The 144,179-nt window shown below is 41.0% G+C and overlaps 10 protein-coding genes, 1 long non-coding RNA gene and 2 pseudogenes across 13 annotated transcripts; all 13 read right to left on the bottom strand.

The window, feature by feature from the left end:
- Positions 1 to 10,003: 10,003 nt before the first annotated feature.
- or6at1 (odorant receptor, family 6, subfamily AT, member 1) lies at positions 10,004 to 25,553 on the bottom strand. The gene is made up of 4 exons (XM_040038990.1): positions 25,529 to 25,553; positions 15,053 to 15,237; positions 14,292 to 14,981; positions 10,004 to 10,254 (listed from the first exon to the last, which is right to left on the bottom strand). Exons 1-4 carry the CDS (start codon positions 25,551 to 25,553, stop codon positions 10,090 to 10,092), a joined length of 1,065 nt encoding a protein of 354 aa, XP_039894924.1. The 3' UTR covers positions 10,004 to 10,089.
- Positions 25,554 to 28,801: 3,248 nt separating this feature from the next.
- On the bottom strand, positions 28,802 to 31,122 carry LOC120737795 (olfactory receptor 146-like). Its single transcript, XM_040038650.1, has 2 exons — positions 30,390 to 31,122; positions 28,802 to 29,281 (listed from the first exon to the last, which is right to left on the bottom strand). Exons 1-2 carry the CDS (start codon positions 30,966 to 30,968, stop codon positions 28,913 to 28,915), a joined length of 948 nt encoding a protein of 315 aa, XP_039894584.1. The 5' UTR covers positions 30,969 to 31,122; the 3' UTR covers positions 28,802 to 28,912.
- Positions 31,123 to 39,459: 8,337 nt separating this feature from the next.
- LOC120737990 (putative olfactory receptor 52L2) lies at positions 39,460 to 40,565 on the bottom strand. Its single transcript, XM_040038976.1, has 3 exons — positions 40,498 to 40,565; positions 40,005 to 40,357; positions 39,460 to 39,887 (listed from the first exon to the last, which is right to left on the bottom strand). Exons 1-3 carry the CDS (start codon positions 40,563 to 40,565, stop codon positions 39,460 to 39,462), a joined length of 849 nt encoding a protein of 282 aa, XP_039894910.1.
- Positions 40,566 to 48,269: 7,704 nt separating this feature from the next.
- On the bottom strand, positions 48,270 to 49,366 carry LOC120737758 (olfactory receptor 146-like). The gene has a single exon (XM_040038622.1). It carries the CDS (start codon positions 49,212 to 49,214, stop codon positions 48,270 to 48,272), a length of 945 nt encoding a protein of 314 aa, XP_039894556.1. The 5' UTR covers positions 49,215 to 49,366.
- Positions 49,367 to 50,248: 882 nt separating this feature from the next.
- Positions 50,249 to 54,253, bottom strand: LOC120737981 (annotated as a pseudogene).
- A 2,908-nt stretch (positions 54,254 to 57,161) lies between these two features.
- Positions 57,162 to 58,240, bottom strand: LOC120737280 (olfactory receptor 146-like). Its single transcript, XM_040037899.1, has one exon. The coding sequence runs from the start codon at positions 58,104 to 58,106 to the stop codon at positions 57,162 to 57,164; it is 945 nt and encodes a 314-aa protein (XP_039893833.1). The 5' UTR covers positions 58,107 to 58,240.
- Positions 58,241 to 59,140: 900 nt separating this feature from the next.
- Positions 59,141 to 63,285, bottom strand: LOC120737975 (putative olfactory receptor 13C6). Its single transcript, XM_040038951.1, is given in 3 exon segments — positions 59,141 to 59,388; positions 62,681 to 63,128; positions 63,131 to 63,285. Coding segments are annotated over 3 exon segments (816 nt in total). The 5' UTR covers positions 63,251 to 63,285.
- Positions 63,286 to 65,473: 2,188 nt separating this feature from the next.
- Positions 65,474 to 66,848, bottom strand: LOC120737273 (olfactory receptor 146-like). The gene has a single exon (XM_040037886.1). The coding sequence runs from the start codon at positions 66,416 to 66,418 to the stop codon at positions 65,474 to 65,476; it is 945 nt and encodes a 314-aa protein (XP_039893820.1). The 5' UTR covers positions 66,419 to 66,848.
- Positions 66,849 to 71,090: 4,242 nt separating this feature from the next.
- LOC120737267 lies at positions 71,091 to 72,011 on the bottom strand (annotated as a pseudogene).
- Positions 72,012 to 74,266: 2,255 nt separating this feature from the next.
- LOC120737258 (olfactory receptor 146-like) lies at positions 74,267 to 75,828 on the bottom strand. Its single transcript, XM_040037864.1, has one exon. It carries the CDS (start codon positions 75,209 to 75,211, stop codon positions 74,267 to 74,269), a length of 945 nt encoding a protein of 314 aa, XP_039893798.1. The 5' UTR covers positions 75,212 to 75,828.
- A 9,668-nt stretch (positions 75,829 to 85,496) lies between these two features.
- On the bottom strand, positions 85,497 to 109,313 carry LOC120737576. Its single transcript, XR_005696768.1, has 4 exons — positions 109,011 to 109,313; positions 98,822 to 98,827; positions 94,276 to 94,286; positions 85,497 to 85,508 (listed from the first exon to the last, which is right to left on the bottom strand). It is a non-coding gene; the product is annotated as an uncharacterized LOC120737576 (long non-coding RNA).
- On the bottom strand, positions 94,205 to 104,613 carry LOC120737481 (olfactory receptor 52E4-like). 3 transcript variants are annotated; one of them, XM_040038229.1, is made up of 7 exons: positions 104,006 to 104,613; positions 97,207 to 97,387; positions 96,984 to 97,108; positions 96,316 to 96,872; positions 96,016 to 96,154; positions 95,446 to 95,672; positions 94,205 to 95,055 (listed from the first exon to the last, which is right to left on the bottom strand). In XM_040038229.1, the coding sequence occupies exons 5-7, from the start codon at positions 96,135 to 96,137 to the stop codon at positions 94,718 to 94,720; spliced, it is 687 nt and encodes a 228-aa protein (XP_039894163.1). In that variant the 5' UTR covers positions 96,138 to 96,154; positions 96,316 to 96,872; positions 96,984 to 97,108; positions 97,207 to 97,387; positions 104,006 to 104,613; the 3' UTR covers positions 94,205 to 94,717. The 3 variants fall into 3 exon arrangements, with proteins under 3 accessions (XP_039894163.1, XP_039894148.1, XP_039894155.1); XM_040038214.1 differs by having other exon boundaries at positions 96,016 to 96,872; XM_040038221.1 differs by having other exon boundaries at positions 96,016 to 97,108.
- Positions 109,314 to 122,513: 13,200 nt separating the features above from the next.
- LOC120737365 (neuronal acetylcholine receptor subunit alpha-10-like) lies at positions 122,514 to 141,314 on the bottom strand. The gene is made up of 6 exons (XM_040038012.1): positions 141,078 to 141,314; positions 126,855 to 127,000; positions 126,606 to 126,760; positions 126,282 to 126,528; positions 125,923 to 126,208; positions 122,514 to 124,409 (listed from the first exon to the last, which is right to left on the bottom strand). Exons 1-6 carry the CDS (start codon positions 141,133 to 141,135, stop codon positions 123,709 to 123,711), a joined length of 1,593 nt encoding a protein of 530 aa, XP_039893946.1. The 5' UTR covers positions 141,136 to 141,314; the 3' UTR covers positions 122,514 to 123,708.
- Between the last annotated feature and the right edge of the window lie 2,865 nt (positions 141,315 to 144,179).

Genomic DNA, 144,179 nt, shown 5'->3' with positions numbered 1-144,179 from the left:
TTGGGGCTGTCGCCGAGCAACACGGACTTTCAACTCCCGCCACAGATTTTCTATGGGGTTGAGGTCTGGAGACTGGCTAGGCCACTCCAGGACTTTCAAATGCTTCTTACGGAGCCACTCCTTTGTTGCCCGGGCGGTGTGTTTTGGATCATTGTCATGTTGGAAGACCCAGCCTCCTTTCAAGTTCTCACTGATGGAAGGAGGTTTTGGCTCAAAATCTCACGATACATGGCCCCATTCATTCTGTCCTTAACACGGATCAGTCGTCCTGTCCCCTTGGCAGAAAAATAGCCCCATAGCATGATGTTTCCACCCCCATGCTTCACAGTAGGTATGGTGTTCTTGGGATGCAACTCGGTATTCTTCTTCCTCCAAACACGACGAGTTGAGTTTATACCAAAAAGTCCTACTTTGGTTTCATCTGACCACATGACATTCTCCCAATCCTCTGCTGTATCATCCATGTGCTCTCTGGCAAACTTCAGACGGGCCTGGACATGCACTGGCTTCAGCAGCGGAACACGTCTGGCACTGCAGGATTTGATTCCCTGCCGTTGTAGTGTGTTACTGATGGTGACCTTTGTTACTTTGGTCCCAGCTCTCTGCAGGTCATTCACCAGGTCCCCCCGTGTGGTTCTGGGATCTTTGCTCACCGTTCTCATGATCATTTTGACCCCACGGGATGAGATCTTGCGTGGAGCCCCAGATCGAGGGAGATTATCAGTGGTCTTGTATGTCTTCCATTTTCTGATGATTGCTCCCACAGTTGATTTTTTCACACCAAGCTGCTTGCCTATTGTAGATTCACTCTTCCCAGTCTGGTGCAGGTCTACAATACTTTTCCTGGTGTCCTTCGAAAGCTCTTTGGTCTTGGCCATGGTGGAGTTTGGAGTCTGACTGTTTGAGGCTGTGGACAGGTGTCTTTTATACAGATGATGAGTTCAAACAGGTGCCATTCATACAGGTAACGAGTGGGGGACAGAAAAGCTTCTTACAGAAGACGTTACAGGTCTGTGAGAGCCAGAGATTTTCCTTGTTTGAGGTGACCAAATACTTATTTTCCACCCTGATTTACGAATAAATTCTTTACAAATCCTACCATGTGGATTCATGGATTTTTTTTTTCACATTCTGTCTCTCACAGTTGAAGTGTACCTCTGGTGCAAATTACTGACCTCTGTCATCATTTTAAGTGGGGGAACTTGCACAATCGGTGGCTGACTAAATACTTTTTTGCCCCACTGTATGTTTGGGCAGTCAATATGGTTTGTTAAGTTTGCAGTCTTTGCCTGAGTTCAGTTTTGTTTCTTTGACCTCTTTTATGAGCTCAACATTTATTACTTTTGTAAATATAATTTTTTGGGGTTAAATAAATGAAAACTATATTTTTCTAATAATTCCTGGGGCGACTCCTGTTTTTCAACTCGGTCCATCACACACCGTGAGGTGACTATTATTGCGATTTGGAGTTATGTAATCAAAGTTTAAATAAACTGGATTATATTTCGTTTCCAGCATAACTTTTCTGTTGGATTGGCATCCAGACTGTGTTCTGGCATTGCTTTTGAACTGACACGCCTGTCCTGTATCATTCTGTAGGGTATTTATCTTACAATACTAAACTATCTTTTGGTGACTGTTGTTTTCATTATATAAACAATAATGAAATAATAATTAATATAAAGTATAAAGTTCAAATGAGTTTCATGAAGTAAAACTTTAATAATCTTTACTCTGCAGCAAGATGCCTTATAAACCTTAAAAATGACCAAATCATCACCAAGCCTGCTTTCAATCAATTAAATGAGAACATTGTACAAAATTTGAGTATTAACCTTTGCAATTACTGTTGAGTTGATGATGCTGTCTCCTCTTGCCAGGTATGTAACCCTATATCACAAATGTGAAGGGAAATTTGCATATTTTCTTCGAGTGGTCATCTTTACTACATTTTGTTTGTACTTGCTCCAAATTTAATACGAAGCTGACCATGAACAAGCAAAATATTTTTGCCACACTGCATTGGATTTCTTTTTTGAAGGAGTTCTATAATGTTTTTCCACTGTTTTAGATATAACTGTGCTGTTGGGCCCATGCTTCCTTTCTATCTGCTATGTGGAAAAGATTGGTAGGGTCTGCAGACATTGTTTTAACTGCAAACTGCACTGCATATTTAATATTCCATAGTATTCCCATATTGATCTGGAAGAAATGGAAAATATGTCATGTGTCACAAAGGTGGCAATAAACTTGATTGAATTCCGTCCTGCATTCTGGTGTCCTCACTGTGTGTGGTTCAAACCTGCTTTGGTGACAGAAGAACGCGGCCAGTCATCGATCCAGCAGACTCTGATTCTGTTTAACAGCAGTAATGACTTAGAAACTAGATCCTTCACCATGTCTCTAAAACCTCAGACATTAAAACTAAGTCAGTCACACTTAACGTCATAGACACACCTGCTTTTGTGAGACAAAGATGGACACAAAATTCTCAAACGGCAGAAATATAATCTGTTAAGACAATATTATCTATGTTATCTATAGTAAGCTATTTAAAGCTCATTTAAGGACCTTTAAAACTGTGTAACTGTAAAACTGTAATGCCAAAATATGAGACTTTATCTGATACATAATGTCAAGTTAAACCGAGTTGGAGGTGGAGAGCCCTGAGGCAAAAAAGTGACAGACTGGAGGACGGAACTGATCTTGTGTCTCGGTTTCTGTCGGGGAGGAAAAAGAAGGTGAACTGGGGAACAACAGGAAGTTGCCACTTACGGGAAAGTTAACCCAGCATAATTGTTTCAATCCAATTGTTCAGTGATGACGCGACGAATCCTACTTCCGGGCCTAAAGTAGTCTGCGTTTAATATGGCTTTTGTGTTGTTAACATGTTTAATGTTTTGTATTTTCTTCTATTTAATCTCAAAAAGCTCCTAAAACAGTCAGTGATCACTGTTGACCTCCCTCGGCTTTTATTACCGCTAATCATTTATTTAAGCTCAGTTTTAAAAACCTTAGGATGTAACTACAGCCCAGCCCATGCAGCAGTATATGAATGACTAACCTCGTATTATGGATGGATTATCTCAGTTGTTCTCCTGGCTGAAGTTTGGTCCTTTTACAGCATCCTGCCATGCGATTACATTTGTTCCTGACCACCGAGAACACTCACGTTAACTTTTATCGAGTGGGAAAAAAGTTAGCTTGTTTATATTATGCTAACATAGCTGTGTCGCTAGCGGTCACGTAGCACATCATTATATACCAGGTAGCCCAACTTCAGTAACCCTACAAACGTCACTGCTGTTTAGTTTTCTGTCTTCATTTATGTTGGAAGTGATAGCAGAGCTGTACGTTTTAATTTGTTTCCAAAACCCCGCAGTCAGGACATGCTATATTGTATTTAGATAGAAGCCAGCGAGCTAACTCCCTGCTAACTTCTAACTCCGTTAAATGTCATAAATTCCGTTTTCATGGATGCCTGGATGTTAAACTCAACTGTTACACCTGGTAGAGCAGAACACTGATCATTTTATTAAAGATGAAAGACTTTAGACAGTTTTTCAACTCTCAGTAATGCCATAGTGATCGTTTGATATATGGACCTGCAGCGAAGTTTAGGTCCAGACACGGCTAGTGACGTCAGACTGAACAACCGGATAAGTTGTCACCAACATGGATATTGTGTGGAACTGATGTATCTACAAAGCCAGGGAGGCAGCCGGTAAGGAAATGGTTGCTGACGATGTTAAAAGACTCGTTGAAGCGGGTTGCTAAAGAATCGCGGCTGCCGCTAGCTTACGTAGCATTAGCATTGTGCCATGAGTTGGTCGCCTGTTTACGAGTGGCACCATTGTTTATTGTTGGTCTGCATATGGAAGACTGTTAATGCTTGCATATGGTTAAGAGAAGCTGGTTATAAATACTATTGTTACTGCTTAAGCTCAAATGCAGATTAATCATTTAATTATTATAATTATTATAAATAATTATAATTATCATTTAATACTCAAGTACAAATTGTGCTACGAAGCTTATGCACTGCATTGATGTGGTAAAAAAAATGTTTGGGATTGTTCACAATATTCTCAGATGTGTGATAGCAAACATAATTTGTATTTTGGTTTTTTGGTTTGTATTTAAATGGTTTTCACCTATAGCTGACTATGGCCGAAAAGAAGATTAAAGAAAAAAGGAAAACAAAAGATCTGCCTGATCATTGTATAAAATCCAGTTGTGGTAGATGCATCAATCCCTTTCAAGCGGGGAAGCTGCATAAACTTAAAGAGCTTCACACATAATAAAACAAACCACAACCACAACCTAGATGGTGCATCAGGTGATGATTAGGTAACAGCTCACGCTTACTCTTTTCCATTTCTTATGTCGTATTTCACTGAATTCAGTTAGTTGTAATATGCAACTTCACTGCTAAATCCCACACTGCTCCTTTGACCTATGCATGTGGAACAAAAGTTTTTGTTTTTAAAAATCCCAAAAGGTTGAACAGGTTGAATCTGTTCATCTGGTTTTTCTGTTTCTGCCATGAAGTTTAAATTTATTTTTGTAGTAAGTGCAGTTCCCTTCAATTTCTATTATTTTCTGAACTGGTGAACTGTCTATGTAAATTTAACTCAGTGGCGGAACTGAACTTTATTCATATATTATTTTTATCTTGCTTGTACTACAACAAATGAGGACATTAATTATACAATATTTGTAACATGTATTGACTTACACAAAAAAATCTGTTTACTTGTTACAGGCAATACGTGTGCAGATGTTGATTACTGCTCTTCTTCCACCTGTAGAAACTGTCATACAGCCGCTTCAACAAATGGCTTTGTCTGAGAGGTGCTGGCATCTCAGCTGGCACTCTGCGGGTTCCTAGTTGGTTTCTCTAACTTATTCTGTCCACATTGTTCACACTAGCATAGCAGGTTAGAAGCAGTCCGTGCATCAGTGCTGCTAAAAAGTTGACCCAGTTTCATCTTTCATCTGTTCAAAGAATCTTTTAAGACGTGTGCAGACTCATTCAGATGTTGTCTGGCCTTCCTCTTCTTTAGTGTAAAAATTGGTTTGCAGCTTGTTGTAAACTCCCTTTATTTCCATTTATGACGGCACATCTTGATTGTAGCTTTGATTGTAGCAACCTCGTCAAAAGTGTTTTTGATTTGGTTAAATGTTATGTCATATTTTCCCCTTAACCATGGAAATAATTCTGCTACTCTGCATTTCATTTGTCTTCTGCGATCTTTCAGGTCATTTGGTGCTGTTGATTCAACCAGTACATTAATTATTTCTAACATTGTACCCATTTGTTGATTTGGGCAGTCATGACTTTTTTGCTTTCTCTCTGATTTATTTTGCTATTTGGCCTCAGCATTCGCTTGTCTCGCTGTAGACGCACCATCAGCAACCCGTTCTGCGACAACGCCTCCCTGTTCAAGCTCTCATGTGAAAATGTTCTATGGCCTCGGCTCCGCCATGGCCAAAATGGCCTGCTCACTGTGCAGTGTGACGATCACCTACCTGAGGATCTCCATGGTGTGTTTGAGTAGGAAAAACCAGGCTCTGAACAGTAAAGCCCTGCACACCTGGCTGTGTACATCATTCTGCTTCTGTCAGGAAACATCATCATCATTCTGCATCGGTTTGAGAACCTTTCAGACCATAGGAAGCTGGCATCCATCTTGTTCCACGTGGTACCACCTTCTTTAAACGCCATTATTTACGGACGTCAGATCAAAGCTGTTAGAGAAAAAAATCACTGTCTATACTATTTTTACAAGGAAAAAATGACTTCCTTCTCCTGCAGGGCAATTTCATTTTTAGCTATAAGAAACTGATCTTTTAACTGTGTTTAACAGGCTTTGAGTTATAATTTAATATAGGAAACTGACTGTTATTTTTACACATCTCAAGCTACTCATTCAGTTGAACTTTGTTGAAATTTGTGATCTTATTATGCATCGGCAATATTGTATGCGTTTAATTGCATGTTGTTACTTTGACACTTGTATTCTTAAGAATTTTAGCTTTAATTTTTTTCAATATGTACATTTTTCCTAACACCTTTTTAAACTACCATGTTGAAATCTCATGTGCTCCTTAGAAACATGTTTTAACCTCTGTCAGGTTTCTGATGTCGGGTGAAAATAATCTGATAATCATAAACTTTCCAGCAATCCATTATTTCTTTAACTTTTGACTTTCACAGCACCACACATCCATTTCTCATCCATTCAGAATGGATGAATGGAAGTTCTCTCTTTCCTTATAAGAGAAATGTAAAAACGTTTGGTTTCTTGAAAGCACCCTCAAATCACCAGTGAAACCTTTTCAAATTAATTTACCCAAAAACATATTATCACTTAATGTCAGGTTAACTACTGCTACTTTTGGTAAACAAGGCAAAACACAATACATCATCTGTTTTCTGTATGGTAAAGTTTACTTTAGAAATCATTATTAATCATAGATTAAATATATTACTAAGCAAACAAGAGTCTTGTAAAGAAACAATTCTTGTGTCATCTGTAACAGAGTTACTGGTGAACTAAGCTTCTTTTTTGTCTTTGTTTATGCTAACATGTCCAAATACTTTGGAAACTGATCAGACATTTTCCTTATCAGAGGTACTTTATGGGACAAATTGTGGATTAGTTGTGATAAAATTGCAGAGTGTGGTAACACCTCTTAATAGCAAATGAATATCCTACAGTGGGTCAAGTAGGTGTATATCAGGTGTCGGCAACCCTGGGAATGGAGCTTGCATTTTCACCTGCTGGACATCACTACCTGACAAGTTAAACTGTCTTCAGAACATTGCAGAGGCCTTATTGACAGTATTTGGCTCTACATATCTGTGTGAGCAGATTTTCTCTCACATGAAGAGTGTCCTCAGGTAGCCTCTGAATGCTGGACACTCGGAGACCAGAGATCATATTAACATGTGTGTCTCTGTATTAACAAACCTGCCATATTGGCCCAGTTTATTTCTCTTATCATTGTTGTGAGGAGACCATAAATAACATTTGCATTTTCTCTTGAACAGTTCATTTGCTGTTATGGATAAAAAGTCTTTTTTTTTGTTTCAAAATAGCTGATAACTATTCGCTGATAGCTGCCAACATCTGAACAAATATAATTCTGTAAAGTTGATCTATATAGTGTGTAACTGTTACTATAGAGCGTCATTAAATTTATTGCTAATGTAATCATATGGCACATTGACTTCTGAGGAAATTTTAGATGGCACTCATCATCAGAAAGGTTGCTGACCCCTGGTGTATATCGATAAAGTGAGCATCACTTCAGCTTGTTTGTCATTATTCATTATTGTGTTATCTGGCCACTATTTGAGTGCATGATCTTTAAAAGTCTTCATTTTTGTATTGTTCAATGAGGCCATAATAGTGCTTTAAAGTGTAGGGAAGATATTAAATTCAGTTCTTTGTATTCTTTTAACGGCAAAGAAAGACTAGGCTCAAAGTGGTCAAAGCTCAAAAAATGATCTTTATTTTACATTGCCGGGAACGGAGACTGAGCACAGAGTCATCAGCTCAAGTCTGAAGCAGCAGCAGGCAGTCTGGTTATTTATATACTTCCTCTAGACTTCACGAACACTTTAAGTTTAGATCAAACACTCTACTTAGTTTCACTTTCTGTCTGCCACGCTTCCTGTTCTCTGCACAAAGCGTGCAGTCTTCTGTCAGTACTCTGTGACTTTTGGCACACATTCTAACTCACAGGGGCGTTTTCCTACTCTGGCCTCTATAAACCAATATAAACAGAAAATAAGCACTAACAATATATATTTATTTCATAACAAAGATAAGAGGGAAAAAATGAAACATTTATAAGGGTCTAAAAAAATCCCCAGCTCCAAAAGTATCAAATTTACTGTGGTTTATGTTTTTCAATTTTTTTTTTCCAGTGCCAGTGAGACACTTTTGATGAAAGCCTAAAGGTGACATTTCAGCAGCATATTTTCATATTTAGGTTCTTAGAAATTTCTAGAGCATTCAATTCAATTTTATTTATATAGCGCCAAATCACAACAACAGTCGCCTCAAGGCGCTTTATATTGTACAGTGGATAGATATAATATAATAGATACAGAGAAAAACCCAACAATCATATGACCCCTTATGAGCAAACACTTTGGTGACAGTGGGAAGGAAAAACTCCCTTTTAACAGGAAGAAACCTCCAGCAGAACCAGGCTCAGGGAGGGGCGGGGCCATCTGCTGTGACTGGTTGAGGAGAGAGAAGGAAGACAGGATGAAAGACATGCTGTGGAAGAGAGACAGAGATTAATAACACTTACGATTCAATGCAGAGAGGTCTGTTAACACATAGTGAGTGAGAAAGGTGACCAAAGAAGAAATACTCAGTGCATCATGGGAATCCCCCAGCAGTCTACACCTATTGCAGCATAACTAAGGGAGGATTCAGGGTCACCTGGTCCAGCCCTAACTATTTGATTAAGTAAAAAGGAAAGTTTGAAGCCTAATCTTAAAAGTAGTCTCCCGAATTCTGGAAGCTGGTTCCACAGAAGAGGGGCCTGAAAACTGAAGGCTCTGCCTCCCATTCTACATTTAAATACTCTTTACAACAAGTTGGCCTGCAGTGTGAGAGTGAAGTGCTGATCGCAGTGAACTAAATTGTGTTTTCTTAGTGCTGTCAATTTAAGTGCATAATCCTATGGAAACCATGAATGAGCACGTTTATGCACATTTTGGTGTGTTAGAGCCCTGCACGGCTTCAATTCAGGAGACTGGCTTCTATGTATTTTTAATAAATTAATTCTAAGTTTATGAAATTGCATCAGTTTTTTGTAAAAAAAAAAAAAAAAAAGAAAAAGAAAAAACAAACAGCCAACTGTAACTTTAACTGACGTTAGTGTCACACTAGTTCCCTCAACAAAGGCCACCGAGCTTTATCTACCAGATTTTAAGATTCTTGCAAAAAGAAGTTCTGTGCGAAATTAATGTTAATGATACTTGGGCATTTTGTCAATCACAAATTTCTTAATAATCCATCCATCCATCTTCTTCTGCTTCTCCAGGACCGGGTCACGGGGGCAGCAGCCCAAGCAGAGAAGCCCAGACCTCCCTCTCCCCAGCCACCTCCTCCAGCTTGTCCGGGGGAACACCAAGGCATTCCCAGGCCAGCTGAGAGATATAATCTCTCCAGCGTGTCCTGGGTCTGCCCCGGGGCCTCCTCCCAGTGGGACATGCCTGGAAAACCTCACCCAGAAGGCATCCTTGTCAGATGCCTGAACCTCCTCAACTGGCTCCTTTCGATGTGGTGGAGCAGTGGCTCTACTCTGAGCCTCTCCTGAATGGCCAAACTTCTCAACCTATCTCAAAGGGTGAGGCCAGCCACCCTTTGGAGGAAACCCATTTCCGCCACTTGTATTTGCGATCTCATTCTTTCGGTCACTACCCAGAGCTCGTGGACCATAGGTGAGGGTAGGGACGTAGATCGACCGGTAAATTGAGAGCTTCGCTTTTACACTCAGCTCTCTCTTCACCACAACAGACCGGTACGTCTGTCAATCTCCAGCTCCCTTCTCCCGTCACTCGTGAACAAGACCCCGAGATACTTAAACTCCTCCACTTGGGTCAGGAACTGCTTAACAAATTATCTGTAATAATTATAATAATTATATATGAATTATTATTTAACTGTAAAATAGTCATAAGAACACTTGGGTGTAAGCCAATCACTTCATGAATGACCCAGATAACTCATGTAGTCTCTGTTAACCACTATTTAACAATATAACAGCTTCAAGATTCACAGCTTACTGCTGTACTGTCTGGTGAAGCTGAAGAGAAATGTAAAAACCTCTAAAGGTTGTGTTAACATTGACTTTATTTCAAACATTAAAAGAAAGTGACAGAGACAAGGGAACCAAAATGACAAAATGTTAACTAATTAATGCAGTACTTTATCAGTAGATTTTATATATGAGCTCATCAGTACATAAACAATTGGACATCTATTATTAATATTGGCACAATCAACCATGTAATTAAAAGATCACCATTTCTAAAAATGATTTGTGTCAGACACTTGTTCAGGACAAAGTGCTGATTTTCTTGGTGGGTAACACAGCAGCAGGTCTGAACCTGCTCAAAGTTCTTCTGATAGACTCTCGCAGCTCTTTGTTCCTCAGACTGTAGATCATCGGGTTCAGGAAGGGAGTCAGAGCAGAGTACAGCACAGACACAATGATCCGCACCTGAAACAGAGTCAGATTCATCTGTTTATATACTCGAGGATAACATTGCTGGTCCATCTGGTCCTTTAGCATGAATGGTTTTTTACCCAGGAGTCATGCTGCATGGCCCTTGGTAAAAACTTGCATGACTTTTTTTTCCCTGGGATTTAAACCAGAAACATTATGAAAGTATCCAGCTCTGTGGTGGAAGTCATATCAACATGTTATCACAGTAATGATGCAAGTACTTTTTGGTTTGTCGTGGTTTATTGTATCCACAAGGTGATTTAACATATCACCTGGTTGTCAAGAGTGTTGGGGAGTAACAGAATACATGTACCGGCGTTATGTATTTAAAATACAAAATATGAGTAACTGTATTCTGTTACAGTTACCATTTAAATAGGTGGTAATCAGAATACAGTTACTTTGCTGAAATAAATAGAATACACAGCAATCGTTTCTGGCTTCATATATTAGGCTATTCCCTCTCTATGCCTTCTCCAATTTTGGTGATTAAACGCACTTGGCGCAGGTGCATGTAGTCATATATCGCATGGCTATGAGCAGCCGGCCTGAGTTCGAGTACAATTCGCAGCAGGCCCTTTTTTCTTCTTCTTTTTAACAATTTCCATCTGGTATTAATAAAGTTTACCTGATTCTGATTGCTGGAAACCCAAACAAAACACATAATAAGAGGCTGTAATGTAAGTGTCCTGTTAATGTTGGTGGCATCAGCTTTTGGGCTGACCCAGAGCCAGCCCAACAGCCAGCAGTGCACGGGCAGGAATGCATGTCTTGGAAATTCCGACACCACCTCATAAGAAGAATGGGATGGGCGAAACTTCAGTATCTTTGATGTACTATTGCTGTGTGATTTTTATTACTTTTAATGAAGGATACTCCATACCGAGCTAACATTGTTAGCTGGCGTTAGCTGAGGGTAGTTTGCAGATTGTTAGGCCTTTTCTAAATCCTCATGTACAGTGGCTTGCTAAAGTATTCGGCCCCCTTGAACTTTCCCACATTTGGTCACATTACAGCCACAAACATGAATCAGTTTTATTGGAATTCCACGTGAAAGACCAACACAAAGTGGTGCACACGTGAGAAGTGGAACGAAAATCATACATGACTCCAAACATTTTTTACAAATAAATAACTGAAAACTGGGGTGTGCGTAATTATTCAGCCCCCTGAGTCAATACTTTGTAGAACCACCTTTTGCTGCAATTCCAGCTGCCAGTCTTTTAGGGTCTGTCTCTACCAGCTTTGCACATCTAAAGACTGAAATCCTTGCCAATTCTTCTTTGCACAACAGCTCCAGCTTAGTCAGATTAGATGGACAGCGTTAGTGAACAGCAGTTTTCAGCTCTTGCCACAGATTCTCGATTGGATTTAGATCTGGACTTTGACTGGGCCATTCTAACACATGGATATGTTTTGTTTTAAACCATCCCATTGTTGCCCTGGCTTTATGTTTAGGGTCGTTGATGCTGGAAGGTGAAGCTCCGCCCCAGTCTCAAGTCTTTTGCAGACTCCAAGAGGTTTTCTTCCAAGATTGCCCTGTATTTGGCTCCATCCATCTTCCCATCAACTCTGACCAGCTTCCCTGTCCCTGCTGAAGAGAAGCCCCCCCAGAGCATGATGCTGCCACCACCATATCTGACAGTGGGGATGGTGTGTTCAGAGTGATGTGCAGTGTTAGTTTTCTGCCACACATAGCGTTTTGCATTTTGGTCTCATCTGACCAGAGCAGCTTCTTCCACAGGTTTGCTGTGTCCCCCACATGGCTTGTGGCAAACTGCAAACGGGACTTCTTATGGTTTTCTGTTAACAATGGCTTTCTTCTTGCCACTCTTCCATAAAGGCCAACTTTGTGCAGTGCACGACTAATAGTCGTCCTATGGACAGATTCCCCCACCTGAGCTGTAGATCTCTGCAGCTCGTCCAGAGTCACCATGGGCCTCTTGGCTGCATTTCTGATCAGCGCTCTCCTTGTTCGGCCTGTGAGTTTAGGTGGACGGCCTTGTCTTGGTAGGTTTACAGTTGTGCCATACTCCTTCCATTTCTGAATGATGGCTTGAACACTGCTCCGTGGGATGTTCAAGGCTTGGGAAATCTTTGTGTAGCCTAAGCCTGCTTTAAATTTCTCAATAACTTTATCCCTGACCTGTCTGCTGTGTTCTTTGGACTTCATGGTGTTGTTGTTCCCAATATTCTCCTAGACAACCTCTGAGGCCGTCGCAGAGCAGCTGTATTTGTACTGACATTAGATTACACACAGGTGCACTCTGTTTAGTCATTAGCACTCATCAGGCAACGTCTATGTGCAACTGACTGCACTCAGGCCAAAGGGGCTGAATAATTACGCACACCCCACTTTGCAGTTATTTATTTGTAAAAAATGTTTGGAGTCATGTATGATTTTCGTTCCGCTTCTCACGTGTGCACCACTTTGTGTTGGTCTTTCATCTGGAAGTCCAATAAAATTGATTCATGTTTGTGGCTGTAATGTGACCAAATGTGGGAAAGTTCAAGGGGGCTGAATACTTTTGCAAGCCACTGTACACGAGTCCGTACTCGCATTTTCGCGTGTCCGGACTTCGTAAGTTCACACAGGAGTCCAGACTTCCTGAGAACGCAGTGCGATCGTTCCACAATTGGAACGGCACTGTACTTGATGACATCACAGCTCTGGGGTTTTTACTGCCATCCCCTCTTAATTTAGCTGTGATTGATATTTGCAATGGAAATTACACATGACATAAATTATACATGATGTAGTAGATTTCTTTAAGAAAAAAAATAATAATTTGAACTAATTTGAATTGAACAAATATTTAAAATATTATCTTTTTTGAGCAGCCTTCAGGATCTCCACATATTAACATGGTGGTTTTAGACTGATGGATAGCATTAACAACTTGCTAGCTGCAAATAATCATGTGCAGTTCACATGATTATTAACAGATAAAAAGAAAACATATTACTGATCCAGAAATATGTCTGTGAAGGTTCTCAGTCATCCAGGTCATCATAGTCAGAACTCAAGAAGCTTCTCAGATGAGAAGCTTTCCAAGCTTCTTAGACTGATACAGAAACAGTCTCCTATACACGATCACTGCAAAAAGTGCAGCCTTACCTAATGTCCATTTTATATTAAGATTATATTAAGATTTAATGATCTAGTTGGCATTGTAATGGCGAGTAGCCTTCAGTAATAGTAATAAATCTGTAATATATCTGTAGCGGAATACATTTTAAAAGTAACTTTCCCAACACTGGCTGTTAACTCTCTGGGCTTAGTCCTAAATGAAAACACAAGTGGAACAAATGTACCTTATTTTGAGGCAATATGTCTGTGTAGGTTCTCAGTCATCCAGGTCGTGGTAGGATGACCTAGATGACTTCAAGCTTCTCAACTGAAGAAGCTTCTCAAATGAAAGGGGAATTGCCTTCAAGAAAGTTAAAGAAGTCCAGCTTTCTTTCCAAGCTCTTTAGACTTACTTTGAGCAATGTCACCAAACTCTTAATGTTACTGTTAATGTTGTTTCTTCTGACACTTTAAAACCGTTTGACGTATAGTAATGTGCATAAGTGTTAAACCACATTTCTTTATGTTTTCCTTTAAAGTAGTCTTAACCAATAGTTCTCCAGGATTTCTGAAGGTCTTTCAAATTTCTTCTTTAGCCACTGGCTTCTTTTTTGCTCATCTCACGCTCTCATTCACACCTAGGCCAATTTAGAAACAACAAGTACCCTAACCCACTCAGGGGAGTTTACATGAAATCTTGTCCATGAGAGTCCTGGTTCTGCTGAAGAAGAAAAGGTGGAGAATAAATGTGGTTATACCAAATATCGACAGCTCATTAGAAATGTCCAAATGCTGTTTTTGTCATTGATACTGTATTTCTATTTTGGGCTGTTTGTTTCAGTAAATCTCTGCACGTATTTCTTGTTTTCCTACCAAAAATAGAAATAAATGAGGGGTGGCTCAAGACCTTTACAGAGTACTGCACTGAGACATTACAGAGAAAGCAAAGCAAAGTTTTTACCTCTGATGAAAAGTTTCCCACTCGGTAGGAAATGTATACAAATGAGGCTGCTGCATAAGAGATGGACACCACAGTCAGGTGGGCAGAACATGTTCTGAACGCCTTCAGCCTCTGAGCAACAACCATCCTGGATATGGAAAAACCAATCAAGATGTAGGAGGAGAGTATGAAGACACCTGTGGTCACCAGCGCCACCATTGCAAATAAGAGAGACACAATGTTATCCAAAGAGGTGTCACCGCACACAAGCCGCCTTACAGAAGATAGGTCGCACCAGGCATGTTTCACCACATTTGGGCCACAGTAAGGCCTCTTAAAGGCAATCACAGTAGCAGGAAGAGTGCAAATTGCACCGAATCCCCAGGCTCCTGCAACAAGTAGCAGTCGGACAGGCCTGGTCATGATGCTGTTGTATTGCAGAGGGTTGCAGATCGCCACGTAGCGATCGTATGCCATGACTGTGAGAATGGCACGGCCTGTAACAGATAACTGAATGAAGAAGTACATCTGGAAGAAGCAGCCCAGGACAGAGATGGTTAAGATATCTGTCAGTAAGCCAGATAGCATGTTGGGGATGGTGGTTGTGGTGTAGATCATGTCCACAAAGGAGAGGTTGCAGAGGAAGAAGTACAGTGGAGAGTTGAGCTTTGGATCCGTCAGTGCCTGCAGCAGGAAAGACATAGATGGTAATCGTCACATCCTCACCTCAACCTCAACTCTTTATTAGACTAAGACAATATTGATTAAACTGTTCTCTGTACCACATAGATGATGATGCTGTTTCCTCCCAGGACCATGATGTAAATCAGCAACAGGATGGAAAAAAGTATTATCTTTTTCTCATCGAGGTTTGTGAGGCCCTGGATGATAAAGAACGTGACACCACCGAGTCCCAAGGTCTCGTTAACAGAACTAGATCTGTGATTGGTTGACAAAGTTGGGAAATCTGAAGGAAAAAAAGAGCTCATCAGTGTTCATCAGAGGGGTCCAAGTCCAAAAAGGTGCATTGTTTGTGCTGCTGATATGATGTCTGTGAAGGTTCTCAGTCATCCAGGTCATCGTAGTCAAAGGAGCTTGTAAAGAAAAGCGTCTGGACTTCTTTAAGTTACTTGAAGACGTTTCACCTCTCATCCGAGAAGCTTCTTCAGTTCTAAGGTCAAATGGTGGAGAGTCCCAGATATAAACCTAGTGGGAGTATCCCCCCACAGAGGGACAAAAGGACCCCCTGATGATCCTCTAATCACCTGAGCCAAGGTGTGAAACTGGGTGTGGGTCCCAATCAGCCAGAGTTTCGGGTGAGCTCATTGTGAAACCTGGCCCCACCTTATCATGCGAATTCCTGAGGTCAGATGGCCCAGGATGTGAGTGGGCGTTAAGGCGTCTGGGAAGGGATCTCAAAACTGGATTATAGATGGCAGAGAGTTGGTGTCGTAAACCACCGCCTCTGTTCAAAGATGGTCGCTCACAGTGGACATAGATGCTTCTTTCACTCCTCTTTCAAACCATCTGTCCTCTCTGTCCAAAATGTGAACATTGGCATCCTCGAAAGAGTGTCCTTTATCCTTTAGATGCAGATGGACTGCTGAGTCTTGTCCTGTGGAGGTGGCTCTTCTGTGTTGTGCCATGCGCTTGGTCCTAATTACTCCAACTTGGAGTAATTAGGACCCTACACCACCGGGCAGAACATGTTCCCTCTAAGCCTGAAGGAAAAAAGAAGGAACACACACATGTAAAGGAAGCACTCAAAACGTGCGGCTATCCTAAATGGGTGTTCTTAAAGTCAGCAAAGAGGCACAGAAAAGAAGATCAGACACCAGCGAGGGAGGATAAGAAGGACAGACGCAACAACATTGTCATCCCCTATGTAGCCGGTGTATCAGAAAAACTCAGGAGAGTTTTCTCCAAGCACGACATCCCGGTGCATTTCAGACCCAGCAACACGCTCAGACAAAAACTGGTTCACCCGAAAGACAAAACACCAAAACACAGACTTAACAATGTGGTGTATGCTGTACAGTGCAGCGAGGAATGCCCAGACCTCTACATTGGAGAGACCAAACAGCCACTTCACAAGCGCATGGCACAACACAGAAGAGCCACCTCCACAGGACAAGCCTCAGCAGTCCATCTGCATCTAAAGGATAAAGGACACTCTTTCGAGGATGCCAATGTTCACATTTTGGACAGAGAGGACAGATGGTTTGAAAGAGGAGTGAAAGAAGCATCTATGTCCACTGTGAGCGACCATCTTTGAACAGAGGCGGGGGTTTACGACACCAACTCTCTACCATCTATAATCCAGTTTTGAGTTCCCTTCCCAGACGCCTTAATGCCCACTCACATCCTGGGCCATCTGATCTCAGGAATTCGCATGATAAGGTGGGGCCAGGTTTCACAATGAGCTCACCCGAAACTCTGGCTGATTGGGACCCACACCCAGTTTCACACCTTGGCTCAGGTGATTAGAGGATCATCAGGGGGTCCTTTTGTCCCTCTGTGGGGGGTTACTCCCACTAGGTTTATATCTGGGACTCTCCACCATTTGACCTTAGAACTGAAGAAGCTTCTCGGATGAGAGGTGAAACGTCTTCAAGCAACTTAAAGAAGTCCAGACGCTTTTCTTTACAAGCTCCTTTGACTGCTGATGTGATGTATATATGATGCCAGCTGTGATGCACCCACTGGCCAGTAAAGTTCCACTAAGCATTTTTTCTATTGTCCTCAAGTTTTTTGAAACACGTGCCATGCTTATATGATAGCAACATGCCAATTATAAAGTAACAATGCCCCAAATCACACTGTGTTTTATTCTGTTTTTCTGTGGGACCATTAATAGGGTGATCATCATGTTGAATTTATAAGACTTAAAACTATGGTGTAAGACCAAAACTCATCAAGTATGTATAAAGCTCATAAAATAACTTAATGTTAAGGTTGTTTCCTACAGACTTCAAAACTAGATTTTTCATCCAGAGGAGCGGTCTTCTGCTGACATGTGGTAAAAAAAAAATGAAAGTGTCAGGCACTTCTGCATTGGCTTTCCTTTTCAGAATCAGAAACTATGACCATCATTTACACGGATATTTATATATTAAATTTATATTTAGGCAGACAATATGTTAAAAAGCCACTTTTTTTCTCTTGGCATAACATTAAATCTAGAGGATGGACCCACCACAGTATAGTTTGTATTACTAGTATGTCTGTGACAGACATGAGAGATTGCCATTCCCACATTACATAAATTTTTAGTCCCACTAACCTCTGGCAGGAAGCTGCAGTCCATCAGTACCATTTTTTTCCCCCATGCAGCTGGACTATTTCACAAACTTAATAAAGCATAAAAGCCCCGAACCTCAAAATCTCTCTTTTTCTTAGTGGAGAGAGTGATATGTTATGTGTGATATTGGTATAAATATTAGGTTTTTCATAGCTAAATATTCACATTTTTTTTTTATTTTTAAGCAACTGTTTGTAACATGATAGCAAGACAAATTCCTTTTTTATGCAAAAAGAAACAATAATTGTAATTCTGATTCTGTTTACTGCTGAGATGCTTTAAAATCATTCACAGTGAAGTTTTTCAGACTGGCCAAAATATTCAAAATTCATCTACTCATATATAAACATGTTTCCAAAAATAAAGAAACAAGGTTCAAGCCATTTTCAGCGATGATCCCAATACTTGCCCAAGGAATTTGTCCTTGCCTTCTTCAGAGGCAAACAAAAAGTACATTTTAGTCCTTCGATCTGGATTACCAAGATTTCTTATCTTATGAATACAGCTATGGTTAGATGATGACTTAAACCTAGGAGAGTTTGAGCCATGTTTAGCAAAAGCATTATCATTGTGGTTGTAATTACATTTTACACAGTACTTCAAAATCAGTATACTCACAGACATTATATTATTCAGTACACAACTGCACCAGGACATTAGGCGAAGGGGCCCTCTGCGTTTCTTGGTGTTTCTCTGTGTCATCCCTGCCTCTCATGCCATGTGTTCCCGTGCCTTTTGTCTCCTCGTGGTTTCAGGTATCACAGTGTTTAGCGTTTTGTTTTTCAGTTTGAGTTTGCATGACGTTGGTTTTCCCATTCTAGGTTTTGGTAGCTCCCCGATCATTATTTCCTGTTTTTGTCACTGTGCAGACAAATAAAACGCTCACTCGAATCACAGCCTTCGCCTGCATTTAGGTCCTTCCTTCACAAACACCACACGACTGTTGTAGCAGCCGTGACGAGTAGGAAATAGTCAAAATGAATTATCATAAATTTGTAAGTAATGCATTTTGGCAGGGAATGCATTTTGTGTCAAAAGCACATATTTTTGCAGAAAAAGCAGGGAGGTTTTACCACCAGCTGTGACAAGGTTTATAATTTTACTGAGATCACTTTTTCAAAACCTAACCAAGAGGTTTCAAATGACGAACCTTAATCAAATGACATACATGCAATTTAATGGATAAAAAAATCATACAAGTGATTTGTGAAAAACTGACATGTAACTCAAAGTTCAACATCTGCCATGAAAACGAATACACTCTTTGTTAATTGTTAATCTAGAATTTATCTAACTTTTTAAATAAACAAATAGAGTGGACTGAAGAAAAATTGTGCTCAAGGACACAACATACTGTTGTGAAATGTGGGCCAGCAACGGGAATCAGTAGATTAGTAGTCATGAGTATATCATGAACTGCTATGAGATCAGGCTGGGTTTTTTGTGAGAACGTCAAGATTTGTGGTATTTTGAGCTGTATTAAAATGATTCCTGTAAAAATAAGTTACTTGTGATCACACTGACAAGCATACCTAAACAATCACTTAACCTCCTCGAAAGTAACCACCATTTCTATTGTAAAAATCTAATTTAATCTAAAATCTAATGGTATCAGAATTATTAAATAACTTAAGCTAACAACTTACTCAAAATTGAGTCACATGAACTCCTTATAGCAAAGTAAATGAGTACCACCTATTTTAAAGTTAAATTTACTTTAAGAACCCTAAATTTTAAAATAAATGAACCCAAATAAACATCAGTGTGACTGGACTAAAACTTCAGTATGACTGTACCAAAAACCAAATTGTACTTTTGCTGTATTACTGTACCCCATAAGCAGGTACTATAACTTCAAATAATACTGTAGGTTTGGTTAAAACAATAGATTTAATCAAATAATGACATTAGTTAAAAGAAACACCACAAACACTAATAATGCAGTTGTTATATATATTTTTGAGTTGTCTGTTATTTGATCTCTTGGATTCCAACTATGGTTGTTATTTAAAGAAAAAGAAAATGTGTTATTAACATTGTGGTTAGGGTCCAGAACTGTAAAAGCACCAACAGCAATAACAGAATCAGTTTTAAATAATTTTTACCAAAAAAACCCAAAAACACTTCATCACCTTTAACAAGTGTTTCTGTTTTATATAAATGGCAGATTATAAAGTTTTGACTGGACATCAGTAATTAGTTGGTGGAAAAGTAAAGACAGTAAAGTAAAGGTACAGACCTCTGGGACTTTGGAGTGGAATATCGAATGTCCACAGCTCCATCTCTTCTCACCAGACAGACAGATGAACTTCCCAACAGGTGACCAGGTAAGAAAAAATTAGCTCGATAAACGACAATGACAAGTGAAGAAAAATTTGATGTGTGCATGAAAACATTAAAAGGCTGCAGAACACAAATGAAACTCCTCCAGATTTAAAGGTTGCTGTACAAAATATGTGAGAAGGTATCACTGGCTTGTCTAAGCAGGACTGAAGTCCTCTGCTCCACATTCTGCCTTTTCTAGAAAAAACAATTATCTAATGAGTGACCAGAAAACTTTAATTAGGCCGAGTTACATCAGAGCATCAGAATTAAAAATGTAACACACAAGAACACAAAGAATACCAAAGGGACTTGTTTTAGGTACCTTTGTGGGTTTAAATGCAAAAAGCACAGAAACATAATTATCCCTGTAGCCATGGTAACAAAAACCTGCTTCAAAACACTTGCTTAACCTTCTCATTATACAAACTGTTGCTTTAAGTGTGTGTGTGTGTTTATTCTCAATTTGTAGGGCAATGACTTTTTAAATTTTTTCTTCACCTCAGCTCAAGGCTGAAATGGCCACCTGCACTAGATTGCCAGAGCAATCAAAGCTGACCAAAAGTCTAATTCCATGGGTTCAACGACCTCCAGAGCTGCGCTCTAGTTGGCCTGCCAGTGTCTGTCAGCTGCCTCAGCAGTCCCACAGGCTAAACAAGGCTGTTAAGACTCCCCACCTGAGATTACCAACATGACAGGCATTAACAACCTTACAGCCACAACTCTGTCCACACTAACACCCCCCCCCAAAAAAAAAACAAAACAAAAAACAAAACAAACAAAACAAACAAAAAAACAAATATTTAAATGAACAATAAAAGGGAACAACTCCCTTTTAACATGAAGAAACCTCTGGCAGAACCAGGCTCAGGGACGGAACCCATCCGTCCATTCTTCTCTGCTTATCCGGGAGGCTAGAGGGGCTCGAGCCTTTCCCAGCTGTCATAGGGTGAGAGGACTATGGCAGAGGTGGGATAGACAGCTATATGCACTAACATTCAGAGTTCATACATATGGGCAATTTAGAATCATCAAGTAACCTCACATGTCTTTGGACTGTGGGAGGAAGTTAGAGAACCCACGCAAACACAATTATGCTAACACCACACAGAAAGGCCCTGGCCAGTTGGTGGATCTTAGGACTTAGGACATTCTTGCTGCGAGGAAACAGTGCTTGCCACCGAGCTGTTGTTCTATACTTAAAAACAAAAAAGTAGGAAAGCTATGGTTACAAGGTTTGATTTAAAAATTTTCTTTACATTTTTGTTAACAACAACAATGTTGATATTTGTAAATTAAAACATTTACATTTATTTATTTATTTGAGTCCAAGCAACTAACCATTTTTGCTGGATTATGTCACATCATTTTAACAGGAATTAATTTAGCAACTGTTAAGTTGTTGAATTTCATACAAATCGTAAATGATTTGATTACATATACCATAGAAACATCAAATTATTTTGTTCAAATTATAAGTAAGACTCATGTAAATGCAATAACCAGCCAATTTCACTTTTTTGAGTGCAGTAGCTTCAAAAAGTTACAAATGCCACCTCTGCCAAATGCTTTCAGTCACCCTGACGATACGTTATGCTAGACCTGTAAATCTAGGCTATGCTAGGCCTGCATCTTATCTTAATGACCTTGTAGTACCATATCACTTCACTCTCACACTGCAGGCCAACTTGTTGTAAAGAGTATTTAAAAGTAGAATGGGAGGCACAGCCTTCAGTTTTCAGGCCCCTCTTCTGTGGAACCAGCTTCCAGTTTGGATTCGGGAGACAGACACTATCTCTACTTTTAAGATTAGGCTTAGAGGTTTGGGGTCTTCACAAACCCCTGTTCTCTGCTGGCCATCGGGGCGGGGGGGCTGGGAGGAGGTGTTGGCCGTCCGATTGGGATCTGGGATGCGGGGCCTCCCTGCTGCTGCGGAGCCTGGGGCGGTCCGCTTGCCTCCACCCCGGGGGAAAGGGTAACATCTCCTCGGCCTAGGTGCCGCTTCCCCCTCCAGGGGTGAGAGTACCTGGACCTGGGGTATAGAGTTTGTTTGGGGAGTGTGATTGTGTGTACAGTGTCCATGTATGTCTATCCCTACGTTGGGTGAGTGCTGAGTATTTGTATATGTGTGCATGAGGGTGGGAATGCATGTTTGTGTCTGTGTGTGCCTGTTTGTCTGTGTCTATATGTCAGGTCGGGTCTTAGACTCCACCTCTCTGGGAACTCCCAGGCCCTCCAAGGCCTATCTCCCCTCACCACACTCCCTGCCGGTGACTGATGCCCTCAGGGCTCGGTGCATTGGTGGTTCTTGGTGTCCGGGGCTGGGCGCTCAGGTATGTACCGGCTGGTGTACTCCTGGTGGCTACTTGGCGGGGCCTGGCGCCTGTTGCTCGGTCAGGCCTCCTCCGGGGTGCGGGGGGCCCTCGGGCCTCCGGCCTCTGGGCCTGCGGCTCGGTTCACTCTGGCACAGCTGGCTGCCGGCAGAGCCGGCGGGCACACCGGTGCAGCCCCCTCTAGCTTCTGCTCGGTGGCTACTGGGTGACCCCTCGTCTGGGGATCCTCAGCCCTTCCCATGAGGGTGGCACGGATGCCCCTCCGGTGGTCCTCCTTGGGCTCTCGCACTCTGGGGCCTCTGGATGTCTGGGGCCTGGATCTCCTCCATGCCTGCTTCATGCCCTGGGGGACGGGGCTATGGCTCGTTACATCCTCTTGCAGACCATTACATGTGGAAACCATTTGAATACAAGCGCGCTGATCCACACAGGTGTGCACACGCGTGTTCACTGCTCGTAGACTTAAATTACACCTTTCTTGGCTGCTACTTCAAAGCACATTGTGCGCTGTCTGTCCTGCGTGCTGCACAACAACATTGAATATTTAGTATTTACTGCTGTTTACACTTAGCTAGATTAATGCGATGGTGTTGTGTTTAGTATGTTGCTTTGGTTTTTTTTGTGCTTGTTTTCTATTCTTCTTCTCTCAACAGGTGATCCAGGAGATTTTTTTCCCTTTCTCACTGTCCCTCTCCCGTTCTGTTTTTCTTTTCCTTCCTCTTTCTCTCTCCCTTTCCTATCCCTCACTCATGTCTGTCCCATCTGTAACAACTGAAAATAAAATAAAATAAATAATAAAAACAAAGGTCGATCAAATGGACCAATACGGCAATGCCACGATGATCCATTTGGCAAAATAAATCCATTGGGTCTCCTTGTTGGTCTTCAGACAACAATTCTGACGGCTAAAGAACCAAATGTATGGAAGCCCGTTTCCGCCACTAAATAAAAACAAAACAGCTAGTATCCATAACTCGAAATTTCGAGTTATTTTCTCGAAATTTCGACGTAATAACTCAAAATTTCAAGTTACTTTTCTCAGTTAGCTCTGCCAATCAAAAATATACGTGAATGAGGTCGCTTTCTTGTTACCCGGAAGCATATGGTGCAGAGGAACGCGCACTCAAAAACGGATCCCAACAAATTGGCGCTTTCGCGAGTACGTTTGCTGATAGTAACACCATGTGATTCAGCTAATAACACGGGGATTTCATCATTTGTGAAGCCAGGCTGAAAACACTCAGCAATCTGTGCATTCACGACTGGATGTAATACCGGTAGCTTAGCTTTAGCATTTGTAGCTGAGGCTTCAGCTTCCGGGTAACGAGGAAATGACGTCATTCACGTAGATTACTGATTGGCAGCGCTAACTCGAAATTTTGAGTTACTTTTCTCAAAATTTTGAGTTAATAAATCGAAATTTTGAGAAAGTAACTCGAAATTTCGAGAAAATAACTCGAGATTTTGAGTTATGGATCCTTTTTTTTTTTTTTAGTGGCGGAACCGGGCTTCCATACAATTGGGACAGGCAAAAAAAAGAAAAAGAAAAAAAAGACTGAACCCTTTGGCTACTAAATTTGGGTTATTGATGTCTGGATTAAGAAAACTGGGTTAACTGGTTGTAAGTGGGTCATTGTTGGGAAATGCTAAATGTTAAAGTGGGAAAAGCAAAATGAAAATAAAAAGAAAACGGGGTTTCAAATGGGAAGTTCATATTAATTAAAAGTTTTTGTCTGGGTGATGTGGAAGAAAGCTCGAGGAGTTGAAGAGATTTAACATGATAACTAAAATTATTTCATTTCTTAACACAGGTTTGCAAGCCCAGAGCAAGTTTACTCGAGAGGAGAATTGCTGAGGTTTTCTGAGAAATAATATGACTAACCTTTTTCTTTTAATTTCCTAGATGTGGTGAAGCAATTTCATTCTGTTTGACACATAAAATGTGTCAAAGGGGGAATTTTAGGTTTAATTTGAAAGAATGGATTGCATGATCAGGGTATGACTTTTTAGTGTGCTTGATAACTTAGCTACGGTAAAACTTACGCATAAATCATTGTTTTCATGTTTAAGCTTAAATGATTAAAAATAAAATGAATCCCGTTTAGAAGATAAAATGCATGTGTTCATGAGAAGCTGAGTACCACGCTGAAGGGGAAACTGTGGGACAGCAAGCTGAATGAAACATGCTTTTGTGAAAGAAGGGAAGATGCTTAAGATTGAAAATGTTTGATTTCTTTTTGATTTCTTCTACTAAAATAAGCGGTTATAATTATTTTCATACACACATGACAATAATGAAGGACTTAGAGTGCAGAGCGGTAAATGCAAACACGCTTACACACATTTATAATAATTAGACTAATCCTGTAGACCAGAGAGTCCCAAACATGATATTCTGAGCCAACTTTGAATAGCTAAAAGAACAAGGAATGAATAAATTAGCTTATTGAGCCTTCGCAGAGAGGTGTTTGCCTTTTCTGTCCTTTACAGAAGGAGCAGATTCTAGAACCACAGCAAAAGCACGAAGGGGTTGGCGAGAATCCAGGAAGCATCAGACCGAACGGATCTGGCTAACAAAGGGGGACACAGTGAGCTAAAAGAAGCATAGATCCCAGAGAATCGCCCGTCCCAGAAGATTAGTTGTTTAAATTGTAAAGAAGGTCGAAAGCTCGTTAGACAGAGGTTCTAGTGTGAGCACAAAGTAATGAAAAGTTATGGGAGGATTAGCTTTAGTAATAGTTTGCATGATTTTTATGTTATGTCAATTGCCCAAACACAATGCTCATGCCTGATATAGTCTAGCCGTTAAAGGGGGAGTTAAGAGAACTGAAAGTTGTGTGCTGAGAAACTAGGAGTGCTTTGTAAAGAGGAAACGGGTTAACTCTATAGAGACTGTTCCCATAGATTTACAAAAGTAATCTAGGACCTTTTACTAGGAAAAAGCTAATTATGTCTGTTTGGATTTTACAGTGAGCAGTGAGGGAAGTCAGAAGCGGGTTTAAACTATGATGCGGGGTGAAAATGGGGACAGCTCACAGCCAGGCGTAGACACGAGGTGCTGTCTTAGTGCTTGACTTATTTGTTTGATTTTTTGTTGTGGATAGAAGTAATTATGCCACAATATTACATGAACATTGAAGAACACAATTGGAAGAATGCATGACATTTATGTTGGGGTAATGGAAAGGGTTTATTTTGTCTATTATGGTTTCTCTCGCTACATTTTAGCAATTATTGTAAGTTGTTGCTGTGTGCCGTGTATTAGCGTGTTGGCAGTGCGTCTCATCAACAAGGCAGCGGACCCAGGGTCAGAAGGCCAGGGGCCATGATCCCGCTGAGGCAAAATGAGGAGGAAGATACCCTGGACAGGTTAATGAGGGAGTCAGTTAATTAGGTTAACTCATAAACTTATATGAGTTAAGTCTCTCTCTGTACTCAAAGACCAGTTTATACCATCAAAAATCTGTTTTCTGTATTATTTGCTTGCTTATTATGCACCAGTCTACCGGTGTATAAAAATGACCTCCGACAAGAAAGCCTAATTTCCGCTGTTCAATACTGAAGAAATTTCAGCTTTTACAAATTCTGCCAAAATGCAAAATGCTTATCTCTGTCTCTAAAAATAAGTTTGTAACTCTGCTTTACTTTAGCAGCATCAGGTAATGTTTATCTGTTGATTCATGGTTTTCTTCTGTTTTTGTTCTACTGCAGAATATTTTTAAGTTGGTTATCTGCTATAAAAGAACAGGCCAGGAAAATCTTCATGTTTTATCCTCAGTTAATTTGACACAAAGGCATCTGCTGTTATGCTTTTACCTCTGATGAAGTCTCACAAGTGTCAGCTTTGTTTTCATAGATAGATATAAAAATATGGATTTGTACTGATAAATGAAGAGAATTATAATATTTCTGACTGTCTGAGTCAAAACTGGATCAAATCGAATCAAATCACCAGGTTGGGGCCTTGATAACCCTCTTGTCATGTTTACGCTGTGTGGCATAAAAACACAGTAGTCCAAATCCAAGCAGTTCAGGGGACTGACCTGGAGGTCAGCAGCACTGGCGTTCAACACACAGTTCAGGAGGCAAACCAAGGAGCCAACGGCTGTGACGGAGATGGAGCAGTTCTGGGGACTGACCTCATGAAAAGCGGCAGCGGCAACACAATTCAGGAGGCCGCTCATGGAAGCGAAGATCCTTGGTCAACAGATCTAGAGCGCAATGGTGGTGATGAAGGCTTTGGAACCAGAAGAGGGAGATGAAGGAATCAAAGGGCTTTGGTAGGCTTGGATGGTAACTGTCGTCGGTGTGGCTTGGTGGATGGATGTAGACGTGCAGGTTGCGCTGGAAGTGGATGTGACTGAACGCTCTTGGGTGGCTTGGCAGATGGCCGGTGTGCAGTACCAGACAAGGCAGGACAAGATGAGGCAGGCCAGATGCCGTGTAGCAGTTGCAGGTGGTTGAGCAGGTAGTTGCGGGATGGACTCTCCAGAGCGTCTGACGGGAACAGGTGGCTGAGCCTCCAGCAGGAACAGACGGTTGTGTGGGAGCTCTCCCGAGTCTCCAGCAGAGACAGACAGCCTGGAGTGACCCTGACCTCAGTTCTGACAACATCCAAAATGGAATTATCATCTTCCACAATGCAGGGAGACTTACATCTTTATATCTTTATTCTTTTTCTGGCAGTCTGTTGCAGATTTTCTGCGGTGCTTGGGATCACTACTGTGTTTGGGACCCAGTTTGATCCAAGCTTGAGCTGTGGTAAAGATCGCCTCTCATTTGACTCTAGAAATGTTTGGTATACAGAAAAGTTCATGATGAACTCGCCGATCACAAGGTGCCCAGGTCCTGTTGTTAGGAGGTGGTGGGTAGGTGTATTGTTGTTTTTGGGTTTTGTTTCCCTTTTTGGCATAGGTAGGCGAGGCGGGGCTTGATGGCATTCCGGCACACCTGCGGCGCATCGGACGTCATCAGTGAGCGCTTTTATGGAGCTGAGTCACGGACGTCTGGTGTCGGAGTATTGTCGCTGTCACAAGTGGTAATGTGTTGGTGCAAGCTGAATCTGTTGATCCCACGCTATTGAGCTGCATGTTTTTTAGGATCCATCTCCTGCCTGCTTCTCCTTTGTTCTAGCCTGTCCCGCTGCCTGCTCGCCTGCCTAGTTTTCTTTGTGTTGGCTTCTTTGGATCCGTGACGGAGAGTTACTTCATACCAGTCTGTGACCACCGCTACAGCTGTAGTTCTGTGTTTCAAGTAAGCTCTCCAACTCTCCCCGTCCACTTTAGTTTAACTCTCGGCTATCGACGTTACTCCGTAAACTTTGTTTGTCCCTCGTTTTCAGGTAGCTCCGGTGCGTCATCTGCCCACCCGCATACCTCGGCTCCGTCTCATCTCTTCAGCTCTGCTCTCCTTGCACATTTTTACCTGTCACTGTATATAGCCCCTTCCCTTGTAAATATTTCCCCATCATTGTATATAAATCTGCATCACTACTATCTTGTGCCCGTATGTGTTTCTGCCACTAAATCCATCCGTGTAAGTTCTAACACCTGTGGCTGCAAAGCAAGTGCAAACAATTGATCATCCCTCCACTACCATGCTGACAGTTGGTGTGAGGCATTTGTGCTGATATGTAGAATTTGGTTTTACTTAAACAAGGCAAATAAATCCAATTCGCTATGTGTACTAAATACAAAAAATATTTATACTATGTGAAAAAGTATTCACAGTGAATTGTAAAGAAACGACTTTCCCCCCCAGATAATTTTATACACTTACACTGTATTCCCAGTAAAAATATATGTGAAATACAAGGAAGGAAAAAAGCTGCAACTGCAGGATGGGCCATTTATATGGATACACCGTAATAACATGGGAATGGTTGGTGATATTAGTTACGTTGAAACCAAGCACACCATTGTTTTTCTTGTGACATTACCAATAAGTTTGATGTGTCACATGGCCCTCTTCCTATTGAAAAAACAAAAGTTGTATCCAAGATGGCCGACTTCTAAATGACCACCATGGTCACCACCCATCTGGAGGAGTTTGCCCCCTCACATATACTAATGTGCCACAAACAGGACTTTAATATCACCAACCATTCCCATTTTATTACGGTGTATCCATATAAAAGGCCCACCCTTTACTGTTGTGTTTGGTAAGAAAACATACTATCACCAGGCTCAAAACTCTATTATAAATTGCATTGAAAATGTGGACTGTCATGGCTTTAATTGGAGAAGCAGATTTTTGTATGTCAGCCACTCATATAACAGTAGCCTTCATTATTAACAAACAGTGTTAAAAGGCTATCATTGAAAATGATAAAGACAACAGGAAACATGTAAAAGCAGGTGGAGGCTGTAGCTTAGGTCAAATTTTTACAAGTCATCTTATTCTCATCTGTACTTTTAATATCAGTAATGTATTGTAATAACACCATGTCAGTGACACTGGGTTTTTGTTACACACTTTAATACTCTATAGGTCTAGGTTTGCTCAATGTTATTTTCATTTTTTTCCAATAAATTAACTAAATACTTGACAAAAATCACGTTGAAAAAAAAGGAACCACAAGGGTTTGCCTTTGAAAATAGTGTTGCATTTCTACAGTGCTGGTAATAAATTATTCTTAATTATCTTGTGTCATCCTGCACGATTAATAATGCATGTGCAAATAAAACTTATTTTAATGGCCCAGTTTTCTTCTGTAGTAACTTTGCAAATAATTTTTGCATCTCTTTGGACTGTACACCATAAATAATGGGGTTGAGGCTTCCAGGGATGATGTGAAACAAAATGGAACAAAGTTTTCTGTAATCTGAGTACTGTGGAAAGCGATGCAACATAATGACAATCATTCCACTCAACAGCATAATCAAGTAAACAACCAGGTGGGTGCTGCAGGTCTTCAATGCTTTACTGTTCAAAGACTTGTTCTTACTGGTTAGACAGACAATTGTTATACTAGCATATGTGAGAACAATGCTGCCTATAGAACCTGTAAACAGGACCACAGTGAAGGTGAGCCCATAGACATTATTACAGTTTTTCTCAAATGCTAAAACACATGTCACAAACGTTACCACCATGTTTCCCAATGTCCAAACACAACACCCTTCTCTAAAGCTACATAAACACAACCACACCTTCCCACTGCAAAACTCAAACTCCCACACCAAGAGAGCAGCTTGAAGCTGTCAAAACTGTAAACACTATACACAGCATTACACACTACAGCAAAACAATTGAAAACACAATGCTCAATTTGTGAGAAGGTTCTTTGTTTCATAACTGCCAATGCATATTTTCATAAACTGTACAGTAACGGATCGTCGTAGATCTCTGCAGAGGATTAGGCATTTAGATTTGTGAGTTTCATATGAGTAGTATAAATCTATAGAAAATCCTGCATGTACGTACACTACTGTAACACAACTCAATGCAAAAACAGAATCTATTGCACACAACAGTAATCTTGAAAACATGATCAGGGTGTGAAGTTTTTTTATTTACGTTATTCACACCACACACACACGACAATCACTGTGCGGCATCATGTCGCTGAGCTGTTGCTCGCATCTCGTCCGTAATGATGGTGCGAGGTTGTCTTGCTCTCCCTCCTGGACCTTCTCCTCTCCCATGTTGGCCTTCTCCTCTTCCTCATTGGCCTGCTCCTCTTCTTCCAGGGCCAGCTCTTCTCCCTCCTCTGCATCAAATTCCTCTTCCCCTGACTCTGCCTTCATCCATTGTGTTTGTTTGGAATCTTCAGCATACTGTGCACTCTGAACTTGCTTTTACATGTGGGTACAGCATTAGCAACAAGTGTCTTCAATTTTGAGTCATTGTGTGTAGTGAATGACGCCAGGTGTGTTCCCTGTGTTCAAAAATTGGTGACTGTGGCAAGCATTTTGCATCACATGGGCTTTCATTTGAGAATATGAGCAGAGTTGTTTTGCAACATGTGTTTTAGCAAGGGAGAATGTGTTTAGATTTATGAGTACAGAGGGTTGTGTTTTGTGAATTGTGTCTTCATGTGACATGTGTTTATGGTACTGGAATATGGTGGCTACATTTAGTAAATGTGTTTAGACTACTGGTCATTTGGGTTACAGGATTGGCTTTTGTGTTTTAACATTTGAGAAAAACTGTAATGAACACATTTTCACAGGAAAGCTTAAAAAGAGAGGCATTGTCACAGTAAGGGTTTGTGATCAAAGTCCTGCATCGACTCAGTCGTACAGTCAGTCCAAGCAGAATCCCGACCAAAACAAAGGCCACTCCCCAGGCAAAAACCGTCAGCTTGATCACCATTTTGTTGGTCATTATGGAAGCATATCGCAGAGGATTACAAATGGCCACATATCTGTCAAAGGCCATAATCATGAGCACAGTGTGACTCGTGGTACCAAACATATGTGTGGTAAAAGCTTGCACCACACATTCATAATAACTGATAAAGCGTTCAGATGGAGGCTTCAATATGTCTATCAACAATCGAGGTACCATGATAGAGTTTCCAAGAATATCATTAAAAGGCAGGTTGCAAAAAAGCATATACATAGGCTGGTGAAGGTTCTTGTCCATGAAAACTAAAACAGCAATCCCTCCATTTGCTACTATTATAAACAGGTAGAAGAACAGCAGGAGAAGAAACAAAGCATATGTGGACTCTACTGAAATATTCAACCCTTCCAGCTGGAGTGTGAGGGTGTTGTAGGTGTAGTTCTCCATCATCATGAAAGAACAAAATGGTAAGTAAGCCAATCAAGTTTGTGGTAGGAAAAACGTGTTTTGATTTCAGTTTTAAATGAGAGGTACCTACTCTCAGTCTTTTGTCTATTGTCTGCACCTTCTTGTTTCTGGTAGTTCACAACTGGCAATACCTACACAGAATGCGCTCTGCTGCAGTGTTATATGGGCATTATCTCAACCATGCAAACACTTAGCTTAAGCAATGTATGATGTCATACAATGAAGACAACAACAACTGTCAACAATCTGGGGAATAAAATTTGTGGGCAATGAAGTAATGTTTGTCTGCTCAAGCTTCACTTCCCACTGGTAGCACTTAGGCTACGTTCACACTGCAGGCGAAAGCGCATCAAATCCATTTTTTTTGACCCTCTGTGACCCATATCCCATCATGGTGTGACAGTGTGAACGGCACAAATCCGATATTTTCAAATCTGATCTGGGTCACTTTCGTATGTGGTGCTGAATCCGATACATATCCGATGTTTTAGAAAGCGACTGCTGTTTCACAGTCATGTCACATTAAATCCGTCTTTTACGTCACTGACACAAGACAGACGCCAATTATCAGCGCCGGAGAAGACATCGTGAACGCTTCCTGTCCATCCAGTGTAGATGTCAGTGAAACTGTTGGGAAGACAACGTTGGAGAAACGTGAACATTTTATTTGTACTGTATAATCTGCAGATTCTGATAGAAATCTGCAGCTATCCTTTGAAGCACCGCTCCTCTAAAACAGCAATAAGGATCATTATTAGGTTATTTACATTATTATGTCAATAACAAAATAACTTAAAGCAAAAATTGGGAAACGTAAAGTCCGAAGTCTTTATATTAAGGCCATCAGTCAAACATACTGTTGGTCTGGGTCTAAACAGAGCGCGTCGTGTGTGACGTCACGGACTTCAGCTAGAATGGAAAAAGACACAAAGCTGGAGTTATTCTTTGTCTTTGCTGCACAGCTGCCTCTTCTTCTCTCATTCTGTCCCCTCCCTCTCCTGTTGCTACTTTAATCATGAAACTGATCAATGATCAGCTGACTGGCTTTTCTCTCTTGTTTGTTTATCGCTCACTTTGCGCCAGAAAGAGGAAACTGCCGGATGTCGCGTTAAACAACAGCAGCACGTTTAAGCTTGATCAGCTGTTGTTAGAATTTATTTAATATTAATTTCTAGTATCAGCTGATGTTTGCTGGAGCCACAGCTGTAAAGCTGCTGGTCATGATGTCGGTTTGGATATGTGGTGAGAGGGAAACATGAAGATGAAACCAGGAGATGTCCTTATTGAATCATCAGAGCTGAACAGGTGATGGAGAAACAGGTTTACCTTTTAGGTGACATGTATGGGTTGAAGGGAAGTTATGAACTGTTTCTGAGAGACAAATAACACCAGGATCCTTTTCTATGTAGCTGACAGCTGGTAACTGTGCAGGGGCGGGTCTAGCAAAGTGTTGCCAGGAGGCAAGCTTACAACCAAAGTTTTTATCTGATGTAAAATGTATAGAAATCATACATATACCAACAAGACTGTGCATCACTGTCACCACAGCGTTGGCTTTCATTTAAAGCTTTCACCTGCTGGACGTCACTACCTGACACGTTTAACTGTCTTCAGAACATTGCAGAGGCCTTACTGACAGTGTTTGGCTCTGCATGTCTGTGTGAGCAGGTTTTCTCTCACACGAGTCCTCAGGCAGCCTCTGAATGCTGGACACTGGGAGACCAGAGATCACATTAACATGTGTGTCTCTGTATTAACAAACATATTGGCCCAGTTTATTTTTCTTATCATTGTTGTGAGGAGACCATAAACAGCATTTGTATTTTCTGTTGTTCAGTTCATTTGCTGTTATGGATAAAAAGTCTTTTTTTGTTTCAAAGTAGCTGATAACTATTCGCTGATAGCTGCCAACATCTGAACAAATATAATTCTATAAAGTGGTTCTACATAGTGTGTAACTGTTAAATTACACACTATATTACACACTACCAGATCCGGGCCAGACCTGCTTTCTATGTGGGGAATAGCACATGCTGTTGTGACCAGAAACAGAAGTTTTGTGTTGTAAATAATGTGTATATACATGAACATACACTGTAGTTCCCATTATGTCATCATGACTATTCCAAAAACAATGGCTATGTATTCTACTGACTTACATGTGGTACAACGGTGTGGTGCACCTCCAGCGCTTGGAGGAAGATGGCCCGGAACCTCGTCTTCATCATCCCAAAAGCACGCTCTATAATAGAATGTGCCCCGGAATGATGAGAGTTGAAATGCTGGGCTCCCACACCTTGGAGTTGCCTCTTATAGGGAGTAATGAGGGGGAGTGGATGTTGGAGACATAGGTACCCTCCATCTGCAAGGATGAAATGCCCTGGGGGAGGGTAGATGGCCTGCTGGTACAGTGGTCTGTTGTGAGCACCCTGGAGTCATGCACTGACCCCGGCCAGCCCACATACTGTATGTATCAATGAAGCGGCCCTGATGGTCACAAACCGCCTGCAGGATTATGGAAGGGACCAATTTTGTCATGTGAAGGCTGTGTACAGGCAGGAAAAGGACCCCAAATGCAGACTCACAGAAACAAAAGGTGAACTTAAATACAGCTTTAATGCTGGACGGCAAAACAGAAAACTGGCTGAACTAGAATACAAAACAAACTAACTCAGCAAGCTGGCAGGCAGCACACACAGTACAAGATGACAGTAGATCACGACACGGACACAGAGAAACACAGGGCTTAAATACACAGAGGGAGCAATCAGGGAATGAGAGACAGGAGGGAAACAAAGCTGGGGCAAATCAGGCCTAACGAGACAAAGGAAGCAAAGTCAAACACATTAACATGAGACACGGATTATCAAAGTAAAACAGGAAACATAGACTGAACTTATAGACACAGACTCACACGCAGGCACTGCAACAGAGACGTGGGAACAGGGAAGACACAGACACTGACAGGACACAGAATAGAGGGAGTATGGAAAACCAAACCTGAGAACTACATAATCAAACACCAAGAAGAACTGGGGAAAAAATAGAAATGCAAAACAGAAACCAAAACCTTCACAAAAATAAACTAAGAAGAGAACACAAATAAAGGGTACAAAACAGAAACCACTGGGTCAACGACCCAGGAGCTCTAACAAATGTCCTGTTCCTGTATCACTGACCATCAGGGTCGCTGGGAGGCTTGATGCTGATAGGGCACCAGTCAATTTCACCAGCAGCTTTCAAAAAGGCTCTGTGTCTTGACAGCTCTGCAAACCCATGAGACACGACTTGTAGATCTTCAGGGGTCCGAGGGAGGTGGATGACCTGATGGCAAATGGCCACCACCTCCTCTGTGACCCTGTGGACGATGCGGTGAACACTGGAATGAGATATTGAGAACACTCTGGAAACGACTCTGTGAGATGCTCCACTTGCCAGCCAGAAAACGAAAAGAAGGACCTCAATTGTGGCACCCCAATCATGTCTCCGATCCTGGTTAGGTAGATTCAGCAGCACTTTAAGAGACTCCCTGCTGAGGCGAAAATCAGGCCTAGTTTCCTCATTATTAAAATACCTGTCCAGGGCTGGGACACTGCGTTTAATCCTGCAGCACAGTGGTCTGCTCTGGAGAAGGAAAATTTGCAAAATGACAGGAATTGTTTCATTGTTGCCATTAGTATGGCTGTTGCTGTTGTTGTGGTTTACAAAAATGACTTTACGTGTGGAAACATTATTTTAACTAGAAAAATTTGCATTTCCTGCGAAAATGCAGTGTGGATGCTTTAAAGCTGAAGCTGCATGCAAAAAGTAGCTGAAAAAGCTGAAAAGTTGCAGAAATTGTAAAAACTTTGCAGAAGCAAAAGAACTTTGCTAAAATGTAATAACTTAGCATAACTGCAATATCTTAGAGGAAACATAATACTTGGCAGAAATACAATAGCATAGCAGAACTTAGCAGAAATATTGTAACTTACCAGAAACATGATAACTTCTCAAAAATACAAGAATTTAGGAGAAATAGTATAAGATAACAGAAAGAATATATTTAGCCAAAAATACTTAAACATTACAGAAACACTATGATTTAGAAAAATAGTACAACATAGCAGAAATACTGTGATTTACCAGAGACACTGTGATGAACTATGAATATTGTAATTTTAAATTAATATTATGCTTTAGCACAAAAACTATCATTTGACAGAAATACTATGTTTCAGCACAAATATTATAACATAGCAGAAATACAATTATATAGCAGAAATGCTGTATTTAGAAAGAAAAATATAATATAGTAGAAATAGTATGATTTGGCAGAAATACTATATTTAGAACTTATACTGTAACATGACAGAAATTCCTCCAATTAGTAGTAATACTTTAACATAACACAAATGTTATGATTTGGCACAAAAATCATGATTTGTCAAAAATACTATGATTTAGCAGAAATACTATGATTGAGCAGAAGTACTAAGATGTAGTAAAAGTACTTTGATTTAACAGAAATACAATTATGGAGGAGTAATACTTTAAAATGGGAGAAATATTGATACACACACACACACATACACAGAGCCTAAAGGGAAGAGTATTTGTGCCATGGAGTGTTAACAAGAATGTGAGGTCCATATTAGAAAAGCTGGTAAAATCATGAAAGTTCGCAGAATTGTAATAAATGATGAATATGAATTACTGGTCTGTGACAGTGTATTAATTTGTAGGGAAAAAAACATGTTGATCAAGGTGGAATCGAACCCACGATCTTTGGCCTGCAGACCCGTGTCATTACCAACTGCGCCACTGGCAAAGAGAGCGGGCACGTGGAAAAACAGGGTGATGAGCAGTCAGAATTAGATCGCGGTGAGAGGCGAAAAACGCCGTTTTTTGGAGTTACAAAACGTTGTGTAACTCAAAAACTAGGTGGACTAGAAGCATAATTCTTGTACTGGGTGAATCAGCGGACTTTGGTGTACTTTGACTGCGATTTTCATTGCTCTTTGTACATCTGTCGCTGAGATATGACGAGAGAGGAAACGGAAGACCTCAGATATGATTGGCTGGCTGGGAAGCCGTGCAGGCCCTGATCTGTATATTTGAATGTCTGAGTCCTCACAGAGGATTGGCTGCCTGGGGACCTGGCAGAAATATATAGAAATAGTATGATTAAGCATAAATACTACATTTAGCAGAAATACTATATTAAGCACAAATCCTATAAAAAGCAGAAATACTATATTAAGCACAAATCCTATAAAAAGCAGAAATACTATATTAAGCAATATAAATATCCTATAAAAATCCTATAAAAAGCAAAAATACTGCACTATGATTTGGTAGAAAAATTATAATTAATCAGAAATACTATATTTAGCAGAAATCTTATGAAATAGCAGAAATAGTATGATTTAGCACAATAGTAATAACTTAAACAGAAAAATTGGAAAAGCAAAATGGACAGCTGAAAAAATGCTGAACATGCTGAGGGTCCCTCAAATATACTTGTTAAATGAAAAAAATCAGCAAAAAAATCTATAACAGCCACACAATCACAAATATGTACACATAAGGAAACACACATGCACAGAGAGACACACACACAAGATCCAATTCAGTCAACCAGTCTAAATATATTGAATTTAAATCTTACAATGAGATCATCCCATAAAGAGGCTCTCTCTCTCTCTCTCTCTCTCTCTCTCTCTCTCTGTCACACACACACACACACACACACACACACACACACACACACACACACACACACACAGGGAGAGAGAAGCAAGTTTTCAGTCAAGCAGCCTGTGAGCTGCTGAATTTGAATCCACCAATCAGAGAGGCTGTGCACTTTTTCCCAGCAAAACAGGTGCATGCAGCACAGAGAGACACAGGATTTTTGCAGTCTATTTCTCATAGTGAGGACTCCCCTCAAACAAATGACCATAATTTCCTAACCGTAGGGGCTAGAGCGGTCATTCTTACACCGTTTTGTTCAGAAGAGATTGGGGAATCTTAAAGTGTTGACAATTTATCATTAAAATATGAATTATTAAAGATATTTGACTTCTAATGCACCATAACTGAGTAGAGCAAAGCAAAAACTGCCTTGACTTGCCCTCAAACAACGCTTTCTAACTCTAAATCTATTTGGAGTATCGATATCATTCTTTCACCGTAAGAGACACCAGGCTTTGGTGAACAATCATGGAAATTTTCAGGTCTCTGTGGAAATCCATTAAAAAGATATGACGAGAGAAAAAAGTGGTTCATTTCCAGAGTTTGAAATCTGAAGAAATCAGAGCAAAGGACGAATTTCCTACCCTCAAACAAGTCTAACTCATTTCAGAATGGTAATAGGTGAGAAAGAAATTCTTGAATTGTGAGCGTCAGGAGTGTCTGAAGATATACCGGGACAAGCCTCATGTCTTAACTTTGCTTCGTTAAGGAGATATGACGATTCGAAAATGCCTCTCATTACAGAAATCAAGCGGTGATTTTGAACAAACTCTCCATTGACTTTATATGGAGAGTTTTGCGACTTTCTGTTGGTCTGAGGAGATTTGCCAAAATTCTATAAATTCCACAACAATGATAGTGACATTTTCAGAAAGCCAGCAAAAATACCTACGTTTTGATGTATAATTTGTGGAAGTTGAGTGAAATTTGAGCAAGTAGGAAGAAGTTGTTCAGACATGAAGAGAAGACTGCGAAACCTTCAGTGGCACACTGGAAGCCAAGAGCATAGCAACCATAACAACGCATGTATTTTGTGAAAAATCACAATTTTGCAACTCAAGACTTTAAGAGGCATAAAAGTAAAACGGTAAAAGATTTGAAAAAGCTGATTTATACCTGAATAGCCCAATAATTTGAGAACATTTTAAAGTTTGAATGGTTGTTCTACGTGAAAATATGAGGAAGTAGTTAAGTTTCAAAAACAAACACATTTTAGCAGAATTGCAGAAGTTTCCCATTCATTTCAAATTAAAGGAAAAAAGCTTAATATTTTAAAAAGTATAATAGTGAAAAATACCAAAAGACATAGCCGTCATTAGCAGAAATAGCAGAATAGTTTAAAATTTGAACGGTGAAAATCGGCTGAAAATTGTGGAAGTAGATCCACGGCGAAAAGTGTACGGAAACACCAAAAAGGAATTATTGTACTTGAGGGAAATGTACTAAAAGGTACTGGTTCACTGTAAAGGATGATGGAGCAAATACTCCTATGTGAAAACCATGTCTACAGTGGTAAATATCGGAGTTTTAAGCTAGTAAACCGTCTTAAATATACACACTTCAAATCTCAGTATCAGTATGTATTTTGCACTGTACCTGAATGTAGTTTTGTCTTGCACTATTTTGCACTGCGTAGACCGCTAAGGCCGTGTCATTCAAGGCTGCAGACCCTAATTGGGATACAGCCTCTCACAACCCACACACGTCTGCCACCGCAGCCATGACAGTGATAAGGTCAGAGTTCAAAGTCCATTCTGTTCTTTGTAATAAAAGTAAGCGAGAAAAAAAAACAGCATATGGTCCAGTTTGGTTGTTTGTGATTTTCTCCATATTTACTGGTGATCCAGTGGCTAGTTAAAAAAACCCCAATGATATCAGTTTCCACCAAAAACATCTACAATTTTCCCATTTTGCTCTGCTAAAATGATCACAGACGATCGTTCATGTGAGCCCCTGAAAGGTTAGCACTTGGATTTTTGGCAGTTTGTATTTCATTTCAATGCAATCCACGCACAATAATAAAAGTTAAAGGGTTCATCTTAAAATAACTGAATACAGGTCAGATCTTACAGGGGATTTTTTTAGCCTAAAAACTGAGACATTTCACATTTAGTTTTCAAGCAGGCTTTGTTCAGCTTCTTTCTTTTTTTTTCAAGCTGCTTTTGTTGAGTTTAGAGTTGTTGTCACATTAAGTATGCTGCTTTGGTTTATTGCTCAAGTGTTAATTCCAGTTTTGTTACTTTCAGGTTTTGTTACTTTGTTATTTTAAGTTCCCTGATGAATAAGTTAGTGAAATTCTGTTTTAATAAACAACAGGTTGAGTCATAAAAGCCATTGTAATACTGAATCAGAAAAGGTTAAAATTAGTAGGAACAAGCATTTTACCATTTCAATTCATTCAGATATCTTTTATTTTGACAAGGAATTTCTTTCCATCTTTTCCTTATGATACATGCAGATAGAGTGCAAAAAGCAGTGCGTCAGAAGCAGTTTCAGCAGTGTTGCATTACTCCCTTTTATTTTAGCAATCTGGTACTGACAGAAATGTAATGACTTTAATTCATATTAATAGAATTGGAGAAGTAAATTTGTAATAGTGACAGCGGATCGAGTTGGCAAAGATCTCATTTATTAAGCCAGGTTACAATCTCTGCACACTGTCAGTTTAAAAAACATTAATATGTCACTTCAAACTGTTCAAACAACCCTGAAAATTGTCTTTAATATAATGGCAAAACCTTCTTTAACTTAACTTTTGATATATCTCTTTGGATTGCATACCATAAATGATGGGATTGAGGCTTCCAGGGATGATGTGATACAGGACAGCAACAATTTTTCTGCTCCCTGAGTACTCAGGAAAGCGATGCAGAGTGATTATGGACATACCACTGAACAAAAAAATCAGATATACAACCAGGTGAGTGCTGCAGGTCTTCAAGGCTTTATTGTTCAAGGACTTGTTCTTAGTGGTTAGACACACCACAGTAATCTTAGTATAGGTAAGAACCATGCTACCGATAGAACCTGTGAACAAAAGCACAGTGAAAGTGAGGCCATAGACATTGTTAATGAACACATCCTCACAGGACAGGTTAAACAGTGCAGCACTGTCACAATAGGGGCTTTTGATCAGAGTTCTGCATCGGCCCAGTCTCAAGGTCAGACCGAGCAGAATCCCAACCAAAACAAAGGCCACCCCCCAGGCAGAAACTGTCAGCTTCATCAACATCTTATTTGTCATTACTGCAGCATAACGCAGAGGATTATATCTGTCAAAGGCCATTATCATAAGCACTGTGTGAGCTGTGGTACTAAACATATGTGTGGTGAAAGCTTGGACCACACATTCATAATAACTGATGAGGCGCTCAGACGGAGGCCTCAGCATGTCTACAAGCAAACGAGGGATCATGATAGAGTTTCCAAATAAATCATTAATGGACAGATTACAAAAAAGGATATACATGGGCTGGTGAAGACTCTTGTCAACAAAAACCAAAACAGCAATGCCCACATTAGCAACAATTAGAAACAAGTAGGAGAAAAAAAGAAAAAGAAACATAGCATATGTGGCTTCCTGTGGGACATTTAAACCCTCCAGCTGTATTGTGAAGATGTTGTTTGTATTTTGCATGGACCTGAAAGAACAAGACAATTTCAAAGGCATTTCAAAAGCAATCCAGTCACTATCTAAAACATTAAATAAAGCTTTCACGCATGACATTCCCACATCTGTAAACAAGAGCTTATATCACAAAAAAAGACAGAGATCAGATACTTGTTAGTCCTGACAATCCTCAACTCCTGAAGTTGAAGTGTTGGACTGTTGTACATATAGTTCTCCATCTTGTCTGAAGTAAAAGCAGAAGGAGGGAAAAAGATTAACTAAAATTGAAATAAATTAAACATCAAATATTAGCAGTGAGGCAAACTTTTTTCAAAAGTCACACATTGTAAAATATTAATCTAGTATCCACCAGCAAAAGGAGGACAAACACTATGATAAATATTTGTTCAAGGGAGAAAAATAAACTGAAAAGGACCCACAGAATAATGTTTTCTGAATGATCATACAAGATAATTTGTTATCATCTGAAGGCAAGAAGCAAACTGTTAATGATCACCTGAAATCCATCAGTTCATGTGCATCTTGTTTCTCTCCACAGCTTTATCTTGTGCAGTGGTTGGACATGGGTGTCCACTGGGAAACTTTAATCCACCTCAGGATTAATGGTAAATAGTCATCAACACTCTATAAAAAAATTAGGGGGAGAAAGCATATTTCATATACTTTGTATTGAAAAAACAAGATGGTGCCAGTTTGCACAGCAGGCTGTCCTCGTCTCTGTTTCCGATCTTTCTTTTTTGATTGTTGTGTATTATTCGTCCTTCTTTTGGTAATATGCCTCTCTGATGTCAATGCCCATGCTGGAACTTAAGAGATGCTACTTTGCTGCATTTCAATTTCAGATCCTTGAATTGTTTTAATCTTAGGAGACATAGCTAACAACTCTTTGCCATTTGAGAATAACATTAACTTGGATTTCTCTGGATTTAACACCAACTTAAGTTGAGTTAAATGGGACTGAACGACATCAAAGGCAGACTGCAGAAATTGCAGGGTTTGTGCTACTGAAGGGGATGAACAATAAATAATTGTATCATCTGCATAAAGATGGAATGCTGCATTTGACAAATTATCACAAAGGTTGTTTATGTAAAGAGAAAATAGCAATGGTCCTAATATGGAACCCTGCGGAACTCCTTTGGATACTGGGAGAAAAGAGGAAGAAGACCCAGCAGCACGGACACACTGTTTTCTTGCTGACAAGTAATTTGAAAACCAACTTACATCATTTACAGATAGACCAATATTGTTTAGTCTATTTAATAAAATAGGCCTCCACGAGATTTTCTCCCTTTGAACTGCTGTTCGGCAGGAAGCCGCGTGGAGTACTCTACCTGATTAAAGAAACCTGGGAGGAAGGTCCGAGCCCCGCCAAGAATGAGATTCAGTACGTGTTGGACCTGAGAGCGAAACTCCACACTTTGGGGAGGTTGTCACGGGAGAATTTGCTCCAGGCTCAGCAGCGTCAGCAACGCCTGTATGACAGAGGGGCTAGACTCAGGCAATTTTCACCGGGAGAAAAAGTGCTTGTATTACTCTCTTCTTTTAGCTCAAAGTTGCTCGCCAAGTGGCAAGGACCCTTTGTGGTCACACGGCGAGTTGGGGACGTTGACTATGAGGTCGCTCGGTCGGACAGGGGAGGGGCCAAGCAGATTTATCACCTCAAATCAAATCAAATCAAATCACTTTTATTGTCACATCACATGTGCAGGCACACTGGCACAGCACATGCGAGTGAAATTCTTGTGTGCGAGCCCCACAAGCAACAGAGATGTGCAAACACAACAACACAAACGAGCAAAATACAAGAATGGCCGACCTGAAACTAATAAATATATGTACAATATATAATAGTGTATGCATTTCTGGATGTGTATACTAAATATTTTCGTGTGTGTGTGTGTGTGTGTGTGTGTGTGTGTGTGTGTATACACATTTTTACAAATTAAATAGTAAAAAAAAAAAAAAAAACAATAATAATAATAATAATAATAATAATAATAATAATAAAATATATAAAATATACAGAGTTGAATATGTGCAAAACAAGTGGCATTTATATACAGTGTGGAGTGCATAATGTTGAAGTTCCAGTAGTGAAGCTGAGGTGTCTATGACGTGTTCAGCAGTCTGATGGCCTGGTGGAAGAAGCTGTCTCTCAGTCTGCTGGTACGGGACCGGATGCTGCAGAACCTCCTTCCTGATGGAAGCAGTCTGAACAGTTTATGGCTGGGGTGACTGGAGTCCTTGATGATCCTCCCCGCTTTCCTCAGGCACCGCTTCCTGTAGATGTCTTGGAGGGAGGGAAGCTCACCTCCAATTATCCGTTCAGAGCACCGCACTACTCGCTGGAGAGCTTTGCAGTTGTAGGCGGTGCTGTTGCCATACCAGGTGGTGATGCATCCAGTGAGGATGCTCTCAATGGCACAGTGATAGAAGGTCCTGAGGATGCGGGGGCTCATGCCGAATCTTTTCAGTCTCCTGAGAAAGAAGAGGCGCTGCTGCGCCTTCTTCACTGTTTTGTTTGTGTGTACTGACCACGTAAGATCCTCAGCCAGATGTACTCCAAGGAACCGGAAGCTGCTCACTCTCTCCACAGCAGCGCCGTTGATGGTGATGGGGGTGTGTACTTCTCTGCACCTCCGGAAGTCCACTATCAACTCCTTTGTCTTTGCGACGTTGAGGGTGAGATGGTTGTCTTGACACCAGTGGGTCAGGGCGCTGACCTCCTCCCTGTAAGCCGTCTCATCACCGTTGGTGATAAGACCCACCACTGTAGTGTCGTCCGCAAACTTCACGATGATGTTGGAGCTGTTAGTGGCTGTGCAGTCGTAGGTGTAGAGTGAGTACAGGAGAGGGCTCAGTACACACCCCTGTGGAGCACCAGTGTTCAGTGTGATGGGGGATGAGGTGATGCTGCCCAGTCTGACCACCTGGCGTCTGTCAGACAGGAAGCTAAGGATCCAGCTGCAGAGGGAGCTGCTCAGTCCTAGATCCTGCAGTTTCCTGTCCAGCTTCGAGGGAACGATGGTATTGAATGCTGAGCTGTAATCTACAAACAGCATCCTCACATACGTGTCTCTCTCAATCTCCTTAAAGAGTGGAGAGAGGCTGAAACCGCTTCTGTGGTAAGCCTGGTTAAGGAGAGAGATGAGTTGGGGCCGGAGGTACCACATTCCATCATCCCCGCCTCCCTCCCTTGTGATGACCATCTCACACAGACCCAGAGAGCGGACGTTGTCGCGTTACAACAGCGTTTTGCTGATGTGTTCTCCCCCCTGCCCAGCCGAATGTCTCTCATTGAGCATCATTTTGAAATGCAGCCTGGCGTGACAGTGCGTTCACGGCCCTACAGGCTTCCTGAGCATAAACGGCAAATTGTTCAGAGGGAATTGGCTGAAATGCTGAAAATGGGAGTGATAGAAGAGTCGCACAGCGCCTGGTGTAGCCCCATCGTTCTTGTGGTGAAGAAGGATGGGTCTATACGGTTCTGTGTCGACTATCGCAAGGTGAATGAAGTGTCACGCTTTGATGCTTATCCCATGCCCCGGGTCGACGAGCTCCTGGATCGGTTGGGCACGGCCCGTTTTTTTCACGACACTGGATTTAACCAAGGGCTACTGGCAGATTCCCTTGTCTGCTGAGTCCAAGGAGAAAACGGCCTTCTCCACTCCGTACGGTTTGTACCAATTCGTTACGCTTCCGTTCGGCTTGTTTGAAGCCCCTGCCACCTTTCAGCGCCTCATGGACCGGGTGCTGCGTCCGCACGCTGCATATGCTGCTGCCTACCTGGATGACGTGATCATCCACAGCGACATCTTGGCGGAGCATGTGCAGCGGGTGGCCGCGGTCCTGGAGTACCTGAGGAGGGCGGGGCTCACGGCCAACCCGAAGAAGTGTACAGTTGGACGGAGGGAGGTACAGTATCTGGGGTACCACTTGGGGGGCGGGCAGGTGCGTCCACAGGTGGAGAAGACGGCAGGTATCGCATCCTGCCCGCGCCCCAAGACTAAAAAGGAGGTGAGACGGTTTCTGGGGCTGGCAGGTTACTACCACCGTTTCGTGCCGGGGTTTGCGCAGCTGACCAGCCCCTTGACCGATCTCACCCGAAAGAGTGCTCCAGATCTGGTTCAGTGGACGGGGCCGTGCCAGGCGGCATTTGTGCAGGTGAAAAAGGCTCTCTGTGGGGAGCCGCTGCTTCACACTCCTAACTTTTCCCTCCCTTTTGTTCTGCAGACTGACGCCTCGAACAGAGGGCTGGGGGCTGTTTTGTCCCAGCAGGTGAGGGGGGCCGACCGTCCCGTTCTTTACATCAGCCGGAAGCTGGCAGAGCGTGAAAGACGGTACAGCACTGTGGAGAAGGAGTGCTTGGCTATCCGGTGGGCGGTTGACTCCCTTCGCTATTACCTCCTGGGGCACTCATTCACCCTCTGCTCGGACCACGCCCCGCTGCAGTGGCTCCACCGCATGAAGGATGCCAACGCCCGGATCACCCGGTGGTATCTGGCTTTACAGCTCTTTAAGTTCAAGGTGGTCCATAGGCCGGGGGCGCGGCTGCAGGGGAGGAGTGGTGCAGTGAGCTCAACGGGGCGGTGCTGGAGACGCAGGTGAGAACAGCTGATGGCGTTTGGACTGATGATGGTTTCCTTCCCTTTTATAGTGAGACGGAGAGGAGCGGAGGGGAGGCTGGAAATCAGCTGAGACCGGAGCTGTCAGATTGTGGTCGGTCATAACATATGTAAACTATAAATAAACGTGGCATCTGGCGACAAACAAATGTGCGTGTGTGTACGTGTGTGAAGTGCATTTCACAGACATATATATTTCTTTTTTAAAATCCACATACATTTTAAGTCATTACATACATTTCCGACTACACATATGGGGAAAAGCCCTACAAAGAAAGAAAAAAAAGTATTTGCCATCTATTCATCAACAGATTTAAAAAATAAACTACAAGTGTGAACTCTCATCCTTTATGCTGACTTCCTAATTACCTGGGGGCACCTTAAAAACAGCCAGCCCCTCTCAAGAATTGGGATGGTAAATGGCCTGTATTTGTATAGCGCTTTTACTAGTCCCGCCTAGGGACCCCAAAGCACTTTACACACCCAGTCATCCACCCATTCACACACACATTCACACACTGGTGGAGGCAGCTACAGTTGTAGCCACAGCTGCCCTGGGGCAGACTGACAGAAGTGAGGCTGCCATATCGCGCCATCGGCCCTTCAGGCCAACACCAGTAGGCGGTGGGTGAAGTGTCTTGCCCAAGGACACAATGACCGAGACTGTCCGAGCCGGGGCTCGACCGGCAACCTTCCGGTTACAAGGTGAACTCCCAACGCTTGAGCCACAGTCGCCCGGGATAGATCATTTGGCAAATAAATAAGCAAAGGAGACCAAACATTGAGGGACAAATTATCATTTTCTCCTAAGATAGCAGCAACTCTTTCATGAGAAATAACTTTAGACAATTCCCTGTACCACAAATTAACAGTGGGTTTAACGGTTTAATGTTAACCTCCTAGGACCTGGCGTCCAGATATGTGGACATCACATTTTGGGTTGTCTAGACCAAAATACTAAATTTAGCTCCATAAGGGACTGATATCCACTTACGAGAACATTACACTGCCTCTGTTTTATCAAAATTTAAAACAAATTTCTCCATATGTGGCTCTCATTTTTCTTAGAAACAAAAATCGGGTAAAAAATAAACAGTAATTCTTTGTTTTTACATTCATTGGGTTCCAATCAGCCCAAATATCAAAGAGAAATTAAAAATGCATGCCGTGGAAGAGTTCAGGTCTTAGGAGGTTAACCCATTTAAGAATAAGAAAACATTTCCGAGCTAACAGCAATATTTTATCACATAATTTATGCTGTGAGTAAGTTAATGTTAATTCTTTTGAAGGTAAACCAAGAATAAAATATCCAGGGTCCTTTTGGATCCAGTTCTTAAAGATATTACTCAGATCTTGAGATATAGAACTCCAAAATCTTTTAATTAGTTTGCATTGCCAAAAGTAATGGAAAAAGGTACAAGTTTCTTTTTGACATTTGATACAGACACATCAGGTGTAATCTTATGCAGACATTAGGAGTTAGGCGGTGTCGATTTTTTTATTGGGTATCTTGCAAACAGTTGCAAGTAAAAGTAGATCTAGCTATGTTTCCACTCCTCCTCCACATATTGATTATTAAGATCTCTCTCCCATTTATGAATAGCACTCAATGTGCTGCTACTATGAGTATATTGTCATGATCCTGGGTCTTTTGACCCAGCGTTTTGAGTTTTAGTTTATGTTTAAGCCCTTCAGGTTTTCTAAGTTCATTTTTTATCATGCCTAGGTTGTTATAGTTCTTTGTTATTAGATTCCCCTTGTGTCTTCCACCCATGTCAAGTCTCCCTTCCCCTTCATGTGTTTCATGTCTGCGTCTTATGTTTCCTGTTTTATTTTGAAGAGGTCTGGTGTTCCTGTGTTCATCGTGCTTAGTTTTACTCTTCCACTGTGACGTCGTTATGTTCATGTGTGTCAGCTGTGCGCCCATGTGTGGCCGCTTCACCTGATCATCCCTCATGTGTATTTAGTCTCTGTGTTTCATGCAGTCTGTATCGCGTCGTCTGTGTTCCCACCCTCCGTGTTTCCATGCCCAAAGCGCTTAACAATTCCACTAATTTCCACTATTCATTCACTCTCGCATTCACACACTTATTATTATTCTTTCAGTTTAGGTTCAGTTTCTTACATATACAATACTGAACCAAAACGGTGATATGTGCTGATTTTGTGAACTGTTCCTAATTCACTCTTCCAGTCTGATTTGCCAACATATGCACAGTAGTAAGAACAAAATTGGCTAGTGTGCATGTGTCATAAATGTGAGGGATTTTTCATACAAGCTAATTTTTGCAAGAAAATAAACACATTTTTTTCATGGGGTAAGAAGGTTTTCATGCTGATATTAGTGAATTATTCCCAATGAGTCTTTTGTCACTGGATTAATTAAAGCTCTCTCTCTCCTTTGCAGTATTGTTTTAATTCTGCTGTATTTTAAACGGCCTGTTTAAGTTCATATAAACATCTCAATCAGATTTAAGTCCAGAGATTGTCTTTTTTTGGTTTTAAATGAAAGCTATGGTATAAGTAAGAATACTAAAAACTACTTCCATGCAAAGGTATTCTCTTGGCCTTTAAGATTCATTACATCGGTATAACCGGGTGTTATTGCTGGTTTCATACCATTATGTTCTTTCTTAAATACTAATTATGTATTTAGCTCCAATAAAACTGCACAGTCCTTGTGTCTGTGTTTAACAAAGGCTTACCAGCAGATAGCGAATATTTGCTTTTGTCTTTAACGTCATCTAATGTAAATTAAACTTCATGAATGAGACAAAACCACAGATTGGCTTAAGCTTTTATTTTACACAAACATACACACATTTTGAAATGCTGACTAAAGTTTTATAGATTAGTTTCTTACAGCAGCAAAAACATTAACTTCCATCTAATTATGATTAAAATAGCTGTCAGAGATGATCTCCCTTTAGATGTTGAATTTCTATAAAAACAAACAGAAACACATTCTGTTTATGATGCCAAAACCTTCTTGGAAATCAGGAACAAGAAACCAGGAATAAGAAACCATCGCACTAAGACGCACACTCGACATTGAGAGACAGACAGAAAATGACACATGAAACTAGACCAATACAAAGCAGACACAACCAAAGAACAAATCCTAAACACAAATAAACAGAAACATGAAACTCTAATAATAAACATCATAATCATTAACACAACAAGGAAACAATCCCTGATGCAAAATTAAACCAAAACATAATAAACTCAAAATACTGGGTCCAACGGACCCAGAACCGTGACACTATAAAAACAAACAGAAACACATTCTGTTTATGATCCCAAAACCTTCTTAGATACGCAAAACTTCAAAAGGGCTTTTTGTAGGTCTTTGGACTGCACACCATAAATAATGGGGTTCAGACTGCCTGGAAATATACCAAACAGAATAGCAAAGATTTTTCTGTACTCTGTGTACTGAGGGAAGCGATGCAGAGTAACACGTGTCATTCCACTAAGTGTCATAATCAGATAAACAACCAGATGAGTGCTGCAGGTCTTCAACGCTTTACTGTTCAAAGACTTGTTCTTACTGGTCAGACAAACCACTGCAATGCTTGTATAGGAAAGAACCATTGCCCCTATAGAGCCCACATAAACAGCCACAGTGAAAGTGATACCATAGATGTTGTTAATGACCACACTTTCACAGGAAAGTTTAAACAATGAGGCATTGTCACAGTAGGGGTTTGTGATCAAAGTCCTGCATCGACTCAGTCGTATGGTCAGACCTAGAAGAATCCCGACCAAAACAAAGGCCACTCCCCAGGCACAAACTGTCAGCTTGATCATCATTTTGTTGGTCATTATGGAAACATAGTGAAAAGGATTACAAATGGCCACATATCTGTCATAGGCCATAATCATGAGAATAGTGTGACTTGTGGTTCCAACCAAGTGCGCAATGTAGGCCTGAACAACACATTGATAATAACTAATGAGGCGCTCAGATGGAGGTCTCATAAGGTCTATAAGCAAACGGGGCACCACGATAGAGGTTGCAAGAATATCATTCAATGGCAAGTTGCAAAAAAGGAGATACATGGGCTGGTGAAGATTCTTGTTCATGAAAATCAAAATAGTAATGCCCACATTTATAATCATTATAAACAGGTAGGAGAAAAACAAGAAAAGAAAGGCGGGGTAGAGAAAATCCTTTGAAGTGTTTAAGCCCTCTAACTGGAGGATGTAGCTGTTGTAGGTGTAGTTCTCCATCATCCTGAAAGAACGTTATTTTACACTTACAGATCTTATGAGATAGTAAGTCCATATGATCTTATCAGAAACAATAAAAGTTACAGGAGGAACTTTACAGTAGTGAAAACAATGAGGCTGAGTTATAGAAAAGCTGATGTAAAGCTGTTGGTAGACTAATACATCAACGCACAGCTTGTTTGTTACTGTTCTCCGCTGTCTTATAGGCACAGACTCCCAGAGGGTGTCCACATTGCCTCAGATTTTGAATGATGTAATTGCAATGATAATAAGATCAAGGACTTGTTCTTAGTGGTTAGACACACCACAGTAATCTTAGTATAGGTAAGAACCATGCTACCGATAGAACCTGTGAACAAAAGCACAGTGAAAGTGAGGCCATAGACATTGTTAATGAACACATCCTCACAGGACAGGTTAAACAGTGCAGTGTTAGGTTTTGTATTGTTTATTGTCATTTATGCTTAGAAATATCTACTTATATATGCTTAGAGTTTTATAATTAGTTGTAGATTGGTAGAGGTTTGATCCTTAATAGTCTGCAAACTTTGTGTGCATTCCAGAGCACTCTGGGAGCATGGGAGAGGTCGTACCTTGTCTTATTGTTCTATGGTAGGATAAACGTGTCTATATCTGTTTTAGGCTAAGTGCCTTTTGTTTAGATGAACTGCTGGACTTCCAGACCAGCAGAGTTAGGGAAGTCATTTATGGACACACACACACACACACACACACACACACACACACACACACACACACACACACACACACACACACACAACGCACAGGCAAGGTACTCTTTGTTTGTATGTAGACGTCATATGTTAATGAGCCTATGCATATTCATGTAACCTCAATAAAAGAGCAGTGTTACGGGGGAGCGGACGAGAGTCTGACGGAGGTCAAGTGGGTGGAACGACACTTGGCTCCAGGCAGGTCTCCCTTGAGTTGCATGAGTAACACGAAGAACTTTACCTACTTGATGTTCAATGCTTTTGCTGTGTTTTAAATTGTCTCGTTCCAGCGATGGGCCTGTGCTAGACAGACCCAACATGCAGCATTGTCACAATAGGGGCTACAACAGAGTTCTGCATCGGCCCAGTCTCGAGGTCAGACTGAGCAGAATCCCAAGACTTGTTCTTAGTGGTTAGACACACCACAGTAATCTTAGTATAGGTAAGAACCATGCTACCAATAGAACCTGTGAACAAAAGCACAGTGAAAGTGAGGCCATAGACATTGTTAATGAACACATCCTCACAGGACAGGTTAAACAATGCAGCATAAACAGCACAGCTGTTTCAAGATGGCGGAGCGCACAGACGCAGCGGCTCACTGCTCCTCACGTTCGGTGTTTTGTTTTTTACTTTTTCTACATGTAACTGTGTGGATGTATGTGTTTTTTATTATTATACATCGAGTAGAGTCCACCTACAATCGTCAGGACCTTCTGAGTTTGGGATTACGCTGTGCAAGGAGCATTACATCGGACTACCACCATTTTCACGGCATTCCGGAGGACATAATAAGAGCTCCAGGGTCTCCGTGGTTGGTTCTTCCCAGCGGCAAGACAAAGAGGAAACGTAAACAAAGGAGGCAAAAGCGTGGCTGCAGGGCAGGCCCACTAGCTCGGCTAAAGAAACAGCCATTTAAGCCACCGCTTCAGAGTATTTTCCTCTCCAACGTCAGGTCCATAACCAACAAAATCGACGAACTGAGATTACAAATTGCAGTCAACAAGTGTGTACGGGACAGCAGCATAATATTACTCACAGAGACCTGGCTGCAGCCATCAATTCCGGACTTGGCTATTGAGCTAGCAGGCCGCACGGTCCACTGTCACGACAGGAACGGCCACCCCGGTAAGATCAAAGGAGGGGGTTTATGCATCTACACCAGTGACAGCTGGTGCAAAAACACAAAGACTGTAGACAGCCATTGTTCCCCGGATTTGGAATATTTGACTATGAAGTGCAGACCCGTCTACATACCTCGCGAGTTTACTGTTGTCATGGTAACGGCCGTGTATGTACCACCCGATGCTAATGCTAACTCGGCCATGGAGGAGCTGCACAAGACAATAAGCAACCAGCAGAACTCCCATCCAAACGCAGTGCACATTATAGCTGGGGACTTCAACCATGCTGATTTAAGGTCAGTATTCTCCAGATTTGAACAGCATATTAAATGTGCAACGAGGGGGAAAAACACATTGGATAAAGCCTACAGCAACATCCAAAAAGGCTACAGAGCAACCCCTCTACCACATCTAGGTTTGTCAGACCACATGTCCATGCTGCTGATCCCTGCATACACTCCCATTAGGAGAAGAGCCCCCCCAGTCACAAAAACTGTGAAAACCTGGCCAGAAGGTGCATCACACCAGCTGCAGGACTGTTTTGAAAACACGGACTGGAGCGTGTTCGAACATCAGGACCTTGAAGAGCACACAACATCAGTGCTCTCATATATTAACTTCTGTGTCAACAGTGTCACTGTGGACAAACGTCTCCGGGTGTATTCCAACCAGAAACCCTGGATGACTAAAGAGGTCCAGGTCCTGCTGAAGCAACGTGACGCCGCTTTTAGATCCGGTGATGGTATAGAGTACAGTGCAGCCAGATCTGAGTTGAAAAGAGGCATCAGAGAGGCCAAGGCAGCGTACAAGAGAAGGATCGAAGACCACTTCAGCACCAACAACTCACGACAGGTATGGCAGGGAGTTCAGCACTTAACCAACTACAAACCTTGCAATACCACGTTGACTGAGGGTAACGCGGAGCTTGCGGAGGAGCTGAACCACTTCTTCGCACGCTTTGAGGTGAAGGGACCAGAGGCAGCAGCAGCAAAAACATCGGACAGCAGCAGCAGCCCAAGCCTCATAGTGCAGGAATATGAGGTGAGGCACACACTGAGGGCAGTGAACCCCAGGAAGGCCGCCGGACCAGATGGGGTAACCGCAAAGGTCCTAAAAGAGTGTGCAGACCAGCTGGCTGGGGTCTTCACCAAGATCTTCAACACTTCACTGTCCCAATCCTGCATCTCGCCGTGCCTAAAGTCAGCCACAATTGTTCCACTGCCAAAGCGTACTAACATTAGCAGCCTCAACGACTACCAGCCAGTTGCTCTAACACCTGTTATAATGAAGTGCTTCGAGAAACTGGCCCGACGTCACATCATGTCCTGCCTGCCATCCACACTCGACCCGCTCCAGTTCGCATACAGAGCTAACAGATCAACTGAAGATGCCATTGCTACAACGCTCCACACCACCATCTCTCACCTGGAAGTGCAGGGCCGTTACGCCAGGCTGCTCTTTGTTGACTTTAGCTCTGCTTTCAATACGATACTCCCGGACAGACTAATAGTTAAACTGCTGGAAATTGGACTTCCTTCCACCACCTGCCGCCGGATCAGAGACTTCCTCTCAGACCGTGTACAGAGAGTTAGAGTGGGGCCTCATCTTTCCTCAGCCCTCAGCCTCAACACCGGCTCTCCACAAGGCTGTGCACTGAGTCCCCTACTGTACACTCTGTACACATATGACTGTGTTAGTTCCCACCCAGACAACACAGTCATCAAGTTTGCAGATGATACCACCGTGGTGGGGCTCATCTCAGGGGGAGATGAGACTGCGTACAGAGCTGAAGTTCAGAGGCTGTCAGATTGGTGTGCAGATAACAACCTGGACCTCAATACCACCAAAACAAAAGAACTGGTAGTTGACTTCAGAAGGAGGAAGTCCGAGCTGCAGCCTGTCAGCATCAACGGGGAGTGTGTGGAAAGGGTCTCCAGTTTCAAGTTTCTGGGTGTGCACATAGACACAGACCTCCAATGGAGCTCTAACACCTCTGCGGTCTTAAAGAAGGCCCAACAGCGTCTCCGCTTTCTGAGAATCCTCAGAAAAATGGATCTGAAGAAGGAGCTGCTGACTGTCTTCTACCGCTGCTCCATTGAAAGTGTGCTGACATATTGCATCGGTGTGTGGTTCTCCAGCTGCACCACAGCACACAGAAAGGCACTCCAGAGGGTCATCAATATGGCCCAAAAAATCATTGGACATCCTCTTCCCTCCCTGAAGGACCTGTACAGCACTCGCTGTCTCAAGAGGGCACGCAGCATCCTACGGGACGGCACACACCCAGGACACCGGCTGTTTAAGCTGCTGCCGTCTGGCAGGAGGTTCAGGCTGCTGAGGTCCCGAACAAATAGACTCAAGGACAGCTTTTACAACAGGGCAATAGCCCTGATCAATGTAAATAGCTGACCTGACTGGCTACCTCCCTGGACTTTTTTAGGGGGGAGGTAACAATGTTTAAAACAATAACAATAATAATATTTATATTTATAACAAGGTGCAATAATAATTAATGTGCAATAATAACAGTGTGCAATACACATACACTTATTTTTTATACTAAGTTAATATACTGTGTTGTGTTGTTTGTTGCGTTGTGATGTGTCATATCGTGTCGTGTTGTGTTATATGTAGTGCCGACGTAGGACAGTTTTCCAATTTCATTGTACTACTGTACTATGTATGACTGTGCAATGACAATAAAGAGTTATCTTATCATCGTCACAATAGGGGCTTTTGATCAGAGTTCTGCATCAGCCCAGTCTCAAGGTCAGACCGAGCAGAATCCCAACCAAAACAAAGGCCACCCCCCAGGCAGAAACTGTCAGCTTCATCAACATCTTATTTGTCATTACTGCAGCATAACACAGAGGATTACAGATGGCTACATATCTGTCAAAGGCCATTATCATAAGCACTGTGTGAGCTGTGGTACTAAACATATGTGTGGTGAAAGCTTGGACCACACATTCATAATAACTGATGAGACGCTCAGACGGAGGCCTCAACATGTCTACAAGCAAACGAGGGATCATGATAGAGTTTCCAAATAAATCATTAATGGACAGATTACAAAAAAGGATATACATGGGCTGGTGAAGACTCTTGTCAACAAAAACCAAAACAGCAATGCCCACATTTGCAACAATTAGAAACAAGTAGGAGAAAAAAGAAAAAGAAACATAGCATATGTGGCTTCCTGTGGGACATTTAAACCCTCCAGCTGTATTGTGAAGATGTTGTTTGTATTTTGCATGGACCTGAAAGAACAAGACAATTTCAAAGGCATTTCAAAAGCAATCCAGTCACTATCTAAAATCACATTTTGGGTTGTCTAGACCAAAATACTAAATTTAGCTCCATAAGGGACTGATATCCACTTACGAGAACATTACACTGCCTCTGTTTTATCAAAATTTAAAACGAATTTCTTCATATGTGGCTCTCATTTATCTTAGAAACAAAAATCGGGTAAAAAAAACAAAAACAGTAATTCTTTGTTTTTACATTCATTGGGTTCCAATCAGCCCAAATATCAAAGAGAAATTAAAAATGCATGCCGTGGAAGAGTTCAGGTCTTAGGAGGTTAACCCATTTAAGAATAAGAAAACATTTCCAAGCTAACAGCAATATTTTATCACATAATTTATGCTGTGAGTAAGTTAATGTTAATTCTTTTGAAGGTAAACCAAGAATAACATATCCAGGGTCCTTTTGGATCCAGTTCTTAAAGATATTACTCAGATCTTGAGATATAGAACTCCAAAATCTTTTAATTAGTTTGCATTGCCAAAAGTAATGGAAAAAGGTACAAGTTTCTTTTTGACATTTGATACAGACACATCAGGTGTAATCTTATGCAGACATTAGGGGTTAGGCGGTGTCGAATTTTGTATTGGGTATCTTGCAAACAGTTGCAAGTAAAAGTAGATCTAGCTATGTTTCCACTCCTCCTCCACATATTGATTATTAAGATCTCTCTCCCATTTATGAATAGCACTCAATGTGCTGCTACTATGAGTATATAGTAAAGAATAAAAGGCAGAAATAAAATGAGTTCTGTCTTTTTGTTTAATAAGAAAAGTCTCCAAATCTTCATATAGAGCTGTTTCTGCAGATTGTGAAATTTCAGAATCAACAAAATTACAAACATGGAGAAAGCCCAAAAAAATTGTCTCTAGGAATATTAAAATTTGAATCCAGTTGCTGAAAGTTCACCAGTGTGTTGTTTAAATACAAATCACCCTTAGCCTGTTGTTATGCCACATATCAAACAGACTGCGAGACATTCCTAGAACAAAGTCTTTGTTTCTCAATAAAGGAGTCAAAAAAATCTCTGCCCAACCCTTTGTGCATTTCCCTCCAAAACCTTATTGTATTATAAATAACTGGGTTATTGTTAATCTCTGTTTGTAATTTCTTTTTGTCACAGACAACTAGGCCGCAAAGTGAAGAAGGTGAAGCAGACCAAGAGTCAAAAAAAAGACTGAACTTTATACACTTTGTGTTCTGAACATGCACGAAAGGTCTGACAGATGGCAGGGTCATTGTATTTTAGCATAAAAATCATACTCTTTAAAAACATTTTCCTTTTAGTTAACATGAGAGAATGAGTAACTATTGATGTACTTTATGCAGTAACTTTATGAATTTAAAGAAAACAATCTTAATGGGGTTTTTTTTTTACCTCACAAATGAAATGCATTTGGAAATCAACAACTCAAATTTTATTGTACAAGAATCTCACTTAAGATTATCACAATGACATGCCTAATGCCAAATTGCCTTATTATAATGGATTGGATTTATATACTGCTTTTCAAGGCACCCAAAGCGCTTTACAATTCCACTAATTTCCACTATTCATTCACTCTCGCATTCACACACTTATTATTATTCTTTCAGTTTAGGTTCAGTTTCTTACATATACAATACTGAACCAAAACGGTGATATGTGCTGATTTTGTGAACTGTTCCTAATTCACTCTTCCAGTCTGATTTGCCAACATATGCACAGTAGTAAGAACAAAATTGGCTAGTGTGCATGTGTCATAAATGTGAGGGATTTTTCATACAAGCTAATTTTTGCAAGAAAATAAACACATTTTTTTCATGGGGTAAGAAGGTTTTCATGCTGATATTAGTGAATTATTCCCAATGAGTCTTTTGTCACTGGATTAATTAAAGCTCTCTCTCTCCTTTGCAGTATTGTTTTAATTCAGCTGTATTTTAAACGGCCTGTTTAAGTTCATATAAACATCTCAATCAGATTTAAGTCCAGAGATTGTCTTCTTTGGTTTTAAATGAAAGCTATGGTATAAGTAAGAATACTAAAAACTACTTCCATGCAAAGGTATTCTCTTGGCCTTTAAGATTCATTACATCGGTATAACCGGGTGTTATTGCTGGTTTCATACCATTATGTTCTTTCTTAAATACTAATTATGTATTTAGCTCCAATAAAACTGCACAGTCCTTGTGTCTGTGTTTAACAAAGGCTTACCAGCAGATAGCGAATATTTGCTTTTGTCTTTAACGTCATCTAATGTAAATTAAACTTCATGAATGAGACAAAACCACAGATTGGCTTAAGCTTTTATTTTACACAAACATACACACATTTTGAAATGCTGACTAAAGTTTTATAGATTAGTTTCTTACAGCAGCAAAAACATTAACTTCCATCTAATTATGATTAAAATAGCTGTCAGAGATGATCTCCCTTTAGATGTTGAATTTCTATAAAAACAAACAGAAACACATTCTGTTTATGATGCCAAAACCTTCTTGGAAATCAGGAACAAGAAACCAGGAATAAGAAACCATCGCACTAAGACGCACACTCGACATTGAGAGACAGACAGAAAATGACACATGAAACTAGACCAATACAAAGCAGACACAACCAAAGAACAAATCCTAAACACAAATAAACAGAAACATGAAACTCTAATAATAAACATCATAATCATTAACACAACAAGGAAACAATCCCTGATGCAAAATTAAACCAAAACATAATAAACTCAAAATACTGGGTCCAACGGACCCAGAACCGTGACACTATAAAAACAAACAGAAACACATTCTGTTTATGATCCCAAAACCTTCTTAGATACGCAAAACTTCAAAAGGGCTTTTTGTAGGTCTTTGGACTGCACACCATAAATAATGGGGTTCAGACTGCCTGGAACCATAGGAAACAAAACAGCAAAGATTTTTCTGTACTCTGTGTACTGAGGGAAGCGATGCAGAGTAATACGTGTCATTCCACTAAGTGTCATAATCAGATAAACAACCAGATGAGTGCTGCAGGTCTTCAACGCTTTACTGTTCAAAGACTTGTTCTTACTGGTCAGACAAACCACTGCAATGCTTGTATAGGAAAGAACTATTGCCCCTATAGAGCCCACATAAAGAGCCACAGTGAAAGTGATACCATAGATGTTGTTAATGACCACACTTTCACAGGAAAGTTTAAACAATGAGGCATTGTCACAGTAGGGGTTTGTGATCAAAGTCCTGCATCGACTCAGTCGTATGGTCAGACCTAGAAGAATCCCGACCAAAACAAAGGCCACTCCCCAGGCACAAACTGTCAGCTTGATCATCATTTTGTTGGTCATTATGGAAACATAGTGAAAAGGATTACAAATGGCCACATATCTGTCATAGGCCATAATCATGAGAATAGTGTGACTTGTGGTTCCAACCAAGTGCGCAATGTAGGCCTGAACAACACATTGATAATAACTAATGAGGCGCTCAGATGGAGGTCTCATAAGGTCTATAAGCAAACGGGGCACCACGATAGAGTTTGCAAGAATATCATTCAATGGCAAGTTGCAAAAAAGGAGATACATAGGCTGGTGAAGATTCTTGTTCATGAAAATCAAAATAGTAATGCCCACATTTATAATCATTATAAACAGGTAGGAGAAAAACAAGAAAAGAAAGGCGGGGTAGAGAAAATCCTTTGAAGTGTTTAAGCCCTCTAACTGGAGGATGTAGCTGTTGTAGGTGTAGTTCTCCATCATCCTGAAAGAACGTTATTTTACACTTACAGATCTTATGAGATAGTAAGTCCATATGATCTTATCAGAAACAATAAAAGTTACAGGAGGAACTTTACAGTAGTGAAAACAATGAGGCTGAGTTATAGAAAAGCTGATGTAAAGCTGTTGGTAGACTAATACATCAACGCACAGCTTGTTTGTTACTGTTCTCCGCTGTCTTATAGGCACAGACTCCCAGAGGGTGTCCACATTGCCTCAGATTTTGAATGATGTAATTGCAATGATAATAAGATCAAGGACTTGTTCTTAGTGGTTAGACACACCACAGTAATCTTAGTATAGGTAAGAACCATGCTACCGATAGAACCTGTGAACAAAAGCACAGTGAAAGTGAGGCCATAGACATTGTTAATGAACACATCCTCACAGGACAGGTTAAACAGTGCAGTGTTAGGTTTTGTATTGTTTATTGTCATTTATGCTTAGAAATATCTACTTATATATGCTTAGAGTTTTATAATTAGTTGTAGATTGGTAGAGGTTTGATCCTTAATAGTCTGCAAACTTTGTGTGCATTCCAGAGCACTCTGGGAGCATGGGAGAGGTCGTACCTTGTCTTATTGTTCTATGGTAGGATAAACGTGTCTATATCTGTTTTAGGCTAAGTGCCTTTTGTTTAGATGAACTGCTGGACTTCCAGACCAGCAGAGTTAGGGAAGTCATTTATGGACACACACACACACACACACACACACACACACACACACACACACACACACACACACACACACACACACAACGCACAGGCAAGGTACTCTTTGTTTGTATGTAGACGTCATATGTTAATGAGCCTATGCATATTCATGTAACCTCAATAAAAGAGCAGTGTTACGGGGGAGCGGACGAGAGTCTGACGGAGGTCAAGTGGGTGGAACGACACTTGGCTCCAGGCAGGTCTCCCTTGAGTTGCATGAGTAACACGAAGAACTTTACCTACTTGATGTTCAATGCTTTTGCTGTGTTTTAAATTGTCTCGTTCCAGCGATGGGCCTGTGCTAGACAGACCCAACATGCAGCATTGTCACAATAGGGGCTACAACAGAGTTCTGCATCGGCCCAGTCTCGAGGTCAGACTGAGCAGAATCCCAAGACTTGTTCTTAGTGGTTAGACACACCACAGTAATCTTAGTATAGGTAAGAACCATGCTACCGATAGAACCTGTGAACAAAAGCACAGTGAAAGTGAGGCCATAGACATTGTTAATGAACACATCCTCACAGGACAGGTTAAACAATGCAGCATAAACAGCACAGCTGTTTCAAGATGGCGGAGCGCACAGACGCAGCGGCTCACTGCTCCTCACGTTCGGTGTTTTGTTTTTTACTTTTTCTACATGTAACTGTGTGGATGTATGTGTTTTTTATTATTATACATCGAGTAGAGTCCACCTACAATCGTCAGGACCTTCTGAGTTTTGGATTACCCTGTGCAAGGAGCATTACATCGGACTACCACCACTTTCACGGCATTCCGGAGGACATAATAAGAGCTCCAGGGTCTCCGTGGTTGGTTCTTCCCAGCGGCAAGACAAAGAGGAAACGTAAACAAAGGAGGCAAAAGCGTGGCTGCAGGGCAGGCCCACTAGCTCGGCTAAAGAAACAGCCATTTAAGCCACCGTTTCCGAGTATTTTCCTCTCCAACGTCAGGTCCATAACCAACAAAATCGACGAACTGAGATTACAAATTGCAGTCAACAAGTGTGTACGGGACAGCAGCATAATATTACTCACAGAGACCTGGCTGCAGCCATCAATTCCGGACTTGGCTATTGAGCTAGCAGGCCGCACGGTCCACCGTCACGACAGGAACAGCCACCCCGGTAAGATCAAAGGAGGGGGTTTATGCATCTACACCAGTGACAGCTGGTGCAAAAACACAAAGACTGTAGACAGCCATTGTTCCCCGGATTTGGAATATTTGACTATGAAGTGCAGACCCGTCTACATACCTCGCGAGTTTACTGTTGTCATGGTAACGGCCGTGTATGTACCACCCGATGCTAATGCTAACTCGGCCATGGAGGAGCTGCACAAGACAATAAGCAACCAGCAGAACTCCCATCCAAACGCAGTGCACATTATAGCTGGGGACTTCAACCATGCTGATTTGAGGTCAGTATTCTCCAGATTTGAACAGCATATTAAATGTGCAACGAGGGGGAAAAACACATTGGATAAAGCCTACAGCAACATCCAAAAAGGCTACAGAGCAACCCCTCTACCACATCTAGGTTTGTCAGACCACATGTCCATGCTGCTGATCCCTGCATACACTCCCATTAGGAGAAGAGCCCCCCCAGTCACAAAAACTGTGAAAACCTGGCCAGAAGGTGCATCACACCAGCTGCAGGACTGTTTTGAAAACACGGACTGGAGCGTGTTCGAACATCAGGACCTTGAAGAGCACACAACATCAGTGCTCTCATATATTAACTTCTGTGTCAACAGTGTCACTGTGGACAAACGTCTCCGGGTGTATTCCAACCAGAAACCCTGGATGACTAAAGAGGTCCAGGTCCTGCTGAAGCAACGTGACGCCGCTTTTAGATCCGGTGATGGTATAGAGTACAGTGCAGCCAGATCTGAGTTGAAAAGAGGCATCAGAGAGGCCAAGGCAGCGTACAAGAGAAGGATCGAAGACCACTTCAGCACCAACAACTCACGACAGGTATGGCAGGGAGTTCAGCACTTAACCAACTACAAACCTTGCAATACCACGTTGACTGAGGGTAACGCGGAGCTTGCGGAGGAGCTGAACCACTTCTTCGCACGCTTTGAGGTGAAGGGACCAGAGGCAGCAGCAGCAAAAACATCGGACAGCAGCAGCAGCCCAAGCCTCATAGTGCAGGAATATGAGGTGAGGCACACACTGAGGGCAGTGAACCCCAGGAAGGCCGCCGGACCAGATGGGGTAACCGCAAAGGTCCTAAAAGAGTGTGCAGACCAGCTGGCTGGGGTCTTCACCAAGATCTTCAACACTTCACTGTCCCAGTCCTGCATCTCGCCGTGGCTAAAGTCAGCCACAATTGTTCCACTGCCAAAGCGTACTAACATTAGCAGCCTCAACGACTACCAACCAGTTGCTCTAACACCTGTTATAATGAAGTGCTTCGAGAAACTGGTCCGACGTCACATCATGTCCTGCCTGCCATCCACACTCAACCCGCTCCAGTTCGCATACAGAGCTAACAGATCAACTGAAGATGCCATCGCTACAACGCTCCACACCACCATCTCTCACCTGGAAGTGCAGGGCCGTTACGCCAGGCTGCTCTTTGTTGACTTTAGCTCTGCTTTCAATACGATACTCCCGGACAGACTAATAGTTAAACTGCTGGAAATTGGACTTCCTTCCACCACCTGCCGCTGGATCAGAGACTTCCTCTCAGACCGTGTACAGAGAGTTAGAGTGGGGCCTCATCTTTCCTCAGCCCTCAGCCTCAACACCGGCTCTCCACAAGGCTGTGCACTGAGTCCCCTACTGTACACTCTGTACACATATGACTGTGTTAGTTCCCACCCAGACAACACAGTCATCAAGTTTGCAGATGATACCACCGTGGTGGGGCTCATCTCAGGGGGAGATGAGACTGCGTACAGAGCTGAAGTTCAGAGGCTGTCAGATTGGTGTGCAGATAACAACCTGGACCTCAATACCACCAAAACAAAAGAACTGGTAGTTGACTTCAGAAGGAGGAAGTCCGAGCTGCAGCCTGTCAGCATCAACGGGGAGTGTGTGGAAAGGGTCTCCAGTTTCAAGTTTCTGGGTGTGCACATAGACACAGACCTCCAATGGAGCTCTAACACCTCTGCGGTCTTAAAGAAGGCCCAACAGCGTCTCCGCTTTCTGAGAATCCTCAGAAAAATGGATCTGAAGAAGGAGCTGCTGACCGTCTTCTACCGCTGCTCCACTGAAAGTGTGCTGACATATTGCATCGGTGTGTGGTTCTCCAGCTGCACCACAGCACACAGAAAGGCACTCCAGAGGGTCATCAATATGGCCCAAAAAATCATTGGACATCCTCTTCCCTCCCTGAAGGACCTGTACAGCACTCGCTGTCTCAAGAGGGCACGCAGCATCCTACGGGACGGCACACACCCAGGACACCGGCTGTTTAAGCTGCTGCCGTCTGGCAGGAGGTTCAGGCTGCTGAGGTCCCGAACAAATAGACTCAAGGACAGCTTTTACAACAGGGCAACAGCCCTGATCAATGTAAATAGCTGACCTGACTGGCTACCTCCCTGGACTTTTTTAGGGGGGAGGTAACAATGTTTAAAACAATAACAATAATAATATTTATATTTATAACAAGGTGCAATAATAATTAATGTGCAATAATAACAGTGTGCAATACACATACACTTATTTTTTATACTAAGTTAATATGCTGTGTTGTGTTGTTTGTTGCGTTGTGATGTGTCATATCGTGTCGTGTTGTGTTATATGTAGTGCCGACGTAGGACAGTTTTCCAATTTCATTGTACTACTGTACTATGTATGACTGTGCAATGACAATAAAGAGTTATCTTATCATCGTCACAATAGGGGCTTTTGATCAGAGTTCTGCATCGGCCCAGTCTCAAGGTCAGACCGAGCAGAATCCCAACCAAAACAAAGGCCACCCCCCAGGCAGAAACTGTCAGCTTCATCAACATCTTATTTGTCATTACTGCAGCATAACGCAGAGGATTACAGATGGCTACATATCTGTCAAAGGCCATTATCATAAGCACTGTGTGAGCTGTGGTACTAAACATATGTGTGGTGAAAGCTTGGACCACACATTCATAATAACTGATGAGGCGCTCAGACGGAGGCCTCAACATGTCTACAAGCAAACGAGGGATCATGATAGAGTTTCCAAATAAATCATTAATGGACAGATTACAAAAAAGGATATACATGGGCTGGTGAAGACTCTTGTCAACAAAAACCAAAACAGCAATGCCCACATTTGCAACAATTAGAAACAAGTAGGAGAAAAAAGAAAAAGAAACATAGCATATGTGGCTTCCTGTGGGACATTTAAACCCTCCAGCTGTATTGTGAAGATGTTGTTTGTATTTTGCATGGACCTGAAAGAACAAGACAATTTCAAAGGCATTTCAAAAGCAATCCAGTCACTATCTAAAATCACATTTTGGGTTGTCTAGACCAAAATACTAAATTTAGCTCCATAAGGGACTGATATCCACTTACGAGAACATTACACTGCCTCTGTTTTATCAAAATTTAAAACGATTTTCTTCATATGTGGCTCTCATTTTTCTTAGAAACAAAAATCGGGTAAAAAAAAAAACAGTAATTCTTTGTTTTTACATTCATTGGGTTCCAATCAGCCCAAATATCAAAGAGAAATTAAAAATGCATGCCGTGGAAGAGTTCAGGTCTTAGGAGGTTAACCCATTTAAGAATAAGAAAACATTTCCGAGCTAACAGCAATATTTTATCACATAATTTATGCTGTGAGTAAGTTAATGTTAATTCTTTTGAAGGTAAACCAAGAATAAAATATCCAGGGTCCTTTTGGATCCAGTTCTTAAAGATATTACTCAGATCTTGAGATATAGAACTCCAAAATCTTTTAATTAGTTTGCATTGCCAAAAGTAATGGAAAAAGGTACAAGTTTCTTTTTGACATTTGATACAGACACATCAGGTGTAATCTTATGCAGACATTAGGAGTTAGGCGGTGTCGAATTTTGTATTGGGTATCTTGCAAACAGTTGCAAGTAAAAGTAGATCTAGCTATGTTTCCACTCCTCCTCCACATATTGATTATTAAGATCTCTCTCCCATTTATGAATAGCACTCAATGTGCTGCTACGATGAGTATATAGTAAAGAATAAAAGGCAGAAATAAAATGAGTTCTGTCTTTTTGTTTAATAAGAAAAGTCTCCAAAACTTCATATATAGCTGTTTCTGCAGATTGTGAAATTTCAGAATCAACAAAATTACAAACATGGAGGAAGCCCAAAAAAATTGTCTCTAGGAATATTAAAATTTGAATCCAGTTGCTGAAAGTTCACCAGTGTGTTGTTTAAATACAAATCACCCTTAGCCTGTTGTTATGCCACATATCGAACAGACTGCGAGACATTCCTAGAACAAAGTCTTTGTTTCTCAATAAAGGAGTCAAAAAAATCTCTGCCCAACCCTTTGTGCATTTCCCTCCAAAACCTTATTGTATTATAAATAACTGGGTTATTGTTAATCTCTGTTTGTAATTTCTTTTTGTCACAGACAACTAGGCCCCAAAGTGAAGAAGGTGAAGCAGACCAAGAGTCAAAAAAAAAAAAGACTGGACTTTATACACTTTGTGTTCTGAACATGCACGAAAGGTCTGACAGATGGCAGGATCATTGTATTTTAGCATAAAAATCATACTCTTTAAAAACATTTTCCTTTTAGTTAACATGAGAGAATGAGTAACTATTGATGTACTTTATGCAGTAACTTTATGAATTTAAAGAAAACAATCTTAATGGGGTTTTTTTTTTTGCCTCACAAATGAAATGCATTTGGAAATCAACAACTCAAATTTTATTGTACAAGAATCTCACTTAAGATTATCACAATGACATGCCTAATGCCAAATTGCCTTATTATAATGGATTGGATTTATATACTGCTTTTCAAGGCACCCAAATCACTTTACAATTCCACTAATTTCCACTATTCATTCACTCTCGCATTCACACACTTATTATTATTCTTTCAGTTTAGGTTCAGTTTCTTACATATACAATACTGAACCAAAACGGTGATATGTGCTGATTTTGTGAACTGTTCCTAATTCACTCTTCCAGTCTGATTTGCCAACATATGCACAGTAGTAAGAACAAAATTTTTATGTTTTAAATGAAAGCTATGGTATAAGTAAGAATACTAAAAACTACTTCCATGCAAAGGTATTCTCTTGGCCTTTAAGATTCATTACATCGGTATAACCGGGTGTTATTGCTGGTTTCATACCATTATGTTCTTTCTTAAATACTAATTATGTATTTAGCTCCAATAAAACTGCACAGTCCTTGTGTCTGTGTTTAACAAAGGCTTACCAGCAGATAGCAAATATTTGCTTTTGTCTTTAACATCATCTAATGTAAATTAAACTTCATGAATGAGACAAAACCACAGATTGGCTTAAGCTTTTATTTTACACAAACATACACACATTTTGAAATGCTGACTAAAGTTTTATAGATTAGTTTCTTACAGCAGCAAAAACATTAACTTCCATCTAATTATGATTAAAATAGCTGTCAGAGATGATCTCCCTTTAGATGTTGAATTTCTATAAAAACAAACAGAAACACATTCTGTTTATGATGCCAAAACCTTCTTGGATACACAAAACTTCAAAAGGGCTTTTTGTAGGTCTTTGGACTGCACACCATAAATAATGGGGTTCAGACTGCCTGGAATCATATAACACAGAACAGCAGAGATTTTTCTGTACTCTGAGTACTGAGGGAAGCGATGCAGAGTAATAAGTGCCATTCCACTAAGTGTCAAAATCAGATAAACAACCAGATGAGTGCTGCAGGTCTTCAACGCTTTACTGTTCAAAGACTTGTTCTTACTGGTCAGACAAACCACTGCAATGCTTGTATAGGAAAGAACTATTGCCCCTATAGAGCCCACATAAAGAGCCACAGTGAAAGTGATACCATAGATGTTGTTAATGACCACACTTTCACAGGAAAGTTTAAACAAAGAGACATTGTCACAGTAGGGGTTTGTGATCAAAGTCCTGCATCGACTCAGTCGTATGGTCAGACCTAGAAGAATCCCGACCAAAACAAAGGCCACTCCCCAGGCACAAACTGTCAGCTTGATCATCATTTTGTTGGTCATTATGGAAACATAGTGAAAAGGATTACAAATGGCCACATATCTGTCATAGGCCATAATCATGAGAATAGTGTGACTTGTGGTTCCAACCAAGTGCGCAATGTAGGCCTGAACAACACATTGATAATAACTAATGAGGCGCTCAGATGGAGGTCTCATAAGGTCTATAAGCAAATGGGGCACCACGATAGAGTTTGCAAGAATATCATTCAATGGCAAGTTGCAAAAAAGGAGATACATAGGCTGGTGAAGATTCTTGTTCATGAAAATCAAAATAGTAATGCCCACATTTATAATCATTCTAAACAGGTAGGAGAAAAACAAGAAAAGAAAGGTGGGGTAGAGAAAATCCTTTGAAGTGTTTAAGCCCTCTAACTGGAGGATGTAGCTGTTGTAGGTGTAGTTCTCCATCATCCTGAAAGAACGTTATTTTACACTTACAGATCTTATGAGATAGTAAGTCCATATGCTCTTATCAGAAACAATAAAAGTTACAGGAGGAACTTTACAGTAGTGAAAACAATGAGGCTGAGTTATAGAAAAGCTGATGTAAAGCTGTTGGTAGACTAATACATCAACGCACAGCTTGTTTGTCACTGTTCTCCGCTGTCTTATAGGCACAGACTCCCAGAGGGTGTCCACATTGCCTCAGATTTTGAATGATGTAATTGCAATGATAATAAGATCAAAGGTGCTTTGTTCATGAAAACTCAAGGCAATTCCTTTGTTATCAGGGCCCTTACAATAATCCTCCAAGAGAAAGCACACAACACCCACAAGTTACCAAATTAGTAGGAACAAGCATTTTACCATTTCAATTCATTCAGATATCTTTTATTTTGACAAGGAATTTCTTTCCATCTTTTCCTTATAATACACGCAGATAGTAGGGGTGTAACGATACACAAAATTCACGGTTCGGTTCGGTTCAATACTTTGGTGTCACGGTTCGATATTTTTTCGATACAAAAAAAATGTTCATGCCTTTTTAATTTGTCATTTATTAAAATTATAAATATATATTTTAACTCAGAAGTACTGTTTTTAAATTTAATGTTGCTGAAACAACAAAGTAACAAAATAATAAATCTGATTGAGGAATCACTCATCTTTGGAAAAGAGTTTATTACAGAGAAATGTCTCTTTCCAAAATAAAAGCTATACTATACGCTTCTTCTGGGCTATACTCTCAGCAGAATGTTAAACATATCAGGTCCCCATAAGGAGAATCATATGCTAACGGCTGTCTAAATGACTCGGATAAAGTTTGTAGCATGCCTGCTTGTTGTTTTTGTCTGCTTCCACTTGTCTTTGCACTAGGATGCTGTCGGAGTAAATGTGCAGTCATATTCGTTGTGTTCCCACTAGTGCTGTCAGCGTTAATCTCGTTGAAATGACGTTAACGCCACAACACGGCAAATCTCCGTTAACAAGCTACCACGGATCGCCCCGTGCATGGGGCTGGACGGCCAACACGTTAACGAGCTAACTGCGCTAACGCACTAGTTCCCACCCATGTAATTGAGCATTGCGTGGCACATCCGACATACTGTTTTACTTTTGTCCATGACGCGCTTACCTTCAGGGTCATACCGTCACATGAAAACCAAAATAGTTCCAAACGCCAGAATGAGGGTGGGGGAGGTTCAATTTGCCATGTTGCAAGGAGAGCTTAACTTCTGTCTCGCTAGCTTGCCCTGCGCTCAGTGAATCTGCGTTCGACTACTCCGCCTAGGCTGCACTGTCGAGCGCAGATCCACTGAGCGCTCAACACAGACAGCATCGTCAGAAGGAAAGTTGATAAAATAAATTAAAAATTTTGTATTGTTCGATACATATGCGTACCGAACCGAAAGCACTGTATCGAATGGTTCAATATCGATACGAGTATTGTTGCACCCCTAGCAGATAGAGTGCAAAAAGCAGTGCTTCAGAAGCAGTTTCAGCAGTGTTGCATTACTCCCTTTTATTTTAGCAATCTGGTACTGATAGAAATGTAATGACTTTAATTCATATTAATAGAATTGGAAAAGTAAATTTGTAATACTGACAACGGATCGAGTTGGCAAAGATCTCATTTATTAAGCCAGGTTTGTCACGGTGGTGGACGGACTCAGGCACAGACTGAGGTAGCATGGTTCAACAACACTTTATTAATCACTCCAGTGCGCTATGTACACATGAAGGGGGGGTGGAGAGAAACACCAGGGTCCCGGGGATCAATAGGCCGGGGAAACACACTTCTTCACACTTGCTCCGCTCCTTGTCCAAACACTCCTCACACGAGCAACCCACTCACACTCACGGAGTCAAAACGGGCGGGTCCAAATAAACCTATAAACATAGACGAGGGTAAGTCGGCGGCAAGCACGGGAACAACTGATTCACAATGAAGCCAGGCAATACTGATGAGGGTTACTCAATATTCCATCAACGAATAGCTCAGAGCCCCAGCCTTAAGAAGAGCCAGGGATCAACTGCAATTCACTCGAGATCAGCTGCAGGTGCGTGGGCCAAGGGCAGGAGCCCAATCAGAGCTCCGCCCAGGCAGACAGGTAGGAGAGAGAGAGGGAGAGAGAGAAAAACAACAAAAACTTGTGGCCACACTGGGCTGGCCGGGGAGGCACAGGGACCATGACAGTACCCCCCCCCCCCTCAACGGGAGCCTCCCGGCGACCCACCAGGCTTACCCGGGTGCAGGCGGTGGAAGTCCCGGAGCAGACCCCTATCCACGATAGCTGACCGGGGCACCCAGGAACGTTCCTCTAGCCCGTAGCCCTCCCAGTCAACCAGGTACTGAAATCCCCGACCCTGGCGCCGGGAGTCCATGATGCACGAGACGGTGTAAACCAGCTGGCCATCCACGAGCCGGGGCGGCGGCAGGGGCCTGGAACGAGGGCACACCGGGCTGGAGACCACTGGCTTGACCTGAGAGATATGGAATACATCATGAACATGCATATTGCGTGGCAGTGCCAATCAGACGGATGCAGGGTTGATTATAGCACTGATTTCAAACGGGCCGATGAAGTTGGGGGAGAGTTTTTTAGATTCAGCACGTAAGGGCATGAATCGAGTGGAGAGCCATACCTTCTGCCCCACCACATATTCAGGGGTGGCTGTCCGGTGGCGATCCGCGAGCGCTTTATTGCGTTCCTTCATCCGGAGTAAAGCCGCCTGAGTGGCCAGCCAGGCCCTGCGACACATGCAGAGGTGATGTCGGACAGATGGAACAGTATGCTCACCTTCAACCATGGGAAAAAGAGGTGGTTGGTATCCCAGAGACGCATTGAAGGGTGACACGCCGGTAGCAGAGGATGTGTGACTGTTGTGAGCATACTCCATCCATGGCGGAAGGATGGAAGCCAGAGGAGAGGCTGACCTTGGCTCCTATGGCAGAGCAGAACTCCTTCCACACCCATGACGCGAACTGAGGGCCCCGTCCAAGACAATGTCCTCAGGGATGCCATGGAGCCGAAAAACATGTGTGGTGAGGAGTCAGGCAGTCTCCAAGGCTGTAGGGAGCTTAGGAAGCGCAATGAAATGGGCAGCTTTGGAGAAACGGTCAACAATGGTCAATATTGTAGTGTTACCTGCAGATGGTGGCAGACCAGTGACGAAATCCAGAGAGATGTGGGACCAGGGTCGGCTGGGTGTGGAGAGTGGCTGCAGACGTCCAGACGGGTGTTGACTGGAGTACTTATTTTGAGCACAAGTGGTGCAGGCGGTTACGTACTCCCGTGAGTCTTTAATGAGGGCGGGCCACCAGAAATACCTGCGCAGGAATGCAGTGGTGCGGTTAACTCCTGGATGGCAGGAAAAACGGGCTGTGTGAGCCCACTGGAGCACTCAGGACCGGACAGCCGCCGGAACGAAGAGTCGATCAGGGGGGCCCGTGCCAGGATCAGGGTCGGTTTCTTGTGCCTCCCGGACGAGCTCTTCGATCTCCCACGTAACAGCTCCAATAATACAGGAAGCAGGCAGAACAGATCCAGGGTCGGACTTCTCTCCGACTGGAGCGAATTGCCAGGAAAGAGCGTCTGGTTTAACGTTTCGAGAGCCTGGCCTGTAAGTGATGGTGAAATTAAACCGGGTGAAAAACAAAGCCCACCTGGCCTGCCATGAGTTGAGCCATTTCGCCGAGCGGATGTATTCAAGGTTTTTATGATCAGTCCATACAATAAACGGCTGTGTAGCCCCCTCCAGCCAGTGTCTCCACTGCTCCAGAGCCAGCTTCACGGCCAGAAGTTCGCGGTCTCCGATGTCATAATTCTTCTCGGCTAGGGAAAGACGACGGGAGAAAAAGGCACAGGGGTGGAGCTTACCCTCGAACTGTTGAGAGAGCACGGCCCCTACTCCAGTCTCTGATGCATCCACCTCCACGATGAACTTCAGGGAGAGGTCTGGCTGGCGAAGGATTGGGGCGGTGGCGAACTGTTCCTTGAGGCAAGAGAAGACTTCCTGAGCCAGCCGGTCCCATTGGAATGGCACCTTGGGTGACGTTAACCTAGTGAGAGGCAGAGCAACTTTACTAAAATCCCTGATGAAACGTCTGTAGAAGTTAGCAAACCCCAGAAGGCGCTGAAGCTGCCGGCGATCGGGTGGTTTGGGCCAGTCCAACACTGCCTGAACTTTTGACGGGTCAGGTTTCAAATCCCCACTGGTGATGATGTAGCCCACAAATGCCACTGAATCCATGTGGAAGTCGCATTTCTCTCCTTTAACAAAGAGCCTATTTTCCAGTAGGTGCTGCAGATTTGGAGAAGACGAGAATCTCATCTAAGTAGACAAAAGCACATCGGTTAATAAAGTCTCTGAGAACATCATTAACAAGAGCCTGGAACACGGCTGGGGCGTTGGTCAGGCCGAACGGCATCACAAGGTACTCGAAATGGCCCAGGTGAGTATTGAAGGCCGTTTTCCACTCATCCCCTTCACGGATTCTCACCAGATGGTAGGCGTTGCGCAAGTCCAACGTACTGAAGATCGTGGCGCCCTGGTTACAATCAGGTTGCAATCTCTGCACACTGTCAGTTTAAAAAACATTAATATGTCACTTCAAACTGTTCAAATAACCCTGAAAATTGTCTTTAATATAATGGCAAAACCTTCTTTAACTTAACTTTTGATATATCTCTTTGGATTGCATACCATAAATGATGGGATTGAGGCTTCCAGGGATGATGTGATACAGGACAGCAACAATTTTTCTGCTCCCTGAGTACTCAGGAAAGCGATGCAGAGTGATTATGGACATACCACTGAACAAAAAAATCAGATATACAACCAGGTGAGTGCTGCAGGTCTTCAAGGCTTTATTGTTCAAGGACTTGTTCTTAGTGGTTAGACACACCACAGTAATCTTAGTATAGGTAAGAACCATGCTACCGATAGAACCTGTGAACAAAAGCACAGTGAAAGTGAGGCCATAGACATTGTTAATGAACACATCCTCACAGGACAGGTTAAACAGTGCAGCATTGTCACAATAGGGGCTTTTGATCAGAGTTCTGCATCGGCCCAGTCTCAAGGTCAGACCGACCAACCAAAACAAAGGCCACCCCCCAGGCAGAAACTGTCAGCTTCATCAACATCTTATTTGTCATTACTGCAGCATAACGCAGAGGATTACAGATGGCTACATATCTGTCAAAGGCCATTATCATAAGCACTGTGTGAGCTGTGGTACTAAACATATGTGTGGTGAAAGCTTGGACCACACATTCATAATAACTGATGAGACGCTCAGACGGAGGCCTCAACATGTCTACAAGCAAACGAGGGATCATGATAGAGTTTCCAAATAAATCATTAATGGACAGATTACAAAAAAGGATATACATGGGCTGGTGAAGACTCTTGTCAACAAAAACCAAAACAGCAATGCCCACATTTGCAACAATTAGAAACAAGTAGGAGAAAAAAGAAAAAGAAACATAGCATATGTGGCTTCCTGTGGGACATTTAAACCCTCCAGCTGTATTGTGAAGATGTTTTTATTTTGCATGGACCTGAAAGATCAAGTTCAATTTCAAAGGCATTTCAAAAGCAATCCAGTCACTATCTAAAATCACATTTTGGGTTGTCTAGACCAAAATACTAAATTTAGCTCCATAAGGGACTGATATCCACTTACGAGAACATTACACTGCCTCTGTTTTATCAAAATTTAAAACGATTTTCTTCATATGTGGCTCTCATTTTTCTTAGAAACAAAAATCGGGTAAAAAAAAAAAAACAGTAATTCTTTGTTTTTACATTCATTGGGTTCCAATCAGCCCAAATATCAAAGAGAAATTAAAAATGCATGCCGTGGAAGAGTTCAGGTCTTAGGAGGTTAACCCATTTAAGAATAAGAAAACATTTCCAAGTTAACAGCAATATTTTATCACATAATTTATGCTGTGAGTAAGTTAATGTTAATTCTTTTGAAGGTAAACCAAGAATAAAATATCCAGGGTCCTTTTGGATCCAGTTCTTAAAGATATTACTCAGATCTTGAGATATAGAACTCCAAAATATTTTAATTAGTTTGCATTGCCAAAAGTAATGGAAAAAGGTACAAGTTTCTTTTTGACATTTGATACAGACACATCAGGTGTAATCTTATGCAGACATTAGGAGTTAGGCGGTGTCGAATTTTGTATTGGGTATCTTGCAAACAGTTGCAAGTAAAAGTAGATCTAGCTATGTTTCCACTCCTCCTCCACATATTGATTATTAAGATCTCTCTCCCATTTATGAATAGCACTCAATGTGCTGCTACGATGAGTATATAGTAAAGAATAAAAGGCAGAAATAAAATGAGTTCTGTCTTTTTGTTTAATAAGAAAAGTCTCCAAATCTTCATATAGAGCTGTTTCTGCAGATTGTGAAATTTCAGAATCAACAAAATTACAAACATGGAGGAAGCCCAAAAAAATTGTCTCTAGGAATATTAAAATTTGAATCCAGTTGCTGAAAGTTCACCAGTGTGTTGTTTAAATACAAATCACCCTTAGCCTGTTGTTATGCCACATATCGAACAGACTGCGAGACATTCCTAGAACAAAGTCTTTGTTTCTCAATAAAGGAGTCAAAAAAATCTCTGCCCAACCCTTTGTGCATTTCCCTCCAAAACCTTATTGTATTATAAATAACTGGGTTATTGTTAATCTCTGTTTGTAATTTGTTTTTGTCACAGAGAACTAGGCCGCAAAGTGAAGAAGGTGAAGCAGACCAAGAGTCAAAAAAAAGACTGAACTTTATACACTTTGTGTTCTGAACATGCACGAAAGGTCTGACAGATGGCAGGGTCATTGTATTTTAGCATAAAAATCATACTCTTTAAAAACATTTTCCTTTTAGTTAACATGAGAGAATGAGTAACTATTGATGTACTTTATGCAGTAACTTTATGAATTTAAAGAAAACAATCTTAATGGGGTTTTTTTTTTTGCCTCACAAATGAAATGCATTTGGAAATCAACAACTCAAATTTTATTGTACAAGAATCTCACTTAAGATTATCACAATGACATGCCTAATGCCAAATTGCCTTATTATAATGGATTGGATTTATATACTGCTTTTCAAGGCACCCAAATCACTTTACAATTCCACTAATTTCCACTATTCATTCACTCTCGCATTCACACACTTATTATTATTCTTTCAGTTTAGGTTCAGTTTCTTACATATACAATACTGAACCAAAACGGTGATATGTGCTGATTTTGTGAACTGTTCCTAATTCACTCTTCCAGTCTGATTTGCCAACATATGCACAGTAGTAAGAACAAAATTTTTATGTTTTAAATGAAAGCTATGGTATAAGTAAGAATACTAAAAACTACTTCCATGCAAAGGTATTCTCTTGGCCTTTAAGATTCATTACATCGGTATAACCGGGTGTTATTGCTGGTTTCATACCATTATGTTCTTTCTTAAATACTAATTATGTATTTAGCTCCAATAAAACTGCACAGTCCTTGTGTCTGTGTTTAACAAAGGCTTACCAGCAGATAGCGAATATTTGCTTTTGTCTTTAACATCATCTAATGTAAATTAAACTTCATGAATGAGACAAAACCACAGATTGGCTTAAGCTTTTATTTTACACAAACATACACACATTTTGAAATGCTGACTAAAGTTTTATAGATTAGTTTCTTACAGCAGCAAAAACATTAACTTCCATCTAATTATGATTAAAATAGCTGTCAGAGATGATCTCCCTTTAGATGTTGAATTTCTATAAAAACAAACAGAAACACATTCTGTTTATGATGCCAAAACCTTCTTGGATACACAAAACTTCAAAAGGGCTTTTTGTAGGTCTTTGGACTGCACACCATAAATAATGGGGTTCAGACTGCCTGGAATCATATAACACAGAAGAGCAGAGATTTTTCTGTACTCTGTGTACTGAGGGAAGCGATGCAGAGTAATAAGTGCCATTCCACTAAGTGTCAAAATCAGATAAACAACCAAATGAGTGCTGCAGGTCTTCAACGCTTTACTGTTCAAAGACTTGTTCTTACTGGTCAGACAAACCACTGCAATGCTTGTATAGGAAAGAACCATTGCCCCTATAGAGCCCACATAAAGAGCCACAGTGAAAGTGATACCATAGATGTTGTTAATGACCACACTTTCACAGGAAAGTTTAAACAATGAGGCATTGTCACAGTAGGGGTTTGTGATCAAAGTCCTGCATCGACTCAGTCGTATGGTCAGACCTAGAAGAATCCCGACCAAAACAAAGGCCACTCCCCAGGCACAAACTGTCAGCTTGATCATCATTTTGTTGGTCATTATGGAAACATAGTGAAAAGGATTACAAATGGCCACATATCTGTCATAGGCCATAATCATGAGAACAGTGTGACTTGTGGTTCCAACCAAGTGCGCAATGTAGGCCTGAACAACACATTGATAATAACTAATGAGGCGCTCAGATGGAGGTCTCATAAGGTCTATAAGCAAACGGGGCACCACGATAGAGTTTACAAGAATATCATTCAATGGCAAGTTGCAAAAAAGGAGATACATGGGCTGGTGAAGATTCTTGTTCATGAAAATCAAAATAGTAATGCCCACATTTATAATCATTATAAACAGGTAGGAAAAAAACAAGAAAAGAAAGGCGGGGTAGAGAAAATCCTTTGAAGTGTTTAAGCCCTCTAACTGGAGGATGTAGCTGTTGTAGGTGTAGTTCTCCATCATCCTGAAAGAACGTTATTTTACACTTACAGATCTTATGAGATAGTAAGTCCATATGATCTTATCAGAAACAATAAAAGTTACAGGAGGAACTTTACAGTAGTGAAAACAATGAGGCTGAGTTATAGAAAAGCTGATGTAAAGCTGTTGGTAGACTAATACATCAACGCACAGCTTGTTTGTCACTGTTCTCCGCTGTCTTATAGGCACAGACTCCCAGAGGGTGTCCACATTGCCTCAGATTTTGAATGATGTAATTGCAATGATAATAAGATCAAAGGTGCTTTGTTCATGAAAACTCAAGGCAATTCCTTTGTTATCAGGGCCCTTACCAATAATCCTCCAATAGAAAGCACACAGCACCCACAAGTTACCAAAATAGCTATAATAAGAAAACCCTAATGGACATAATGCAACCTGTCCATTGCCCAGAGAAAGAGGTCAACCCCTCCTCCAGCGGATTGTCAACTCCCAAGAGCTCATACGTGAGTTTAGACAAGGTCTTCAGGCCTTCCAGTGCTCTGGTCACAGTTTCATCAGGGGGAGTATTGTTGAGAAGAGAAGTGGGTCCTAATTGCTCTGCTAATCCTTCTACTGCATCACAAGTTACGTTTGCGTACCTAAGCACATTTTAGTGGACGTAATTAATAAGGTCCACAGTCTAATTTGGAGTAATTGGGATAATTGAAGTAATCCCCACATCTACTGGCAACGTTTTAAACCCAGCCACAATTTGGTCAGCCAATTTATATTCGTTTGGAACCCCTCTAGGCAGCCCAATAGCCTCTATACACGTTGGTTAACCCACAGAAAGGTCAAATGAGCCTATCGAGCGCTTCCTCAAAACATTGCATCCACGCCTAGCTGTTAATTGGGCAATGCCGGGTTCACCCAGTCGCACCCCCTTTTCACCCACTAAAACTAAAGGCGCCCCAACACGTACCATGGCACACAGGCCAGAAGTCCAGCTAGGGATTCTGACGAATAGCCTGTACTCACCGATTTGATTTACCTTTCCTCTGGACAGATACGTCACAGCGCACCAGTCAGAGTCGACATCTCCCGTGTCGTGCTTGTGGCTTCCCTGATTGCTTACTGTAAAATTAAATGAGATGAGAGATGAGATAGCCTTTATTTGTCAGTTGCAGGTCTTTTGCCTACAACCGAGATGACAGACCTTGCCGACCGTACATACAATACAAACATCACATTGGGGAGACAGGTCAGGCCAGGTAGCGAGGAAAAAAAACATTGAAATGTGCAACACAAAAGGATAATACAGGAATGCACAGGTATCAACACACCATAACACAATAAACACAGACAAGCAACATGGGAAAGAGTTCCAGTGTGTACATCTGATCTGGGACCGCTGCAATCTTTCGACTGCGCCTCCAGCTGACCCGATGTCCACATCATGGGGGAGGTAAGCGTTGGAGGTGGCGTTGGATCCGGGGTAGGGAGGGTGATGCGTCAGTGAGTGCTTATCAGTATCAGTATATGTATGTGTGTGCGTGTCCATAGTTCAGCTGAGACAGTGTCCTTCGCCCTGCCAGGCTAAGTAAACAGTCTTCCAGCCAACCCAGGTGGCCTTGTAGGGAATGGGAAGGAACAGACTCAACACAGTCGTTATCAGGGAGTTGTTGTTCGGCTCCAGCCTTGAGCTGGCGCCGAAGGGGTAGCCGGGTTATGATGGTAATTGAGAATTTCAAGCTGTTTTTAACACTCCGACACTGGTCTCTCAGTCTCCCGTTAATAGCTGCGAGCTTCTCCGTGATGTTAAAACAAATATAGTTAGCTTTTCTCGGGGTGAAATGTCCTGGACCTGTTTTGTCGTAAATTTGTGGGGACAGCCTGGCCAAAGTGGAGTAGTTTCCTGTAGAAACAGCACTTCCAGTTAATTTTAACATACAACCAAGTCCCCCATGTATCAATGGGATACAGAGGACCAGGTTCAGTGAATACATGTGGGCGGGCGCCTCCGCACGCCACACAGTCTAACACCTTTTGCTCTTTTGTATTTTAAATTAGCCAATCTAGCCACAGATTGCTATCTTTATACTCACTAGGTGTCGGTTCTCCTAGTTGTTACGCTTCTTTTCTTTCTCTGGGCCCTCTCTCCCCCTTTAACGGATGGACCACATGTGGGATGACTGCTGTATTCGGGCAATTGACATAGCTTTCGTAATAGTTTGTGATTTTATGCTAATACTCTCAGACCTCCCATTACTTTCCAGCTTCACCCAATTCTTGTTGTTTCCTGCTGCCACCTTTGTGCTCAAACAAGAACCTCTTTCTGAGGGGCTTGTGACCTTCTTTACAGTTAAACAGCTAATCTTCCAGGACGGGTGATTCTCTGCGCTCTTTTCCCCTTCTTGCTTCAAACTCAGGGGTGGAATACCCTGAGGTCCGGGATTTTTTCTGACTCAGCCAAGTCAGGACCTCCGGCCTCTTTGGTGCAGTGCTTCTGGATTTCCACCAACCCCCTTCGTGATTATTGCTGTGGTTCTAGAATCCTCACGAGGTGACTAGCAGGAGCCCAAATGGCATGACCCTTGACCCCCAATTGCTATCTTGGCAGTCTCGGCTTCTGCTGCCAAGGATCCTCGTATCTCCGTGACCTCATCTAGTGTCTGCTCCTTTCTCTGTAAGAGACAGAAAACAAAAACACCTCTCTGCCTAGCCTTAATAATCTACTGTTATTATCCATTGTTCTTCTAGTGATTCAAAGTTGGTTTAGAATATCATATTCGGAGCTCTCTGACCCAGAGACTTATTCTAATCATAATCTATGTGTTTAAGTGTATTTGTAATTACCCCTCTGCACTCTAAGTCATTTCAGTATACAATATATCAGTCCAGACAATCACGCGGAACAAAGCTTTTGGCCTTCAAAAGACTGAGTGCCAACTCTTATGAGCACATTCGCAATGTGTGTATGAAAATAATTATAACTGCTTATTTTAGTAAAATAAATCAAACATTTTCAACCCTAACCTTCCCTCGTTTCACACATTTTAACATGTGAACAATAGAGCATGTGTTTTGTTCAGCCTGTCTCCTCATGAAAACGCACTAAATGAACACAGGCATTTTATCTTCTAAACACGATTCAGTTTCTTTTGATCGTTAAACCTGTGTATTAATAGCATTGGAAGTTTCAAGATGGCGCTGTCTTTCAAACTTTTTTTTCTCCACCTTCCTTTAGTTTGTGGAGAGCAGGGAAATTATTTTGCTGCTATTGTTAATAATCATCATCATTACCATTGCATTAATAATATAATCTACAGCATTGATATTGCATTCAGATGTTTAAACAGTGTGCGTCTTTCAGAAAGACTAAGTTGCAGGCTGACAGGAAATTGCAGGTTTGCAGAGTGTGCCTTTTGCAGAAGTGAAACCGAAAGCAGAGTCTAAGTGCAGGTTATTCTGAGGAGCTGTTTGGATGATGCTGTTTGAATAACCAGGTTATTCATTGTTATCTTTTATTTCATTTATATATTTTGATTAAGCTTTTAGTAGAGGTTCTTGATTAGGACATTTATTCAATATATTACACATATTGTTTCAGTTGTGTACGTGCTGGCCTTCTGTCTGGTGGAAAAGGTTACAAGGTTCAGCTGATGAGGCGAGGGGGGAAACTGAGTGCATTTCATGCTGACACCCACACACACACACACAGTACATAGACTCATTTATAGGTGAGAGGTTAGTCATGTTTGCTTGCAACTGCGAAATTGTCTCTGCAAAAAGAGGAACAGTTTCTTGCAGGATGTGGGTCTGGTGTTCCAGACGAGAAGTGAAAATCAAAAGGTTGACAGGAAACATCTGCCATGAAGATAGAGACAATGTTCCTTTTTAAACTGTGTTAAAAGTCATTGTGGTTTTGACCTGACCTATGTATGAAATGTATCTGACGTTGAAGGGGCGTCATTAAATTCAAGCCCTGATGGTATAAAATATCTGCTTATGCTTTGATTAGTCGGAGATCAGCGCTGTCTGCGAACGGAGCTGGTCCCCCCACGCGTGTATTTCATTAAAATCAATTGTTTGACCAAGCTCTTCTGGACCATGGTTGTTTGTACTCTCCTTCCTCAATTTTTGAACCTTAACAAGTTACTTTACTTTCTACCTTTTAGATATAGTATGGATAACGCACTTTTTAAAACTTCTGGAACCAGCTCCTTCATCTACTCGAGAATGGAGCTGCTGGCACTAAACACAAAGACACAGACTGGCATGAGACACAACATCCCAGCCGAGCGAAACAGGAGCTACAGAGGCTGCAAGGCTGGAGTGAGGAAAGCAGATCACCAAAGGCGATTCAAGCCATCAATCCCGACAGTGATAACGGGCAACGTGAACTTGTTACAGAATACGATTGATGAACTGTGTGCTCTGAACAACCACCGACTCTACCGTGGGTGCAGTTTGTTTATCTTCACGGAGACATGGCTTACCAAGCTAACGCCGCAGGCTAACATAGATCTATGTGGATTCACATCCGTGAGAGCCGATAAGGGACACAGGCCAGCGGAAAAAGCGGAGGTGGGGGACTCACTGTCTACATTTTAACATTTTTTACATTTTGTAACCCTGGACACGTCTCCGTTAAAGTATCGGTATGCCGACCGGACCTGGAGCTGCTAGGTATTAGCTTGTGGCCGTATTATCTACCTCGGGAGTTCAGTCATGTGATCTGTGTGTGTGTTTACATCCCTCCGAGGGCCGACGCAGCAGCTGTCTGTGAGAAAATACACACAGTTACAGCAAGACTGCAGACACAACACCCTGAGGCTTTCATTATTATATCTGGAGACTTTAATCATGCCACACTGGATTCTACTCTGACTGCTTTTAACCAGTTTGTGAATTGTCCCACACGGAGTAACAGGACAATTGACCTACTGTATGCTAATGTGTCCCCCCACTAGGGAAGTCAGACCACAATCTGGTTTACCTACAGCCACAATACACACCCTTTGTCCAAAGGCAGCCTGTGACAACATGCTCCATTAGGAGATGGACCCCAGAAAAGGAGGATGCTCTGAGGGACTGTTATGACACCACAGATTGGGATGTGCTTCTGAACCCACAGGGTGAGGAGATAGAGGGGGCGACACACTGTCTGACAGACTATCTCAACTTTTGTGAGGACGCGGTCGCCCCTGCTAAGATGGTTATCCTAATAGGGCTTTGGAGTTGACGTCACGCCGCAGTGCATTGTGGGATCACGGCGCCATGTCAGTAGGCCAGAAAGCAAAACAAGTGCACAGTGTTGGAGTGTTGGATTCGGGACTGCCAGAACCATGCTCAAAATCAGCGCAAAAGACAAAGGGCTGTATCGCGACCGATTGTGCCCGATTTTGGCAAACCTCTTCAACCTCAGCCTGCGACTAGGGAGAGTGCCCACCCTCTGGAAGACATCCTGCATCATCCCGGTCCCCAAAAGGAACCGGCCCAATGAGCTGAATGACTTCCAACCGGTGGCACTGACGTCACATCTTATGAAGACTCTAGAGCGGCTCCTCCTCAACCTCCTCCGACCACAGGTACAACATGCCCAGGACCCACTGCAGTTTGCATACAAGGTGGATGCATACAAGGAGTTTGCATACAAGGAGGAGGTACAGGATGCCATCCTGTACCTCCTACATAGAGCCCACTCACACCTGGATGGGGGAAAAGGCACGGTCAGGATCCTGTTTCTTGACCTTTTCAGTGCCTTCAATACAATACAATACCTGTCTGCTTCAGGAAAAACTGAACAGGATGGAGGTGAACCCCTGCCTGGTGGCTTGGATCTCCGACTACCTCACCGACAGACCACAGTACGTCAGGCTGAAGGACATCATGTCTGACACTGTGGTCAGCAGCACAGGAGCACCACAGGGAACTGTGCTGTCCCCTCTTCTCTTCACCCTGTACACCTCTGACTTCTGCTACAACTCTGAATTATGCCACATTCAGAAGTTTGCAGACGACACGGCCATCATGGGGTGTATCTGGGATGACCAGGAAGAGGAGTACAGAAGTCTGGTGAGGAACTTTGTCACATGGAGTCACACAAACCACCTGCAACTTAACACCTCAAAGACCAAGGAACTGGTTGTGGACTTCGGGAGGTCCAGACCAGGTCCACTGCCAGTTCAGATAGAGGGAGATGAAGTGGAGGTGGTCAACATGTACAAGTACCTCGGGCTGTGGGTGGACAACAAACTGGACTGCTCATGCAACACGCAGCACCTGTACAAAAAAGGCCAAAGCCGACTGTACTTCCTCAGGAGGATGAGGTCTTTTAACATCTGCAGGAAGCTCCTGAGGATGTTTTACCAGTCAGGGGTTGCTGGACTACTTTTCTATGGTGTGGTGTTCTGGGGGAGCAGCACAGCAAAGAAGGACTCATCCAGGCTGGAAAAACTGATCAGGAAGCAACTTGAAGCCTTCAAGTTCAAACACAATTGGCTGTTTGAGAGGAGTCAGTATCGTTAGATTCTCCATCTACAACAGCGCTTCCCTGCAAAAGATATCAAAACCCAACAATATTCAGGCAACAAAGACATTAATAGAATAGAATAGAATAGAATAGCTTTTTGTTGTCACTGTTACAAGAACAATGAAAGGCAGTTTGGCATTTCTCCATGTGTGTGAAGTACATAATAAGTATTTACACAATAACAGCCATATTTGCATTTACACAAGAATGAATAATAAAAATGTTACATTAATTACCACAAAAATCAATTGAAAGGCTAATAAAAACCTTTGAAATTGTTGATTGAATGAAATATATATACCTCTAAGGAAACCACAAAAGCAAAAAAAGTCAATCTGTGAAAACAGTTCATAGAAAAAGAAAACAAACCTGCAGTGCATATGGAACATTTGCAGCACTCTTGCAACGCTCCCCCCCTCTCATTAGAGTGCTGAAGTTTTTTTCACTCACTGAGGAAATCATGCTGGACTTTTAATGACTCAATCCTCTTGATGTTACTTGATGCCAAGTAACATCAGTCCAGATCCTTGCTCAGCTCAACTTCACTAGTGAAACGTTAACTTAATGCTGACTGACTTTTATTTTATTTTTTTTCCATTGCTAGGTCAGACATATTAGGTCAAGCATGATGAAAAAAACAAAAAAAAGTTCAAAAAGAAACTCTCAAATAACTTAGGGTGGTTCAAAAGTGAATAAGTCAACACAGGTTTTCATCTCTTTGGCTAATTTTCCCCTTCAGGATTTCTGTAGAAGAGGATTTTAATGGAGTAACCTGACAAATAAGATCAATTCAAGTAGTTTGCACTCTTGCACACTAGAAGTATGGTGATTGAGGGGAATTACCACTTTGCTGAAGTCTCTTATGAATCGCTGGTAGAAATTCACAAATCCCAGGAACCTCTGTAGTTCCTCCCAGTTCTTGGGCTTCTTAGGCCACAGTTCATAGGCCACTCGACCAAGGCCCTGACCTTAGCCGGATCTGCCCGCAGCTGCCCCTGTTCAAAAATAAACCCCAGAAAGGACAGAGTCTGCACATAGAATTTGCATTTTTCTCCTTTCATGAACAGACGGTTCTCAAGAAGTCATTGCAGGATGAGTCGGATCTGTTTCACATGGTAAATGGTAAATGTCCTGCATTTGTATAGCGCTTTTCTAGTCCCTAAGGACCCCAAAGCGCTTCACACTACATTCAGTCATTCACACACACATTCACACACTGGCGATGGCAAGCTACATTGTAGCCACAGCTGCCCTGGGGCGCATTGACAGAGGCGCCCCATGATCTACTTGATTCTTGGAGAAAATGAGAATGTCGTCCAGGTAGACAAGCACAACGTGGTTAATGAAATCTGAAAGTGCATTGTTCACTGATTGCCGGATAATGTTAACTGAATTTCCTGAGTGCGGTGAGTTATGTTGGCTAGCCAAATTCTTGCAACAGTTCAGGAAGGGGAACTAAAAGGAGACCCAGCTTCTGAGTTTGGTCTCACCCATGAAGTTTTGTACGGCCATTGAATTGATTAGCGTGCTTTACGAGTAAGTATGGGAGTAAGGTGTGAGCTTAGCAGGACATGATAGGTGGGGAAATACATTCTCAGTAGCAGCTGTCAGTATCCCTACCACTGCTGATGGGCAACATCTTTTAGCCGAGAAGGACATGCATCTTCAAAATGTGCCTTCTTCCCGTAAGCAAAACACTCCTGCCACGTGCCTTCTTCTCTGATCAGCTTGGCTGCATGGACTGGTCCTCATCGTCAGCTTGCTTGTATTCCACCATATGCCGTTCTGCGTACTAAAACCCCGTCCAAGAGCTTGAACCTCTGTCAGCCTAGCGAAGGCCACTGGTCGGTTTCCCATACTCGTACATATGGTCATCCAACCAAATACATATATCAATAAGAGCAGCGGTCCGCAACCCCCAGCCCATGGACCGGTATCAGTCCATGAGTCGTTTGGTACCGGGTCATGAGAGTTGAGGCTCGGATGTGAAATGTATGGTTTTCAGGGTTTTTTATCGTTAACTCAGTTTCCCTGGGTCTTTTGCCGTGTTATAGATGTGTTTCTTATTTTGAAAGAAATATTTACTCGTTTCCATAGCAATCAGAGAGCATTAAGGGCATTAAGATGTTACTCTCAATGTTGTTGGCATATTTCAGAAGGACACTGCTAATAAAGTTACACAATTACACAGTGAATTCACGTTTATTATTGTATTCACAAAATACCACAGTTTTGGTCCTATCATTTTATTTTGTTGTATTTATTCGCCACACCTTAAAGGCCGCTCTGTGAAAATATTGTCAGACATTAAACCAGTCTGTGGCGCAAAAAAGGTTGGGGACTGCTGAATAAGAGCACCTAAAGTCTTTCGCAATTCTGTGGCCAACTCATGTTTTATTTTCTCATTCAGGCTGTTCGAGAATGCTCAATGGAGTGCTTTTTCCTCCCAGCCGGTGTCCTTGGCTAAAATTCTGAAATTCACTGAGAAATCTGCCACGCTTCTCCTGCCTTGCTTGAGGGTGAACTCACGATGTGCCGCCGTGTCAGGGCAGGTACCTTTGTCAAATACACAGTGAAACTTAGACAGAAAATCATGTTAGAAACTTTTAGCATGAGTCTTTAATACCGCTTGTGCCCATTTCAGTGAGAGGTAGGGAGAGAGCAGGCAGCAGCAACACTTAGCCAAGGTAGAGAAGATGGAACAATTTCCAGGTCAGAGGGGAAGACCGTGAATATATTTACAGTGTAAAACAGTGATAAACAAAGTCTAAGTGCCGGTACTGTGGCTTCTGTGGCTCAGGGGGTTGGGAAGCATATCTGTAACCGGAAGGTCGCCGGTTTGATCCCCGGGCTCTCTGTTCTGGTCGTTGTGTCCTTGGGCAAGACACTTTACCCTACCGCCTACTGGTGATGGCCAGAGGGGCCGATGGCGCGATATGGCAGCCTCGCTTCTGTCAGTCTGCCCCAGGGCAGCTGTGGCTACAACTGTAGCCACAGTCTGCCCTGGGGCAGCTGTGGCTACAACTGTAGCTGCCTCCACCAGTGTGTGAATGTGAGAGTGAATGAATAGTGGCATTGTAAAGCGCCTTGAAAAGCGCTATATAAATCCAATCCATTATTATTATTTCTCCCGAATCCCACACAGTGCTCGAGTCCATGGCGTGAATTGTGAAACAGCAACTCCAATTCCAAAGAATAGCATTGCTCCCATGAAAACAGCTCTGCTCCTGACTCCTAGTGAAGAAAATGTCACAAGTGATGACTAGGCAATCCTCTGGGCAACTCAGCCAGTGATGGCTGCCGGACCATGACATAACCAACCTAACTACTTCCAAGATTTACTTTAGATGGTTCCCGTAAGTTAATGTCACCTTCCATCTGCTGAAGGGCAGCCTGACCAATTTATTGTCAATATGGACATCTTAAATTCTGCAGCAGGTGTAGTCTCAGTGCTCTGGACTTGAAGGAAGCTGCACTCATGTGCATTCTTTTCTCGACATCTTATTTCCACAGAGCAGAACTGAGATGTCGGAAACTACAAGTTGTTAGCCATCAAACTGGCTTTAGAGGCGTCGTGGAATTTGAAGGAAGGGCCTGAAATCTTTCACTTCAGTTCAGCTGGTCAGAATCTCTCCTATCTTCAGTCTGCTAAAAGATTAAATGCTAGACAAGCACTGTTATCTTGGTTATTTGGGTGGTTCGGCTTTTTCATCTGGCCCGTTTCTGGAAAAGTTAAGCTTGATACCCTGTCTTGTCATTTCTCTGCAGACAATGAAACCTCTGAGCCCGAGAACATCCTCCTTCCTAGGGATGGGTATCGTTTAGGTTTTATCCGATACCGGTGCCAAATCGGTACTTTTGAAACGGTGCCGGTGCTTAAACGGTGCTCGAACCGGTGCTTAAAGAATGGAGAACACAAAATTGGTCCAAAAACCTCTCATGTTCAGCTGTTTTTTGTAAAAAGATAACAAAGTTAGCCTTTTCTGCAGCTATGGGGCATATATGGTATCACTCTTGGCTGGAAGCAGTGCTTAAACAATGGAAAAAACACAAACTTTGTCCAAAAACCTCTCATGTTTAGCTGTTTTCCACTTTTTCTTTGGTCATTTTAGCCTTTTTGGCCAGGGTGAAGAGAGTATCTGCCATCAAACAAGAAGACAGCCGCATGTAACTATGATGACGTTTGCTAGTTCACCTTACATGCATTAATTTAATAACGTGGTTAGCCTACTCAACGTAAATTACACGAACAACATTAAGCTACTCACGCAGAGAAGAACGGCTGCTGCTGCCATCATCATCATCATCATTTCTGCTACACTGGCAGGGCTAGGGGCCAGGACTCTCCTCTTCGGGTTTTTGGGTATGTTGCTAACTCCGGGTCCGATAACAGGCACCACACCCGCAGTAGATGTGCTCGGTGTGAGGTCTCGCAGCAAGCTATCAAATACAGCGCATTTCTTGGTTTTTGAAAAAAAAACAAAAAACGCTATGCCTTGCCAGGTGTTTCATCAGATTTGAGGTGTTACCTCCTTTGACAGTATCACAGTATCAGCTTAAAGCACTTGTTGCAGGCTGCTGAGTTTGCATCTTTTGCTGTGAAGTACAGCCAGACTTTTAACCGCTTCGCCTTGGGCATTTTTAATCTGTAGCTCTGCATAAAAGAACGTACGTACCTGGCCCCGCCTACTATCCTCGGAAACGTAAAATGATTGGCTAGAAGTGTCACAGCTCAGGAAAAAAAAGCACCGAAATAAAGCACCGAAATGTGCGCTGCTTTTCGGTCTGGTTACTACCGTTTATGTCAGAACCGGTGCCATCATGGCACCGGATACCGGTACCCATCCCTACTCCTTCCAACCTTCTAGTGATGGGAATTCCGTCTCTTTTTAGAGAACCTGCTCGTTTGACTTAGCTCACTAAAAAGAGGAGCTCTTCAAGGTTTTTTGTTGCTTTAATACATTTATTATCAGCAATATAAAATTATGCACAAAATGAACTACTAATTTAAAAAATGTGTTTTTTATTCAGATATGTTTATTATATAAATATTCTTTTATTCATTCACAGCACACAAAATGTAAAAAATAAATAAATTATAAAATACAAAAACCAACTATTTACATTTCAACTTTTAACCATTTAAATTTTCAGATTTTTCCTTTTAAACTAATTTAAAAGGAAACAACACAAGACACTGCAAACCACAATGCAATAAAATATTGATTAAAATATGCAAAACAAAGAGAAAAAAAATGAACGCCCGGATCATTAATTAAGGGAAAGATTGGTATTTATAAATATTAATATCACACTGACGGTGTTTTATCTTCCCATTGCACTGATTGGTGGACAGTTCTCAGGTGCCTGTGCAGGAAATAAAAAAAACTTTACAGAAATCTGAGATATACAGTTATACAGAGATGTGAACTATGCAAGTTATAAACAGTTGTAGGGTTAAAAATTATCGTATTTACAGAATGATTATTTACACAGAGCTATACAGTAGTGCAGTTAAGATGAGTGAGGGTGTAGATAGTTTCTACAGAGGCTATATAAAGTGCTAGTGGTTGTGAGTGATGGTTCAGTCCATGTTATTATTGTGTGTTTGAGGGTACAGTTGTCCATTGAGGGTGTGTGTATGTTCAGTCCATGAGTTTAACGTGGGTCAGATGTCAGGAGGCAGAGTTCAGGAGTCTGACAGCTGTGGGGAAGAAGCTGTTCCGGTACCTGGTGGTCTTAGTCCAGAGGCTCCTGTAGCGCCTCCCAGAGGGCAGGAGGGTGAAGAGTCCATGTGATGGGTGACTGGGGTCTTTGATGATTTTCCCAGCCCTTTACAGACACCGCTTCCTGTAGATGTCCTTTATGGCAGGAAGTGGTGCTCCGGCGATGCGCTGGGCAGTTTTCACAACCCTCTGCAACGCCTTCCGGTCCGAGGCAGAGCAGTTCCCGTACCAGACTGTTATACAGTTGGTCAGGATGCTCTCGATGGTGCAACGATAGAAGTTCACCAGGATGTCTGAGGACAGGTGGTTCTTCCTCAGAGTCCTCAGGAAGAAGAGGCGCTGGTGAGCCTTCTTGACCAGCTTGGAGCAGTTGGTCATCCAGGTGAGATCCTCGGAGATGTGGACTCCCAGGAACTTGAAGCTGCTCACACGCTCCACAGCCGTCCCCTTAATGTGGATGGGTGGATGTGGGTCAGCATTCCTCCTGTAGTCCACGATGAGCTCCTTGGTCTTCTCGGTGTTAAGCAGCAGGTTGTTTGTGTCGCACCACTCAGCCAGACGATCCACCTCCTCCCTGTAGGCGGCCTCATTGTTGTCACTGATGAGGCCAATCACCGTGGTGTCATCTGCAAACTCAATGATGGTGTTGGAACCATCAGCAGGTCTGCAGTCGTGGGTGAAGAGGGAGTAGAGGAAAGGGCTCATCACACAGCCTTGTGGTACACCGGTGTTCATTGTGATTGTAGATGAGCAGCGGTTATCCAGCCGGACATGTTGGGGGCGGTTGGTCAGGAAGTCCAGTAACCATTTGCAGATGAGGGAACTGATGCCCAGGTCTGTCAGTTTCCTGATGAGTTGTGAGGGGTGGATTGTATTGAATGCTGAACTGAAGTCTATAAACAGCATTCTGGCGTAGGTGTTGTTGTTGTCCAGGTGTGAGAGGACAGAGTGCAGTGCGATGGAAACTGCATCCTCTGTGCTCCTGTTCTGGCGGTATGCGAATTGGTGGGGGTCCAGGGTGGGGGGACGACAGGATTTGAAGTGTGCTAGGACCAGCTGCTCTAAGCACTTAGTGATGATGGGGGTGAGTGCTACTGGGCGGTAGTCATTGAGGCTAGATGGGTTGGAGTTTTTGGGTATCGGGACGATGGAGGTGGATTTGAAGCAGGCCGGTACCACAGCGTGGGCCAAGGACAGGTTGAATATGTCTGTGAGCACTCCTGCAAGCTCCCCAGAACACGCTCTGAGAACACGCCCGGGGATGCCATCAGGACCTGCAGCCTTGTGGACATTGATCCTGCTCAGCACCGCTCCTACATCGGTGGGGGAGAGAGTCAGAGGTTGGTGGTCTGGCGTCATGTCTGTTTTGGCTGTGGTTGTGGGGTTCCCTCGCTTGAAACGAGCATAAAAGTTGTTAGGTTAATGTGTTGTGGTTTTTCTCTTCATTTTGGTATTATAGCGGTGTTGCCTTCTCTTTGTGTTAAGAATAAAGTTTACAATTGAACCACTTCTGCACTGTTTCACTTCTTTCTCTCCCAGCTTGATTCTTTGCTGCTCCATACACCCTCCCCTAGACTTCCATCTCGGCGACATAACAATCTACAGAGTCAGTGATGCCTGGGGAGGCTGTTACCTGCATCTATGGCTATTTTCACATTGCAGGCAAAAGCGCATCAAATCCGACTTTTTTAACCCTATGCGACCCATATCCGATCAGAAACACCCTTTCTGATTCTGATTCTGATAATCTGCAGATTCTGACAGAAATCTGCAACTATCCTTTGAAGCACCCATCCTCTCTAAAACAGCAATAATGATAATTATTAGGCCATATGTAAAGAACAAAATAACTTTATAAGCAAAATTGGGAAACATAAAGTCCGACACGAGTCTTTATATTAAGGGCCATCAGTCAAAAAACGTAAAAAACGTAAAACAGCGTAAAAAACACTGTTTAGTTATTCAAAACGCCATAAAAAGTGTTTGTCCACCACTCGCATGGTGCCTTGAATGCCCCATCTGAGTGGCGGAAAAAACGCTGTTTTTATCTGTCTTGAACACCAGCGTTCTGTGTCAGCTGTAACGGCATTTAAAATGCAGTTTTCTTGAAATTATGCAGGGCACTCCCCATGGTTCCCTCATTGAATTACTTTCAACTCATTTTACCCAATCAAGAAGAAGAAGTGTAGACCACGCTAATTCATCACAGATAAACCTTGCTGCTAAGTGATTGCCTATTCCAGAGGTTCCCAAAGTGTGGGGCCCGCCCCCTAGGGGGGGGGCGCGGAGCCATTGCATGGGGGGTGTGGTATGAAAAGAAAAAAAAAAAAAGAACCCTTGGACACTGCTAGCATCATTGACAGGTTTTTGATGGGGCTCCCACACAAACGCAAAGCAGGAGATGAAGCATTGCCAAATATGTTTCCAAACCAACTTCCTTCCGAGCCAAGTGCTAGAAAATATGGTGAAGCATGTCTTCCCTTTGGCTTCACTTGCACAAGTGCCGAGGTAGGTCTCTGCGACAGAATTAGTTTCCCTTGCGTCGGGAGCACGCGGTGGGCTGTCCAAATCACGGACAAACAGTATCCCACAGTTTTTTATGTTTTTGAACCCATTTGGGTACTCTTGGGTACTCAAACATTTAGTAAACAATTATTGCTTAATTGTTTACTAAATGTTTGAGGTGTGAAATAAACCGCAATGGAATTTGAAAACAAAATATGCATAGTGGGATTATAATACAAGTAAATACTATGATAAGCAGTGGTACCGCATAGGCAATCACTTAGCAGCAAGGTGAATCTGTGATGCATTAGCGTGGTCTGCACTTCTTCTTCTTTTAAACGCCGTTACAGCTGACACAGAACGTCGTTAAAAACACAGTTTTTATGTATCTTTGAATGGCGTTTTCTGCCGAGTGACGTAAAAAGTGGCGTTCAAAGAGAGATAAAAACGGCATTCTGTCGGGATAAACAGCGTTTTTTATGCAATTTCTTAACCAAACGAGTTAGAAAAGTGGCGATATTTGGCACTAATGGCTTGCCACAGTCGTCTTTTGCGCATGCAGGCTGTTTTGAGGGTTCACACTAGAGCTTGTCACATTTTATTTATAGTGTGAACAAGCAGACAAAAAAAATCTGATTTGATCAAAATATCGGAATTGAGCATTAAGACCTGCAGTGTGAATGTAGCCTATGTGTGTTGAAGTGGATTCAAATGAGACACTGGAGGCAAACTGATCACCAAAAGAGGAGCTGATTTATTTTAGCTTTTGCACAACGTGAAACATGAAGGTGATTGTTTTCTTGTTATTTCACAAGGATTTAAATAACTTTTAAAAACTAATTTTAAAACAACTGTACACTCTAGGTCACTATGGCATTATACATTTGCCTTTGTTATCTTTCAGGAGAATTTCAACTTTTCAGTACAGTAATGCATATCATGACTTTAACGTTTGATTAAACAACAAAACCTTCAGAAAATTGGTCATTTGAAACCATATCAAATCAAAACTGATATGTACAAAAAAAGTGCATAATGATCTAATTCCTAATGCAGAATTTCTTATACAGGGAGTGCAGAATTATTAAGCAAGTTGTATTTTTGAGGAATAATGTTATTATTGAACAACAACCATGTTCTCAATGAACCCAAAAAACTCATTAATATCAAAGCTGAATGTTTGTGGAAGTAGTTTTTAGTTAGTTTTTAGTTTTAGCTATTTTAGGGGGATATCTGTGTGTGCAGGTGACTATTACTGTGCATAATTATTAGGCAACTTAACAAAAAACAAATATATACCCATTTCAATTATTTATTTTTACCAGTGAAACCAATATAACATCTCCACATTCACAAATATACATTTCTGACATTCAAAAACAAAACAAAAACAAATCAGCGACCAATATAGCCACCTTTCTTTGCAAGGACACTCAAAAGCCTGCCATCCATGGATTCTGTCAGTGTTTTGATCTGTTCACCATCAACATTGCGTGCAGCAGCAACCACAGCCTCCCAGACACTGTTCAGAGAGGTGTACTGTTTTCCCTCCTTGTAAATCTCACATTTGATGATGGACCACAGGTTCTCAATGGGGTTCAGATCAGGTGAACAAGGTGGCCATGTCATTAGTTTTTCTTCTTTTATACCCTTTCTTGCCAGCCACGCTGTGGAGTACTTGGACGCGTGTGATGGAGCATTGTCCTGCATGAAAATCATGTTTTTCTTGAAGGATGCAGACTTCTTCCTGTACCACTGCTTGAAGAAGGTGTCTTCCAGAAACTGGCAGTAGGACTGGGAGTTGAGCTTGACTCCATCCTCAACCCGAAAAGGCCCCACAAGCTCATCTTTGATGATACCAGCCCAAACCAGTACTCCACCTCCACCTTGCTGGCGTCTGAGTGGGACTGGAGCTCTCTGCCCTTTACCAATCCAGCCACGGGCCCATCCATCTGGCCCATCAAGACTCACTCTCATTTCATCAGTCCATAAAACCTTAGAAAAACCAGTCTTGAGATATTTCTTGGCCCAGTCTTGACGTTTCAGCTTGTGTGTCTTGTTCAGCGGTGGTCGTCTTTCAGCCTTTCTTACCTTGGCCATGTCTCTGAGTATTGCACACCTTGTGCTTTTGGGCACTCCAGTGATGTTGCAGCTCTGAAATATGGCCAAACTGGTGGCAAGTGGCATCTTGGCAACTGCACGCTTGACTTTTCTCAGTTCATGGGCAGTTATTTTGCGCCTTGGTTTTTCCACACGCTTCTTGCGACCCTGTTGACTATTTTGAATGAAACGCTTGATTGTTCGATGATCACGCTTCAGAAGCTTTGCAATTTTGAGACTGCTGCATCCCTCTGCAAGATATCTCACTATTTTTGACTTTTCTGAGCCTGTCAAGTCCTTCTTTTGACCCATTTTGCCAAAGGAAAGGACGTTGCCTAATAATTATGCACACCTGATATAGGGTGTTGATGTCATTAGACCACACCCCTTCTCATTACAGAGATGCACATCACCTAATATGCTTAATTGGTAGTAGGCTTTCGAGTCTATACAGCTTGGAGTAAGACAACATGCATGAAGAGGATGATGTGGACAAAATACTCATTTGCCTAATAATTCTGCACTCCCTGTATTTTGTAAATCCAAATGGAAATCCTTTGAGAGAAGATGCGGCCCTAACCTGTCCCATATTGTTCACCAGTGACTTGGTAGATATGAAGATGGTTAACCTAAACCTAACCACTGACTAAAAGTGAAATTGAGGGGGAAAAGTAAAACAAAGGGCAATCCACAAAGCTTCAAACTGGATTCACATCATCTCTTGACTAAAGGAGGCATGAAAGCCAAAAGACTGCATGATGGAGAAACACGAATGGCATTTCACCCAATAATTACCACTTTTTTGATTGCCTTGGATGTTCCTCATTGAATAAACTTTTTTGACCTCATTTAAACAGAAAATGACACTTAATCCTCTGCTTGTTATCTCAACTACCCTCGTGTTCTTCATATGTTGCACTTTTTTAAGTTAAACATTCTGCTCTGCTTGTTTACTGAAAGCTACGTTCTAACTAGATACTTCTCAATCATCATGTCATCATAAAACTTTTGTGTAGTTAATTAGCATGAACCAAAATTCTAATTCTTCCAGCTGCTCCTTTTACAGTTCATCACAGCAGATCCTCTGCCTCCATCTTACACCACCTTAAGCATCCTCCTCTGTCACACCCTCTGCTTGTCCTCACCTGCTATATACACAAATCTTATAGCATTTTAAGTCTGTTCTGACTATTATCAATTTTGTACATATTTTGTTCAGCATGGTGGTTAGTGTGCTGACCCTTTAAGAGAAAGGCATGGCCCATGCGGACAGGAGACGTGTCAGAAAAACTCAGACAATCAACTTAACATGTGTTCTATGTTGTGAAAGGTTCATAAAAAGACATTCCCTGTGAGTATGCATTATTGCTCGGCACTTTATGTCAATTAATGGCAGTTACTTACATGCTGTATTACGCAGGCTAATTTATGGTTTGTAGGCAGTTATTGGCTGTCAGCATAAGCACTTGGCCATGTCGCTTGTTAAGTAACTATTTTAGTTTGTCACTCATATACACTGTATTTTGTTGTTACAGTTTCACACCTGCCATATAAAGCGAAGTCTAAACCCACACTAGCGTCAGTGACTTTTGTGTGGAGGTGTTTAACTCCTGGAAGGTAGAAAGTGGTTCTACGAGGCCAGTACGAAGTCAACCACAAAACACACTTTTTAACAAAGAGCACTGACTCTACACTTCCATATCATATTTTGTTGGATTTAACAGTCAGAGTGTTGAAACAAACCCAGGTTGACCTCTCTGACACAATCCCAGCAAAACCTGTTGAAAATTACACAAGTGCTTCATTGTAGATTCTCAGTTTCCATTTATTTTAATTCTGTGTGTACGCAGTGTGTCTGTATGGTATGCAGGGGACACTAATGGGAACAGGAAGGCTGCGCAGAGGGTAACTAACACATCCCAAAAAATGATTGGCTGCTCTCTGCCACCCTGGAGGCCATTGCCAGATCCTCCTGTCTCAGGTAAACCAGGGCCCTCACAGGTGAACCCGCCCACCACCTGTTTGACCCGCTGCTCTCTGGTCTGTGCCTCAGGTCAATCAGGTCCCACACCTCCAGACTCACTAACAGCTTCTTCCCCTTGGTCATTCAGACTGTTAACAAACACTATTCCCCCACACCCCGGCCCTGCCCACCCACGTCACCCATCTGAGCCATGGTCAGATTAACCCTACATGACTCTATTCAGACCAAATCTTGTCTTTGCACTACTTCCAAGCACTTTGCTCTCCACTGTGTGCCTTTCTATGCTTTGTATATGTATTCCTCTAGACTCTATATGTCTTTTCTGTTTGCTATTTATTCCTATTTATATATTTTTTATACTCCTGCAGAGTGTAGCACCCATAATTTCATTGTACATGTACAATGACAATAAAGGGCTATTCTATTCTAAAGTAATTAACTTCCTTGAGGCATTAAGATATTCACTTTTTTTCATAGATGCAGAAAGGAAGACAAATCAGGTCATTCATTCGGAAATTACAGGAGTTTGGGTCCATTCATCTTGACATTAATACAATTTGGTATCATTTATATATAAATCACAACAACAATTAATAAATAAATATTAATTAATAATATCAATAATATTAAAAAACTTAGTTGGGCTTTGTTCTGCCTCTTGTATGAGTATCCAGTATTTTTGGAACATTTACACTGCACTAGATTGTGAAGTGTTTAATGATGCTGCTGCGTAACTCTTTACTGACCAGTCCGTAGATAATGGGGTTGATGGCTGGTGGAACGATGATGAACAGAATGCTAAAGAATTTCTTTAGGTTTTCAGACACTGAAGGAAACCTGTAACTCACAATTATGATCACTGAGGCTATTTGGTAGAGCACGTACACGACGAGGTGAGAAGCACAGGTTTGAAAGGCCTTGCTGCGGATGCTGGTGTCGATTCTGCTGTGTTTTAGAGATACTTGCAGGATCCTGATGTAGGAAAAAGCAATGATAAGGAAGATCCCTGTACTCACAGTCCAGGTCATGGCCAGACCTACCGAATAAAAAGAGACAACTGTCCTTTCAATCAAGTATTACATGTCCCCATACCCATGTGGTTTAATTGTTCCCTCAGTTGAAATCTGTTTATATCTGGAAAAACCAGCTAATAAATGCTTGAGATCTCACTGTGGGGACAAGCTTTTCTTTAAAAAAAAACCATGACAACACAATCAGTTTAATTCCTTTCTCTAAAAATCCAACAAAACACAGAAGTTGCTTGTACAACAGTATAAAGTGGAGACAATGGTTTGCAATACTACACTCATCCTTTTAACTATTGAGGGAGAGAAAAAAATTTAAACTGTGAAACTAAGGCTATGAATCAAGCTGATTTGAAGCTGATAAAATGTTCAACCATCTACTGCATACACTTAGGACTGACCATAGATGTCACTGGCAGGTGTGGGAATGCAGGCCAGGCCTAGGATACCCCGGTTGCTGCAGTAAACATGCAGAATGACTCTGCCACACAATGGGACATTCATGTGGAAGCCGAAGAGCACAGCAATAGGCAGCAGAGCAAGCAACCAGGCCAGGGCGCAGCAGGAGTGCAGCCGAGCCGAGGTCATGATAGTGTGATACCTGAGAGGCTCACAGACTGCAATGTACCTGCACAGAGAAATCAAAGACACATTTATACTAAAAGATATGTAGTAGGTTTTAATTTAGAAGTTTTGTTAATGAAAAAAAATATTTTAAAGTCTTTTCAAAATCCTGTAGTTTCTCATTTCTTTGGAAAAAAACTTTTTCTTACAATTCTACAAACAAAAAGAAGATAAAAACAGAAGAAGAACAGATGAAAAGAACACAATGCTGACATGCAGCTAAAGGTTGGAGACATAATCCATTATCAATTACATTCAAACATTCATTCAAGTGAAAGCAGCATCAAAAAGGAAAGTTTGATTTTCTTTTTTCTTTGATTTTTACGTTGAGCTGATTGTTTTATTACCTGTCGTAGGCCATCGCACCCAGAATAGCCTGCACTGCTAGCCCATATGTGTGCACAGAAAAGGCCTGGGCAATGGCTGGGATGTATGCAATCCTCTTCTGCCCCATCAAGAAGTGCATCATGAGACCAGGCAGCACAGCTGTGGACCCCAAAAGATCACAGACTAGCAGGTGGCACACCATTACAAACATGGGTCTGTGCAGGTTCTTGTCAATAACAATCACGGATACTATGACACCATTGCCCAGCAACACCAACATGTAGGTAAACAGAGCCAGGAAGAACAGTAAAGGGCCAAACCCTGGAGGTATATAGAAGCCTTCAAGTTCAAACACAATCGGCTGTTTGAGAGGAGTCGCCATTGTTAGGTTCTCCATCCACAGCAGCTCGTTTCTGCAAAACACATCAAAACCCAAGAAACAGGTAACACACACCAGACAAAGATTTTAGATTCATAGATACATGTTTTAGTAAAATGTAATAAAAGATTTTTTAAAAAGCTTTGAATTAATACACCACAAGATCTGGAATCAAAGAAGAGAATGACAGACAATGTCTAATGATCAAAACCTCGAAAAGCTTGAATTATACTTTTTTATCTTCTTATCCTTCTGCCTTCTCGTCTGCGTGCTGAAGTTGCTCTGACTGTTTGAGGAAACTGTGCTGTGCTTTTATTAATTTGCAGATCGTTTCTCATTCATGTTTACCACTGAAACATCAGCCTCCATCCTGGATACAAGCAGGAGGCCAACCAATAAGCTCTGTGCCTGAAGTGCCACAAACTGCAGTTCCTTGCATGGCCATTTGATTCTGGCTCCAGAATCAGTCACTCAAAGCTTCCATGTTAAAATGTCCATCTATGCAATAGAAAGCAACATGTCATGAACCAGAGATTCATATAAAGATTTTGGACCCAAATGCAGACTCATAACATGCAAAGGACTATTTACAATAATTTATTTACTCACAAACTTGAGCTCAGAATCACAACACAACTTCACATGACAAGCATCGCCAGGGCAAGGGATCATCAGAGATTGCTGCTGGAGAATGATTAGTGACGGGCAACAGAGGGAATGATGGAGCAGCAACTCTGCAACAAAGGAAAGAGGGGTTACTGGACAAGAAGGCAAGGAAATGGCTAAAGATGAGTACTGATTGTCGTGGAGTTGGTGGGAGTGTGTTATGTACAGATTGAACGCAGGTCCTGTTCCAGAGATTCCAGAGGGGGTCCAGGGGAGGCACGATGGGCAGGAGGGCAGACAGATAAGCGGGATGAATATTGAAACCTTTGCTGTAGACAGACCTTAGAAGTGGAAGCAACCTGAACCAGCACTGGAGAGTAACAGGGCAGGAGGAGACTCCGAAGGAACTGAAAACAGGAGTAAGACACAAAGAGGCAACGGTAGACACGGGTGAAATGAGCATATAGCTGAGAACAAAAGAGTTACCACCAAATGTAGCAGGATGAACTGGCAAAGAGTAGAAGGCAGCACTGATTTAACCCTCTGGGGTCGACGGTTGCAATTCACATGACCAATTTAAGACAACACTGCAACAAGATGCAGTGACCCAGAGTCTCCATTTCACTTTGTGTTAAAGTGCAGACTTCAAACTACATACCAGTTTCAAATTGTGTTGATAGGCCATGTAACACCAGAGCTATTATGAAAAATGTAAGCTGTGCTTCTTCCTAAATACTATTGTCACATTTCCTGCAGGAAAAAAAATGGATTTTCTAAGGACAGCCCTAGCATACACTCTCTGCTATGCGTGTTAAAATGTATCATGTCAACCAATCAAAAAATTATATGGCAACATGCATAGCTGGACTGGCCATCGGGCATACCAGGCATTTGCCTGGTGGGCTGATGTGATTTTTCTTTTTCATGGACCGATGTTTTTTTTGTTTGTTTGTTTGTTGTTTTGTTTTTTTGTGTGGTATAAACAATGAAAGGTGGTGGATTGGCCAGATGCTGGCCGATGTGTAAAAATAACTCAGTTGTTTGCAGCGATGGGAATAACGGCGTTACTTTTTTCAGTAACGAGTAATCTAACTAATTACTATTCCTATCGTTACAAAGCCATTACTGTTACCAACAAGAAATTGCGCTCCGTTACTATTTTTCAACAAACAGACGATTGAAGCTGTGTTCAGCTTACCGCAACTTATATCAGTTGCACGGAAGTAGCTGTAAGTAATCTGGACGCTACGGCGTTAAGCAGCTGCGCTCCCGCGGACGGTGATCATGATCACTGTCTGGCACAACACCTGGAGCTCAGGGGGCAAAACAATCACATGAGTGCTGCTGTTTGACTGAGGAAGAATAAAGTAGTCGTGGTCAATCACATGACCACTTAAAGACAAAGCAACAAGGTGACATATACCAGTTTATAAACTGTGTTGATCGGCCACGTAAAACCAGAGTCATGATAAACAAGATATACGCGGCGTTTTTTCCTCAATCGTTTCGTCACGTTTACTGTCTAAGGACAGCGCAGCGAGCACGCTCTGCTTATGAGCAAAAAACCAAAACAAACAAAAAAAAACAGGCCTTCCGTATTTGTGGAAAAATGCACCATGTCGACCAATCAAAAATGATTTGGCAACATGACATTTGGTTGTTTAGGAAGTTTTAGGAGTGACGGTGACAGAGAGAGAAAGAAAAAGAGAGAGCGAGTTTTGAGATGTGAGAGATTTGTGACGTTTAGCGTGTTTGCAGTGTGTAGTTAATGTGTTGTCTTGTGTAGTTAGTGTGTAGTGTTGTGGATAGTTTTGTGTTGTGTGTCAGAACAATGAGGCGACTGCTGTCTCCAGGTAGAAACAGGAGTGACACACCTGCTGCTGTCAGACCTGCAGGTATCAGGCTGTGATGTTTCCTTTATAGTGGACAGAAATATTTGGAGTGGCACAAGTTACAGTAAAAAATATAACTTTTTCTACTCGGATTTTATGTTTTTTGTCTGATTTTAGATCAATTGTGTTAATACAGTCTGTCAAAATGAAAACATGACTGTAAATTCAGACATGTGAGGTTGTGCTGAAAAGAATGAGACCAAACAAGGCAAATAAATAGTTTTTAAAGGTGAAATGTGGAGGAAACATCAGACGTAGTTAAATATGGCCAATTATACCCTGGACCCCAGAGGGTTAAACATTTTTTAAAGTAACATAATAGTTACTTTTGAAGTAATTAATTACTTTTTAGAATCTTGTAACTCAGTTACTAACTCAGTTACTTTTTTGAAGAAGTAACTAGTAACTATAATTAATTACTTTTTCAAAGTAACTTGCCCAACACTGTTTGGTGCTGGCTTCTGCAGAGGCCAGCAGTTGGAAGCTTTTTGAAACAGGAGCCAACAGCAGATGAATGGAGAGGCAAGCCTTTATTTGTCTGGTGGCAGATGATGAGCATGAAAGCTATGAAAAAACTGTGACACACTATGAATCACTACGACAGACTATGGTGAGGATAACAGACATCCTGACAATACACACTGACTAAATACACACAAGGATGATTAGGGGGAGTGAAAACATATGAGGAAACAGCTGATACACATGAATGACGGGACAGGGGAAGTGAAACTGTGGCGTGGGTGTGGTCTCTGGCCGGCTGCAGAGGAGGGTGACGCAATGAGCTCCCGAAGCGGCGCAGGGGCGGGGTCAACAGGTGTGCTGGAATGTGAATGTGATTGTGACTCTTTATATGTTCACAGTGACTGTCGGAGGGGAAGGAGAGCGGCCATGACAGCGGAGCGGGACTGTCTTTGTTCCATTGTAAAACCACGCTAAAACCGAATGTCAAAATAAAGAAGTGCTGTCACCACGTCCGTGTCTTGTACGTGTGTAAAGGGTCCAACTTCACAGAAACTAAATACAATGAACAAAGAACACAAGATTCCTTCAAAATAAAACAGGAAACATGGAGAAAAATACAAAAAAACCCAGCGAAATAAAACTAAAATGCGCACAACACTGCGTCGCAGACCCAGTACCATGAATTTTTTTGTCTGAATTTCTTAGGGTGCCTGGGTCATCAACCCAGAGTTTTCAGTTTTGCGTTATTATTGAGCTGATTTTTATATTATTTATCATTTCTAGTGTTTTGGTTTCTTTGTTAGAGTTGTGCTTTCTGGTTTCTCTCGCTGGTTCCCGTGTCTGCTGTATCTGCTTGTCAGTGATCACTGTCAGCCTAACCATCGGGAACCCTCACGTTAACTTTTATCAAGTGGAAAAAAGTTAGCTTTCATCCTCCAGCTTCACTGTGTTTATGCTAACATAGCTGTGTCGCTAGCAATCACGTAGCACATCATTATATAGCAGCGAGCCCAACTTCAGTAACCTGACAATAGTCACTGCTGTTTAGTTTTCTGTCTTCATTTATGTTGGAGGTGGCAGCAGAGCTGGTGTATCATGTTCAGGTGGAAACAATCTAACTTCTAACTGTTAAATTTCATATATTCTGTTTTCATGGATGCCTGGATGTTACACCTGGTAGAGCCACACTGATCATTGTATTAAAGATGAAAGAATTTAGACAGTTTGTAACTCTCAGTGATGCTGCAGAGTTCCTGTGACTTTGGGACCTGCAGCGGAGTTTGGACCTCGAAACAGCTAATGACATCAAACTTAAAGACCGGATAGCATCTCTATTTCTTAATGCATAATTGTGTTGTGAATATTCATCCTTAATCTGTATAAATGCACATGCTTCAGAAAAATTATAGTAATTACAAAATGGTACATTTCAGGCTAGAATAGCAAAGGGGAAGCTGTCAGAGGAACGAAAGAGAAGGAACAGGGATGATCAAAAAAGAAGGAGAGAAAACATTAACAGCCAGCCCGAGTTGAAGAAAGAGTTTCTCATAAAGGGAAAGATGGAGAAAAAGAGTGAAAAAGAGAAAAATAAAGAACATCAGTGATCTGAAAGGAAGAGAAAAAAGTCAGAAGAGAAGGTTTTGGAAACAAGCACAGAGACAAAAGGAGAGAAAGTCCAGCAGCGTCTAAACACACAACCACAGAGAACTTTAGGAATCAGGAGCAGGCGGCTACTTGCTGGTGAACGATTAAGATGCAGAACTTGACGTGTGCAAAAACAGAATTGTTATGATGCGTCTTGTGATATTACAAAGGTTGTTAAGGTTTAATGGTCATTTTGAAAGAAATAATATCTTGTTTTCTACTCGTGTGTCACCACCGTCAGACCTTGTCAACTCCATAATATGGAGTTTTTGTTTATCTTTCTCTTTTGAAGAACCATATATTTTCCTCCCTCATGATCTTCCAATAAAAATACTTAATTTTCTCAATAAATGTGTAATTTGCATTCTTCTCAATATGATTGTTTCTTATTCAGATTAAATACAAGCTTCTGAAAATATGTATGACTGTAACTCTAATAATAAAAAGCCAAAGAATCTTACTTTTAAACCTGGTGTAATTACTTTGAAAACATCTGTGCATAAACAATAGAACAGAGAAGCTGCTAATAGTCAAAAGAGCTGAAACAACTTCATTTAAAATATATTTTTGCATTTCTTTGTGTCTGACGGTGTTGACAAAAAGCTTTCACTTCTCCAGCAAAAACATAAATTATTAAAAAATGTTACACCTGGAGACCAAAACATGGTGCGACAGCCAAAAGTTTGTGTAATAATTATATACAAATATGTTTTTGAAAAATCAAAAAATATATTTTAGAAAATTAAAACTTGTTTTGTCCCTAATCTCAGGAATCACTGAGGTACATACAAGGGTTAAAAAGTTTAACACAGATTACAACTCACACTGGGTAAAAAGTCAAGGAGAAAACATGTATTTTTAAGTGAGTTTAAAAAAAAAAAGCAGGGGCTGGAGCCTGCCCGACCTCCAGAGGCAGGTTATCCTACAGTTTAGGAGCGAGAACTTCAAAGGCTCCTCTGGATTTGTAAAATGTCTTTGAGACAGTCAAAAGCACCTGGTTAGCTGATCTTTAGAGCATGTGATGGCATGTAATGGTGAAACAGCACAGACAAATATGATTAAGACACTTAAAAACAAATCAAATAATTTTAAAATGGATTCAAAACTTAACGAGGAACCAATGAAGCGACACTAAAACCGGAGTTATGTGCCCTCGTTTGCTTGTACCAGTTAAAAATCGTGCAGCAGCGTTTTGTACCAGCTGTTGACGAAAGAGGAAGGCCTGGCTAATCCGAATCAACAGAGAATTGCAATAACCCAGACAAGAGGTGATAACTGCATAGATCAGAGTCTCTAGGTGTCATCTACACAGGAAGGTAGATATTGACACACACAGTCATTACTTTTACTGTGGCACAAATTGTTGTAAAGCTTTTGAGGGTCAGCCTTCAGTTTACTAAGTCGTTGTGATTATTTTGTAATGTTACTGACTCAGCAGCTTGTTAAACAGTTTGATGCTTTTTCCAAAACTTCGGTTTCAGCAACAAACAAGGAGCAAGTAAGTCACTGAGGGCCGAGTGCTTGTTTCTTTGAGCTGCAGTGACGGCACTCATTAGTGACTACAGCCACTCCAGAGAAAATCAGTCCAGCTGGGACTCTTTTCCTCTGCTGAGATCATTTCATGTCTTATTAGCGAGAGTTAATTCTGCAAGTAAAGTGTCCTAGTTTCAAACTAATTGCACAATGAACCTTTAGAGTCTGAACAAATAATATTCCTTATTATAGTTAGACCAATGACACTAATATGAAACATAAACATAGGATATACATGACATATTTTTTCATTTTAACAGTGTGTGTGTGTGTGTGTGTCTTCTGTTTTGTATCACAAGAGAAGATCAACAAAAACTAAATATAAACAGTTCCAGTTATCTCTGTGAAATCCAGGACAGTTTTCGACTATCACTGATGAAACTGTAAGAGTTTCAGCTTATTTAGTAAATTCAGACACCCAGAAAAATTACAGCTAAAAGGTTAAATTTACAGAGCTCACACTTTGTCATGTGACTCAAAGTTTCCTCCTCTGGTCTCCTCCTTCTCCTGCAACAAAAGACACACACCCATAAATCCACCCCTTTGTCACATCTGGGTGGGGTTAACCTTGCATAGTGGTGTTAAGTCAGTCAACTCTTGTCAGCTTTTACCAGTCCAGTCAGTTCCCCATTTTTTCATTCATTCATTCATTCATTCATTCATTGCTGTGGAATGAAATCGTCGCATTTCGTTTCCACCCTCAGCAATATGATGCCATTTCAAAAAGAAAAAGAATTTAGACTAGATTACTTCGCTATATCCTTTCAGACAGGAACTCACTTTCTGATTGTCTCAATAAGTGACTTTCTCCCGAGCCCATTTTAATATGGAGAAACTCACTTTGCGACTGTTCCCGACAACACTGTCTAGCTCTTCCTGTTCAAGAGATTGTGGTTGTTTTAGGCTGAGAAACACCAAACACTCTGCATATTATTATTGCTTGTTTTCATCAACAACACAACTATTTTCTTTCGTTTGTGTCCACTGGGGTAGAAGGTGACCTGCAGACTCACCTCTTCCCCAGTTGGAGATCGCTTCACACACACACAGTGACATCAGACACATTCACCTGCTTTGCGCACAGTTTCACTTATTTTCTTCCTTCAATGATCTACATACTACGTGCTGCCCGGTGAATACTTTCAATGTATTCCATCCCCTTTCAAGGCAGACTTACTCAGTTTATTCCCCATTTCAAGACAACTTTCAGCCACTCACAGAACACGTCTGGTCTGTACTCACTCACATCCCGCACACACACAAATAGGCCTATGATCTCCCTTACAGCGGAGGAGAAACCATCCTTAAAAACTCAACGGCCCTAATTGCTGAGAACCCTGCTTAAAAAAAACTTGCGGAGAAACCAGACCTCCTTAAAAAACTGGTGGGGAAACCAGGTAGCTTGCGTCTGCATGCACAGCTAGCGTGCTGCCGTACATGCGTTTAATCGCATGGTCACGGTGACGAATAAGGCCCTCTCTCTTTACTTACTGTTGTGTTGCTTCTCGTTCACGGGGAGAGTCTCTGGATGCCGTCAATCAGCCTCCAACCTGAGGGGAGGTCAGACATTAACTCACCGGCCTGGCCACAAATTAAATACCGGGGCTTTCGTCAAGCATCTCGGACGTCCTGGCTGCTAGCAGACTGCGGCGTCGGCGTCTCTCCCTCCTCAGTGGAAGCCATTTGCTGGGCTCTGGCTCGGAAGGACCAAATAAATGTTGTGTCTGCGCTTCCACAGGCCCCGCTGGTTTAGAAACTTTTTCCCGTTAACGAAGCAAGACAAACAGCTTAACCGGGTTTTCACATGCTATAGCAAGGGAAGGATCTCAGAGCAGCCCTTTTGCCTTCGGTGTCAGACCACTTCGAAGAACCACCACCCCACAGCAGCCTTTTATTTCTGTGACACACAGTTTACACAAACACCCACTGTAAACCCCCCTATGGTGTCAGGCACTAGGTGTGTGTGTGTGTGTGTGTGTGTGTGTGTGTGTGTGTGTGTGTGTGTGTGTGTGTGTGTGTGTGACCTCCTGCTCACAAAAGGGTCATAAAGGCAGGAAGTTTACTAAACAAGAAAACAGAACCTTCATGTGCCTATAATAAAGCACTACAGCCTCCCCCACCATTCAACAGGCTGGAGAGGGGGTCCGAAACAAAAGAATGTCTTTGATCCTATAGTTTGAACCAAGACTTACAAATGTAAGTACAATGATGGCAACATTTAACAATTTGACTCCAACAGGAAACATTTCCCAGCTTGGTGAAGAACACTCATTCGGACAGAAAGATCCCTCAAACATCAGTAAGATAGTTTAGATTCATGCAGGTTTCATAGTAAAAATGTAATCAGATTCAATTTATCTGATTCTTCACAGCACATTTATGTTCCCCATTTTTGTCTGTGTGCTGCTCTCATTTCCCCTTTGTTTTTATTGTTTTAAGATCCCAGGTATCACTTTTTTAACAAACTAATAATTAAATGCATACACAAACACCACTTAGCTGATTAACTGGCTACAGCCTGCTTCACACTACATATATGCAAACCACACAACACTATTAAATATCTCTTTGCAGAGATTGTCTGAAAATATGTACCATTAGTCTGTTTTTTGGAGAATGTGAGAAAGTAATGGCTGCGCGTTATTAAATGTTATGGTCCTTAACATGTCAGCTCAAACTCTGATATACTATGTAGGTATAGTGCACGTAAAGTATGGAGAATTTCCATGTCTCCAACTGTCGGCATGCTCTATCCAGAAAACACCCTCAAATCCAGAAAGAATATTTTCCAAGTTCTGAAGCAGATTATTTCCTGCTGGGTCCTACATATGGGAAAGTGTAACTTTACACAAAGTCCAAACAACATTATCATGACATTGTTAATATGTTAATGAATGGTAATAAATAAACTGATGTTTACTGACAGTGTGAGAATAGATTATCGTAGTATTGGGGATTTAGTTGTATTAACCATAGTAAAGCATTATATTCATCATTCATTTACACACACACTGGACATTGTTTTCACTTCATCACTTAAATCACTTTAAGCATATTTGCACTGCACAAGACATAATGTGGATCGCACAACACTGGACATTATATTCTTCATTTCCATTTAATACTTGTACAGCTGCTGTTATTGTGTATATATTTATTTATATTTCTCATACATTCGTATATATTTCTATACTGTGTATTGTGTATTTTGTTGTACAGTTATTTTATTTTTCAACTTTAATTTATATATTTTATCTTATTCTTTCCCAGTTAAATTTACCCTTTTTAATTTTCATATTTATTTCCTATCTTATTCGTAGCCTTTTCTTTTTTCTTTAGGTCACGAGCAGTTGTCTAAGCATTTCACTGCATATCGTACTGTGTATGTGACAAATAAAATTTGAATTTGATTTGATTTGAATTTTAAGTAGGTCATAGGTAAAGCTACTAAACATTCACACATAGAATTGGGAGAATAGGTCAGAGGTGTATGTGAGAAGCAGAGGCGACAGAAAAGCTGCCGTTAGTGGGATAAGGAGTTGGTAAGCCACAGTGTGCGAAGAAGTGGGCAGCAAGGACGTGAGATAGGGAGGCAGGAGGTAGAGAGGGATCCGCAGGAACCTAGTTTGAGAGACAAAGGTTGTTGATGTCTGTGATTAAATGTGTGCTGCTGGGACTGCCCCAGCGGATTTTGATGTTGGATGCTGACCTGTGAAAATCCCCATGTATATGTAATAAAATTAATTGATTGTTGACTTTGTTAATTGTTGACTTTGGCTGCATTAGGTTTGTTTTGGTTTTTGCTTTTGACACTATTACATGCATCATTTTCCACTCATCCATTCGTTCACACACTACTGGTGGTACTGATTACACACACCACTGTTTGTTTTTGACGGTAGGGTTCTTTTCGGTTTTATTTGTTTAAAAGAATAAAGCAGCTTGGATTACATTCCTAACCATGTCTGGGGGGTTTTTTTGTCATGACTGTACGGCCCTAAAAAACAGGAATGGAATATTACACTGTTTTATGGTGCAATATACTGCTGATTTATAAGAAGTTCTGTTTGCATAGAATCATGGCCTTATTTCTCTGATTAGGGAGAACAAAACATACTGCACAGGAAGCCATAACTGAAGCTCACTGAGAGGGAGAGAAAGAAAGTGCATGTTTAGATTTTATGACTTTGGAGGGGGGAAGAAGCTATAAGAATGTGTGAAACGGTCAGACACTTCAAGATCTGCCGGACCCCCTCCCATGCATATCTCCCATCCGGACATTTGTATTGCTCAAAGTGTTTGTATGGAATAAAGAGAATTGTACTGATTAAAGAGATTGTTGATTGAGCATTAAAACACCGAGTGTTGTTCTTCCTTCAGCCCGAAGATCAAAGAATTGGGTTTTCAACACTGGTAAGTCAATTAGTTTGTGAACAAAAGTTTTATGTACTTTATTTATCCCCAAGGGGCAATTAACATACAACAGAGCAGCATGACTTTGAAGATAAGGACAGGGCATAAAGACTGAGATAATAAATACACAGAATATACATTATATACACAGTTTTAAAATAACTGTAAGTGAGTAAAAGTGAATAAAGTGTCTGCAGTGGATGACTCTGCAGGGCCTCAGGTAATAATAAGATTACCATTGTGTCCTCTCCGTTAGGTTCTTAGAGTGTCTCCCAGTCTTTCACCTCAAAACAGCCCCGTAGTTCTGCTATGGCCACCTATGACCACCTCCTAATACTTCTAGCCCTCCAGTTGTGGTCACCCCACAACTGAACACTGACAGGAAGCCTAGTGGTCACAGGCTCCCTCTTCACAACAGGCATATAGCGGGGTTTGAGGTGAATCGGGTTATGAGGAGGAGGAGGAACTGTATGCATCCCTGACATTAGCATACAGTAGCAGAGTAAAAACACTGAGACAGCACTAGAAGAAGTTAAGAGGTAACAGATACTTTTAACCATTTCTGAATGTCTCACTGTGTTTTTTGGAGCACTGTCTGTTCCCCTTATTTGTTTTTGGGGTTTTTTGGAGAGGGGGGGGGGGTGTTTTTGCTTTGTTTTATGTTATTTATCTATATAAAAAAAATTCTGCAATAATATCTGAATGATCTACATGGGAGAGTATGTATAACTATATCTATGGGTTTGCCCAACACTGTTCATATACGATGTACATACATTATTATTATACACTCAATTTTTTTAAATTAATTTCCTCCTCTATTTTATTAGAACTCTCCCTTCCTGTTGGTTAAAATGTTGTTGGAAAAGCAATAAATAAATCTTTGAGAAAAAAAACCCCATTTCTGAATGTCCACAGCAAAAGTTTTGACAACTGGCTACTGTTTGAGATTTAGAAAGCTCAGTAGTCAAAGTTTTCTTTGTTGTATGTGTAAGACCTGTAATTCCCTGGATCATCATTACTGCCTACTGTGTTATCCTCTGGGAACTATTAACGACCTACATTCTCTCTCCCAGAGGACTAATTACCACCAAAAGCTGTTAATAAGTGCTACATTAAGAAGCAGCCCACAGGGGACGTCATCAATAATTACCTTTGTTTCAAAAACATTAACGCTCATTACTAGCTGTAACAATTGGCAATTGGCAGAGTACTCCCTCAGCTCCAAACATGCAAGGGTTAAGACAACAAAGTTACAACAAAGTTTAATCACTGAGAACAAGAGGCTTTGTTTGATTGAAGAAAAACTTTTTCTTTTAAGAGTGCTATGTTTCATAATTTTTGGAGGAAGAAAAACTAATTAAAAGATAAATAGTGAAGTAAAATACCGATACAGTTAGGTACAGTTATAGTTATTTATTTATCTTTTTTACCTGTTTACTGAAACATATTCCAATCAAAGCTGTATAATGGATCTGGACATAAGTGTAGACTCTTAGCTTTCATTTAAGGGTATCCACATTCAAATTGAATGATTCTGTTGTTATGTCATTATCAGTTAAGCAGATGCTTGCATTTGGAAGATTTTGCTGCGAACAGACAACGTGTGGTCGACAGCTCCATGGTGGAAAAACAAGCCATCCTTAAACTGCGAAAAGAGGAAAGAAAAAAAAGATCAGAAAACTTGAGCTACAATATAAGGCGTGGCAAAACCTAGAGTTTGGTGCATCCTGACAAAGAAAGAAAGCACTGGTGAACTCAGCAACACAAAAAGTCCTAGGCGTCCACCAACGAGAACTGTGGGGGATGATCACAGATTCATTTCCATGGTAAAAAGAAGCCCCTTCACAACAGCCAACCAAGTGAACAGCACTCTCCAGGAGATAGGAGTATTGGTATCCATAAAGAGAACACAGAAGGTTCACTGCAAGGTGCAAGCTACTTATAAGCCTCAAGAATAGAAAGGTCAGATACGAATTGGCTAAAAAAAAAAAAAATCTAAAAAACCCAGCAAAGTTCTGGAAAAATATTCTTTGGACAGATGAAACCAAGATCAACCAAGTATGGAGAAGGCCAGGCAAACGACATGAAAACGGCTTTTTCAAATTAATCCACTTTGGAGAGCTTTTTCAAAAAGCTCAGTTTTCCTTGACCAAAAACGCCATCTCAGTGTGGAAGGAAGGGGCCCAGTCTGGATCGCATTCCTGCATTTTGTAGGCTGGTTTTCCTACAAAACACAACAAACATTACAACGCAAAGCCACAGTGAATAAAGCAGCATAGCGCAACGAATTCAATTCAAATCAATATAAGACTTATTTGTAACCTACATCAACAATTATGTTATGATAAATTATGTAATAACTACAACAGAAGACTTGTGGAAATGCTTGGAGCAGACTAACATGTGAGCTACGGAGCCCCGCAGGGGACATGGGAGAAAAAAAATTAAGAGGGACTTTTGCGAGATCTCGCAAAATTTGAATTTCAACAATTTGAATTTGAATTTGAATTTGAATTTCAACAATTTCAACAATTCCAACAATGGCGGCAGCTACTTAGTTGTAATATTACTCTTTCTGGGTCACAAAATACACTTTTAAGATATTTTGAGGCGTGAATGTAGTTGTGTAAACGTCAGATACCTGCTCGACTTACAAGACATCACATATTTGCAAAAGTGCTCCGACGTTTTCGGAGATCTGACACCCTTAGCTCGAAGCTAACGGGAGGTCGAGACCTACTACAGCCAGGAGGAACACCACTTTCCCGGCACATCGTGCCTCGACCTCCCGGTCGGCTTCGAGCTGGCGGCCTTCAAATAATGCAGCTAAAACTTTTGCGAGATCTCGCAAAACTTTTGCGAGATCCCGAGTTTGTTGCGAGATCTCGCAAAAGTCCGTCTTAATTTTTTTTTCTCCCATGTCCCCTGCGGGGCTCCGTAGTGAGCTGGAGTGTTCTGGGACGTTATATTTGGTCTTTGAATGGCTGCAATCCAGGCCATCCGTTGGCTCTTTGTTACTTCGGAAACGTGGCTCGAACAATTTCTCTTCCACGACGTAATCCGATAACAACCGATCTCTTTACCCGTCGGCTTCCCGTGGCTGTCATGCGACCGGCTATTGCAGTTAATAATACAACAGCTTCTTTCCATTTTTTGTGTTTCTTTTTATCGCTGTGTAATGTAATTTCAATTGAAAGCCTGCGTGCGCTAGTACCTCTCGCCACGAGTTCGCAGAATCCTTTGCGGTTTTACCCCGAATGACGTCACATTTTCAATCTCTATAAGATGAGCCTGCAATGCAAGTAATAATAAGACCATTCATGTGCTATTATAACCTGGTTTTCAAATAACCCATGTAAATTTATTAAAATGCACTTTTTAAACTTTTCTCCAGTAAATTATCTGAAAACAGACAAAAGAGTCAGGCTACAAATGCTTGTTTTGGTTCTTCTAAGTTGCGAACATTAAACTGATAAAAGCTAAAACTGTGATATATCCAATGGTTTCAATAGGAAAAACAAACCTGGTTGTAGAAAAAAATATCTTTAGACTGTGACACTTGACTTGGTTAGAATTTGCAACTGAGCTTAAATGTGTTTTTCAGTACTGGTAAGTTCATACAGACAGCTCCTGCACTTAAGTGATGGAGGATCAAAAACTCTAGAAAAAATGTAAAAACTTCATCTGGTATTTTTACAGCATTATCAATAAAAACTTAGCTGATTCTGAAGGAAAGTTATGTTTCACACGATATAAACAACACAGGTAGATATACAATTTGCACTTCAGATGAAGTTTTTTTCCCACGTCTTCACTCACAGTTTGTTTGCCTTTTCATTCATGCTGTTGTTTGAGGTGTTTATTGAGATCATAATAATGTAGCTGATGGTGTGCTCATCACATCAGAGTTCAGCCTCACAGAGCTGTCAGCATTACTGTAGATGATGTTTTAAAAGCAGCTCTTTCTAAACACCACATGATAGTAACTCCCAGCATGTGTAAGTTTGTATGAAACACATATAAAAAAATCAACAGCGTGAGTTCAATGATGCTTTTATTTTGAAACTAAAGAATTGAAAGAAATAACCCCGAGTAAGTTTACAGTCAGTTATCTGTGTCTGCATTTGGATGAAAAATAAGGAAACATTTCAGCTTCTAGAAATTCCCCCACAGCACTGACACACATTTTATATCAAACTAAATCAGCTGTTTACATTTTTATCATGATAGTCAGATTAAGTTGAACATCTGTTAAGAGTTTAAGAAAAACACCTGCATGATTATCAAAGAAGAGAAAAAAGAGGAACTGTTGGATTTTGCTCAACTTAACAGGAAAGACTCCAGTTAAAAGCAAACATGTGGGCCAACAGTCACGAAAATAACAGAATGACCAACACAGGACAGTGGAGCCAATAAAAAATAATGCAGTTTACCAACTTATAGAAAATGATCATTACCTAATGGAGGAGGAGCACTTTGTGAAGAGCCAAATCAAAGAAAGGACAAAGAGAAGAGAATCACTGAGCATTTAACTGGATTTATTTGAATCAAAGATAACAAGAAGAAGTAAATTATCTGAGTCAGTAGAAACAAATAAACACAAAACTAGAACCCAACCAGAAAGAGAGAGAGAGAGAGCAAGAAACTGATTCCAGCAGGTGATTTACTTCCTGTTTTACTTCTAAAAGTGGCTAAGCTCCGCCCACACAGGACAGTCCAAACAGGAAGTGTTGGAGCTGTCACACCTCTCACATGGTGAAGATCAGATGACCGCTGAAGGTGTTATGATTGTGTTCATTGTCATATATCTTTGCATTAGGCCAAAGACGTACAAACACCTGATCTCCAACCTCTAGAAGCAGAGAGGCTCCATGAGAGCCACTGACACTACCAGATCCTTGATTTCCATATGCAAGAAAAATGTGTTCTCCATTCCTGACCAACACAGCACCTGCAACGCCATCAACATACGCAAATATGGTCCAGTCAAAGTGGTAGACTCCTCTCACTGGTGCAGTGAAAATACCTGTGGGACATTTGTTTTTGTTAAATGGAAAATCAGCTGTTAGAACATCTGGAACATCAGCCTGACATCAACATAGCTGAGAAGTGACATTCAGTGTTATTACCTGTGTGTTTGTTGTAGGCATTTCCAGTGTTTGTGACAACATGTTTGAAAACCAGAGTGGTCTCTGTGTCAAAGGGTCCAGTATATCCATAACCTTGTTCCAGCAGAGAGGCTGAGAAAGCCACCTGTTTGACTGAGAGAGAGAGAAAATTCATTTTAAACTTCCTGTTTTAGAGTTAGACTCTTCCCAAAAAAGTGACCATGGCAAAAACTTTACAGCTGAAAGCGTTTCACTGTCACAGAAGAAATCAAACTCTGTCAAACTGAAATTTGATTGAATCTATTTTTGAGGATCCCAAACTCGTCCTTTAGATCAGACAGGAAGTTATTTTGTAGCTTCTGCGAAAACAACAAACTGTGTTACTCAGTGTTTTAGTTGCATCTTGTTTTGTGCTTCAGACAAACATGAACTCAGTTTAATGTCATTCAGTAAATTTGATCCAGTAATGAACTTAATGTGTGCTCTGAAACTTGAATTTTAAAATGTGATGTTGAGCTGACCAGAGCAGTTTTTAGTTTCAGTGTCTAACATTAATCCATTCAGACATAGATTTTTGAATTCAGGTCAATCATCCGTCCATTTCCTTCCACTTATCCTTGACAGGATTGCAGGGGGCTGGAGCCGATCCCAGAGTTAGGGGTACACCCTGGACAAGTCACCAGTCTGTCGCAGGGCTAAGACATAGAGACTGACAGACAGACATTTGCATTCACACTCCTACCCACATTCACACCTATGGGCAATTTATGATTACCAGTTAACCTAACCCCATTTCCGCGTGTCTTTGGACCGGAGTACCCGGAGAGAACCAAACAAACACGAGGAGAACATACAAACTCAGCACAGAAAGACAGTGCTAATCACTGCGCCATGTTGCAACCCTAATTACATAAATGTATGTTTTTCTATTTATATTTTCAGATTCCCACACAGTACCTTGTAGCTGTTGCTTCAGCTGATCAGTCTCAGCCTTCTGACTCTCCAGCTTCACTGCTTGTTCTGAGAAAATGCAAAATGAAAGAAATCTCACTGACAGCACACAGTGATTCACATGGTTTTCTCTGTAAGTAAGAAAGTAACTGTGACTCTTATTCTGTTCATGCTACACTCAGCAGTAGTCTCTATGGGCAGAACTTTGTGCCATCAGAAACTGGATTTGAATAAGTTAAATTCGAATTTGAATTGCTCAGATTGAATCTGAATTGTAACTTGAATAAATCAGAATCAGAGAGACTTTATTTATCCCAAAAGGGGCAATAAAGATACAACAGAGCAGCATGATGTTGAAGATAAGGACAGGGCATAAACAGGCAATAAGAATGAGATAATAAATACACAGAATATACAGTATATACACAGTTTTAAAATTTCACTGTTTTGAATGCTTTTTAATTTATATATGTATATATATATGTATATATACATATATATATACATATATACATATATATGTATATATGTATATATATGTATATATACATATATACATATATATGTATATATGTATATATATGTATATATATGTGCTATATGTATATATACATATACATATACATATATCTATGTATATATACATATATACATATATATATGTATATATAATATATTATACAATATATATCTATTTTATATTACATATATATACTAATATATAGTAATATACATATATATACATATATATATGTATATATACTATATATAACAATATATATACATATCTATATTTATATATGTCTATATCTTTTATATACATATTATAAATTATACCATATATATATTATATATATGTCTATATATATGTATATATACATATATATATACATTATATATATGATTATATTATTTATGTATATATACATATATATATGTATATATTGTTATATCATATTATATATGTATCTAATTACTATATATATATATATATATGTATATATTCTATTCTTTTTGTATCTTATTTTTTTTTAACCTTCAAATTTTATATATGTATATTTACTATATATATATATCATATATACATAATATATGTATTATTTATATCTATTATTATATAATATATCTACATATTCTAATATATATGTATATCTTATATATATCATAATATATATATATATGTATATATAGCAGCAGACAGTTTTTTTTTTCAAGTCTCAATTTGATTTCATTTTATTTATACGGTGCAAAATCCCAACAACTGCTGCCTGAAAGCACTTTATATTGTAAGGTAGACCCTCCAATAACAATCTGGACATCACAGCAGTGCTTGGACTTATCAGCTAACACTAGCACTGCATAGTTAGATTTGTTAGCATCCATAATCCACTATGTTTGTATGTTTAACAGCATACTGAAATGCATGTAATAAAATGTGCTACATACAAAGAACTGCCAATTACAACCACAACGTGAACAGATATTCATTTCAAAACAGCCATAATAAAGATTAAATTGAACGTTTTTTAATAGTTTTAGCTTTGGCTTCACAGAGCAAGAGAGAGCAAACATTTGTTTGTCAAGTGTGTTGAAAGAACCAAAGTACAATTCAACAAAACGAAGAACTCTAACTCATTGACCTCAGCTTCTCCATGATTACCTGAAATCAGCTGATGTTTAATTTGGCTGCATGTCTTCATGAGACAAAAACACACACAGGATTTGTGCCTCACTGTATCCAGGTATTTCAGACCAACATACAGACCTCAAAAATGCATTTATTGCATTAATTAGGTTTTTTTTAACTGTAGTAACCACAGAGTCATGTCACAGCTATCCAGCACTGGAAAGATCACTGCCTGCGTTCTTTTCAAGTGGTTCCTCCGTCTGTCCGGAGAAATCTTCCATGAATCATCGTGGTTTCAACTCCACCCGTGACACAAACCACAGCCAGACTGCTGCAATATGAAAACAAAAAGAATCAGATCCTTGGGGTGGACCAGTTTTTGGCGCAGCGTGTTTTAGGGCAGTGGTCCCCAACCCCCGGGCCTCAGACTGGTACCGGTCCGTGAGTCGTTTGGTACCGGGCCGCGAGAGTTGAGGCTCAGGTGTGAAATGTATGGTTTTCAGGGTTTTTATCGGTTTTCAGCGTTATTTTGTTATTGTTTTTATCGTTTTATCATTATATTGTAAGTTAGACCCTATAATAATACATACAGAGGAAAAAAACAACAACAATCATATGACCCCCTATGAGCAAGCACTTTGGCAACAGTGGGAAGGAAAAACTCTCTTTTAAGAGGAAGAAACCTCCGGCATATGGTACTACAAGGTCATTAAGATAAGATGGGGCCTGATTATTTAAGACCTTGTATGTGAGGAGCAGGATTTTGAATTCTGGATTTAACAGGAAGCCAAAACAGGAGAAATCTGCTCTCTCTTTCTAGTCCCTGTCAGGACTCTTGCTGCAGCATTTTGGATTAGCTGAAGGCTTTTCAGGGAGTTTTTAGGACTTCCTGATAATAATGAATTACAGTCGTCCAGCCTGGAAGTAATAAATGCATGAACTAGTTTTTCAGCGTCACTCTGAGACAGGATATTTCTAACTTTAGAGATGTTGGGCAAACACAGATGAACAACACAAACACCACTGTGCACTGTAACGGGAACATGAAGTAATACTGTTAGGATGCCTGTGTCGTTGACCCAGAGGTTTGAGTTTATTATATTATTTATCATTTCTAGTCTTTGGTTTCTTTGTCTGTGTTCTGTCTTATGGTTTACGTCTCGGTTCCCTCTGTTGCAGTGCCTGCGTGTGAGTCTGTGTCTTTAGTTCAGTCTGTGTTGTTTCCTGTTTTATTTTGAAGGTCCGTATCTCATGTTAATGTGTCTGGTTTTGCTTCCCCTGTCTCGTTAGGCCTGATTTGCCCCAGCTGTGTTTCCCTCCTGTTACTCATTCCCTGATTGCTCCCTCTGTGTATTTAAGCCCTGTGTTTCTCTGTGTTTGTGTAGTGATCTACCCTTGTGCCATGCTGTGTGTTCTGTCAGTCTTCCTGTGTAAGTTTATTTTGCTATATCCAGTTACGTTACATCTGAGTTTAGCATTAAAGCTGTTTTGAGTTCAAGTTTTGCCTCTGAGTGTCTGCACCTTGGGTCCTTCTCCTGCCTGCACACAGCTGTTTCATAACAAATACAATACCACAGAGGATGAGAACTAAGGAGTCCAGCCTAAGTGAAAACCCGAATTTCCTTTTAATGTGTATTGATGGTTGTTCTGAGTTGTCGGTTTGTGTTTGTTTTCATAAATATAATTTAAAAAAAATAATTCACCCACTTGAACACTGTAGTGCAGGGCCTGGCTGCTTGTAACTCTACTCTTTCATCCAAATCTAGTAAATTTTTAAAATAAAAAAAAACCCAAACAACAACAACAACTCGGTAGTGAGTAAACTAACCCTGATCTTTCAAAAAGCAAAATCTAAAACCAGAGAGTGACATTACGGTGATGTGAGATTATAATATTATTTTATGCCATGTTAGACCCCTAATTAAAGATTGTGAATTATTATGTAGTTTTAGTTTGCATTATTCTCCTGAATTAGAAGAAGCTGATAACTATTGCATTTGTTAAACTGATTTGCATTACATTAGACTGCTGATTTATTGTGAATGAATGATATTGTTTTATGATGCATTATACTGCTGAGTTATAAGAAATACTGTTCGCAGAAAGTCATCGCCTTATTTGTCTGATTAGAAGAGAACAGAACATACTGGAGTTTTCTGCCCCAACTCAGCAGGAGCAGATAAACAGGGAGCCAAGGTCGTAGCTTAGGCGCCGTGTGAGAGAAAGCATGTGAATGTTTAGGCTTTTATGATTAGTTGGGGGCCACTAGAGGCTATAAGAGTTTGATCAATGCTCCACCATTTTGAGATCTGATGCTGTCTGCGTACAGTGTCCATCTCCCACGCGTGTGATCATTAAAATCATCGTTTGACTCAACCCGGCCGGACCAGTGTTGTTATTGTGGTTTTTCCTCTTGTATCCATCCCCAATATTTTAATCCGTAACAGTGACCAGTTTATCTTTTTATACAACTGTTTTAATGGTTTATGTTCCTCCATCTTTATTAAATATCCACCTTTTTGGTCAGCTCATCAGCAGAGTTTTCAAAGTGTGTCTCACAGGCTAAAGCTGACCTTTGGTAATCTTAGGACAGCAGGAAGTAACTGTAGATCATTCATCCATTCATTGTCTGTGAAGGATCTCAGTCATCCAGGTCATCGTAGTCTAAGGAGCTTGGAAAGAAAAGCGTTCTTTCCAAGCTCACTCCTCAGTCTCAACCTACACAACTCAGAGAAGAACACACACCTGAGGACAGTCAAGAAAAATGGGTGAAGAACTTTTCAGACCTGAATCTCACTGAACCTGAAAAGAAAGTATTAGCCAAAGGACTCAATTTTGCCATTTCTCTGCAACAGTTGTCCATAATGGACCTCATCACAGCCACAGAAACCGCCATATGGATTAATAAATTACCACAGACAGAAGCAGAGCAAATCAGTATGAAAGTCTCAGCCACCCTCTCCAATGCCAAATAGTGATGGGATTTCCAGCTCTTTCGGCTTTGAACCGGCTCTTCAGGTTGTTTTGTTGCTTTAATTGATTTATTATTAACAATAATATAAAATTATGCACAAAAAGACTTTTACTAATGTAAAAAAAAAAAAAAAGTGGTTTTATTTATATATGTTTAAATATAAATATATGTGGTGGCCCCTAGAGACAAAGCACGTACAAACTCCACGTTAACTGAACTTCCAAACAGAGCTACTAGATCACTTAAATTACACAATTGAAAGCATGTGTGTATTGTTTGTGTATTTATACACAAGCACTCATATATATTCAAATAATTTAAAAAATGTTAATTTACCTGTTACTACCACACACCAAATCCGGCCGTTGGTACTTCTTGGCTTGTGTAGCCACGAGGTAACAAAAGCTCAACACTGCCCCCTAGCATCCTGGAGCACTTCTGTTGTGTTTTGGAAGTGTTTTGAGTTTTTACATGTTTTGGAGTTTGTACGTGCTTCGGAGTTTGTACGTGCTTTGTCTGTAGAGGCCACCGTAAATATACTTTTATTTATTCACTCCACATAAAATGTAATAAATAAATCATATAATACAAAAACAACTATTCACATTTCAACTTTTAACTATTTAAATTTTCAGCTTTTTCCTTTTAAACAAATTTAAAGTGAAAACAACACAAAACACTGCAAACCACAACACAATTAAATATAAATTATAATATGAAAACAAAAAGAAGATGCATATTCTCTGTCATATGGACCTGCATGAATAAACTTTCTGAATCCTTTATCATCTGCAACTGAAAATAGTTGTGGATGATTACTATACCTTTCTAATGTGACGTTGTTGTCCCTGGCTCTCTCTCTCTCTCCCTCCCGCTCTGTTCCTGTGCTACTGAGTGTAACTACCGCCCCTCCCCCCTCTGCCCAGCGCAAAGCACAAGGCTCGCGTGCGGAGTGAAGCGGGAAAAAGTGCGAGAGAGAGAAAGAAAAAAAAAAAACACGGCTCGCAATAAGGAGCCGGCTCACGTCGTTCACGTCAAAGATTCGGCTCTAAGAGCCATTTCGTTCGTGACCGACACATCACTAGTGCCAAAGTCCCTCCTTCCAACCTCACAATACAGGAAAAGAAGGCCGTCGCTTCCCTGAGCAAAGACCACAACATCACTGTTTTACCAGCTGATAAGGGAAGGTGCACCGTGGTCCTAAACACTACAGATTACAACACAAAGATCACTACTCTCCTCAGTGACAACAATACCTACGAAGCCTTAAAGTGAGACCCCACAAGCAGCTACAAAAAGAAAGTTATAGCTTGCCTTCAAGACCTTGAAAAGGACAAAATCATTGCCCGCCTTACATATCACCGCCTTTACCCAGGGGATGCCATACCCTGCATCTACGGACTTCCTAAGATCCACAAGGAAGCTGTCCCACTCAGACCCATAGTCAGTAGCATAAACTCAGCCACTTACAACATTGCTAAAAACCTTGCTACCGTCCTTGCACCTCTTGTGGGGAACACCCCACATCACATGAAGAACTCCACCGACTTCACCGACAAGGTCCAGAAACTTACCCTGGATCCAGATGAAACCATGGTGTCCTTTGATGTAGTCTCTCTCTTCACTTGCATACCCACCACGGAGGCCGTGGAGACTGTCAGACAACGACTACAAGAAGACAGCTCCTTGGAGGACAGGACCAACTTCACACCCGATCAGACCTGCACACTGTTAGACCTCTGCCTCACCACAACATATTTCAAATACAACGAAGGCTTCTACAGACAAAAACATGGCGGTGCCATGGGCTCCCCCGTGTCACCTATTGTAGCCAACCTTTACATGGAGGAAGTGGAAAGGAAGGCTCTTGGCTCTTTTAAAGGGAGAGTACCCAGGCATTGACAATCCATTCATTGGATTCGCTGTTTGTTTAATTTTGTGCATCGTTGTAAGTTGACATAGTTGCAGAACAATTTGTGTCGTGCACTTTAATAATAAAGCAATGTGCTGGTTTTGCACCGTCTTCTCTCACTGTTTCCATTTTAAAGGGAAAGCAGAAGAAAGCTGACATGTATTTTTATAACTACAGGATCAAACATTTCCCAGAGGTTTGTTCAGTCTGATGATGCTGCATCAAAACCTGCAGCATCTATCATACAATGTTTAGATCTTAGGAATCAGTTAAATGAGTCAGACTTCAGACCTTTAGGACAGTGTGGGATGTTTTTATACATGAAAATTATCCACAAGTTTTAAAGAAACATATATTTAAAATCGCCTGTTGTCCTTGGGTTTAGCTTGTGTAGTTTTGTGCTTTATTTGCTCCTCCCATCTCAAGACTGACATGACCTTTCTGAGTGCGGGTTATCTATGTAGAGCAACCGTCCAAAGATGCAGCTGCACTGCCCTCTTCTGCAGAGAAGCCAAACTGCAATATCAAGAAATAAAAGTAAACCTGACACGTCCTTCTACTCACCTCTTCTAAAACCAATCTCATGTTTCTTCTGGTTAAAACAATAATAAGTGTTTGTTAGACTCCTTAAAATATACTCTAAAGTAAAAGCTCTTTTGCCTTTTCCACTTCAGGGTCCAGAGGGGGCCGTAGTCTATCCCCCTCCCAGCAACCATACAGCGAGAGGTGGGTCACACCCTGGAAACCTCGCCAACCAGGGCCAAAGAGAGACAGACAACCATTCACTCACCTTCACACCTAAGTGTGATCTAGAATCAGAAAGTACCCCCCCACACACACGGAGAGCAAACCCCACAGACCCACAATACCACACACACATCATATCAGAAAAGTCCCAACAAACCTCTGTGAACAAAACAGTTTTAATAAGAACTTTCACGGCATTAACAGAGTGTCCCGTGTGAACAGCTCACAAACCAAAAACATGGGGCTGATAAATTTAACAGTTGTTGTGCTGACTCTGGATGTTTCAAACACAGCAAAGAAATAAGCAGAGTAACATTTTTCTTGGTTTCATGCATATAAAATTACAGTGATTTTTTTATCTTTAGTCTTAAATATTTAGTCTCATAAATTTGCCTTTTTATTCCTTTCATAATAAAACAAAAGCCTGTCTCTGGCCTTCAGAGGACAAACTAGTTCACAGAGACATGTTAATACTCTATCAGTCTGTAAAGCAGCTTCTTTTTTAAAAACAAACAAAAGTTGATGCATTTTTACTCCATCCTGGTAACATAAACAAACCCTGAAGCTGCATTTATAGAGACCAAACCAAAAAAACAGAAAATTCTGTTTTCTTCAAGTGAACCTTCGATAAACTCTGTGCCTCTGTGAGGTTAGGATCATCACACACTCAGGATTATAACACTCAGTGTTTCATTGTGCAGACGTGCTGAATCACATGCATTAGATTACAAAAAGACACCAAACCAGAACAAAAAAACAACCTGGTGAACATTGTAAGGGAAACACACATGAGACAGTTTACTGCAGACTGTATGTGAGCCAAGGTTACACCTGCGAAACAGAAAGATGAAGCCAGAGCTGCAGTCCCTCTGATATCCACTCTATCCCTGCAGCTGTTTTGCATCCTCATGATAACTGTGCTGGATGTGACTTATCTTTGGTGTCTTTGACTGACAGCTGTGAATCACCTCGGCTTTTTCACCACAGCTGATTGGAGTCCCTGAAATGGACCTCTGGACCGTGTTTGTGCTGTTGGAGTATTTATTTAACCACTAATATGACTGCTGTGCAGTTAAATGTACAAACAGATCATCTAACACAGCGGTCCCCAACCCCCGGGCCTCGGGCCGGTACCGGTCCGTGAGTCGTTTGGTACCGGGCCGCGAGAGTTGAGGCTCAGGTGTGAAATGTCTGGTTTTCAGGGGTTTTATCGGTTTTCAGCGTTATTTTGTTATCGTTTTTATCGTTAACTCGGTTTTTCTGGGTCTGTTCACGTGTGTTATGAATAAATCTTCTTTTTTTCGGTACCGGTACTAGTTTTATTTTGTTGTATTTATCCGCGACACCTTAAAGGCCGGTCCGTGAAAATATTGTCGGGCATAAACCGGCCCGTGGTGCAGAAAAGGTTGGAGACCGCTGATCTAACATACCCGAGCTCCAGTTTGGTGAGTGGAATTTTAGGGCTTTACTCATCTGTTATTAACTAATTAGCCGGATCTGTGTCTACAAAGCTGCACCAATAGAGTCTGTGGATACAGTCGGCTAACTATCCAGACAGCCAAAGAAAACTGCAGATGTGAGGCACATTTGGGACAAGCAGTCATTCCCGTCTGAGCTAGCTTTCTAGCATCATGAACCCGTCCTCTCTGATGTCTCTGTTTGTTTGCTCTCAAATGTTTTGCTCAGTTGTTGTAAACTTTTGTGCGATTCCACAAACCCACGTGATTAAAAAAACGATAATATGAGACTTTACTCTTTTTATTTAACATGCTGTAGTAAAAGACAAAATGCTGAACAAAGAATCTGTGTGATGTGATGAAACCGATTATTTTGCAAACAGCGTCAATAAAAAAAACATCCAGACGTGTAAAGTAAGGCTTTCAAACTCTGATATGAGGCTTTGTGCAGAGCTGTTTAGCTTTTGATCACTGCAAATATTTGGAAGTGATTTTCTGTGTCACTGGTTTTGACTTTAAAAGCAGTAAAAGTGTGAGGTGTGTTTGGATTTAAAATAAAAGTAAACTACATATAATTGCAGGGTTTTTTTCTCCTGGAACTACAGTTTATTTGAGCTTTCTTAGAAACTTAAATGACCACAACTTGTGAGTGAATTTTAGTTTGTTTAAGATTGAGCCTGAAAATGTTTTATCAACCATTTAAAGTTTTTTTTGTTTTTTTTCTTCAGTAGCAAAATGTACTAGAAAGCATTTTTGGAGGGAAAAACCAGATTTGACTCTTATGAGATTTCCCTTTTTTCCTTTTTGTTTCCAGATTATGATTATTTGCAAGAAAACAGTTTGTAGTTCAGATCGTAATCACAGAAGCAGCATTACCATGTTTAGAGTATAAAAAGTCCGTATTTTCCCAGACAGAATTGCTTCAGATAAAAGTGTGTTAAATATGAATAATGTGGGACAAGAAAGGACAAATTGAACCTATTATTACTTCATTAAGGCTACAAAGTCGAGATCAGCTGCATCAAAGCACCGATACCAACTTACCCTCAGGAACAAAGGTGGTGGGGATGCTGTTCTGAGAGTCAGATAGCTCAATGAAAAGTATTAAGGCATGATGAATGGGTTCATAAATGCCTGAATGCTGAAATCTAGAGTGACCAATTCAGTGCTGGAATGCAAATGCAAACAGTCGCAAAACATCTGTGATCTGAAGATATGAGCACAATACAACTTAAATGAAGAAAAACAGCAGATCACTTATTTCTAGTCTTGTCGGCGTTAATCTCATTAAAATGACGTTAACGCCATAACCGCATTAACGCGGCAAATTTCCGTTAGCAAATTATCACGGATCACCCCGAGCGTGGGGCTGGACCGCGTCAACACATTAGCGTGGTTAGCTCGTTAATGCGTTAGCGCTATCCAGCCCCACGCACGGGGCGATCCGTGATAATTTGCTAACCATACTTTCCACGTTAATGCGGTCATGGCGTTAACGTCATTTTAACGCTGAGATTAACGCTTAGAGCTCTACTCATTTCATTTCATTCATCCTTCTCAACTAACGGCTCTGCAGACACCCATCTACACATCTAACTGGTAAATTTCATTTAGGCTGTCCACAGTTGCTGCATCATGCAAACCACTTTGCAACCCACCCTTGATTCTCCCTTCATGCTGTGTCCAACAGAGAGGTGTTTAGCTTCTCCAGCATTTGTTAGGATCTTTGTAAATAATTAGAAACTATTTTTTTCCCAATCATTTTACTTTCATCAGCCTTCAGAGTCCCTTTCAAATCCAAAGATAAGCATTTTAAATTCTGGTGGAAATGATTTTGAGGAAAGCTACCAGGTACCAGCTTACAAAACAGTAAACTGACCCTTTAAACCATCATTCAGTTATTTTTTAGCTGTTTACATGTGTCAGAAAAAAAGGAAGAAAAAATGATTTAATCGTTAAACAAACAATTTTATCATCTCGTGAATTCTTAGGCTGAGCTCCATCAGACGGACTTTCCCAGGATGAGGATGCTCATGAAGAAGACCATGATGAAGAAGAGCCACATGAAGAAGCGATCCATGACCTTGGCGACCTTCCTCCACTCGCCGATGCGCAGCTGTGCTGCTCGCTGGTCCTGGTAGGAGTTGGCAATGTACTCAACATTCTTGCCCAGTTCCTGGTGTTGGCATAAACACTTCACCAAGATCTCCCTCCTGTTCCCCCCAGCTCCACCTCCTCCCTCAACACCTACGCCTTTCTTTTCCTCTTCGTGCTCACCACAGTTTGATTCCTCCCCTCGCACTACAGCAGCTCCTTTCTCCTGTGAGTGGTCAATGGTCACAAACAGATCCTCTTTCCAGTCTGTCTGGTTGGTTACTTCCTGCCCCATCTTCAGAGGTTCCACCTCCACCTTTCCTCCCCACGCCTTCCCATTGACATCCCAATTTGCTCCTTTGGTGCTGCCGCCATTGGCTGATGGGCTGTCAGACCCCTCCTGTGATAAAGGTTCTTTCCTGGCGCCACCGAGGCAGTTCTCACCCACCTCGTACACGAAGCAGATGCGGGCGAGGTACTTGAGGATGAAGCGCTCGGCCCATTCAGGCACGGGACGAGCCTCCCCGCCACAGTGGTGGATGTTCATGATGAAGATGGTGAGCGCTGTTGATGCAGTGACCATGGTCATGGTGGCAATGTAGTACTTTCCTATAGAAATAAGACACCGAAAAATCAGGTAGAGGTTGGTGACCCTTATTTGCTGTCCCTATAACTCCAAATCAAGCTTTAGTCTTAGTTGCAGTAAAAGCATACAGCTGGTGAATATAGGACACTCTGATTAACCCTGTGAAGTCTAAAGTGGGTGTGACAACAGACAGCAGCAGACGAGCAAACATTCCTCTTATACTTCTTTATTTACTGCAGAGGCACTTGGGTAGTTGCTGCATTGCTGCATTGAAGTCTCTGAAAATTGAAAGCTGAAAATCACAGTTAGAGTAAGATCCAAGCTGCTTTGCAACCCACCTCCATCCAAGCTCCACCTATCATTTTGATTGGGTCTGTATCTGAATCCTCTTTGTCAGTGGTCCTCTTGTCATTGATGCCAAGGCTCAGTGACTCAATGAGAGCTGCAAGCTGGAGGTTTTAAAAGGTCCTCAAATCCATCGACAACAACTGTGCCCCAGCAATCACTGAGATGTGCTACTTTTATCCAAATTACATACTTTAAAGGCATCTACAAAAGACTTCTGAAGTCAGTGAAGGTCATATCTGACTGTAAACAATCAATGAACACAATAGTGTAAATTAGACTTTATAAACTGGTCAGCATCAGGTGTTGTTGGGCAATCACCAGTATTTTCTGCTAATAGATTTAATACAAAAGATTACATCTTTCACGTAATCTAAAAACAGCCCCACCTTCTCCAGCTTCGATTTTAGACAGAGATCAGCGCGACGGTAAGCAAGAACATCCCAGAGATGTCCAGTAACCATTCGTAGACCTCAGAGTGATTTTCCGTTTCCTGTTGATTGACTCTTTGGTGACTCCTAAATCCCATTTAGTCTTCCCTTTAACCTGAACCTCATTGTAGGAGCCATTTTCATGTTTTGTGTATTATCTTATGTGTGGGACTAGTTTTCACTTTTTGTGTTTGTAAATGGTTGTATTTAAGGTAGGAACATTTAATTAGGGTCAGGTTTAATTGGTTGAAGGGACCAAACAGTTTGTGACTGCTGGGATTTATTTTGGATATTAAGATGAACTGTGGAACAGCAAGTTCAATCAATGATGAGCAATAAATCCTTAATCTAAACAACGCTGGAGCTATTGGAGTTTCTCCATACCACAAGTTTTCAGTCATATTAGTGACATCATGTCAACCCCGCCCATCAAACACCTAAGTGGCTTCAAACATAGGCTTAGCCTCTGCACTCTTTCTGCAGGGAAGCTCTGCTTGCCTAACACATTGGCATAACAGGAAAATCTCTTTGGATTACTCCGAGGATACACTCTAGGGACATCCCTAAGGCTGAAATGTGTCTGTCTGAGGTATCCTAAGGCTATACGTGCACCCTCAAATATTAGTAACTTGTCAGATACAGTGTAGCCATGTAACATTTGCAGGAGGGATGATGAATATAAACATTACAATAATTCTGATTCATCATGAATGTTTTTTTAAATACATAGATGTAAATAAAAGTCAGAGGCTGTTCTCACCTATCAGCGGGACGCTCTCAGAGGGTGGCATGCTCTCAGCTACGAGCAGCTGAAACACGGTGAGGGCCAGCAGCACTGTGACACCCAGAGAAACCTTTTCACCTGAATCCGCTGGCAGGTAAAAGCCCAGCGGAGCCAGAAAGGAGATCATCATGCAGGGAATGAGGAGGTTGAAGATGTAGAAGGAGGCCCGCCTCTTCAGGTGGAGGGAAAAGGTAATGTCTGGGTATGGCTCTGAGCAGCAGCCATACAAGATGACATTTTTCTTGGCTGGCATTCCCAGAACCTGGTTAGAGAAAAATTTGGGTTCGTCAAAACATTCATTAAGGATGTGCTAAACACATGACACCATTACTGACCTCCCACTCCACATTGGGGACAAAGTCGGTCAAGTCGGCGCTGTCCAGGGCATTGAACAAATCCATCTGGTTTCCGTTGTGAGTCCAGGAGCCAAAGGTTAGGTCACACTGCTGCAAATCGAAGGGGAAGAAGGCCACATCAACAGAGCAGGAGCTTTTGGTGATGGCTGGCTGGTCCCACATGACTTGGCCATCGTTACGAAGAACAACATTGGTCTCCATGGAGCTGGAAAACTCATCATCTGCACTATGATAGAAACGAGGAAGGAGTTTGAAAACATCAATAAATATCCTGAAGATCAGCCAGCAGGATGATACACCTACCTGTTATACAGAACAATATCAGGTCTCCAAACGTAGCTGCTGGGTATGCGGATGGTGTCAAGGCCATCATAGTCCTCCTTCTTCCATGTGAGAAAGGCATCCATCCATACCTGGCGGACCCACAGGTAGGTAGTCAGGATCTGGTTCCGCTCATCCTGGTGAAAATCCATGAAAACGGCAAGGTCACACCAGTACCTGCCTGACTAGATACAGCATAAAGAGCTGGATAGGCATTCAGGGTTTGATTACCATGTCAATGATCTGGGAGAGAGTGACCTGTAATGTGACATTGATGATGTAGTCGGTGTCCTCCACCGGCCGCAGAGCATTGGTGTAGTTGGTAAATAAGTCTTTCATCAGCTTCTGAGCGAAGCGCCCATGAGCAGCCCGGCAAACTGAGGATCAGAAAACAGATGACAAGCATAGTGCCGGGTCAGGCAGACCTCAAAGTCATTACCTGCAATCCCAACAGATCACCTGATGCACAGCTGTTGTGCATTTACAGGCTGCTTTGCAACCCACCTCTACCTGCTGTGGCAGTCGCTCAGTGAAACTGGTCACAAAGAGGGTGCTGCACCAAAACCTTCCTTGCAATAGCATTGGTTCTAGCAGGTCAATGCAATTATCCATAGTTTGCATGGAAGATGCTGAGATGTGCCTAATTATTAGCTAGGTGCTAGCAAAAGCTATAGTGTGACATCAGATATAAACACAGAACATTTGCCCTCAGAGTAAAAGTTGTGCCTCACCTTTGCAGCCAACATGTTTCAGAACATGAGACACACTTTTACTCTGAAGACAGATGTTCTCTCTTTCACTTTTCACAGCTGCTGAATGTTTGCAGGCAAGTTCCTCCATAAAAACTACTGGTACCTGGTACTGGTTAATGTGATCACTTTCAAGGACCAAATACTTCAGGCTAATGGAGTGTGAAGCGTATATACGCTTTTTAAATGATGGAGATCAATGTATTTGATATTTTTGTTTAAAGGAGAAGAAGCTGCTTTCCTGGATTTATTAAAAAGACGGCGCATCATGTCAATTTGTTAGTTAAAGGTCTGCCTGTCCACGCTTTAGGAACGATGTGACCACATTCTAATCAGCTGAAGTGAATCCTGTGCTGATGTAAACAGAAAAGAAAAACGGAAGTGATTTTATTTGGCCCAAATGTCTGTGAAGGTTCTCAGTCATCCAGGTCATCGTAGTCAAAGGAGCTTGCAAAGAAAAGCGTCTGGACTTCTTTAAGTTACTTGAAGACGTTTCACCTCTCATCCAAGAAGCTTCTTCAGTTCTAAGGTCAAATGGTGGAGAGTCCAATTTGGCCCAAATCAATTTCCTGACCCTCCAGATGTTGATTTCACTGTTTGATCTCTCATTTGAAGAATTCAATCACAAATCTTGGAGTAAAAATTGATTCTTGATGGCCACGTGAATGGGGCGGTAAAATCAGCATTCTACCACCTCAGATGTCTATCGAAGATCAAGCCCTTTCTCGCCAAACGTAACTTAGAAGCTGTAATTCATGCTTTTATTACTTCACTCCTGGATTACTGTAATTCCCTTTTAATAGGGGCTGGGCACTTTGTCACGCTTACAATTAGTGCAAAAATCAAATTCGACCGCATCACTCCGGTTTTGGCCTTTCTATTGGCTTTGAATCAAATTTAGGATCCATTTTAAAGTTCTTTTATTGGTTTTTAAATCTTTAAATGCTTTGGCACCTGTTTATTTGTCCGATTTGTTGAAGCCTTACGTTCCAACTCGTTCCCTCCAGTCAGCTGAGCAACTGCTGCTTTCAGTCCCTAAGTCACGGCTGAGACTCAGATTAGACCGGGCGTTCTCTGCTGTGGCCACGTTGCTTTGGAACAATCTTCCTCTTCATATTAGACAGACTACATCAGTGCCGGTTTTTAAGTCCAGATTAAAAACCTATTTTTATTCTCTGGCTTTTAACTCTTTATTGATTTAATTGTTTTGTTCAGTTCTTATATTATTACTATTTATAGATGTATTGTTCAACACTTGGTCTACCAGGTGTGTTTTTTAAAGTGCTATATAAATAAACGATGATGACGTAAAAATGATCAAGAAGTCAAGGTTTATAATCGTTCACTCTTCACGCTGTGGTGTACGTCTTTAGAATATTTTGCACATGAAACTTTAAGTGTTGTCAAGTCTTATGTAATTTCTCTGTTGCTTTTCTCTGCATTGATCTGCTGCTGGATCCTTTCTACAGAAATGCTCAACGCTACATACCATAACACACACATGCAAACCACATTTCCCAGTTCAATTAACCCAGTAATCACCTCAGCGTTTAATCAGCAAGGGTCTCCAGAGCAGCAGCAGGTTGATAACTGCTCTAATATCCTGTTTACAGTTAATGATGGTGACAGCAGTGCTGAAGGCAAACGATGACTCTGTTTATGAGTCTGTCCAATAGATTTTTCACATAATAAAAACTGGAACAAACAACAAAGGTAAGTACAAAGGATGAAATTATTGAGTCGTACTTACAAACAACAACAAACCAGCTTTATTTGTCACATACACAATTCTATATAGTACAACATGAGTGAAATGCTTGTGTCCGAGCTGCAGACGTGGCCGCCATTCCAGGGCTTGGTTTGGGGGTTTTTTAGCATGGGAGGTCTGGTCAGGACCCTTACTGGATACTCTGAATCAAACTTGCAACTCCCACTCCCAGGTGTGTGGTCTTACCATTAGTTTTTACAGTGTAAAAAGCAGGCAACTCAAGTTTCAAATGTATTTTTTCACGAGCATAAAATACATTCACAAACTGTGCATTCACCTTTCACACACCATATTTCTTTCCTGAATGTGTTTTTACTCTGCAACAAGATCACACTGTAAATATCTGATGAGAATGATAATCCATCTACTCTCCTATCCCAGCCTGGGTCACAGGGGCAGTAGTCTCAGCTTGTGCCTGACCCTCTGTCACCTCAGCCACCCTCTCATGCTCTTCTATGGAAGTCCTGATGTGTTCTCGGGATAAGGGAGGAATCCTGGTTGGATGCCTGAACTCGCTCAGCTGCTTCCTCTTAATGTCGAGGGCAGCAGCTTTACTTGGAGCCCTTCACCCTCTCTAATAATAACAATAATAGTGGCCCATGAATCATTTCTGTAGGAATAATAAAATGGTGTCTGAGGGGGAGAATAAATATTTCATGTTCTCCAAAGTTGTTATCAGGTCAGACATCGTGGCTGGCAGTGCTGATGATTCATGTGAACTCTCAGCCAGACAGCAGCAGATAAACAGCACAGACCTCATTGTTGGCTGCAGAGTGACGCTCACTCGCCAAGAAGGCATCCTGTAAGGTCCCACTGAGAAAATCACCTCGCAACCACAACATGCTGTCGCTTTCTGCCTGACACCTCGCAGATTATTGGCTTTATGTAATAAAAAGATTACACTTTATTACAGACCTACAGTCTGTATAAGAGGGAAAAATAGAAATGACTTCTTTTGTTTCACAGACTGTAGAGAAACTGTTCGATTCAAATTCAGTAAATTAAAATCTAAATAACAACAAAATCCAGACCTAATAGTCTGCTTTTTATTACGCGATGTTCATTTAAAGATGGCGCAATTCAGAAACCTTTACGGATAAAATAAAGTAAAATAAAAATGTCTGAAAACTCAGATGCTAAACCTTCACCCACTCTGAACACTCGATAACAAGGACAACACACATGCTTTGCACAAAAAAGGAGACACACGAGACTCCGTTTTTGGTTTAACGACCTTCACTTAACAGGAAATAATACATTACTGCAATATGACTGTAGAGACACAGCGAGGGGGGTCAGAGTGTTCACATCGTCTGTACTAAAATGGAAATGTGGACGTGAAGCTCTGGATCTGTGCAACAGAAGAAAACGGGATCAGGTGTCGTTTCGAGGAACACATGGAGATGGTCCAGTTCTGCTTCAGCTCTGTTTCTGTGTTTAAGGCTGATTCACAGCCGATGTTTTTGTCTGCAAACAAACCCACTGATGGAGAAAAGGTTAAGGTTCTGTTCTTGACCAAATGTGCTACAAAGACAAGGTTAGAAGGAAATACCTGCAGGTAAAGCCCCAAATTAGTGACAATCTTCAGTTTAAATGGAGCAAATTTATAGAAATAGCTTATCTTTACTTTAAAAAAAAATCCATAGATTAACTGAGTGGTTTGTAAAGTTTTTGATAGTTTGGCATAAAAAGCAAATAACATTTTACCTTTTGATTTAAATTAACTCATCTTTTCAGCAGTGCTTATAAGTAGATATACGTACTTTTTACTAAGTTACTGTGTTTTTAGTAAAAATCGGAATTTACACTAATAAAAATATTTAAGCTTGTTATTCCAGATTGTGCATTTTAATGGTATTTTTACCCAAACAGCAATAAATGTTCGGCCCAGATGTGACCCATGACTGGAGTTTCCTTTGAGCCACATTAACATGACTTTCACTCAGGATGAGTTCCAGTGTCCTTAACTTACCACTGGTCTGCCGTACACGGACCAAATGTCAGCATGGACCACATCTGAACCACACAACATTTACAGCACCTGACCTGAACATGCCAGAAGTGAGTGTGAAAAGTTTTGTCATGTGTTTCATTTCAAAGTATTTTCATTTTTCCCTGATTGCCAACATTTGGGAGCACAACTTAATAAAAACCAGACTTCTTGCCCACTACTTTTGCACGACTTCCAATTACTTTACAACCTGCTTGTTGGCTTTTTCTCTGTATGTATTATTGTAAGGTCTACCTTACAATGTAAAGCACCTTGAGGTGTCTGTTGTTGTGATTTGAAGCTGTATAAATAAAACTGAAAATTGAAATTAAATTGTTCTTGTGTTATCTGCTTTCACTTTGTTTGTATCTTACTATATACATTTTATATCTGCACAGTTAGTGTGGAGCAGCCACAATTTTATTGTACATGTACAATGGCAATAAAGCTCTATTCTATTCTATTCTATTCTATTCTACTGTGAGAGTTAGAGTTGGGGATTATGCAGGGACAAGGACAGGACACAAACTTAATGCTTCAGCAAGCTGAGGAAATGTATCTGCAATAAAAACACCCTTCATGTCTCTAGTTTCAACACCTTACGCCAGGCGAAATATCCAAACAACTATGGGCCAGAAATCCATTAGATCTGACAGCGTATAAACCAACTGATGACAAATGAAAGTGAAACGCAGCATAAAGGTGCTGAGGACGGGGTAGAGTCTGTAAGAATATACACGTGGATCACAACAGCATGAGAATATCCTTATTTGGTGCTTTGATGATAATGGAGGATAGTCCAGTTGAACATGTTGCTTAACATTTTTCCATAAGGTGTTAAACATACGTATCACAGACTGTACCTCTTTAATAAGTACTTGAACCTCCTCATTAATGACTAACAGAAAAACACTTGAAGACCCTGATGGGCCCAAAATCTCCTGGATCTGGATGCAGATCCAGTCTTTACCGATAAACTTTGTGATCTGTTGTGATCAGTATGGAATGGACAGTGTTGGGGAGTAACAGAATACATGTACCGGCGTTACGTATTTAAAATGCAAAATATGAGTAACTGTATTCTGTTACAGTTACTTTGCTGAAATAAATGGATTACACGGCCGTATTTTCCTGTTTCATATGTTCGGCTATGCCGTCTCTATTTTTGGTGATTCCACGCTGGTGGAAACCCAAACACGCATCAAGAGGCTCTAATGTCTGTGTCTCAATCTCGCGGCCCATGTCACCTCTACTTGCGGCTGCATAATGACGTGAAGAAATATTTTTTAAAAGTATTATTTAAAAAATGATTTAATATGAAGGCAATAGGCAGAGTGTTACAGGCATAGCATGTATGAAGCATGTAAATATAATAATAACCACTGACGAGCCCAGCTGTAAGTAAGCTGTTAAGACTCGACTGTACACTGTGTTCGTGTTTTCCTCTTAACAATAAGTCCCGTTGGAGCAGCCTTACCTAATGTCCACCTACTGTTACTCATTTATATTAAGATTTAAAAATCTAGTTGGTGTTGGTAACCTTCAGTAACAGTTATAAATCACAGCAATAGTACATTCAGTTGTAAAAAGCACAATAATATATTAAGTAATCCAAAGTATTCAGAATACGTTACTCTCATTGAGTAACGTAACAGAATATGATACAAAATACATTTTGGGGCATGTAATCTGTAATCTGTAGTGGAATACAGGAACGGACCAAATTTCATTCATTCTTTACACATCAGTCTTCATTGACCGATCCTAGCAATGCCTGTTTATTGTTTACTAGCAACTAGCACTTACTATCTAACTTCATAAGGAACAAAAAGAAGCAGTAAATGTGGGAAGTTCACCATCTGGAGACAGTTCACTGCATGGGCCAGTGACTCTTCATCAGTTTGTTTCCTGTCCCTACAAACCAACAGATGTTTGACCAACTGTGATTTCAGTGTGTGCATCAACATTACGATTGTTTTTTCCTGTCAGATAATTGTCTGGATGATCTTCAGCAGATCGAATCAAAACGGCCTAACATACAAACAGGACGTCAGCAGCTGCTGGATTTTTGTGAAATGTTGTGCAACTGTTTGCTGCAGAGGGCGGCTGATTTTGATGATGCCTTGACTTTTTTCATCTTCAGTTCAAAGTATGTCCATTGTGTCTAGTGCTGGTAAACAAATATCTGCATATTAGCATGCTCAGATAAACATTGTTATACCACGATGTCATATGATGCATAATGTGAGCATGTCCTGTCCAGCACTTTGGTCCATCATCAACTTTTAACCTCACTGTTCACTGAATTGAGGACCTGAAGGAAAACTTCTCAGTTCTGCTCTCCTGATTCATGATCCCACTGATGTATGCAACCATGCTAACCAAACAAACTGCCATGGAGCAAAGGGGGTTTTCAACAGTTTGTCATTCATCTCGATAAGGATGGCAGTATGCCTTTAATAACCTCATTAGGTGGGTTTATTGATAGTTTGCTTCACACATTCATTAATTTTCTCCTGTATATGTTTTGCAGTTCCTGAGTGTTCCCAGACCAAATAGGATTATATCTTCAGTGTGGTCTGAGGAAAATACTAATCTCCAAATGCTTCTCCAGTCACCAAAAGCAAACAAATACTCAGACATAAGTACATATGTGCAACAACATTGTTAGCCACTCTAACAGCTGTGCACACGAACAAAAATGAGAAATACTGGCGGCGGTCAGTGCCGCCCTCTGCCTCCTCATAGATGCACCTGTGCTATCGTCTTAAACATCCTAGATTACATTTATTGTGTTCACAAGATTTTCAGAAAAGTTCAAACTCATCTGAAATTTTTTGTACATGTATCTGTGGTGTGAATTTCAAAAAACTGCGTCACCTCTTTCTCAAGTTATCACAGTCACAAACCCGGGTGTCCACGCCGCCCGCCAGCGCAGCACGCTGACACAAATCCCCCATCAGTGATCCGATTCTGATCAATCGGAATCGGTTGATCAACACTGATCAACACTACCAAAGCTAAACTAAATCATCACACTAACATCTGTGTTAGCTAGGCAGTGCTTCATTTTTGGAAAATGTAAAATCAGTAGGTTGAAGTGATTTTTGAAGTTTTTTAAAGACAATAATTTAAGACAAATAAAAAAAAACAAGGCGCAAAACACTGCAACAAAGTCTCCTTAAAAACAGCCTGATTTAACAAACAAATCCTTCAGCCAGTGGAAGTTCTGCAGATGGATCAGAACACCAAACTGCCCCACCTGAAATCAAAGACTGTTCTTAGTGAGTGACTGATAAAAACTAAAATATCTAAATCTATCTAATCATCATTCATGGTCTCCAGAGGAAACCTCCCTGACTGCCGTCATCAGGGCAATTTTTATTATTTTAGGGGTTTTTTTTTTGTTACTGCTTTAATGACTTCGACAATTGGTTCAATACAGACGTTTCAGTGCAAATGTTTACCTTTGCTGACCTTTGATTCTGTCGATACACTCTTAGTCACAAAAACAAGTTTTTGGCAAAAAAACGAGTTTTTGTTTTTGGGGGGATTTTTTTGCTCTTATCTGGACATTCTCCAGCTTGGTTTTCATGTTACAACGGAGACCTACCACAAACTTCCACAAGCAATTATTGCTGTGAAGGAAGCATATTGCGATCATGAGACCCGTTACAGCATGCAGACAAATTAACACCTCTCATGATGAAAAAGAAATGATGAAGAAGTTCAGATTTGTTATGTGACGGCTGTGTGCAGGCAGGAAAAGGACCCAAAGTGCAGACAGACAGACGTGAACTTTAAAAAAAAAAAAAAGCTTTAATGCTGAACTCAAAGTAACAAACTTCCAAAATACAAAGAATAAACGCAGGCAGAACACAGCATGAATGAGGGCAGATAAGGGCGATCGCGACACAGACCAAAGAGAACACACAGAGGGAGCAATCAGGGAACGAGAGACAGGAGGGAAACACAGCTGGGACAAATCAGGGCTGACGACACAAAGGAAGCAAAACCAGACCCATTAACATGAGACACGGACTTTCAAAGTAAAACAGGAAACATAACATAACACAGACACGCGGATTTGACAAAGGGATACAGCTGACAGGGGAGACAGAGCAACTAGAGAACACAGACACACAAACCACAAGACAGAACTCTAACAAAGAAACCAAAGACTAGAAATAATAAATAATATCAAAATCAATTTCAATAGCAAGTTCAATAATATAATAAACTCAAAGCTCTTAGGCACCCTAACAAGATTCAGATGAACAGATAGAGACACAGAGTGTTTACCAGTTCATGCTTTCAACATTGCAAGCACTTCCTTTCATTATTAAATCTTCTCTGCGATCTTAGAATTGCTTCCTTCTTGAAATAAATCCAACCCTTGTGGACAGGTACAGTTTAAATACCTTATTATTTGTTAGGATTAAATCTAGACTTTTGCAATACGAATTATTTTGTTAAACCCCTTGAATTAAAAAAAAGTCGAAAAACTGTCAAAAGCCCGTGCTGTAGCATAAGTTTTACATGACTGTACAAGAACATTTTCCAGCTATTCAAAGTTAATGTTTTATATTATTATTGGCAATTTAAGCAAATATATCCTGTACATTATGTCTTAATTCACTATTTATTTATTTTTTAGATTTCTTTTAAATTTAATCGCTTTACACAAATCATGGTCTCAATACAAAATGAAAACGTTGCGATTATACATAAAAAAAATAAAGAAAGAAGCCCCCCTCCCTCCCCACCCGAGGCTCATAGAGAAACAGAACAAAACAAACAAAAAATGTACGTCACACATCTGGAAAATACGTTTTTTATAGTCAATAAATGGGTTCCAAGTCGCAGAGAATTTTTGTTGTGATGAGAGAACTCCAGTGGTAAAAAGAAAAGCACCTCCTTTAACCATTGTACGTATGAAGGAGTCTTATCAGACTTCCAGTGGAATAGAATGAGTCTACAGGCAAGCAACGTAGCAAACGCTATGGCATTTTCCTGAGATTTACTAATTTCGTATTGAGGTGGCATAACTCCAAAAATGCCAATGAGGAAATCAAGCACTAAATTTTGCGCACTGAGATAATACTTTGAATATATTTCCCCAGTAATTATCCAGGTTCGACAAGACCACATCATGTGACCCTCATTTGCTGGATTATGTCCACACCTGGGACAGGCAGGATCGGCTTCTGGGAAAACCTTTGAAAGCCTCTCTCTTGTATAATGAAGACGATGAAGAATTTTAAACTGAATGAAACCATGGCGAATGCAAAGGGAGGAAGTATGTATACGGTTCAAGCAAGATCTCCACTCATCATCAGATAAATCCACCCCAACGTCTTTGTCCCAATTATTTTTAGTTTTTTCCCAAGTAATAGGCCTTAAGCTCTGCATCAGTTTGTGTATGACGGAGATTCGCCTTTTGCCAAAAGGATCCATTTCCAAAATAGTATCCACTTGATTTTTAGGAGGTAAGTAGGAGAATGAAGGAAACAATGTTTTTGCAAAACTTCGTATTTGCAGGTATCTAAACATATGTGAGGTTGGTATATTGTAATCTCTCATCAGAGCGTCAAAGGTGTTAAAAGTTTCTCCTGAAAATAAATTGTAAAAAAAACTTCAAACCATTATTGTGCCAAATTTGGAATGCTTTATCTGAAACGGATGGCAATAAAGGGTTAAAAGCAACAATGAAAAAATTACTAACCTGTTGCAAACAGAAGTGCCTTCTGAAATGAAGCCATATTCTAACAGATGTTCCTACAACTGGATTTGTTATTTTCTGTTTTTGATTTAGAGCTAGGGATGAGGTTAGGAGGGGAAGTGGATTAGACATCAGTTCCATTTTTACCCAAGCCTCACCCTCGCTGTTCTCATAAACATATTTCCAGTGCAATAATTTGGTGATATTAGCCGCCCAGTAGTAAAAGATCAAATTTGGCAACCCTAGCCCACCAGCCTCTTTTGGTACTTTTGGTAAGTGTCAAAATTATGAATCCGCACCTCCATCATTGTGCGGGTTATATTTATTCCCGAATATTTAAATGTTTCTTTTTCTAATTTAAAGGGGAAGGCAGAGAAATCTTGCTCTATGTTATTAATAGGGAACAGTGGGCTTTTCGATTAGTTAAATTTGTATCCAGATATGCGTCCAAAGTGATCTAATACCTTGAGCAGTTTAGCGACTGATGCAGTTGGATTAGATATATACAGCAATAAGTCATCTGCACACAATTATACTTTGTGCATTGTCCCACCCCTAGAGATTCTGGCAACCTGATGGTCCTCCCTAAGAGCCATAGCTAAAGGTTCGATTACTAAGTTGAAAAGATAGGAAGATAAACTACAGCCTTGCCTGCAGCCTCTACTAAGCTGAAAATTAGCAATTTTTATACTTGTATTACAGAAATATAATTAGATTTTACACACTCTGGCCTTGATCCAACCCATGCAAATTACATTAGTGCAACAAAAATGCTTAATCGGAATAGAAAGCCATTTATTAATGTGGAAATCCTTCCCATGATTATTTTAAGTTCATTTAAAGAGTTTTTTTTTTTAGTGTTCAAAAGGTCTAGAGTCTGGTTACCATAAAATGTTAATGGTTTTATAATAACTTCCACTCCATCCTATCTTTACCAGGGTTGCAGGGACCTATCCCAGATGTGATAGGGTGAGAGTCAGAGTACTGCACAGTAGTGATGGGATTTCCGGCTCTCTTTAGAGAACCGGCTCTTCAGGTTGTTTTGTTGCTTTATTGATTTATTATTAACAATAATATACAATTATGCACAAAAAGAATTACTAATGTAAAAAAAAGTGGTTTTATTTATATGCTTATATATAAATATATGTGGTGGCCCCTAGAGACAAGACACGTACAAACTCCAAAAAACATTTCTAGCGTTAACTGAACTTCCACAACAGCTACTAGATCACTTAAATTACACAATTGAAAGCATATGTGTATTGTTTGTGTATTTATACACAAGCACTCATATATATTCAAATAATTTAAAAAAAAAATGTTCATTTACCTGTTACTACCACACACCAAATCTGGTCGTTGGTACTTGCTGGCTTGTGTAGCCACGAGGTAACAAAAGCTCAACACTGCCCCCTAGCATCCTGGAGCACTTCTGTTGTGGTTTGTTTTGGAGTTTGTACGTGTTTTGTCTGTAGGGGCCACCGTAAATATACTTTTATTTATTCACTCCACATAAAATGTAATAAATAACTCATATAATACAAAAACAACTATTCACATTTCAACTTTTACTATTTAAATTTTCAGCTTTTTCCTTTTAAACAAATTTAAAGTGAAACAACACAAAACTCTGCAAACCACAACACAAATATAAATTAAAATATGAAAACAAAAAGAAGATGCATATTCTCTGTCATATGGGCCTGCATGAATAAACTTCCTGAATCCTTTATCATCTGCAACAAAATAGTTGTGGATGATTACTATACCTTTCTAATGTGACGTTGTTGTCCCTGCTCTCTCTCTCTCCCTCCCTAACTGTAATTAAAATACCTAAAAATGAACAGTAATCAGTTACTTTACTTTTTCAGTGGAAAAGTAATTTAATTACAGTAACGCGTTACACCCAACACTGTTACTGCATGACTTTTAACTGTTTCAGGAAACCAGAGAGAACCCACTGCAAATTTGGCCAGATTGCAGATTTAAACCCAAGACCTTGTTGCTGCGAAACAACAACGCTAACCGCTGTGCCACCGAGCTGTCAATCTAGACTTCAAAAAAATAGGGAAGCAATGATTACAAGGCTTGATATAGAATTTTTCGGTACGGTTTTGTCCTTTACAGGTTAAACTACAATACATAGCGAAGGCATGTACGTAGTGTGTGTATGGTTGTCTCCATCCATTGATGCTTATCACTGAACATCCTGCCTGCCAGTGCTGCACAGCGTCGGGATTTTCTTCAGAAGACGTTCCAGCATCTCTGTTTGAATGTATATACAGAGAAAGGGCCCAGAGTGGTGGCTCTAAACACAAACCTGTACTATTGAAATGGTTGATGATGCATTTTGTGACCTTAAAGTCATCATTTGGTTTCTTTAATGTGAGGTTTTACATGAGTTACTATATTAGTGTAGTATTATTACTGCAGAAATCACATGAGTACGGATGCAGGACATTCACACTGTGAACACATAATTTGCTCAAAGATAATAAAGTATTCTGATTCTTTGCTCATGGTCTAATCTAATAATAAAAAATAAAAAAAAATCCATCATATGACTTTTTCAAAGTCAGCAGACTTCACCGACAGCATAGTTAACTTTGCTTTGCAGCATCAGTACTTCTACATCTTAATGCGCAATTTTTATAATTAATTATCCCATTAAATTGCAACTGTTTTACTTTTTCCTCCATTTCTTTCATTTACATGATGATATAATATAAATTTCTTATAATAAACATTACCAAAGTCTTAAATAATGAGGTCATGTCCAATAATCCCTGTGAGCTAGAAGCTCTCAACACTCAGTTTCAGGCACGTTTTCGACTCTTGGCTCTGTGTGATGTCACTGTGAGTGAACATCCTTAATCTGAAAAATTCTAAATCTGTCATTTTTGCATATTTAATGCTGCAAAGGCCCACATTTTAATTCAAACTACTTCCTTTTCTCAACCTAACCGATTAGTTTTAGTCCCTAAATAAGTGATTAAGAATGCAAAGATACAAAAGTACCAGTGGTGTCCTGAAAAACCTGCAGTCTCCCACAGCTCCAGCTCCATAATTTATTCTCGTGGTAGCTTTACATGATTCAAAGTTTAAAACAATCCATGATAATCTTATATGGGCCTGAGAGCAAGGCCCCCAGGTTTGTCTGAAATAAGCTGTTTTAGTTCCTCCCCATTTAAGGCAATCCTTGCTTTAAGCCAGCTTTCTTTTGATTGGCTGCCCCTCATAAAAGAATCTTAAATAACAGGTGGGCGGGGCTTCTATTATCACTACCAGAGCTGTGTGCCTGATCTGATCATATAAGGATATTCTGCCCTTATGACATGACAGAGCACAGTGAGGAGAAAGCAGTGTGAAGCTGAGTGTTCAGAGCAGCGTGAGGGTCACAGGGGTTACCGTCCATACGCTGATGTCATTATTAGTAAGGCTGAGCAGAATATACAGCATACAACACAAAGCAGAACATGCACAAGACGCACGGTGTGAACGAGTCTGTCTGGTCTGTTAGTTCCAGAAAACTTCTTCATATTTTGTTTGTAAAACATTTTTTACATTTTAAGGTCCAATTTTCAATCCAAACAATGTTTTGGTCTCAGAGCTTCTCTTCTGTCTCACACTGATGTCTCAGAGAATGAAACGAATCATAGAAGCAAATGTTCACTGTTTAATGAACAAAGACGCAGATGGTTATTAATAAAGCCTGGGAGGTCATGCTTACAGGGTGTAGGGCTTTAAATATCAGTCATTTTAAAGGAATATTACAAAACTTAAAGCTTTTGTTTATCATATTATTTTTATATTTTAGGGCACTTTCAGTGTGCCTCTTTAAATCCAATATGATGGGCATATATAAAGTATTTTTGGACACTTTGGGAATGAAACAGTGAACTAATCATAGATAGAAATCTACAGATTCACCGCTAATAAAAGAAAATATCACTTGGAGCGATTTGTAATGGAGGAGAATGGAGCGTGTTCAGAGGTTCAGCAGCAGCACAGAGATCAATATCATTAATCCTCAGTTATATCACCGTTCACATACAACACCGAACACTGTTTAAAAAAGCTCACACTTTCCCCACTTTAAGAAAACATATTTCAGTAAAACCCTGAAATATCAACATCAGTAACAATAATGAGAAAAACACTCACTGTGTTCATGGTTCTGCACTTTAAAAACACCTGAAGTGAAGCTGAAAATGGGTTTTACCTGGCAGGATGAGGAGAAGCACGAGAGGCGCAATTGATCCACTGCAGAGGAACTTCATCTCGTTCTGATAACTGTTATTGACCCGGCAAAAACAATCTATTAGTAACAGTGCAAACACACATCAGAGTCCGACCACAGAGCAGGGAGGAGGAAGCTCACTGAGAGAGAGAGAGAGGGAGAGAGAGGGCTGATGATGCAGGTCAGTGTGTTTGCTGTAGTGCGGTGGTCCCTGTATGGGGGCTCAACAGTGTCACAACAACTTCTGATTCCTGCTAACCATGTTGGCTAAAACTCCTCCTTAAGGTGCTATGATGACATTTTTGTTAACATGTTACAAAACCTTCAAACATCAGATTAACAATTTGTAGCTCTTAAATATAATTTTGCACTTTTACTGATGTTACAGTTACACTTTGTATTGTTGGGTTAACCAACAACATTCTCAGAATGTCTCGTGCAGTTTACTGATTCATTTATTTATCTTTCTCTGCTGTTTTTTCCCTTTAACATCATTTTTTAAACTGTTTTCATTTTAAGGTGGCAGAGGTTTGGTTTTATTCAAACTATAAAACAGACATCCAGGTGAAAGAAAACTAAATGGTGTCAACCAAAATGACAAATTCCATCCTTCCAAACAATAATCCACAAGCCAGCGATCAGTGTCACACGAAGCGACGTCCAGGATGAGCAGGATGGAGGAGCTCAGTGCATCGATCACATCTCCAGCTTGTCTGACAGTTTGTCCTAAATGTGCAGTTACATTTAAAAACTCATCACAACTTTAATATTTCAAGAACCTCAAAATCTGCTGTGTGACGTGTGAAATCCACTTTGTTGGCCCACATGTGTATTTGGTGTGACTCGTGTGGAGAGCCGACTGAAAAAATAAAGTCTGAGAAGTGATGTGATGACATCAGGAGGAGATTAGCGGATTAGCAGGAATTAAATTGGCAGACAGAGACGGTGGTGATGAAGTCAGAGGTTAAAGTCTGTTCTTTGGAACAGAAGTAAGGAAAAAAGCAGCATATTGTCCAGTTTGGTTTGTGGTTTTCTCTTTGTTTACCAGTGACTCAGTGGAAGTTTAAAACAATGATGTCAGTTTCTACAAAAACATCTACAATTTTCCAGTTTGTGCTCCACTGAAATGATCACAGACGATCGTTCATGTGAGCCCCAGAAAGGTTAGTTTGTATTTCATTTCATGAAATGTAAGAGGGTTCATTATAAAACAGCTGAATACAGCAGCTGATCTAAAAACTGAAACATTTCACATTTACTTTTACTAAAGAAGCTGCAGATCAGGAGTGTGTCTGACATGTTCAGTTATCATACTCCAGCAGTAGGTTTTAAAAAGCACTGCAGAGATCTCCCAGCTGGCTTTGCTCAGCTTTTTTGTCTTCTCAAGCTGCTTTTGTTGAGTGAACTCAAAAGCATCTGAAGGTTAATTGAGCTGGGACGCTGCTGACAGCTAATTCTTATAACTCCTCCTGGAAAATAAAAGTAAAAGCCTTTCAGGTGGGCCGAGGGCCAAAGCCGGCCTGAACCGGCCAACAGAAACCAGTTATGGAGCCAAACTTTAACAATGCGCACTGATACTGGGAGCAGGTGTTACCAGACCAGTGTGATGGAAGGCTCAGGTATCCCTCCACACAGTCTAATGTGCCAAAGTCCAACTCACACCTGAGCTCACAGAAATGATCTTTTTTTCTTTTTATCAGTTACAGTTTTAATTTAAATCAGTGAAAACAGGGTCAACAAATCAATTTAAAACCTTAATACCACAAAGCTCATAAATGTGAATAAAGGTGTGAATTTATACATTTTCCTCCTGTGCTTTACTACGGAAGCGTAGAGCTGCCACCCAGGCAAAAGAAAAATACAAGTGTATCACGTTATAACGTGAAAGGTTTATTGTTCTAACAAGATACTTTTCCTGTTCGTACAATATAATATTTATATTGTACGAACGTGATCATATATTGTAATAACGTGATATTATGTTGTTCAAACGTGAAAAGTATCTTGTTAGAACAATAAACCTTTCACGTTATAACGTGATACACTTGTATTTTTCTTTTGCCTGGGTGGCAGCTCTACGCTTCCGTACTTTACAGCTGGTATAAATCCTCATAATATGTTATGGATTAATGGGCAGCACGGTGGTTAGCACTGTTGCCGCACAGCAAGAAGGTCCTGACCATCAGGCCGGGTTCTCCACGTGTTTGCGTGGGTTCTCAACATTGAAAATAATGATTTGGACATAAAGGTGAATTTATTTATTTATGTAGTTTATTTTTCCCATTTTCTCCGCAGCATATACTGACTGAAGTGCACCATCTTGTGGTGCAGCTTGGTATTACATGTCAGTAGAGTTCAGATAAGATAAGATAAGATAAGATAAGACAGTGGTTCCCAAACTTTTTTTGCTAGCCCCCCCCCCCCTTTATTTTAACAAGAAAAAATGTTCGCCCCCACCCCCCCGCGCGCACGCACGCACAAACACATCCTCCAACCACACGCGCCCATATTTTGCTCCATTGCGGTTTATTTCCCACCTCAAACATTTAGTGAACAATTAAGCAAATACAAGTAAACTGCTATAAATTACAGGTAGTAAGAAAATAAACTCTTTTACGCTACGTCCGCACCTACACGGGTATTTTTGAAAACGTAAACGGCGTTTCGAAACGGAGATTTTTTAAAACTCCCTTTTTGCGTTTATGTGTGGACGAGGAATACAGAGTTCGTCACGCAACGTCAAAGGTATGTTTTTTCACGTCACGCTGTGCGCACGTTATTGTTTACATGAGAGGAATTGCAGAATGGCAGATAGAGACGAAATACTGTTAATCTGACTGTCTGCAGGTTTACACGCAGTTACTGTCCCTCCATTTACAAAGGCAGAGGCGTCACGCTGTGATTATTTTACTGTTGTTTGTTTGTTTCCTTGCACTGCTGTAACTGGAGCCTCGTCGTCTCGTCTCTATATGCTGGGCTGTCTGTACCGGAGATGACAATAAAGTTTACTTTGACTTCGGCAGCGAGCACGCGCACCGAGGGCTCTCGCGCTCACTTTTCGTGTATAGAATTTCGAAAAAACAT

Source organism: Simochromis diagramma, unplaced genomic scaffold (genome assembly GCF_900408965.1).
Source record: "Simochromis diagramma unplaced genomic scaffold, fSimDia1.1 OVJJ01000323.1, whole genome shotgun sequence".
Classification (NCBI taxonomy): Eukaryota; Metazoa; Chordata; class Actinopteri; order Cichliformes; family Cichlidae; genus Simochromis; species Simochromis diagramma.
Note: the sequence above shows the minus strand (reverse complement) of the source record. Positions and strands in the feature narration are given on the sequence as shown.

Excerpts from the sequence above, each read along its gene's own strand:
- or6at1 (XM_040038990.1), bottom strand. The coding sequence starts at position 25,553 with ATGGCCCCTGGCCTTCTGACCCTGG. Across the intron at positions 15,238-25,528 it reads CCCTGGCCTTCTGACCCTGG|ATTTCCCAACTTTGTCAACC; the intron begins GTCCGCTGCCTT and ends TTTTTCCTTCAG. Across the intron at positions 14,982-15,052 it reads ACAGCATCATCATCTATGTG|TTACCATCTATGTCTTTCCT; the intron begins GTACAGAGAACA and ends AGGATGTGACGA.
- LOC120737795 (XM_040038650.1), bottom strand. The coding sequence starts at position 30,968 with ATGATGATGGAGAACTACACCTACAACACCCTCACACTCCAGCTGGAA. Across the intron at positions 29,282-30,389 it reads TTAAGCTTTCCTGTGAAAAT|AAAAACTGTAATAATGTCTA; the intron begins GTGTTCATTACA and ends TTAGCATTTGAG.
- LOC120737990 (XM_040038976.1), bottom strand. The coding sequence starts at position 40,565 with ATGGAGAACTATATGTACAACAGTCCAACACTTCAACTTCAGGAGTTG. Across the intron at positions 40,358-40,497 it reads AGGATTGTCAGGACTAACAA|GTCCATGCAAAATACAAACA; the intron begins GTATCTGATCTC and ends TTGTTCTTTCAG. Across the intron at positions 39,888-40,004 it reads AGCTCACACAGTGCTTATGA|TCGGTCTGACCTTGAGACTG; the intron begins TAATGGCCTTTG and ends TTGGGATTCTGC.
- LOC120737758 (XM_040038622.1), bottom strand. The coding sequence starts at position 49,214 with ATGATGGAGAACTACACCTACAACAGCTACATCCTCCAGTTAGAGGGC.
- LOC120737280 (XM_040037899.1), bottom strand. The coding sequence starts at position 58,106 with ATGATGGAGAACTACACCTACAACAGCTACATCCTCCAGTTAGAGGGC.
- LOC120737273 (XM_040037886.1), bottom strand. The coding sequence starts at position 66,418 with ATGATGGAGAACTACACCTACAACAGCTACATCCTCCAGTTAGAGGGC.
- LOC120737258 (XM_040037864.1), bottom strand. The coding sequence starts at position 75,211 with ATGATGGAGAACTACACCTACAACAGCTACATCCTCCAGTTAGAGGGC.
- LOC120737481 (XM_040038221.1), bottom strand. The coding sequence starts at position 96,392 with ATGGAGAACCTAACAATGGCGACTCCTCTCAAACAGCCGATTGTGTTT. Across the intron at positions 95,673-96,015 it reads GGTGCGATGGCCTACGACAG|GTACATTGCAGTCTGTGAGC; the intron begins GTAATAAAACAA and ends TTCTCTGTGCAG. Across the intron at positions 95,056-95,445 it reads ACCTGCCAGTGACATCTATG|GTCTGGCCATGACCTGGACT; the intron begins GTCAGTCCTAAG and ends TTTATTCGGTAG.
- LOC120737365 (XM_040038012.1), bottom strand. The coding sequence starts at position 141,135 with ATGAAGTTCCTCTGCAGTGGATCAATTGCGCCTCTCGTGCTTCTCCTC. Across the intron at positions 126,529-126,605 it reads GATATTGTTCTGTATAACAG|TGCAGATGATGAGTTTTCCA; the intron begins GTAGGTGTATCA and ends TTTCTATCATAG. Across the intron at positions 124,410-125,922 it reads TGAGAGCGTCCCGCTGATAG|GAAAGTACTACATTGCCACC; the intron begins GTGAGAACAGCC and ends TTATTTCTATAG.